General features: G+C 39.1%; 1 protein-coding gene across 1 annotated transcript; it reads left to right on the forward strand.

Moving 5' to 3' along the window:
- The first annotated feature begins 9,272 nt into the window (after window positions 1-9,272).
- Window positions 9,273-114,540, forward strand: CDH7 (cadherin 7). Its single transcript, XM_008160580.3, has 11 exons — window positions 9,273-9,482; window positions 48,474-48,768; window positions 52,731-52,850; window positions 59,142-59,309; window positions 62,197-62,384; window positions 74,574-74,827; window positions 87,461-87,597; window positions 88,574-88,695; window positions 89,332-89,449; window positions 92,389-92,640; window positions 114,047-114,540. Exons 1-11 carry the CDS (start codon window positions 9,273-9,275, stop codon window positions 114,538-114,540), a joined length of 2,358 nt encoding a protein of 785 aa, XP_008158802.3.
- Window positions 114,541-144,179: the final 29,639 nt, after the last annotated feature.

Below are 144,179 nucleotides of genomic sequence, written 5' to 3' on the forward strand. Positions count from 1 at the left end.
TGCACATTCACTTCAGATTACGCTATGGGCTTCTGTTCTGGTAGAATTTCTCTCTGGCTGTTTTGCAGAGTGTTTATTGAGACATGGTGCCTTTCAGTGAAGTCACATAAACCCTACCTGGCTCAGTGTAAATGCAAGGGTAAATGAAAAATTAAAGTTGATACAGCTAAGATATGTTGTAAGAGTATCAAGGAAAACCCTTCACATATAATTCTGCCACTTTGTTATTATATAAGGATCTCAGAAGGGCTGTGCTTTATCACTTTTTCTTTTTTAATTGGCATAGGCTGCTTCTAGTTAACTATAAACTATGATTCCCCTTTCTCTTTTATTACTTTTACCCACCACACAGGTTATTTGTGCTTAGTTGAAATTGACTCTATAATCCAGTTAGCGAAGTTTTCACACAGCGTCTGATAACCAGAGGCACACTGCAGGCTGTGTGGTTCATTTCCAGGGCCCCTGCCTGTGTATTTAGGCCAGTGAACGGTGGGAGGTTGTGGTTTGTGGTTGTAATGCTGTCTGACCTGTGAGCTAATGGACTTGATCATAGTTTCTTTATGTGAGAAGTCACACATGACAGCCCCAGCTTCACTAATTAAAATGTAATATATATATATATATATATATATATATATATATATATGCCTTTTTGCAAAAAGGAAGAGGGCTGTTTCATCAATGTTTAAATTATTGAAGTTAATGCTAAACTTTTAATGCATACAGATGAAACCATTTAAATGGTAGTATATTTCTGTACGGGATGCTGCAGGTGGCAGTGCTAAGTCTGGAATGATTATAATGGGTACATTAGGGACAGATTCATCTACTATTCAAGATTTGCAGCAACAACCAAATAATCAAACCTGTACATTCTTACATTCTAACGTATTCCCCCGAGTTGGTATCCTATTTCTAAAACGTTCAATGAGCCGTTGTTCAAATTTCAGTGGAAATAGTTTACTACTGTAGTGTCACAGTATAGGAGGAATCAAAAAATTATTTTGTAATCACCAGGGCTGTTTAAAAGCGGGGAGGCAATTTTAAAGCTGGATACTCCTCACCCTCCTTTTTCTTCTTTTCTTTTCTTTCTTTTTTTTTTTTTGCTCCACCTGGACCTACAATCCTAAACAACAGGTCCTGTCACTCTCTTCTTCTTCTGCCCTCCTGACCCTGTTGGATGGAAAATCCTGATGATTTCCTGCCTTGAAAATTCAAACTCATGGCCATATAACAATTCCAGTGAGATCAACGCTGCTTTTCTTGGCTTTTGGAGAAGCTGACACATTCCAAAGATAATAAATTAAAAAGCACTTCATTATCAGAGTGAGAAATACTTAATAGCCCCTTTAAATTACCCGTAGCATCTAGTCATGCCCAGTCCCATCAGTAACTAGCTGTGTGACCTTGGGCATTGCGCTGGATTCTGTAGATTTTGATTTTGTCCTTCATAAAGAAGACAAGCCTGCCTTGGGTTTTTCTAAAATGTGTTCCAGTTCATGTATGTTATTCATCTGTGGTTCTACCATGTGCAGGATCTTCAGTCATGAGGAGCAGTGCATTGGGGACGTCTTTATGTTTTGTTTGTTTTCTGTAACATGAACCCTCAGGAGAACCAGTACTGAAATGACATCTTTATCCTGTAGGTACTGCCCTTAATAACTCAGCTTCAAGTAGGGTGGCCACAGCTGTTAACATGCTCCTTGTCCTAGACTATTTTCTCTCTGTCGTGGCACCTCTGCTCATTCACGAAGGGGAGGGCTTGAGAACATATCTTTTCACCTTTCTGCGTCCCCCCGAACACATTTGGTGATTCTGCTTTAAAAGGAAGTAAAAGTGCCAGTGAACAAATATGATCCCTGCTACAGAGCAGGACGCTAACTTTATGTACAGAGCTAAATCACATGAGGACCTCAGTGGTAACAGGTGGCAGCTGTCCCGGGGAAGGTGAGGACAAATGAAGGTCTTTAAAAAAGACATTGGACAAACCAGGAGGCGGACTTGTCATTGACTTTAAGTAATATCGTTGAATACCCAAGGAATGTCTAAAAAAGAACAGGCTTCTTTTCTCTGACACTACAAAAGAACCGGTAAATGGAAGGTTGTTCTTAAAGCAGTGGTGATATCTTTACAGCGTCCTCTAACCACTGCTGTGAAGTGGGATCAGTCCCACTTGGAAGCAAGTATATTGTTCACCCTTCATGAGGATTCATTAAAAACATGTTGCTTGTCAAAATGTCCAGCTTTTTTAAAGCAATCTTGGACGAGACAGTTTCCTCTCAGTAGGCCAACAGAAAAATCCCCCCCCCCCCGATTTTGCTATTGTTACAACTGTGAAGTCTTGTACAATTATGTCTTATAGATCAGCCAGCAAACATCCGGAGGAATATCACTTAGATTCTGGAGGTGTCTGGCAGTCATCCATTATGGATTTTTTTTTTTTTAAATTCTCATGCATTACTTTCTGTCAAGCACACTGACAGTCCTCAAGTATTTTTACCATTGTTTTCCTAGAAAATGCATATTATTGAATTTATTTTGTGGCTGTTATGTCCCATCTAATTGTAAACTGTACTTATCTTTAAAAGGACAAAATTTCCTTAAGTCAGTACTACCAACAGATGATAAACAGTGTGTTTGCATTGAATACACTTAGTATATTTTCAAACAATGTCAAAGGCCCACTACTGATGCTAACTTCAGACACTGAAGCATGAGAGCTGTTCTTGTCCATAATTTAGAGAAACTGTGATGGTATAAAGTCTTTTCTGAGATACACTGTAAACCATCATTTTTATTTAATATCAGACTCCATTTTAAGTGTCCCAAAAGCTAAAATAGTAATATATTTTATTTTAATATAATTAATAGTCGTATTTTAAAGCTCAAGTTATTTCCAGAAGGCATATAGCACTGGGTGCCTTTTAAAAAGCAGTTTAGCATATGTAAATTAATTGGTAATTAGGCAAGTGTTGAGAACTACTTATATGGTTATATATGAATGGGAGTGGCTGAATATGATACATTTTATGCTACTTGTTATGTTTTTAGCATGTTGCCTTTGAGATGGAACAGGATCTGGAGAATTTGTGCTTTTACTAATTAACGATTGGTATGCTGACTCATAAGTAAATTTTGTTGTAGGTAAGGAATTTTTAGTCATTGTTTTAGGTATGAACAAAACATTCGCTTAAGAGCATTATTGCGACTTGATCTGATTTTTAAAAGTGGTTTCACAGTTAAGTGGAGCAGAAAATCCAAGGAAATTTTATAATAATGAATTCATTTTGCTAAATAATATTGGCTATTAAGGTTAAATGAATAATAAACTGTCTACGTACTTGGATATAATTGTTGCCACTTAGTTGAACAAAAATAATTAGAGCAAAATGTAGCATGATTAAGTGATTTCAGGTCAAATAAGTGATCTTGAGTTAAATACTGTCTGACTGATTCACACCCCCTCTGGATTCCTTTTTGCTTCAATCATTTAAAATTTCCTTTGCAAGGTTTCATTTTGTATTCTCTTGGTTAAGTTGTGTTGTGCTGATCACAGTATTGTGATTTTCATGTGTTGTTTGTTTGGGGGAAAAGTAAATGTTAGAAATGAAAAAAAATACAAGTTTTATCTTTAAAATATCAGAGCAAAGACAACACATTCTAAATCTTACTCAGATAATTTTTTAATTAAAGATTAATTATTAGTCCTGTAACCATCACTACGACTCTCCCAAACATCTGTGGTTGGCTCCTATTCATTCTCCTCTCCTCAGATATAACCTATTCCTGGCTTTCTCCTCAGAGTTATAATGCTCCCCATTTGTAACTGTCCAGAAGTTGACACAGATCTGTAGAAGTTACCTAAACTGTATACCATACATCATTTCTCTGCACTGGCTTTTTTCCTGAGCTAGTCAGGTAGCCAGACCTGTAGCGGGTCACTCTCCTACGCTTGCCCACTGAAGACAAGATGACACAACACAGCTTGGGGGCAGAGGTTTTTGCTTGCTTCTGCTGTGACTTGCCCTTTGTTGGCACCTGTATATGGTACTCAGGGGAGGAGGCCGAAGGAAGGGGGAAGATGAATGATAAAGTCTAAGAAGGGAGGGTGCAGGTTTTGGCCCGGATTCGGGAGGCAGTATTTAACCCACTGTGAAAAAGTCAACAATTGTGATGGATTGTGCGCTCAAGTTCATTTGTATATAAAACATAACAGCGTGGTGCCTTTGTGTGTTTAACATCTGTGGGACAATAGGAAGTCTGTCTGGAAGGGAAGGCAATAGGAAGTCTCAAGTTTTGGTTCCTTGTGTTTGATGACACAGATAACTGGAGGTTCCTCATACTGGTTCAGGGCCCCTCATTTCTTTCATGACATCCCAACCCAGATGGCTTGGGTTGGACTGCTGTACTGGCCTTTACCTTGAAAACCAGATGTCCGGGTAAAGATTGAAAAGGAAGGGAAGGATTGGGGGAAGCCTGATGGAGAAAGGGGACTTCCGACCCGCTCTCTCAGGTGTATATTCCTGGCAAACTTAGGCACTCATGAAACACACCCACTCGGATCACAGCCATACATATAGTTTCCCAGTTTTATAAGCGCACTCCATGAAGGGTATTATTGAGGCATTTATCTACCTCATGAAACAGAATTTCCATCCTCCAGTAATGTACACAAAGCCAGGCAAAGTATCCTTGTACATTCTCGCAGACCTTCAAGAAAGGTCAAGAACATTTGGCTCAAGAGCCTGGCAAATACTTCATACCCCACAGAGACATATAATGGAATTGTTTTCAAAGTGATTGTGACTCATAAACACGGTAGAGTTAGCAAGCACTTTATATGTTGCACGTGGTTAAGTGTTCATGCTAAAAGTTAATTTAGCTCTGGCCCATGTGACTGGTCCTGTTCCCAATCAGGGCATATGCCCAGGTTGCTGGCTGGATCCTCAGTAGGGGGCGTGCAGGAGGCAGCTGATTGGTATTTCCCTCTCTCCCTTCCCCTTGCTCTCTCTCTAAATTCAGTAAAAACATGTTTATACAAATGAAAATGAATTTAATTATAATGAAAACAAACAGTCTATAACTGTTTTCTACCAATTATGTGTCTGCTTCTGTTCTAGCTGCTGTGACACACAGGGTAGACATCCCTCTTCATCAAGGTTCATGTTAATACTGGCTGCTTTAAGCACCCTTGGCTTAACTAGGAAAACACAAAATTCTCAGGTATCTCTTATTCACAAATGTCACATTGTGACTAAAGTACCCCATGTCATGCTCCATAACTCGCCTTGTTGGGATGTTCTAGCCAGTTTGATAAATCCATAATCTTGTTGCGTGGGAGAAGAGGAAGTTAAACCTCTCATGTTAAAATCTATGCTACATTTCATAAATATGCCAAATGTTTCTTTTATATTACTGTGACTTTCTTCAATCCCTCTACCCTTTATCGTTAATTACTAACAATGCACACATTTTCATAGCTTAAAAATGTCAACAAAATCTATTCTATATAACTGTCAAAAGCGTAAAAGGTAAGGCCTGTAAAAAACAGACTTTAAAGATAATTTAGTTCAGCTCCCTTCTTTTGCCAATGTAGAAAATTAAATGCCAGGGGGATCCAAGGTCCTACAGAAATGGTGGGGGTTTTAGGACAAAGACCGCCGTGTTCCTATTCCCGCTCCACATTATGTTTGTTTTCTTCCTGTCAGTGAACATCCCTAGTGAGCTGGAATAAATGTCTCCAACTCCAATATCAGTCTTTGACTTGTAAGAATTACAGAAATTGCTTCCCTATTACATTCTTTTTGAAAAAAGATTTTTGGTGCCATTGTTTGTATCCATCTAGATTTTTTTGGTTCATGGTCCATATTCTCTGGCACTGACAAGAACTAACAACTGTTTTCATTCAATGTGAGAGTTGTCTAAAACATTTTACTACAGATAGCTTTTAAAAAATGTTTTTCTTGATTTCAGAGAGAGGAATGAAGAAGGTGAGGGAGAGAAAAAAAACATCAGTGATGAGAGATAATCATTGATCAGCTGCCTGCCTACTGGGGATTGAGCCTGTAACCGAGGCAGGTGCCCTGACTGGGGAATCGAACCCCGACCTCCTGGTTCATGGGTCAACATTCAGACACTGAGCCACAGATAACTTTTAAAGGAAAACTAACCTCACTCCACAAACTAATGTTAACAGAACTAGTATTAAACTGAAAAATATCATCATGGCACTAATAACCCTAACAGCTATTCTTTTAGTGCTTTTGGTTGGGCTAGACATGCTCATGATTTGTTCACGATTTATTTATTTTATCCTGTTATGAAGTAGATGCCATTATTATCATTTTTGTTTTATAAGCGAGAAACTGAGGCTTTATCTCTTCAACTTACTTCCTTAGAATTCTGTGAATAACTTGTCCAAGATTGTTTAGCTGACTGAAGACTCAGAATCTGTCTCTATCCAATGCATTGCCCAGTCTTTACCATTGTATAGTTATCTTAACTCCCTGAATTTTGAATTCCCAAAGTTCATTCGCCACTTATTTTGTTAGAAGTTGGATACATTTCATACTAAAACAGTGCTGTCAAAGTTCATTTAATTCATAAAGTAGCCCAAATAATATAATGTAGCTATATTACATTTAAAAAATTGTCCCAGGCAGCATGGAGGGACCTGGAGCGTATCATGCTAAGTGAGATAAGTCAGTCAGAGAAAGATAAGTATCACGTGATCGCACTCATGTGGAATCTAAGTGACAGAATAAACTGATGAACGAATCCTGGGACGTGGAAGCCTGGAACAGAGTGCGGAATCTCAGAGGAAAGGTGGGGGAGGGAGGGTGGGTGGGAGGTAATCAATCAGAGACCTTGTATGCATATATGCATAACCCAGGGACACAGACAATATGGTACTGAAGGCCTAGGGCAGGGAGGGTGGGAGCAGGCTGGAGGGGGTCAATGGGGGAAAAGGGGGACATATGTAATACTTTCAACAAGAAGTAATTATTTAGAAAATAGTACAATAAACTTACTTTAATACAAGAAAATTAAAAAAATAGTCTCTGGGATCAAAGTACTTATTTCCCTGTTTTTGTGAGAAAATTTATTCACTCTGGAGGAAGGAGAGGGGGAAAACTGGAAATGTCCTTTGGCCTCAGGTTTCACAATCTAGTCTCAGTCCTGCCACCACAATGCTAATCCAGCCCTCCCTGTCCCCAGGAACCTTGGTGGCCCCTAGCATGAGGGAGGTCACATGACTGTGCTTCTCACCATGCTGACAGCTGTTGCCTCTAAAAGCCACCACCCTGAGCTCCTGACTGTAATTCCTGGCTCATTGTAGACCATCCCATCCCCTGGTGCATTGCCTAGTTTAAGCACCTACCCACCATCTTTAACTACAGGTAACCTGTCTCAGATGGATTAGCTCAGACCTCCCTACAAGGAACGTTCAACCTCACTGGGGGGCCTACATTGGAATATTAGTGCCTGACTCCAAGTTACTTCTTATGATTCTAAGTCTAGAACAACTTGACCTTCTAGAGTGGTTTCTAAAAAGACCCGATTTCATTGTTGCTCCTTAGATGGGAGATCTGGATTTGGGGAGATGTGTTCAATGCACAGACGACAGTCAGCGTGCTCCAATAATGGTTTATCATTCTCTGGTTCTCGGTATACATCAAGTCTGTTCTGCAAGCAGCTGGATTATTCCACAGTGTCTTCTTGAATTTCAAAACTTTACAGAGCTATTTTAACATGAATATGTTCTCTCGGATGGAGCTCAAAGTCAGTGCAGTCCATTTCTTCCAGTGGTGTGGGCTATTCCAACACGTTTAACAAATCTCACCTTTTTTCTACTTACGTGGCATTTTCTATAAGTATTGGACTGTCAGAAATTAACAGGAGTAACAGTTACCGCTGTTATAGGAGAAACAGGTAGACGGAAAAGCGTATAGTACAAAGGCAGTGTAGCTTCTGCCTTCATAGGGAGCTATTTTTTGTTTTCATGTTCTTAAAACTGTATTTTTCTCCTCTCTCAAAACAAAACACATATGTTAATCCTTCACTGTAACTGTCCAATTGTTGACTTATTTATAGTCAAAGGAATTAATAAACCAAAGTGCAGCATAGTGATTTACATGAGCAGTTTCTCATAAATTCTCATTTATCTGTGTTTTTGGAAGTTTGTTTTATAACTGATTTTTTATCTCTTGCATAATCGGGATTCTGTAACTGAAAGTAGACCTTAGAACGAGAGGGTTTTTTTGTTGTTTTTTTTCCCTGTGCTGATGCCAACAATGAACGGGGCTTACAAATACAGTTGAGTTTCCTCACCCCTCTGATGGTCCATATAATTCAATCCCATAAGTGTGTCTGGGGGGAAGGCCCTACTATGTGCCTGCCCAGCTGTGAGATGTTCAGTAAATATATGTGGAGTCCCGAATAACTGCAGTGAAATAGCATAACCGAACCTGCTCCACAGCATCTGTGACAGTGAGTTTGAAGAGGGGGAACTGGAAATGACTGAGCTTTCAGCTGATCACAATCAAATCAGAACACATCAGAGCAGCTGGTGTTCTGTGACTCAGAATCAATCACCCAGCGTCGAAGCACCTCGTGCTCTGTTATTTCTCTTTACAGTTTCACGGGAGAGATTTAAACCAGCATATGTCCTTCCCATTCGCCTAAATCCCTGCTTTGCTTTCATAGCCTAATACCAGCGCAGGAAACTGCCTGCAATATAAAAAAAAAAAAAGTTAAATAAGTAAAGGCTAGCATTAAAATGATTTTTTTTAATGGATGTGGTTCCATTTGTGTGCAATAAACCATATGCTCAAAGAGAATGCCTTAGAAGCAGCGCGGAATTTTAAGGTTGCATGATGGCACAGGAATCATTCTGCCTCAGCGACGTCCACATAGGACCACGGTGATTGCCAGTTTCCATCTAAGTTCGTAATTTTTAGTTTAGCAATTATACAAATGATGACATCCTGGGGAAATCAGTGTGAAGTTACTAAATGCACGTTCCCGGGTGTGTGTCCTGGTTTCTGACACGCGTTGTCGCTTTGTCCCGATAGGAACCTCTGACACCATTCTTTGGCGAAGGCGATTCAGCGGTGGTGACCGCCTCCAACCGGACACTCGACAAATTATCGTCTCTGGACTCCCAGCTGACACCCTGCCGGAGGCAAGAGCTGCCAAGCCAACTGGAACTGTGCCTTTTCTGTTGTCAAGGCTCTTTTCTTACACAGGAAAAAGAAAGAAAAGAAAAAAAGATGAAGTTGGGCAAAGTGGAGTTCTGCCACTTCCTGCAGCTGATCGCCCTTGTCCTGTGCTTCTCTGGGATGAGCCAAGCAGAACTCTCGAGGTCCAGCTCAAAGCCCTACTTCCAGTCGGGGAGGTCCAGGACCAAGCGCAGCTGGGTGTGGAACCAGTTCTTTGTGTTGGAGGAGTACATGGGTTCAGACCCCCTCTATGTGGGAAAGGTAGGCCATGCGGTCTTTCACAGTCACTTGTGATTACTGGGAATGTCTGTGGTTGGACGGAGAACTGCTCATTCATGCGTTGGGGTTAGAGAACATGAAACTCTCACTCTATTGTCTTTAAATTATGAGCAACTCAAACCTACTCTTTCTAGAGGTGGTCTGGTTTTGATGGATATTTTAAGATTTGCTTTTTAAAATTGTGTGTTTTTTTTTTCCCGTTAAAAATGAATATGAACAGAAGTCAGAAGGGATACTAGTTCAGCCAATGGTGGGCAGTTTGTGGTGCATTTGTTAGGTGGCCCAGTGGGAGCCAAACTGAGCTTTATTTTTCACAGCTCTGTTCTCTTTGGGCAGGATTTTTCATTGGAGTGCCTTCTGCACGGAGGGGCCCATCGGGAGAATGGCCTTTCCCTCAACATGCTCCTATCGGGTCCAGTGCCTAGTGCACTGCAGGGCTGATACTTTCATATTTGCAAAGGCTTCCTAAAGTTCTCAATGTGGTGATGAGCACTGGTGAATGTTTTCTTCATAGAGTAAGTTTTGACAAGAAATCTGTGCATCTGCGTTTTCTGTACGCAGATTTCTGCGAAATCTATACATTGGCACTTTGTCAGCTTTAGACGTCTGTTCCTAATAAAGCTGATGAGTTTATTCCTGAGTGAATTTCCAACTTTGAATGACCGAGGAAGAATCTTTGCTCTTTATTTCATGGGATTATGTTTTCATTTGAACACACCTTACATACAGGTGAAAATCTGTTTTTGTTGATGGGTATCTATATAAGTCAAGGTGGTCTGTGTTGTATTTACTGTTTTCATTGAATGCCTCTATATTTTAGAAATAATGGTGGACATTTATGGAAAAGAGAAAGATTTGAGTAAGGTCAAGGTTTCTAGGTTGTGGATTAGAACTTTCTTTTTTAGCTCAGCCATAGCATTTTTTTTTTTTCACTAAGAAAAGATGTGTTAGTACACAAGTGTTTTATGTGCATATTATCTTCATAGCCAGTACTATGTGCACTAAATTCCTCTCGCAGCTTTCTCCGTTTTCTTATAAACAGAGAGCAGTCACCATTATGCATTGTTAATGACTAAGAATTTAGAACTTAATTGCATTCATTTTTAATGAACATCTAACAAATTCATCAAACTTTTTCAGTGGACAGTTTTATAATATTCAGCTGATTCAGAAAGAATTAGTAGTGATTAGGTGAAATCATACTTTTATGAGAATGTAACATTTTCTTAAGACAACTAAAATATTTTTCCATTAATTTGGTTTTAAATGGGGTTGCCACAGTGAAGTTGACATTTTGAAGTAAACATAACTTAAAAAATTTTAAAACACCCTTCTTGTACATTTTAGTCTTCACATAATAATTCAGAATGCTTGTATCTAAATAATCCTCATAAGTCAATTTAAAATTATGAAGATACATGCCGCTAAGGTTACTTAAATTTCAAATGCATATGAAGCTTTTGGGCAATGTTTTTGTTTTTCTCTGAAATTGTGGGGTTCCTTGATTAGATAACAAGAAATATTCTATATTTCCCTTTTAGTTAATCAGAGACAATCACTTGGCAGATTGTATGGGATGAAAAACACGTTTGTGTTTATTTCTTGTCTGTTGTATATTGGGAGTTTCATACAGATGCTCACAGTAAATGTTCAGGATGCAAATGGGTTAAATAGAAAAACTCTTTAAATGACTAAAATTTATAAAAAATGCAGTAAGATAATTTGAGATGGAGAGTTAGTGGGTGAATGATTCATTCCTTATACATAGGGATTTCAAATGCCAGAGAAATCATATATATATACATATATATATATATATATATATTTATATTTTAGGCCTTTGAATTTGGAGACCATGGTAATAGCTGATGGCCAATGAGATGAATAAATAAATAACATTTGGTCATTAAGACATTGAGGATAATAAAGTCACAAGATGACTTGTGACCTTATTTTAGTCTATTTATTGGGTTTATTCAACATGATAACTCAAGACCAAAGTAGAGCAGTTTGTTGAAGGGACCAAGACTGTTTGTAGAACCTTCACCACAAGATCTCCAGGGCGTGGACTTCTGGGCTGTGTTAGAATCTGACCTTTATCATGAAACTCTCACTCTTATCTGGTGATATGAGTTGATAAACTTTTGACTGGAAAGGTATAGACTTAAGGAAAGAGTCATTAGTTATTACTCTGATGGAATTATTTTTTTTTTATTGAGGTATAATTAACTTCTAAAATTAGTTTCAGGTGTATAACATAATGATTCAACATTTGTATACATTGTGAAATTATCACCACAATAAGTCCAGTTAGCACTCATTATCATACATGGTTACAGATTTTTTTTTTCTTGTGATGAGAAGTCTTAAGGTCTACTCTCTTAGCATCTTGCAAATATGCAGTGCAGTGTTATTAATGACTAGAGGCCTGGTGCACGAATTTGTGCACGGCTGAGGTCCCTTGGCCTGGCCAGCGATTGGGGCCATCTTGCCCAGTCCCAATTGGGGCCAATCGGGCCGGCCGGCCTGGGGGAGGGACCACAGGAGGTTGGTTGGCCAGAGGAGGTTGGCTGTGGGAACGCACTGACCACCAGGGGGCAGCTCCAGCATTGAGCATCTGCCCCCTAGTGGTCAATGTGCATCATAGCAACCAGTCGTTCAGTAACTGGTTGTAACAATTGCTTAGGCTTTTACATACACTGAGTGGCCAGATTATTATGATCTCTGAATGCATAATAATCTGGCCACTCAGTGTATATCCTATGTAATAAAAGGCTAATATGCAAATTGTCCCCTCAACCAGGAGTTAGACCAGCAGGCAGGCCGGCCAACTGCCCATGTCGCCTTCCCCTGGCCAGGCTGGCCGGACCCCACCCATACACGAATTCATGCACCGGGCCTCTAATATATATATACACACTGAGTGGCCAGATTATTATGCGTTCAGCGATCATAATAATCTGGCCACTCAGTGTATATAGATAGTCAACATGCCGAATGGAGTTCTGTTTTAAAGAACAATAGCGCGCCTTTCCCTAAGAGTGTTTCTTAGTTGCCATCATGCCTGTCTCCTTGTCCTGTTATAGGGAGAATATGGTGGAGTCCCTCCTGTCTCCCCTGAACTGACTGTTAATTCACAGCCATCTATCTCATTGAATTGCACTGCACTTTTCTAAGTCCAGCCTTTTCCTCACCTTGGCATTTCTCACCTAATGTCCTCCAACGAGCTGACAAAAAATGTGTCTGCAAACCACCCGGCCTCTGTTCCAGGCGTTAAGTGGTTTTCATCTCTCCTAACCATAATGGGCTGCCAGCGATTGCTGCGCTCCGGGCCATTACTTTCCCTGAAATGCGTGCTCCGTGCCTCTTCCACAGTCGGCTTCTCTAGCTGTGAACATCACTCTTGTCTTCCCTGTTACTCCCCTTTCTTCCCTGCTTATTCGGGGAGAATTTATTCCTATTACCTCAGTCAGCATCAGATGTGTAGACATTCCGTGTGGGATCCACTCAGCTTTCAGGTCAGCTTGCTGGAACGTGTTGGTGAGCATTCTTGATGCAGCCAATTACACCTCAGCAGTATCTCTCACCAAGAGATACTCTGTCTACTGATAACTAAAGCTGGGTTCGGTGTTCCAGAAAAGGAATGTTCCTCCTGAAAAGAGGTTGTGTTTAAAAAAATGAGGTAGGAATTAGATTCCATAACTAGGCAGATTTACATTAGATAGACACAAAGACAATAAGGAAGCCCAAATATTTATTACTTGGTTAGGGAAAAGCCTACTCATCGTGGTAAAGTTCACATTTTATAGATTTTGGAGGGGAAAACCAGCAAAAGTGCCCTCTCAATATGTAGATTACCTAAAGTTGGCACCTATCTTGGAAGAAAACAATGGCAGTTTGTTTTTCCTACACATGTGTAGAAATCCCATTTTCACAGTATCCCTGTAACCAGAGTGAATTGTGAAGACCCTTGTTCTTATCTTGTTACTTTGCAATAGAACCGTGAAACTCCTGGCAGGAATTTGGGCGTGGATCAGCTCTGTGGGATCTAAATAAGTTCAGATCCTTAGACATGAGTTTTGGCAGGTATTCTTAGCTCTTACTATACTTCAGTATACTAGTAGCTCTAAAGTATTCAGTGCACTTTCTCCACATAAAATCAACAATTCAGTTTTTGTTTGGTTTCTTTTCAACCGTAGCAAAAATAATACATCTGATTTTGCCACTAAATTGCACAAACTTGCCATAAGTTCAGCTTAATATTGCCCGTTTTCTCTTCAAAGTTATCTTAGGTTACAAATGGAAGTTATCATTACCTAAGGCTTCATCATGTGAGACTGCATAACTGCAAGTTGGAGGAGAGGGGCTTACAGTTATAAACCTAATTAAAAAATAGATCATCTAGATTGGCTCAGGATTTTTTTATTGTCTCGACTATCCATATTGATCAAAACCACTTTAAAATGCCATCTTCTTGAACTCTTTTTGTTTGTATTTACTTGTCACCCATTTTGTGATGGGAAACGCAAAAATTAAAATAACAACAGGTCTATGCTAGTCCTGTTTTTACATGGTGTTTATGTTGAGATTGAAAGTGCAAAACGAGATAAACTCAAGTGATGATACTGGGCCTCGGTGATTGTTTGACAAGCTTTGCATGCGGTGCTCATGGGCCTGGAGTCCCAGAATCTGCAACAGTCTCTGTAGCTCACCAAGATAAATGACAGAATTAGACAAGCAGCAGGACAGTCCCTGAGCCTTTGCCGGCTCAAACATAGATAGATAAGTGCTGTACTGGGAGAAATTTCACCCTAATCTGCATGATTCTTATTGATTATCTGTCATCATAATTGTGATCACTGGAGGGAAACAGTAGTTTCTCTAAATATGCTTAACACTATATCCCCCAAGTTTTCCTTTGCTGCTGTCCAGCCTGTCTCCTTCCACGTTCACTTACATCCCCCTCCCCAGTCTCCTTTCTTCTTTCAGTGCTTATCTGGTACCTCCTCTGTGCTAGGTGTTGTGCTAGATGGGAGAGTTTAAAGAAAACAAGCTCCTCTTCATAAAATTCACCATCTGGTTGATAAGCCATGCGGGTAACCAGATGGCAGTGGAAAGCAGTAAATTCTATAGCTAATCTACATCTGTGGAGGTGGGTAGGAGGGAGGAATGGAGCCATGGATCCGTGAACAAAGGCGTGCATGAGGATACAAGATGTACCTCTGTGATTTCGTAATCCTTTTGTACAATCTTCACATCAACACAGAAAAAATTATCTTCTTAGAAAGTAGGACAGAGTATTCTAAATCTGTATTAGAGGAAGTTTTATATAGTAGAAAGATCAGTAAGTAGAAACCCTAGTTTATACTTGCAAGTTTCTCTGTATTTTGAACAATGCCCTTAAACATAAATTTCTATCCTCTCATTGATGAAATAGGGATCAATCGGTAAAATTTTAAAACATTTCATTTTGGCATAATTTCAGACTTACCAAATAAGTTGCAAAGTATTATTTTAGAACCCAGCTTCTCCAAATGTTAATCTTACATGACTACATCTATTACATAGACCAGGAAATGAACACTGGTATAATACGTATTACGATTCAGCAGTCGAATTGGTATTTTCCATTTGTTATACTAACGTGCTTTTTCTGATAGGAGCCGGTCTAGTGTTACATCTTGACTTTGTCTTGTCTCCTTAGTCTTTTCAGCCTGAGGTAGTCACTCCATCTTTCACATTGTCGTTCTTGACCAGTAACTTGGTAGCACATCTGACAACCGGGGTTAGTTTCATGTTACTTCCTAACCAGAGTGAGCATTTCAGGTGATGGATGTAGTTCTGACAAGATGTCCTTCCCACCGCATCTTGTCAAGAGGCACAGGGTGCCAAGATGACTCATTTGTAGTGATGTTGACTTTGATCACCTGGGCCAGGTGGTATCCTCCAGGTTCCTCTGTTGAATCAGACCTGAAAGTTTTGAAATCTACACTGTCCTTATGGGTTGGAATTCATGATAGCTCTGGTTCAAGGGGGTGCTCTGCAGGATTCATTGAAGTCCGTGGTCCAATTTAAGGATGAGGAGTGGGTCCATCTGAAACGTGGGTCAAATTTACATCCGTAACCCCATCAAGTAACGCCCTTAATCCCATGTAGTAATGGATCATGTTTCTCAAATATTTAGCCCTCGTAATTGTAAAATGTGGTTTTAGAAAATAATACACGGTTAACATAAAAGAAGTGTCTCAAGAAAATGCCATCTAATATATTAACATTTTAGTATATTAACAAGGGAGTTGGGACCTAAATAAGGAATATAATTATAATTAATGTTTGAAAAGATTTAGTCTTGCTAATTCCTTTAAATGATTTATTTAGCGTCTATAACATTTCTGTTTCATAATCAATACTGACTATATCTTTGAAAAGCCGTCTGAGTTAAAAAGGAGGTGTTCTTATATTAGAGGTGTGGTAATAGATACATTTAATAGTAAAATAAGTAGAGTAAGGGATCATTAGAGCTATAATTTAGAAGAATTAAAAAGCAAATCTGGATGATTATATCCACTCTGGAAAATAAATTTCTGAAACAAATGTTAAGATGTTCTATGACTGTGAAAATATTTTATTTTCCTGCAAAGTATCAGGGTTAGTTGCATTATTATCAAACCCTTTTAACATATGTTTTTGAAATCTTTACCTTTAAAAAGCATGTATTCAAGAAAGAATATATAAACTTACATGGTTTTCTAATTATTTCATATTCTTGAAATTTAACAAATCTCAAACGTGAATATAGTAAGAATAACAAGCAGTGGTAATATTGGAGTGATTACAATGGTATTTAGCCTGGATATAGAAATATTACACTTGTATCTTAGAACAGAAATTTTCAGGGTAGGTTGTGTAGAAAGAACATACGATTGAAATTCTGGAAAAAATATGTAGGATTTTTATTCAGTTCTTTAAAAATCTCATCCTTTAAAAATTCTAGTTTTTGGTGTATGCAATATACAGTACATTTAAGGAGTTTTAACTGATACAAGTATACTTTTAAGTAAGCGGGAAGACCATTAGCCCATTCCAGGAGGAGTTTTAACAACTAAAGGACCATTTGTAACTAGTTGGCCCTACACTGCAGTTTTCCAGTAAGCTGGTCTGGACCCATGGAGGTTGGCCTGGATCAAAATAGGCTCAAAAGTTGCCTTAGGTTCCTTTTGCCCCTCATGGCTTAACTTTTCAGTATATGGGAGGGTCTGAACACATTCCAGTAAATAACAGCTAGAGAACATGAAATTGCCAGGAAAATACTCATGTTGAACTCAACCAGCCTTAGTCTTCTCAGGCTGACAACCTGGGATTTACCTGCTGCCATCGCCTAAACAAGAGAGAGCCCCAAAGACGGGGGAGAAAAGCAAGATAGCATGGCAAGGCCTTCCGCATTGCTGATTCAGCTAGCATCCTTGTCTTCTGTAGGATAAATTCAGAAGAGCAGTTTCTCAAGATGGGGCTGTGTTATAGGAATGGTAATTACATGAACCAAAATGACTAACATCATTCCAGCAAGTTCTGTGTGTAAACAGTGCACAATTATCTGATAAGAATGCTTCCCTTAGACTGTTGACTTATCTTCTTAGTTAAAATGCTGACATGTTTTAAGGTATTTAACTGAAAACACACAATCAAGATTTGGACAACACATGCATAATGCTCAACAGATGTGAGTTTGAAAGACTTGTGATGATCACTGGTGAAATTAGTCAAACCATGCTTAAATTAGATTTTTCTGATGTGTGAGTCATTTAAGGGTCCACAGTGGCGCCGAGTGGGTGTGGAGAGGAGAAGATTACACATTCTGCACTTGGTTCTTTGAAATGAAGAAGAAATAACATATCTGAGAAACTCTGTTCTGCATCCCACATCACTCTACCCCTGACACAGTTTATGTAATTTTCTCAACTGAATCATACCAGAACGGAATGTAGGCAGCAAATTAATTTTGCTTATTCAGGAGAAATTGATACTGATAAATTCTAGTCAATGGGGTTCAGTGTAATTATATCCAAGAAAAGTGAAGCTATCAACAGTTGAAAATGATTACTAACAAGTTAGATGAGAATTATCACAAGGCTAAATAGTGAAGGTTATTTGCAATGTTAAAATCATCTGTGGGGGTGTGCAAAGAAAGACAGAGTTGTGTCCAAAATCAAAGTCAGTTACATTGTAGAGCAGCTACACACCGTGGAAAAGTGCTTTTTATAAAGATCGGTGTAAAATGGTGGGGTGGCATAAATCTTGATGTTGGAATTGGAAACTCAAGCTTTATTACAAAGGATAGTTTTCTTTTTAGGTGATCATTAGAATACCTGAAAGTAGACTTTTACCTATCACGCAGCAGCTGCGTTCAGCGAGTCTTGGGGAGCAGTTGTGGCGTGTAATGATCTGAAACAAAACTGTTTTCCCTATTGATTAGATCGTTTGTTGGAGACGTGAGTACAATTGAGGATGGAAAACATATACAAATGAACGAGGATTCAGGGTTAAGGTCAGAGGAGGAAGTGCATTCTGCTTAAGATCCAATTAAGATTTCACAGCGGAATTTATGATAAAAACATAGGGAACCAATATTCAGATGGTTCATATCTTGTGTATTGTTTTCTCAGTGCTGCTCTCTGCACGCAGCCCACAGCTGCTGATTTGTGGTTAAGTTTGATTGCTGTAAACTCTGGGCACACTGATAAAGCCGGTTTTCAGGCACTGCGTTTTCACATCCTGCGCAGAGCTCAGGGGGTGTGGGAGAACGGGAGGTGGTAGGAGGAAGGGGTCTAAGCTATGTCAGAGGCTTCAACAGTCCTGCAGTCATTCTGTCTATCCTTTTTCCAAGCAATAACCCCTCTTAGAATTTAACAAAAAATAAAGTATTTGATGTCATTTCGGTTGTGAGATACAGTATCCCATAGAATGTACCCCCCATAATGATTTTTTTTTCAAATTCTCTGTGGTTTTAATATTGAAATTTAAATATTTATATTAATATAGATTTTTTTATCAGAAAGAAAAATAATGTATTTTTTTAATTAAAAAAAATTAAAGCTTGGGGCTTTAAAGCTCATTTATTTGAGTCCTTTTCTGAGATCAGGAGGTGATTGTACAGTATCCCTGATGTGTGTGATCTGGCAGCCTCAGGTCTATTTTTAGGGCAGGATCTGGGGGAAACACACAGATTTGAGTCACATTGAGTACAGCCTCCACCAGTCACCAATGGTGTGACTTCTGGCGAATAGCTTGCTCTCTTATTTTATTCGCTTATAAAATAGGAACAACAATAACAATCTTACAAGGCTGTTGTAAGCATAAAAAGTAGAATAGAGTTAATATGAAAGCATAATGTTGGGAGGATGACTCTTATTTTTAGGAACTTGAGTTACATTTTGCTATTAAAATCTCTGAAGGCAGCTATTTTGCACACACACACACCCCCGCCCCCATTTAAAAGGAATGCTTGAGAAGATGAAGTAACTCCTGGTCTCCACACCTGTCCTCATGCTCAGCTGTGCTTGTTTTTGGATGTCCCGAAATATGATGATCAGGATTGAACTTGAATAATTTATAACCAATCCGACAGTTCCAAAAAGGAAAAGTTGAGATTTTTATTTCCCTTGATGTGAATTCTGTCATGAACATTAGCCATGACTGCATTACCAAGATTATTGCTGTCATTAGCATTATTATCTACTCTTGAGGAAAACAGTGTAAGAGAAGATTAGGGTTTGGGGCTCAATGCACTAAAAGGAAGTTATAATAAAATTGAATGTTAACTAGGAAAGCCCAAATTGATCTCTAAATATTGTTTTCCTCAGAAAAATGTTAAATGAGGAGCCCGGTTTTGTTTTTTTTTTTAAAATCAAACTGAAAACTTCCTGCTAGGCTGTAGATATTTGCTCTCTCTAACCCTTCCTCCAGGTCTCTCAGCTTTCTCCTTTGATTTTAAAAGTTAAAACAGCTGTATAAATAAATTGTGGTTCTCTCCTCCTGGCAGGGAGACAGCCCCTGCATCGTTGACAGACCTCACAGCTGTTGGGCCAAGGCACTGCCTTTCCAACATGTGACTGAATCAGATGTATCGAAGTGGGCATGTTTCCCTCAGGGCTGTCTTTGAGGGTGTCTGAAGCTACTGCCATTTCCTGGATGTAGTTTACTCTACCTGAACGATGGTTGGGGGGCTGGGACCCAGGAGGCACAGAGGCCTTGATTTGAATGGTAGTTATCTCACCTTGTTGACCCAGGACCATGGACTTGACTCTCCCTAGAATCCCTATGATGACCCTGTTGTGAAACTTACCATAAACCCAGCAGAAGGAAATAAAGAGAAGAGGTCTGGGGAAGGGCTTAGGTGTTATCTTGGAGCTGTCTGTTCAGTGTGAAAGAGAGCAGGAAGATTTCAGTTGGTTTTCTGATAAGAAACATGCAGAAGATAAAAAGAACTGGGGATTAGACCCCACAAAGTAAGGGCTTTAGAGAAGTAAGATGGAAGCTTTCTATTTTGTTTTGTTTTCTCATAGGATATTGGAAATTACATGGCAGTTTGCGTGTTACGTGATCATCTTTGGATATGTTACCTATTACAAGTGACAATGACTTGATAGATTATTCCAGTACATTGAGAGGAAGTTGAGCAAGTTGTTAAACTCTACCTCTTAAGTTCATAAATCAGGGAGATCTGAGTGAATTTCAATATCACCATTTACTGGGAAATTATTCATCTTCTGTTAGCATATTCTCTGTAAAATGGGTTTCAAATAGGTCTTATGTAATACAGTTGTTATAATATACTAGAGGTCTGGTGCACAAAATTTGTGCATGTGGGGGTGTCCCTCAGCCTGGCCTGCACCCTCTCCAATCTGGGACATTCCTCTCACAATCCAGGACCGCTGGTTCCTAACCGCTCGCCTGCCTGCCTGCCGGCTTGATTGCCCCTAACTGCTTCTGCCTGCCTGCCTGATTGTCCCCTAACCGCTTCTGCCTGCCGGCCTGATTGCCCCCTAACTGCTCCCCTGCCGGCCTGATCCTCCCTAACTGCCCTCCCCTGCCAGCCTGATCACCCTCAACTGCCCTGCTGGCCTGATTGCCCCCAACTGCCCTCCCCTGCCGTGACCCGCCTCCTCTGTGCTAGGCGGTGGAGACACTGGGACTGGCCTCCTCTATGCCGTGCAATGCCGCGGGGGACCACCCCCCCCCCCAGGCCTCAACACTTGGAGCAGCTGCTGGGCCCTGCCTCCACTGTGCACATGGCCATCTTGTGGCAGCCATCTTGTGACGACATCGCACGTGAGGACCAGCGAGGTTTTTATTAGTATAGATGTAAACTAAATACGGTAATATATGTAAAGTACTGCATATTTGAGACAGCATTCCTTAAGGCTTAGCTGTATTTGTTAATAGTGGTGATACATGTTATCACTCATCAGTCAGGCACTACTTATAACTAACTGATCTGAGTCAGGTGTTTTCTTTTTAAAGCATATTTTAAAAACAACGTATAGTTGAAGGAGAAAACAAGGATAAACCTAAGCAAGATTCATCACATTGGCACACTTCATGACCACAGAGAAGTCCTTCAAGTGACCTTTCCTTGACCTCTCATCCATCACAAAGGGACAGTCGTATCAGATATCCCTGCACCTTGCAAGTCTGAGTCAGAACCTCCAGCTGATAACATCTGTCAGTGTGCTTTGAAATATATAAAATGTTCAGCCTTAAATAAAACTTATTTTTGATGGGGCAGAGCAGTTGCTAGTCATATTTATAAAATATTAGAGTAGGAACAGAGTTTACAACACATACCCTCTTATTTTGGTAATTATTGATGAGTGATACTTGGACACTCCCTTTTTGGTATTTATTGAAGAGTAATTCTTTGAATATATCATCAAAACACTTCCAGGATTTGGCTTCTGTTTTCAATTTTATGTATTCAGAATCAACTCAGATTTGAAATTACATAGGACAGTTTTTCAAACCACATACTAATATTTGAAAAGAAAGGTCAGGACACACACATACACACATAATTGTTTTATTCTCAAATACTTTCTAAATCCAGAAAGTTAATGACATAGTTGAGAGTTTCCCAGGAGGCAAGAGATTCCAGTGCCATTAGGATTCTACTGAAGAAAAGTGGTGCTTTAATGGAACTAGATAAATGGGATTGCTTGTTCATCTCTCAGTTAATTTTCTTTTTTAAAACTGTGCCTTAGGTCAGAGCTTCATTTAGTCTAAAGTTTGGCTCAAACCTATTGCTAGGTTTTACCCATCCTCTACTTCATTAAATTCTGAATTCAGAAACTGAATTTGATTGATTCATTTTAATTCTAAAAATGGTAGCATTTTAACATCGCCAGCTTTTGTGTTGAGAATTAATACTGCTTGCCTAACATTTCAGGAAAGAAAGGTTATTGAATATCTCGATATAATTAACTATATGTATAAACAGGTGTTTTTTTGCTTTGTGTAATTGGACAGATAAATAAGGAGAAATCAAATATTTTGCAATTCTGATAGCCTTACTTCTACACAGAGGAGAGGCACCAGAGTTCACATTAGAAAATATCGTTAGGCTTTTAGAAGTTGCCATTGTAAAGGAATCATTCAGGTAGGCAGGTGACCTTGAGTATAATTAAAGAGAAACCATAGGAAAAAAAGGAGGCCAGAGGTTACTCACCCCCCCTTTTTTTATAAATTAAATAAAATGCAAGAAAGGATGCTGAAATAAACCATCCAAAGGCTAATGTGATACAAAGAAAGAAAGGCTTTCTGAAATGCAGTTCTACAATGTACAGCTGTAGAAATGCGTCTGTAACTAAAATACGTATTCATGTGCAAAAATAATCCTGTTGGTTGCTTATATCCAAATGAAAGCTACATGCATTTTAGGGCAAAGCCGGTGTCTTTGACTGTGAAAATCCTCATGATTTCTAGATAAAATGAATGCTAAACCCAACCAAAAGCTCATAGGAGGCTTAATATACAGTTCCTGCAGTAAGACAAGTTTGTAGGTGAAAAGAAAAAACTCTTCAGCCTGCAGCAACTTTGTCCATTGAAATGATTGTATTTATGTTTTACTCAACCAAATAGAAGCATCTAGTTCAGTAGAGAGAATTCATATCCTGGATTCAAAAATGCTTCACTACTGATTGAAACCGTAACTTGGGGTTATCTTCTTTCTCCTTCAACCCCTTCTATAAATGACGTGAGAACTCTTAATAAGAATTCATACCCTGCTCCCACACACCACTAAATTATCACTGTTATTCAAAAAAGTGTATAAACGTTTGGTGCATAAATGTAGCATATTCTTAGATTAAAAAAACAAGTGTACAGCCCAGCCGGTGTGGCTCAGTGGTTGAGCGTCCAACCAAGAACCAAGAACGTCACTGATTCTATTCCTGGTCAGGGTACATGCCCAGGTTTTGGGCTTGATCCCCAGTAGGTGGCATGCAGGAGGCAGTCAATTGATATTCTTCTCTCATCGATGATTCTATCTCTCTATGCCTCTCCCTTTCTCTCTCTCTAAGGTAATCAATAAAAAACATATTAAAAAGTGTACATAAGAATCTGACAACCCTTTTGTTGGTTTTGTAACAATGCTTAGAGACATTAAAGTCTTGACTCATATTTGATTTAGCTTTGATCATCTCTCCTTGAAAGGTGTCATCAGCCTTTTGGTGATTTTAATCTATTTTTTTTCAGGGAGCCAGTTATTTTCCCTTTATATTTATGTTGATCTACAACAAAATACTAAGTATACCTAAGTGAATGTTATTCTATTTTTTTCTGAAAACTTGTGCCGTGCTGAATCTAAAGCATGTTACCTGAACCTGATGGGCTAAGTTACAAAACCAAAACAGGAAAAACTGCACAGAGAAAACTGGTTAATTTTTATTCCCAGGGATGCATGTTATCCACCTTTTTTTTCATCACAACTTACACAGGTGAGAGTGAGCAGCACCTCTTCAAACTTTGTGCCCTTGGCGCCTCACCCCTAGGAAGGCTCTTGCTCTCAGGGAAACACAAGGGCAGGCTTGGCAGTTGCCTAAAACTGCGAGTGAGTTCATTCTTAAAAGTTGCACCGGAATAGCCTTGCTTCTACTCCCAGCGTTCTGGCAGAGAAGCAAATAAGAGGATTTCCCTCCCCAAATCTCTGACACTAATTCAGTTGCACTGGTTATGGTCTCCACATAGTCACACTCGGTCCTCAGCAGTGATTCTGGAAGTCAGTGGAGCTATCAAATACAGTTATGTCACTGCCAAGATGGTGATAGAATGGGAAGAACTGATCATCTCTTCCAGTATTTTAGACAGAAGATTGGGCAAACTGGAATTTAAATCTGTCGCATGACTATGCCTTTGCCATTTGATCGGAGAGTTGATTGAGTCCATAGAAAGATTTGGTGGTGGTCCTTGGTGCCCTGTGCTTAGGTTGGCCCTGTTCAAACTTTCGTTTGTTACATGTTTCAGACCTACTGAATTTTATGTCATCCACAGTTAGCAGATGACAAAAAAATAATTGAAAAGAGAAACATCGATTTAAATAAGGAATCGGGTTAACACCATTTAAATTTTTCTCTAAAACAGAAAAAAATATAATCTGACCATGCATTTAAATTTTATGCAAATACATGCAAATGTAACACGATAACTATTTTTACTGTAAGCATTTCATATACTTGAATGTGGTTTCTTGGTACAAATTTAGAGCTATTTCCCTTGAGAAAAAATTTTGTGTTTATGTCAACCATTTAGACATTTTCAAAGGTGATATTATCAGAAAGAAGGGAATATAAAACAGAAAGAATATATGCCATTCGAATCCCTCTTGGTTTTACCTTGCCAACACCCTTTCCTCTCTCCCCTCTATCCCTTTTTCCCTATCATTCCTCTGCCACATTTTCATGTCTGCTGATGCTTAAGAGGGAGAGCTACTGCCTTTGATAGGGCAAACGACCTTAAATTCTACCTACCCTGTGGGTGGATTTTTACTTGTGAGTAGAAATGGAATTAAAGGACAACTAGAGTGTGGAAGTGGAGCAGAATTTTCTTTTGGAAGGATGGTTATGTCTGTTCTCATATTTATGGTAATTACGTGCTGTACTGTTGCTGTGAACACTGAATTAGCAAATACTGAACCCATTCCTCCTATGGGAACTACAAGGTCAGTTTCCTGTGAGCCTCTAGTCACAACGTTTCTGTCAACCGATCAACCCATAATCTTGCTTTGTGTGTGTTTCTGTTTCTATTTTACTTATTTATATATATTGCCGATCATTAACATGGAACTCACAGCCACTGGCACTATAACTGCACCTTAGCAAAGCTAAACTAGCAGAGACTTTTTTTTCTCCTCCACAGCCGTCTTGTGTGTAGGAACACTAGACAGCACTTTAGTGCTGCTTTTGGGAACCATTTTAAGCAGCTATAGCACCACCAAACAGCACAAATATACAAAAAATGTGGCACTGAATAGACTGCAGAATGGGTGCTTGTTCACAGACTGAGCTGCAACAAGCCAGAGCATTGCCTTGCTCAGCATCAGTGGGATCAGGCAAACTGGGAGACTTACATTATTTGCTGCTCTGCTCATGTCCACAAGTGACCACCAACAACTAAACACTAGCAAGTAGGAGAAATCACAGATACGGAGTCTAGAGTCATGATCAACTATATCTACTTTAGTTAGCAAAGAGGATACCCATGAGTCATGGGATACAATGCATGAACATTTTTTTCCATGTTACTGTGTAGCTTTTATTCTTAATGGTTGCATTTGATCTATTGGTCCATTGTTTGTATATTCCTTACTTTATTCTGCATGAACATTTTAACATTACTTATTAGGCAACTAATTTCCCCAAATAAACCCAAGGAAAAGTCATTTGATAATGAAGATAAATTTACAGTAAGATAATTAATCACAAAGCAAGAATAGCAACAGTGGACAATTCTGAAGAGGTATGTAAATTCAGTTAGCGATGTGTTCTTTAATGTAATGACAATGGACTGCAGTTCGAGGGTAACACATCTTGAGGAAATAAGTCCTAGGTAACACATCTCCATGTCTGCTGTAGAGATATTGCCCCGACCTGTCAGAAGGCTTAGAACTTAATTTGTTGTCCAATGATAACAAATGTCAAGATGTTTTGGTAACAACTTTTTGACTTCCTCTTATCACTAAATTTGTTTTGTTTTGCCTTATTTTCTAGTGTAATGTTGCCCTTGCTGTCTTGTATTTAGTATCTGCCTAAGCCATCCTAAACCCCTCCTGGAACAAGGCAGTCAGTAGATAGACAGGTGGAGAAATACATAGATAATGAGGAAATGGATCTTGTATCCTTTTATGATATTTTAGCACCTGCAGTTCAATGAATGGCTTTTGGGCTGATCCCTTAGTTAGGTAGAATTTGGTTAATTTATTGCTGCAGTCCACTTGCAAAGTAGTACATTTGAACTATGATTTGACTGAATCCAATATATTGTATCAAACATAATTTTAAAGAAACTATTAGAGAACCATGGAATGCACAAAACAAGCATATGTGTCATATAATATGTCATTTTAACTGTATACATACTTGTATTGGGTAATTCTCAGACCAAAGGAACAAATATAACATCTACCTAGCTATCTATAGAGACAGTATGAAAATGGGATCATTTCCTTAAAATATGCTGACAATCTGGTAGAGAAGATTATATAGTATGTGCAGTGCAATTTAGTAAAAATATGTCTGGGTACAGTGAAAGCATGAAATTCCTTGTGTCATTGAAGTAATCGCTGGTCATTTAAGAACCATATTCTCTAACTCAGAATACTTATTTGTAGAAAATACATTGACAGTCAATTTTTAACCAGCATTCCAAGACAGCTTTGCCCAGTGCAAAAAATATTATGTAATATGTAGGAGAAAATCTAAAATCCTTGGGAAAAAAACAAAATGACAAGACAATGAAAAAGTATCTAATAGCGTTTAGGGAACTTAATCTATATCATTTTCCAGCGTCATTAGAGTTCATTGTCTAAATCAGTGGTTCTCAACCTTTCTAATGCCGTGACCCTTTAATACAGTTCCTCATGTTGTGGTGACCCCCAACCATAAAATTATTTTCGTTGCTACTTCGTAACTGTAATTTTGCTACTGTTAATGAATCGCAATGTAAATATCTGTGTTTTCCGATGGTCTTAGGCTCTACAGCAGCGGTTCTCAACCTGTCGGTCATGACCCACAGGTTGAGAACCGCTATAGGGTCGCTTAAGACCATCGGAAAACACAGATATTTACATTATGATTCATAACAGTAGCAAAATTACAGTTACGAAGTAGCAACGAAAATAATTTTATGGTTGGGGGTCACCACAACATGAGGAACTGTATTAAAGGGTCACGGCATTAGAAAGGTTGAGAACCACTGGTCTAAATGGAAGGGACATTTATTAATTTTATCCTGATTTTGATAGTCTAAACAAGAAAAAAACAAACATGAAAATTATGATTTAGAAGGAGACTTGTTTCCTATATAAGGAAATAAAGATTACAGCAAAATTAAACTTTTAAATACTATAAGAAATAAAAATTTTAATCATAAATAGAGTGACAGAATATTTAAAGCAACATACTAGAATAAGACACTGAACATTCACCTTAAAATGTGTTATAAATAACTGGAATGTTTACTGCTACTCCATAGTTTTCTATGTTAGCATACAGTCTTTGGTTCCCTAGGCCCAGAAATATTACCTGGCATAACTAAACAGTGGTCGTTAATCTGAGTTAAAGCTGCCCATTAATATGGTTATAACATGAATGGATAATGATGACATTTTCACTGTAGCGTTTAACACATATCCAGGCTGATGTCTGCAGTGAATGTATTGGATGTGTGATGGAGATTGATGAGGAAGGACTTTTTAGCTGAACATTTTGATATGACACATGACATTTCAGGAGCATAACTAACATTGAGGAAAAAAAAAGTGATAGCCCAGGCGAGATAAGAGTTTTGTGGTTTGTAAAGCTGCATAAGAAAAAAACACAGAAGCATTGCTTGTGGACATTTTACAAAGATGTGATTGTATTGCTGAGCCCCCCACCTCCCCGCAGTGCATGGGTTTTAGGAATGGCTTTTTTTCCATGCAGGGTCCCAAACCACGAGCTGCACAGGCTTCCGAGTAACTCCCCACACCCCTGCATAGCTAATCATAGATCTTTACTGCAAATGTTTAATTGAAGATATTAATACTATGCGAAGGGGTTGGTTTCTTATTCAAAATGACTTGTGCAAACCCATTGTTTCTGATACAAGACTATGATATTTTTGTGTCTTCCCTCCCCAAATTAAGGATTATTATGATAAGCAATATTTATTGATACATATGGGTTGAAAGTCATGTATGAAATACTTAGAAAACTTATCAAAATTTTTGAATTTAAAGTTTTAGTAGATATTTGATATCTATGTATGTATACACTGAGTGGCCAGATTATTATGATCTGAACGTATAATAATCTGGCCACTCAGTGTATAGCCTATATATTAAAAGGCTAATATGCAAATTGTCCCCTTGACCACGAGTTCGACCAGCAGGCAGGCTGGCCAACCACCCATGTCCCCTCCCCCTGGTCAGGCTGGCCGGACCCCACCCATGCACGAATTCATGCACCAGGCCTCATATATATATATATATATATATATATGTGTGTATGTGTGTGTGTGTGTGTGTGTGTGTGTGTGTGTGTGTATTAGTGGTCCAGTGCACGAAATTCATGCACGGGGAGGGGGGTGTCGGATATCCCTCTCGCAATCTGGGACCGCTGGCTCCTAACCGCTCACCTGCCTGCCTGCCTGATCGCTCTAACCACTCTGCCTGCTGGCCTGATTGCCCCCAACTGCCCCCCACTGCTGGCCTGCTTGCCCCCAACTGCCCCCTTGCCAGCCTGATTGCCCCCAACTCCCCCCCCGCCACTGGCCTGCTCGCCCCCAACTGCCCTCCCCATTGGCCTGATTGCCTCCCTTGCCCCCGCTGGCCTGCTCACCCCCAACTGCCCTCCCCATTGGCCTGATCGCCCCCAAGTGTCCCCCCCTGCCGGCCTGATTACCCCCAACTGCCCCCCCCTCCAGGCCTGATCGCCCCTAACCACCTCTGCCTCAGCCCCACCACCCTGGCTTTGTCCGGAAGGTCTCCCTGTCTAATTAGCATATTACCCTTTTATTAGTATAGATACACACACACACACACACACACACACACACACACACACACTGAGTGGCCAAATTATTATGCATTCAGAGATCATAATAATCTGGCCACTAGTGTATATGCATGTATATATGAATATGTAGAAAGAGAGCTTTTCTTGCAAAACATGTCATGCGATTCATGTTTTTAATTCATTGAACTATGCAGCATGCATTTGGGGCTCAGGGATCTGGGAAGGATGGCTAAAACTTGGACTTGGGGAGGTGGTTGTCAGCGGCCTGCACTGTTGTTTCTGTTGCTGCCACAGCTGCTGCTGGTGGGCCTGGGGCTGGTATCAGTTCTCAGTGTAACTGCACAGAAATTCCCAGATTGCCTGCTTTTCATTCTACAAGATACAGCAGGAGTTTTCCCACAGGCATGGGGATGAGGAGTGATTATCAAATTAAAGTAACATATTTTAAGGAATTCTCTGTCTAAATTTGAGGAGATTTGGGCTAAGTGAGCAGGGTTAGATAGAAGAACGAGATTAGAGCTGCTTTAGTTTTGAATTCTATACCATGCAAGACCAGGTGGGCTGTCCGGATATATGGAGGCAGGAACAACAATGTAATGAGGCAGAGTTGTAATTGAGGGTGTACCTGACTCACTCCTCATGGGTAGGTTTCAGGAGGGAGGGGCTGTGCCTTCTTTCATTTGTGCCTTCTCCACAATGAACAGATGGTCTGCTCTGAGTATTTCAAAAATATATTACACAGATGAATATAACCAAGAAACTACAGTTTCTAAGTAGACTGAAACTAATAGGACCATGCACTCAGTAGATAAGTAGGCAACCTATTTCCTAGATAACCTGGTAAAATTCAAGGCAAAGGAAGTAATCAGTTAGTGTGAAGAATGGAGCGAATAAATCAGATTTAATTTTTAGCAGATAGATCATAGCCAAATTACAGCACTGAAAGTATGCTTTAAACTATGAAGCAAGAAGAATGGCAGATACTAGCTATGAGCATTTTAATTTTCATAATATTTTTACTGAACTCTGTCCTCCATTTGGACATTCTGCAAACAAGCTCTTACTCAGGAATCGATCCAGGTTCAAGTGAACAGTGTATTAAACTATCTGCGTCTGGCTAGTTGGGTGCAGAGGATGGTTTAAAATGGGCATTCTGACTGGTGCTTATTTGAATAAGCATTTATTAAGTGTCAATAATGTACCCTTAAAGGTCTTTGAACCCAGTGGAAGTTTTTAATTAGAGCTATTCCTACTAGGCCACATAGCAAATTCTACATTACTGGCTTGAATCATCAGAGAGGTTTAAAGACCAAAAATCTTAAAACCAGGAAACCACTTGGGATCATGAACCCTAAAATATCTGGCTTTGAGTACTTTCTCTAATCTTCCCATCCTAAGTAATAGGAAATTAAAAAAAAAAAAGAAAAGAAAAGAAAGGGGGAAGGGGAAGGGAGGAAAGAGAAAAAAAAAAGAGAGGGATAGAAAGGGAGATTGAACCCCTACCTGACACATTATATTTAAAGTTAATTTTGGTAGCTATAAGCTGTGCTGGGTGGTATGAGCAGGTGCATTTACAGATAATCACCCATTCATACCTCTTAGGGCCACTGCCTGACTGCTCAACTGATACAGATGTTTGAGTTTCTAGGAGCTCAGAACTTCTTGAAGTCACTACCTCACTGACCACACATCCCTCTCTGTTGATGCCACTTGCCAGACATTTGCGCAATCCTGAGAATAGCATAGAGCGTGTGATACCCTATCCTCAGGTGGAAGAAAGAGGAGCTAAGATGGACATCCCGGTTGATTAGCCAGAGAGTAACAGTCAAAGTGTTCAATAAGAATCTACGCAGGACTATTCCACTTTTTCCAAGTTTAGATTTTATCTGTAGTTAAGCCAGCTGACCTGGTTGAAAACCAGACTTATTGGCTAAAGAAGTACGAAAAAGAAGAAATTCATGTTCTAATGGTCCTGTAAAAAGGTAATGTCATTCTGAATAGTTTTTAAGACATGCATGAATTTACTCTCTGATCAAATATTCATGTTGTCCATGGGCTGTACACTCATAATATGGCTATATATTGGGGATATAAAAATGCAAAGAAAAATTCTTGTCCTTCCTGTAGGTCACAGTATGATGAGGAAACGTGCACATAATCTCAGTGTTGGCTGATGGTGGATTTCATAAATATGCAATGGAAGGTTAGGAAGATACAAAAAGCAGACTGGAGAGACCAGGCAAGTCTGTAAAGAGGAGGTAACATTTGGGCTGAGCCTTGATGCATTCTCCCCTAAATGGACATGAGAAAAAAATGTTTAAAGATTTCTTTAGTGTTCTTGCTTGTGAAGCAGCTATCTTATAAAATTGTAAAATGTTTTTAGAAGGGTCTAATCTAACAAATTAGGGATACTTTTATATTTATGCCTCCATGTTAATCATTTCCACTTGAAACATAAAACATCTATGAGTGTATATGTGTGCGTACGTGTATACAGGATGTCCCAGAAAATATATACACACTGTAATAGCTGTTAGCTCAATTTTGAAAATAAAATGTATTTTAATGAACATTGCCTTTATAATTACTCAAAGTGTCTGTGTACATTTTTGGACATCCCACATATATATATATACACACACATATATATAGATATGTGTGTGCATATGCATATATTTATATATGTATTTGTATGCATAGTTGTGTTATACATCTTTTGTACACATGCATACAAATTAGTAAAATATTTTGGTCTGAGACACTGTCCTTTCCTCACAGTATTCTTCCTCAAATAGCACTGACAGAATAAAAACTGCTCTTTATTTAGTATTTTGTATTTTGTAAGCCATGTATTACACATGATCTCGAGTCTTACAGAAACATTTTGAGGATGGGAGGAACATGATTATTACTGGTTAATTTCTATATATATGAGAAAATTAAAGCCGAGAGAAGTTACATACATAACTAACAAGCCTTGGCCCCCAAACTCTAACCATGGACCATCTTCTCTTCACCTCTGTTGGTCACTGTCTATTTAGACTGATGCAGGCACTCTGCTAGAATTGTTAGGGGCCATGTTAAATGAGAAAATATATAATAATTAGATGTTCACTCTGGGATTCTCTCCAACAAATCCTGTCCCGCGTCTTATAATTAGTTTAGAATATGACAGAATTATTGGGAAAACAAACACAATTCGACCAAGTTTGATTCCATCTGCCCTAATTGTTGTATGTACAGTGTTCTCCAATCCTCCTAATCCGTCATCTATTTCTCTTTGACCTTTATTGTAAATTGATGTCTCCAGCTTTTAATTATATAACATTTGGCTTAATAACCTCTCTTTGTTTAGTGTGCTAATCTGTTTATATGGTACATGGATATTGAGTTTTGAAAATGACATTAACTATTCATTTTATGGTGGAGTGTTAGATGTTTTTCTTAAGCGCCCCCGAGGCTAACATTCTATGCATTAAAAAATAGTCTCTTAGGAGTTGTATCCCCGTCCATGGAGCCTCAGATGACTGCTGCAGACAGTCTTTCCTCTAGAGTGGCTAATTATGTGGAGGCATCTGAGAATTGGGAGAGAGGGAAGAGAAGGAAAAGGGAGGTCCTCCGGTGTCTGTCCTCCAGAGGAGCGACTCGGTGTGTCCTCTCAGGGTCAAAAGCAGGTCAGTGTCTGTTGGGTGTAAGTGTAAATAATCAGAACACCTGAACCATGAAAAAGTAGGTGAAGCAGCAGCCAGTATACCACCCTAGGGCTCTGTGTTATTTTATATTTTCATTTTCTCGCCTTCTATTAAAGAAACAATGCAGATGGGAGAACATGTGCACCTTCTTCCGAAGGTAATCATGCTGCATTCTAGAATGATCTGGTTTCCCACTTATTTCCCTCCCAGGGTTGCAGAGTCACATTGTAAAGTCGTAGCTCTGTGCCCTGAGAGCAGCAGAGGAGCGAGAGCACTCTTCACTGTTTCCACTGTTACCCAGGCCCCAGCCCTCTCATCCATGCGCACTGAGTGTGTCGCCTGCCTCAAAACTCAGCTCCTGACTGATTTCCATAAAAAATCTGCCCCAGCTGGTTTGGCTCAGTGGATAGAGCATCAGCCTGTGGACCGAAGGGTCCCGTGTTTGATTCCGATCAAGGGCACATGCCAGGGCTATGGGCTTGATCCCCAGTAGGGGGCATGCAGGAGGCAGCTGATCAATGATTTTCTCTCATCACTGATGTTTCTATCTCTTTCTCCCTCTCCCTTCCTCTCTGAAATCAATACCAATATGTTAAAAAAATAAAAACAAAAAATCATCATTAAACTTACGGCGTTGGGGAGTGCCATCCGGCATTCCACTAACAGATTCTCCTCTGATGTTCTGACCTTGCCGGTCCCACCTCTGAGGCCTGGCCTTGAATGGCTTAAAGGCTTTCCCTTTCTGCTTTCTCCGTGGAGCCTCCAGCTTCTGGTTCTTCTCTCTGTTTTATCTGTGCTGGAGGACCCCGTATTTATCTTTTATAACTTCAGTGCTTGTGAGGAAGGGGTGGTTGTCTCAATCTCCATCCCACAAAGTTTGGGAGACAGTTTGTCTACATAGATGACATATGAGAAATTCCAGTGAAGACACGTATTTCCAATTCATTACAAAACAGAAACATTTATTTTCACTGCATTAAAAGGCTGTATAAGAGGACTATTACAACCCAGCCTGTGGGTTGCAGCTCTAAGAATAGGATATTTTGTTAATGATGGTAACTATAAACTGTTTAGAGCATCTCATCACACTGTACTTATCACCAGTGTACTATCACTCAGCGTGACGGCAATGGAGGCTTGATTTTGTAAAGGAAATAAGAATGAGATCCGCTCTAAAGACGTTCTAGAGAAAATCCATGAAGTAGCAATACCAAATGAAATGCTGTCATTTATTGAGGCTGTTGCCATCATGTTTCTTTGAGCAACATATAATAACCAATGTTTTATGTGCGCTTTTCACTTCCTTGATTTTCATGTTTGACAGACGCGAAATAGGGATAATTTTGGTATGGGAATCTGAGGGATTTGTCTGTAGAAAGCCTGAGGCAATGCGTTCCTGCTTTGCAAAGCCTGGTGCATTCCAGGGCAGAAGGAGGAAGGTAGAAGAAGAATATGGAAGAATTATAAGGAAAAAAGGAGATAACCACAAAAACAGCACTTTATATCAATTATAAGTTGCATTTTCCCCACATTTTTACCCTCAGGTATGAGGATACCTGGTACAATGAATGACATCTTCAAATTAGAATATCTGGGTTTCTTTTTCTTTTGTGGTAGTAAATGATTATGGTGCACGTGAGTTCATACCATTGAAGGCATTGAAACTAAGCTGCCTTTTAACGTGAAAAGTCGTAGGGAGCCACCTTACCACTCTCTTGGTCTTGAGCTGGAGAGCAGTAAAATCATTGGGCTTTGATAAGATCATATGACAGTCAGATAAAACTATGTGTTCATGATGTTAAAGGAAGGGAGTGCAGGCAAGTGACTGCCCAGTTTTTGTAAAGTATAAATTGCTGTGCTGTTAATGTGTGTGAGAAACAATGAAACCCTGATTCAGGGCTGCAAAGGGTGACCTGGAGACAAAAGTATTGTTAGGCTATTGAGGTGGGACATTGTTGACTGACGATTGACTAGGGGTGGAGGTTAAAGGAAGACAAGGGGGGATCTGAGCCAAAAACTGAAAAATGCAGTAGCTGTAAACTCAAGGTCTGCTTTCTTAAGATTGGATGTTTTTTTTTTGTTTGTTTGTTTGTTTTTTAAATCTTCATCTGAGGATATTTTTCCATTGATTTTTAGAGAGAAGGAAAGACAGAAATATCGATGTGAGAGAAACACATTGATTGGTTGCCTCCTGCATGCCCCTGACCAAGGCCTGGGCCTGGGAGGAGTCTGCAACCAATGTATCTGCCCTTGACTGGAATTGAACCCAGGACCCTTTGGTCTGCAGGCAGATGCTCTATCCACTGAGCCAAACCAGCTAGGGCAGGTTGGATTTTTCATATGGGGGAATGCATGAATCTTAAGATTGTCTAGGGTCAATCATCTCTCATGGGAGGAAATAGATGGGGGCAGCATAGTATAGATAAGAATGGGATGAATATAGACTTTGTTGGTAAGAGTTCGATTCGAGTCTGTGAGGTTACTGTGTAAGCTTGGTCAAGGTATTTAATCTGTTAAAACATAATTTCCTAGTGTATAAAATTAGGCCAATAAAGCCTACCACAGAAGTTTGATAAGAGAATTAAAGTCTCTTTTGCCATAGAGTCTGACACATAATTATGCAATAAATATTAGCTCTCACCATTAGCTGTTTGCATAAGAGAGCTATAAAACAATGCATAAAACAGGGTGGATAAAAGTCAGGATTGCAAATAGACAGTGAAGAAGTATTCGATTACAGAAAGGAACAGAGCAGCTACATATTTTAACAGGAGTGATGGGATTCAAGTTAGATGTGATCGGGCCTGCGGGAGAATTTTGTCATAAGTTTTTCATGATTAAAATGGTTCCATTTCACATAGGACTGCAGTCCAGAGTGGACTCCTGGCAGTGATTACTAAGTCACGGTGACTACTAATTGTTTTATATTTGACACTAGTGGCCCGGTGCACGAAATTTGTGCACCGGGGGAGGCTGTTCCTCAGCCCAGCCTGCACCCTCTCCAATCTGGGACCCCTCGAAGGATGTCCTACTGCCAGTTTACAGGGATCGGGCCTAAACTGGCAGTCAGACATCCCTCTCACAATTCGGGACTGCTGGCTCCAGCCACTCACCTGCCTGCCAGCCTGCCTGATTGCCCCCAACTAGCCTCTGCTGCCGGCTTGCTCGCCCCCAAATACCCCCCGCCAGCCTGATCACCCCCAACTACCCCCCCCAATGGCCTGCTCGCCCCCAACTGCCTTCCCTACTGGCCTGCTCGCCTTCACCTTCCCTCCTTACTGGCCTGCTCACCCCCAACTGCCCTCCTGCTGGCCTGCTCACTCCAAACTGCTCCCCCTTCTGTCCTGATCACCTCCACTGACCCCCACTGATGGCCTGTTCACCCCCAACTGGCCCCCCTGCTGGTCTGCTTACCCCCAACGGCCCCTGATGTCCCATCCTGGCCTGATCCCCCCCTGGCAACCCAAGGTCCCAGCCCCTCCTTTTTTTCTTTTTCTTTTTCTTTTTTTTTTTCAGCACCTCCTTGAGTGGAGGCCAGGGCCAGCTGGAAGCAAGTATCTAGGACTTATTTATCTTCTATAATTGAAACTTTGTAGCCTTGAGCGGAGGCCAGGGCCGGCCAGGAAGCTTGGCTTCCTCCAGTGCCGGGGCAACCCAAGCCTCCTGCTTGCTCCAGCTCCATGGCCGGCCACCATCTTGGTTTGGTTAATTTGCATATTCACTCCTGATTGGCTGGTGGGCGTGGCTTGGCGTAGCGGAGTGGTCATTAATTTGCATGTTTCTCTTTTATTAGCGTAGACTACAGGCCTGTTGCACAAAGGGATTTGTGCAGGAGCCCTTCCTTCACTTGGCTTCCAGCACTGGTTTTCCTCCGGCACCCGGGACCCAGGCCTTCGTTCTGGCCAGAGTCTGCCTTCTTCATCTTTGCTACAGACTCAGGCCAGAGTCTGCCATCTTCGTCTTTGCTGCAGACTCTGGCTAGTGTCTACCATCTTCGTCTTCGCTGCTTTGCTGCTTGGCTGCTTTGCTGAAGACTCTGGCCAGAGTCTGCTGTCTTTGTCTTTGCTGTAGGCTCTGGCTGGAGTCTGCCATCTTCGTCTTCGTTGCAGACTCTGGAGTCTGCAGTCTTGTCTTCGCTGCAGCTCTCCACTCTGTAGATCCCTTTGCCCCCCGCCCTCCCTCTCATAGCAGGCATCCTGCCCCACCCGGCCACTCTGCGCCTGGAGCAGCTGGGCGGCCGCCATCTTTGGCCTTCTAATTTGCATCCTCACTCTGATTGGCTGTGGGCATAGCAGAGGTACGGTCAGTTTACATGTTTGTCTATTATTAGGTAAGATGTGACACCACACACCCATTTCCTTATGGGATTTTTAACAAGTAATGTAAAAGAAAGGAGATTCGGTTGGTGCTATTTATTTATTATTTTTATTGGTCCACAGTAGAGGGAGTTTTAGTTAATAGAAGCAGCATAGGAAACAAGGGGGAGACACCCACCAAAATGATGCCTCCTGAGTGTTTCTGTATAGTAAGAGCCCTGGGTAGCAGGCTTCTACCAGGAAGTTACTATCACTTCAATAGTGCTGCAGGTAGGGTGGGATAGGTAAGATTGACACAGATAATACATTTTAACCAGATGTCTATAATGTGACTAGATGAAGCAGAGCAAACATATAACATTGTAAATCTCAGGGAAAGAGAGAGCATATGGGTCTTCTGAGTGTGTGTATTTGTAAGTGATACTAATGAATTTGTGCATAAGATATGCTATAAACTATAAGTAAGTACTATTAATATTTCCTTTCAAATAAGTACCCTTGACCTGACAATTGTGTTTCAGTAGCATATTATTTTGATGTTCCCTTTAATGATCCTTTGTGTATCTTCTTCATACATTTTTAATTGAAAGATAAAATATGTTTGTTGAGTTATTTAACCAAATTTTTGGCTGGTATATATAGGGAAAACAGGTCCTCACTTGCAACTAATCTGGAATAATGTCTTAATGTCTTTTTCTCCCCCACAAACCATTACAAAACAGACATTTTGAAATTATAGAAAAGAGTGTTACAAAATAAATCTATGGGAGTTTCTGAGGATGCTATCATCTGAACATATTCTACAACAGTCTGGACTTTAGCACATAACCAACAATTCCTGTATGTGACTTTATAAAATTGTGTAATCTAAGGCATTATCATCCATATAAATCAAAGCCCCCATGACCCAGTATGTATGAGGAATCTGGATGGGTGATTATAGTTCACCAAGTTTTTTGGAGGGTATATAGAGAGAGTTGTCAGGATAACTCCCTACTCCGATCCATTCTGTACATGAACAAACTAATGTCCCAAGAAGGTACTAATTGCCTCGGGTTGTTCAGTGTTAGAGCAGCATCTGTGGCTCTCGCCTCCAGTCCCCTGATTCTTGTCCTTTGTCATGATGCTTAACACAGATGTGAAGTTGGTGTCAGTATTATTCTGACTCACCTTAGTGATTCTGATTGTGCTGCCAGAAAGCTTGTTTTATTTGCCTTGAATCTCAGTTTGTGGATTAGTGGAGAGCAGAGTGCTAATATTTGATACTCATTTGAGAAGAAGGGACAGAGTCATACTATGAAATAAATGTGGCTGTTAAAGAAAATACTCAGAGAATGTATTGCATTTTTAAAAAGGGACAGAATTTCATTAGTTTAAAAGCCAAACCAAATTTTGCAAAAAATCAGCCTTAAGTAGTGGTGCTACACACCCTCCTCTGCTTGTTTCTTAGCACTGGGATGCGCCACCTCCCTGGGGATGGCGCAGATGGAATTCTCCAGGTGACACCAGATCAACCTGCAAACACAGACGGACAGTCAGGCCCTCTCTCCCAGGAAAAACCATGATGCCTTTCCCAAGTCTGGCTCACCCTTATGTCAACTATTATTAACCTCACTCCATGTTGCCAATCCCTCCACTTTGCTCTCTTTCTTTTTCTTCCTATAGCTTTACTGATTGTATTGCATTTGTTTATGGAAACTTCTATCTTTAGAGCAAGCATTAAACAGTGCAGTCAAGATGGTCAGCGATGGGAAGGCAGGATGTTGAAGTCACTGTGTTTGCTGAGGGCACAAGAAGGCTATGGAAGGACTCTGTTTGCCTCATTTATTCCATGTGATACTTTGTTTTGGAGAAGAAAATTCGTCTTAGTTTCTTCTGAGGTCGCCCTAGGCAGAATATGGTCTTATTTCTCATACCTGCTCTATTTTACAAGAGACAGTCTCATATCCCCTTGAGGGTCTGTCGTGTGAAACGGGTTATTGTCTTCATTGAGGAAACTTCTGTATTTATTGAATTTATGTCAGAAATTTTTTTTGAGTTACATGTTTTAAATTTGTACCTTTTCAGCAAATTACTGCCAAAGCTCTGCAGACCTGCTTATATTCTCTTTTACCTAGTTAAGAAACCTTTTTTCTCTTGTTTTTTCAAAATGTCAGAAAAATGGAGGGTATTTCCCTAGGCTTATCTTGTATTCCTCTCTTCCTTCTGGGCCCGTGGCTCTTACATTGGGTGGGTCATAGTATAACCTGGAGAGCTTTTAAAAAAAAAAAAAAAAAAAAAAAAGGTCTGGTTCTATGGACACATAGTCTATTTGAAATATTCTGCAGCAGATCTGGGCACTTTACCACTTGAGTGACCACGAGGCACTCACCCTGGGCATGGAGAGTGGAGTGAGGAGAGTGTTGTGTGGGAGAAATGCTTACAGATGTGGCCACGGGGCTGAGTTAAGGCAATGTTGCTTCTTTCTCTTCGCCCGTGAAAAACATCACAGTGAATCCTCCTCACTCTTGTGACTGGTTCACTCATAGCGTGAAGTTTGTAGACATTAAAGCATTTGGAGGCATGGAAAAAGGAAGAGTGTCTCAGGGGGAGCTCTGGAGCTAGGCAGGCTCTTCAGAATTGTCCTGAATTAGGAGAGGAGGAGGAGCTAAAAAGCTCAGCTGGTCATGGGGTGTGGGATGCCCCCCCCCCCCCCAAACAAAAAGTATTACCTTTGGCAAAATGGCTCTCTTTGCCAATTTGCAACTTACCAAGTGTTGGAGTTTTCTCACCCAAATGTAAACGCCAAAATTTTATTTCCATCGTTTTCACGCTTATGGTTTCTGGTTTTGAGTGTATAAGGCAAGGCAGCGCAGTGCAGAAGACTTCAGGAAATATTTTGCAAACCCATTAACGCAATTTACCCGAGTTCCTTCTCTAAAATGCCAGGTACAAAACATCCATCCCAGTCTTAAGGATGGCCCTGCAGATGGCCTGTGCCCCTGCGGTGGCGGAGACCCTCAGTTTCCCCTAATATAGGGCTGGCCACGCGTTTTAAAGCGATGAGTGCCCAGAAGCATTCACAGATCTGTCATGTGAGGTTCTATCCCCTGACCCAGCACTTCTTTGCTAATCTGGGTTAAGGGCCATTGACAAGCTTATTTGTTTTTAAGAACACAGGACATGCTCCATTGTGACCTCCTAATAACTTTGTAACTGCATTTCATAGGCATTACTTAGCAAAAATTCAACCCCTATTAATTATTATGATCAGATTCAACCACATTCAATTACTCTGTACAATTACGAACATTGCTGAGCTCCTCCTCTCGATGTTCGGACTTCTCTGGACCTGCAGAGACGGACCCAGTCCTTGGACCGTACTTGGAGTAGCACCGCTCTATCCCTTGTGACTGCATTTCCTGCTCAATCTCTAGTTAAAAAGCAAGATTAAAAGTGATGTTCCTGAGGGAAAAGCTGACAATTCCCAGGGGTTTGCTTTCTAACAGCTTCCAGCTCACTCCTGGCATTTAGGACTGAGTGAGCAGGTATTGCGCAGGACCCTGAGGTAGAGAATGTGCTGTGCTCACAGGGACATCAGCCCAGGAGGAGTTTTGTTCAGTAAAAATTTGTTCACGGCAGGTGAAGTTGTTGGCAAGTTTGGGCTGTCCCCCGGAGATGGCTGCCAGAGGGAGGATGAGATGAGCACTGCAGTTTTCTTCAGGAGGCGCAGGCAGCTGTGGGGAAGTGAGAATGCTTTTCTGCGTGGTTATCGCTGGCTTCCTGATGAACAAGATGTGCCTCTTAATGGAAAGCTGTGAGTAACCACGCCACGGGCACACATGTAGAAGCTTTCAAACAAAAGCAGGAGTGTTCCTCCGTAAGGAATGCAGATCACTCTGCTGTACTTTATACACAGGGATTGAAAGTTACTTTTTACAAAGCACTTCCAAATGCATTCCTTCCTTTTATCCTCATGTCACTGTTCAAGGCCAAGTGTCCACTTGCAGATGCTGATCTATAACAGATGGATCAACTGAGAATAAAGAGCCAAAAGGTCAGCTCAGCCAGGAGCAGAGTGGAGAGTCACTGGTCATGCCTCTGGTTCCTTTGCACTGACCTACCTGGTGGCATTCAGCTACTAAGTAAATGAACTGAGACCATGGATGGGGTGTTTATCGCCACTGAATTAGTGTGAACTTTTTCTGAGAATAAACATAATCTGGGTAAAATAAAAACAACCCCTTTTTATTTATAGTTGGTTAAAAAAAATAGAAATGAAATTTTCTTGGCAATTTAAACCTTACCTAACCACTTCCTGCATTAGATCCTGTTCCTATATTCCTCTCTGTGAAGTAATTAATGTCAGTACTTCTTAAACCATGCGCCTTCCTCAAAGAGGCTTCACGAGAAAATTGTGTCCCGTTATCCAGGACCACAATGATAATTATAAATTAGGAATACTTCAAGCAGAAAAAAAGGACTCATCCCCTTGTTTTCATGTGTAATATTTCCTCAACAGCTTGATAATTACAAGGTGCCCAGTGGCATGTGGAAAAATCTATTAGAAAGCATAATGAGAAAAGAAAACTTGCATGTAATGTGTATATTCCAGCAGATTTATTTCTGCCAATTATTGTTTAAATCTGCCCTCTATACTTATAATTTTAACCTTGTGAAAGTTTAGTAAAAGTAAATTGCATCAGTTCTAACAATCTAATATATTTTTAAACTCTAAAAAACCAGGGATCTATAATAGTAAACCCATGGTAGAAAATTCACCTTAGAAATCTTTGCTTATCTATATATATATAAAAGCCTAAGCGACCATCGCAACTGAACAGGCTGTGTGGGGTGATCAGGCCAGCAGGGGGGTTAGTGAGGGGCGACCAAATGACCGAGCAGCAGGCTGCATGGGGCGACCAGGTCGGCAGGGGTGTTAGTGTGGGGTGACCAAAAGACCAAGCATCAGGCTGTGTGGGGTGACCAGGCCGGCAGGGGGGTTAGTGAGGGGCAACCAGATGAACGAGCAGCAGGCTGCATGAGGTGACTAGGCCGGCAGGGTGGTTGGTGTGGGGCAACCAAACGGCCAAGCAGCAGGCTGCATGGGGTGACCAGTCCCGCAGGGGGGGCAGTTGGGTGCAACCAGGCTGGCAGGGGTGATCAGGCCGATGGGGGGGGCAGTTAGGGGCTGGCAGGGGGGGCAGTTGAGGGTTACTAGGGGTGATCAGGCCGGTGGGGGGGAGCAGTTAGGGGCTGGCAGGGGGGGGCAGTTGAGGGTTACTAGGCCGGCAGGGGGGGGGTAGTGGAGGGTGACCAGGCCAGCAGGGTGGGCAGTTAGGGATGATCAGGCAGGCAGGCAGGTGAGCAGTTAGGAGCCAGTGGTCCCGAATTGTGAGAGGGATATCCGACTGACAGTTTAGGCCCGATCCCCAGGCAGTTGGACATCCCCCAAATGGTCCCAGATTGGAGAGGGTGCAGGCTGGGATAGGGGAACCCCTCCCCACCCCCTGTGCATGAATTTCATGCAGTGGGCCTCTAGTGTTCAATAAGAATCATCCACAGATTTATTAACATGTTCCTCAAAAGAGAATCTGCTTACTTTTTTACTTAGACATTACTCGATTTTTATAAACAAGTGTAGTAGCAGCATAGACTTTTATTTATATAATAATGTATTTTGCATTTTTCTTAGTCAAATGTTCATTACAAGGAAAAATTGCATGCAAATCTAGAAATATTTCTGTTCTCACCATATGTAGGTCAGTGAGGTTTATCATAGAGATATTTTATTAGTGTCAAAGTTTCCAAGATAAACATTATCGCTTTCCCAATAGTTTCATCTTATGTCTAGATTTGTTCTTTTTCATTACATGAAATTTAGTATGTTTTCAAAGGCAAAAACATTAAAAAGCACAATTCTGATGGTAAGTCATTTACCCTGAGTCACATTCTGCTGCGTCATCTCCAGTAGTTCCCACAATTTTCATTCAAGTCCAAGTTGTAGGTATTTTTACCTCCATTTCACAGAGGAGACTAAGGGTCAGAGCATAATGACCAGGTCACCAGTCAGATGATGATAAGCAGAGTTTAAGCTGTTTGTAGAGGGAAGAAAGTTGATCAGTAGAATTAATTGATGTTTTAAAATATTTTTTTATTGATTTCAGAGAGGAAGGGAGAGGGAGAGAGAGATAGAAACATCAATGATTAGTGAAATCATTGATCAGCTGCCTCCTGCACACTTAATTGAATTTTTAATATCAGTCTTTATCACCATTTTCAGACTTTTCTTTAAGCAGATTAATTGAAAGTGCTAGACCAGGTAGTTCATTCGTTTGTATCAGGCCCTACCTAGTTGATCAAATACCTGCAAGAAAATCGTCAGAACTGCAGTGCATTGATCCGTTTTTAATTTTGGTCTTTGCAGTCTTCAAGAAAAAAGGGTGAGTAAAAATTAATCAAGAACATGGAGATTCTGCCATCGAAAGGTGCATAAAACTCTCCTGGAGAGAGAGAGAGAGAGAGAGAGAGAGAGAGAGAGAGAGAGAGAGAGAGAGAGAGAGAGAGAGAGAGAGCGCGCGCGCGCGCGCGCGCGCGCGCGCGCGAGTGAGAGAGAGAGTGTGAGAGTGAGAGAGAGAGAGAGTGTGTGTGTGTGTGTGTGTGTGTGTGTGTGTGTGTGTGATCGTCTGCTCCTAAAGGGCTCTGTCTCATGGGGAGCACAGGAGTGCAAATTTGCTGCTGCAGTATAACATGCCTAGTGTCACCCTGGGCATATAGAACAACGTGTCTGAACGTGTCTGTGCTCCATCTAGACAGTTTAGAGGAGTAGGGAGAACACACCAGAGATACAGGATGTGTTTTTGTTGGTGTTTAGTTTGTTTTCTTTTTGCCTAATGCCATTAAAACGGAAAAGGATAGAAATTGAAATAAAACAAGCACGACTGTTTTACCAAGTGGATTCATATATTTGCCAAATTATACAACAGAATGTTTATTGAGAAAGTGAAATATTTTGAATAAAAATAACCCAGCTCTTAAGGAATTTATAAGTTAAAGGAGGGGTGGATAGACAAACGGTGAAACCAGATTTTCAGTATAAAGCAGAATTTGATGCTTTCTGTTGTAGAAATTCAAGCAGCATTGCATGGAGGACAGTAGGGTTGCTAAGACCTCAGTACCAGGGAACTTGAATTAACACAAGTAGGATGCCGTTGGTGAGCAGGATGATGAAGGACGTGTTTTGAAAAACACAGAAATGCTTGCCATGCTCAGGCAGTGGTGAACACCAGGTCAACATTGGAGCATAGGAAAGAGAGACCAGGATGATAGCATACTCCCACATGGAGCCCTGTGCTTAGAATTGGGGTTAAACCCATCAATCATGGGTAGCAATTAAATGTATTTAATGAGGGTGTGTTATAATTCATTGCATATTTTAGGGAGATATTTTCTGACAAGCACAGTGACAGCCTAGATCAGTGATCGGCAAACTCATTAGTCAACAGAGCCAAATATCAACAGTACAATGATTGAAATTTCTTTTGAGAGCCAAATTTTTTAAACTTAAACTTCTAACGCCACTTCTTCAAAATAGACTCGCCCAGGCCGTGGTATTTTGTGGGAGAGCCACACTCAAGGGGCCAAAGAGCTGCATGTGGCTCATGAGCCGCAGTTTGCTGACCATGGGCCTAGATGATGTGAGTTATTAAAGGGGAATAACTGGGCAGTTTTGTAATAGCCCAAGTGCAAGATTTTAAGATTCCAAATTAGGATTGTTTGGAGAAATCTAAAAGAAGGGATTGTTAAAATAGAGATATTAGATGGGTTCTTTACCAAGTGGGAGATGATGGAGCTATAATGAATTTTTAAAAATATATATTTTATTGATTTTTTTACAAAGAGGAAGGGAGAGGGATAGAGAGTTAGAAACATCGATGAGAGAGAGACATCGATCAGCTGCCTCCTGCACACTCCCTACTGGGTGTGTGCCCGCAACCAAGGTACATGCTCTTGACTGGAATCGAACCTGGGACCCTTGAGTCCGCAGGCCGATGCTCTATCCACTGAGCCAAACCGGTTAGGGCTATAATGAATTATTAAACATATGTTTTAGGGTGCCTGTACAGTGTACTTTGTGTTCATGGCCTGTGTAGGATATGAAGAGTCCAACACGATTGGGTATTTCTTACTTAGTTACCACACACAGTGCTGGCATATAGTGAGGTATAGGAGTCACATATGGTCTTATCTCTTTCCCTGTCCCTCCTATCCCCTTAGGAGCTAGACTCAGGTCAGGGCTCTGTGCTCCTCACTGATTGTGCTCATTTGCAATAATGATAATAATAATGATGATGATGTAAATATTTACTATGGTGTCATGACACTTACTTTGAAAATTATTTGGGAACCCAGGCAGTATAGGTGAATTTCGTCTGGTGAGTAATGAATCAAGATTTTGTTGTTGTTTAGATGGATCACAAGCTGTTTACAAAGTTATTTCAAGTGAAATAAACATAGCATTCTGAGTTCTACTTTGCCCCAAATAGAGTACAAATATTTGTTTTTGAGTGTGCTTTTTCATGTAATGTTTATTGATTTACTTACCATGTGTAGGATCATTGAATGTTTTTTTTTTTTTTCCTGGCCAGAGATTTTCACTCTGGAGAGTAGTACTTATCCATCACTCAATGACAAAGGTTGTGTGCATGCCTGGTGTGTGTGTGTGTGCGTGTGTGTGTGTGTGTGCGCACGCGCGTGCATGTGCTCTGCACTTACATAGACACGTGTGTCAATTTAAGAATACCATTTGGTAATTCTACACTTGCAACATTTTTCTATGCTGAGTGTACTTTTTCAGAACAGAGGGGTGGTAGCCTTTCACTAACAGTATGGGTTTTCCTCTACATGTTAACATTATTATAGTGTGCATAGACTCACAGATCCAATGTCTGATTGCATCTGATCATCACATATCCGTCCTAACACTTCAATGTTAGTTGGTCATCACTTTTAACTGCACGTGTTTGTACAGTTGCAAGGTCACTGACCTTATACTCAAAGCACCTTTCTACTTGTGAAGTTTGGCAGTGATTATAAGCCTAGGATGGTCCTTGCTGGGGGGAAAGTGCCAGTGATGGAGAGGATGGTAAAAAGTTCAAGGGCTCCTGAAACAGGTGAGAGAGAGAGAGTGAGTGAGCGTGAGAGAGAGAGAGAGAGTGTGTGTGTGTGTGTGTGTGTGTTAGAGGAGTTAGAGGAGAAAGAATCTAATCCTTGCATAATTGGAGATACAGTGAAAACAGCAGTAGTTTTGACTGGGATTAGTTAAATGAATCATAAGGTCTGGTTCTATAAATGGGAGTCCCTAATTAGATTTAAAGATACAGCAGGCCTTTGACTGAAGGAGTGACCTGTGTATTACGTATATATTTCTGTGGCCATCGAATCTTCCTTAACATTTCGCACCACAGTCAGCCATAGCATGTAGACACTCCTAACCCAGAGAGGCTCAGATAAGGGTGAGGAGTGGTTTGGAGGGTGACTGTGAGACGTATCTATGGGGGAGTACTTGAGGTGTCAGCAGCTTGAAAACAACTTGTTTTCGTTTATCATCTGCCTTTGTCTCAGGACTTGGACTTTTTGGTATGTGTTGTTGAGGGTGGTAGAAGTTAGTGCTGTTATATAATGCCAAGAAAGGAGCCTCTGGTAAGTCGTAAAGCATGTGGATGGCAACCACCTGAAGCACTGAGATTCTTTAACATTTGGGGAGCTATCAGGTGGGGACAGGTGGCATGTGCCAGTCTCTCAGAGGGAGGGTCCCACAGGAGGGGGTGACGATGGGCTTCCACCAGCTTGCAGGGATTTATAATCCTGGTGCAGTCACAGAGAGCTGGCTGCAGGACCTCAGGCAAAATCCTTAGCCTTTGTCTACCTCGGTTTCCTCATCTGTTCGTAGGGATGATAGAGTCATAATGTGAACACAGAATGAGTTATTGCACAGAGAACATTAAGAACAGGTCCTGGCGCACATGGAGCACACAAAGTATACTCTTTCTCAGCTTTCTTCATCCTACATTAGAGGGAGATATGTATGGAGTAGTAACCCTGAGAATGACAGGAGAAAGTGAAGTAATTCACTATATTTCAGGACTACAACTTCTCCACATGCTGGATAAACATGCAGAACTGTGATCCACCTGATGATCCCACTTTGGACAAATCTAAATTATAATTGGTGCCAGAAATTCACTTTCTGTACTTTTTAGTCCTGACTAAAAGCTACAGAAACTAAAGCATAAATCAGGTATTTGAATATTCTGAAGCAGAGTATAAACACAGCTGTTCTGGTACAGTGGAGGGATCACTTACAGAAATCCGGGGTACAAGCCAGCGCTCTCCCCAACCGCTCCCACAGAAGGAACATACGCCCTGCACGCACCTTCCTAAGCAGTTCGCCATATTTTATATTTTTAGCACCTCGTCTTTTGAAGAATGCAGACACGGTTCCGTAGGACAGGGGAAAGCTGTGTTATTTGGTTAAATCGGGTTTTTGCATTCATATTTATCCAAGTCCAGAATGATGGCCATTCTAGGGAATGAACGATTGTTGAAATGACGGATTCAGTGTTGGATTTCTCAGGTGATGAAGTTCAGAAAAATGTGTAATCATTTCTGAGTTTTCTAAGGTCCCTCTGTTCAACATAATGTTCTGGCGTGCAGAAGGGACGGTCCCAGATAGAAAATGCAAATCAGCGGCACAACCCATGCTCCTTGATGCCAGGGTTAATCATGCACATCGGAATGCAGTTCTTGGTATTTGGAGAAAGGGTCTAGTTGAAGTCTCAGGCACGTATGAATTTAAAATTCCTACTTCAGAGAGCAGTGCTATTTTTTTTCAGCTTCAAATTTTGAAGTATAGAACAGGATCTGGGCACTGATTTAATGATGGGCATTCATCCATATTTGACAGTCATGAAAAAGAGAGTGAAGTGGGCGGGAGGGCAGCCTCAGAGAATGCTGGTATTTATAAGTATAATACATACTGCATTAGATCGAGATTTATAAATGTTCTATAGCAAGTCCCTTTGCTTGGAACAAGACCAAATCAACCCATTATACGTGTTTACTGAATATCTGCTCAGTTCGAAGGAGATGTCTACTAGTAAATCAGGCAAGGACAGACCCATTAAAAAAAAACAAAAAAACAAAACAAAGTTCCGGCCCTATCCAGTTTGGCTCAATGGATAGAATGTCAGCCTGCAGACTGAAAGGTCCCGGGTTCGATTCTGGTCAAGGGCACATGCCTGGGTTGCGGGTTCGATCCCCAGTATGGGGCATTCAGGAGGCAGCCAATCAATGATTCTCTGTCATCATTGATGTTTCTAGCTCTCTCTCCCTGTCCCTTCCTCTCTCTGAAATCAATAAAAATGTATTAAAAGCAACAACAACAAAACCAAAAACACCCACAAGTTCCTAACTTCGGGAGAGACATAAAATAGCTTTGGAGATGAGGCTGTTTACAGGAAGAAATGAAACTGTCTTGCTCACCAGGGCAAGCGGACATGCTCTAATAGCCTGTCCGCTGTGCACAGTGAGTGCCAGCTAATATTTCCAAGAGCAAAAAAATTGCATGTGCTGCTGCCCAACGTAAGAATTATTTTTACATATCTCCATACCGCTGACTCCCTTGTAAGTTAATCTCATCTCACATGAATTTTTCACCAGCTTCACTCTGATGTTGATAAAGGAGATGGTTCCATCAAATACATCTTGTCAGGCGAAGGGGCAAGTTCCATTTTCATTATTGATGAGAACACGGGGGATATCCATGCCACCAAGAGGCTGGATCGCGAGGAGCAGGCCTACTACACGCTCCGAGCCCAAGCGCTGGACAGGCTCACCAACAAGCCCGTGGAGCCCGAGTCCGAGTTCGTCATCAAGATCCAGGACATCAATGACAACGAGCCCAGGTTCTTGGATGGCCCGTACACTGCCGGGATTCCCGAAATGTCTCCTGTGGGTAAGTTGACAAGCGCTTGTTTTGCAGTGTCTGATTTTAGGGGCTTTGGCTTTACAATTAAATCATCATATGTCCTGGAAAGAAAATCACGTTTGTATAACATAACAGTTAGGGTGAGGGGAGTGTTGGAGACGTGTTTGTAACCAGGACCTGAATGCTATTGTTCAACATGTTGGTTTATTATATGGCAAATTAGGAAGTTTTTCCTTTTACACAGCTAGCTCAATATTTTCAGGAAAGCTCTTAGTTTTTACATTCACTTGCGATGTAAAATTTAAAAATAATAATTAAAATGATGCCTAAGAAGTTAAAAAGGAAAATCTTTGCGGACACAACAGGGGGACAGTCTTTTATTTTTCTCTCTCCTGATAGTAGGATAATGATGAACTACTGTAAGCATCTCTCTGTGGTCATGGTATTAGGTAGGTTGTGAGTGGCTAGTCAGACTGTCATTTAGATCTGAGGGTCTCTTCTGTAGCGTATTCTTGAATGACAAAGGCCCATCCACATGCCACTAGTAATCTTTTTCTAATTTCTCCAGAAAATTAAATGCATGGGATTTTATATTGAATTAATAATAATGGGAAAGTGATCCTCAGTTTGAGGTATATAAAAGAATGACGAAGGTTGTTTTGTTCCAAGACCCTTTGACATTGCCCCATTTCTGCAAAAACAGAAAGTACTTCCAGTATATACTCTATATCAAATAATATTAAACTCTGTTTTAAATTCAGTGTATTCAGGTACCTTTGGAATAGTTTCAGCCAGTATTTAGTTTAAATATGGATGACCTTACAAAACAATAAAACATTATGGGGTTGGAATAGAGACAGTAGCTTTATATGTTTATTTCCTGTTATTTTTAGTATCAAAGGAGGATGCTTATTTAAAATAATAATTGAACTTGTATTTTAACACAGGAAAGTTTTACCCTGTGTGGTTTTACTTTCAATAAAGGTCATTTCATTCATACCGGGATTCAATAAACGCATCGACTATGCTGGAAAGTGCAATTGCAAAGATGTGTATTGTGTGTGCCCTTTAGGAGAAATCAGAATTCAGTGACCCGAGATTTCTGTTCTTATTGGATGGGAGAGGGAAATTTATTTGGGGCACATGGCTCTTGATTCCAAAGAAATCCAAATTGAGGATGAGCCAGAGGAATTGATGCTTGTGGGCAGGAAAAAATCCGAACCACAGTAGTGGTATTATCACTCCAGTAGCTTCTGTGTACAGATTTCTTTGACCAAACAAGCTTTTTCACACTTTCTCTGTAGAGCTTGCCTCTTCAGAGTGCTTCATGCTGTTGTTGTTTAACCACAATAACAAAAACAACAGCGACAACAGCAGCAACAAGATTTTGGAGGTTTTAGAGAAAAAGAAGGCACATTATCCTTCTCAGGACAGTAATGTTTAGCAAAACAGGAATTTTGAGGAGTGTTAGAGCAATTCAGTTCAACCCCATCATTCTCCTGGGCATGGTGGGTGCTCTTCATTGGCTTGCTAAGGTTTTCCTCTCCTGCCTGGAACAGAAGGGAAACTTGGTTTCAGAGGCTAATGGATGCCCTGTGGCTTTGGTTTCAATGGTGCCACTCTGGTGCCAAACAGCATGATTTTTTTACACACGTTAACTTATTTTAGTTTTTTTTTATTGATTCCAACAGGTTCAGAACTTCTTAGAAAATGATGTTCTAATGTCTTCAGGATTTAATTGACACTAATTGTGATCACTGGGTTAATATCAACATTTGAAATAAGAATAATGAAGTTCTACCTAAAATAGGTTATATGGATTTTTAGTGCGTCAGAGTTTATCAAAGTATTTTATTCTAACTAAGTAGCTATGATAACCACTAAGTAGTATGTTATATATATCACAAGCTATTAGTGTTTAATATTGAAGGCTATTTTTTTTCATTATATGCTGACTATTGTAAGATTTAAAATACTTGCCAGCCCTTAGGATTGTTTATTCGTTGCCAGAAGAGCATACAAAAGCATGGAAAATTTAGTTATTTGAGAATATGTCTGTGTATACAGTAAAGTAATGAACACTTTAGAAGAATATATATAGTGCACAACCAAATTTCCTGAAATATACTTTTCATCATTTTGTTTGTTTAAAGTTGTTTTCTTTTCTAATGAAGTAGGAAATCAATACTAATTATATCATTAGAATGAATAGTGCTGTAAGATGGTGCATTATAGAGAAAATAGATGTCATTGATTCTAACATTTTAAAATAAATCAAAATTTAATTCTTAAAACGGTTTTCAAATATACATTTTTCACTATTTGGTCTTAGCAGGCATTCACAGGGCACAATCACCCAAGATCATAAAAGAAAAAAAAGAAAGCTAGCAAAACAAATCTTCAGCATAAAAAAAAAGTGCCATATATTTTACTTCATAATTTCAACCTAATTTTAAATAAAATGGAATTGCTAATGGAAATCAGTGTGTGAAGAAAAGAATGTATTTATTACAAAATGGACATTAATGACTTTTTAAAGGCATTTATAAAGGGGGATCTGTGTATGAATATATCTAAAAGAAATGTTAGATGAAAAATGCCGTATTTTCAAGAAATTATTAGAGCCAAACTTGAACCTTAGTAAAGTTACTTTAGTAAAACACATTAAAAAGATGATCTGTTCCATCTCCATCAGATAGAGGATAATTGATAAAATAACATGTGTTTAAATATATAAACTAAGAAAACATACCTGTTTTTAAGATTACATTCCAAATGGAAATAAAAAGAACAGAGCACACTAAATGCTTTCCCTAGGGAATAGGTAGATATGTGGTAAAATGAAGAAGCAATATGACACTTTGTCTTATGAATTGTAGAAAAACAGCTAATAATGAAATTATTAAAATTGTCATGTTTTTCCTCCTTTGGGGGTTTGGTTGAAATTTTCATTTCATACTTTTGCTTTAAATCAATTAGTAGAAACAAATAAAAAATAAATAAAACTACTACTAAAGAGATAGAAGAGCCAACTAATACCCAGTTAAATATTAATCCAGTATTCTTTTATAGTGGAATTTATTGGAGTGACATTGGTTCATAGAACCATACAGGTTTCAAGTGTATAACTCAGCAAAGCATTGTCTGCACACTGCATACTATATCGCCCAAAGCAAAGTCTGTTTCCATCCCCATTCTCCCCGCTTTTGCCCAACTCCTCCTAACCACCCTCCTTTACCTCTGGCTATCACCACACTGTGATAGCATGTGTTATATAACATATATGGTGTGGGTTTTTTTCCTGCTTAATTCTTTCACCTTCTTTCATCCAGTCCCCAACCTCCTTCCTCTCTAACAGCTGTCAGTCGGTTCCATGTACCCATCCATGCTTCTGTTTCTATTTTGTTCATTGGTTTATTTTGTTCATTAGATTCCACATGTAAGGGAGATCACATGGTATGTGTCTTTCGCTAACTCATTTATTTCACTGGACCTGGAGATTAAAATGATAGTGAGATAATCCAATATTCTTTATTCAATTAATGGAGTTTCTGTTTCTGTCTGGGTTTGCTCAGCTGCAGCAGTGAGATCCCCTTCATGATTTCAGGTTCAGATGCTCTTGTTTGTCAGGCTGCCTCCTGGACAGTGATTGAGACTTAGAGAGATTGCTCCTGCTAAAAACTTGTTACCTGGCCCTGATGGATGAGATGCCAAAAATTTGAGTCCCTTCCAATTCTGAGTATATCCCAGTCTAATAGGCATCATCAATCTTATACTTTTGCCAACCTATTTTCATGCCCCTTAAATATTTCTGAGGGCTTAATGAGTATTTATCATACTTCTATCAAATTTTAATGTGCCTTGAAACAAGAAAAATGCAAAATTTAAAAAAATCTAGTATCTAGTGCAGAATCATCAGACTTTTGTGAGTGTTTACATTTTGTGGCATCGGAAGTTTTTAATTCATTGGTTTTTGGGTTGGCATGTAGGGACCTCAGTGGTACAAGTGACAGCAACCGATGCTGATGATCCTACATATGGCAACAGCGCCCGCGTGGTCTACAGTATTCTGCAAGGACAGCCATATTTCTCGGTGGAACCCAAGACAGGTAAAACTTGAAATGCGACACTCCTCAGAAAGTCAACATGTCTACCTTGGCATAGAATTAATATTAGTGATTTTTATGCCATATAGTGGGCACTGATACCATTTTATGGTGCTTTTTTCAATTATATATATATATCACAAGCTTTTAGTGTTTAATATTGAAGGCTATTTTTTTCATTACATGCTGACTATTGTAAGTCAATACGTATATTATGGTAATAAGTAGCATATTATTTATAAAGTCAATAGCACTTATTAAGAACATTTAAAAATATTTATCAGTATTCTTAATTATAAGATATTTTATATTAAAACTATTTCCACTATCTCCTGACTGCATAAAAAATCTTGATTATTTTCCTTTAAGTTTTATTTTTTGTTTCTCTTCTTTTTTTAAAAAAAATAAAATTTTTATTGATTTTAGAGAGGAAGGGAGAGGGAGAGACAGAAACATAAATGATGAGAGAGAATCATCAATTGGTGGCCTCCTGCATGTCCCACACTGGGGATCGAGCTTGCAACCCAGGCATGTGCCCTGACCAGGAATTGAACTGACGCTCAACCACTGAACCACGCAGGCTGGGCTCTATTCTTTAATTAATTCACAGAGGAATTACACACAGTGAAATTTAATTCTCAAGAATAAATCTGTCTGCTATGCAGCCAAATCAGTGGTAGGTTCAGTTTATCATTCAGAGGCCAGATTTCTTAGGGAAATTAGTTTAAACATCACAGATAGGATGAATTCTGCTAAATCAAAGACTAAGTTAAATGGCTAATTTTTAATATCAAGAGCCAAAAAAAATAAGATTTGCAAGATTGCCTAGATAGAATATGTGGCTGTTTGGCTAGATGCTGTGTTTTGCTTTTAAGCTGATACAGTTTACATTAAGTAAGAATATAATTTGGAGCACTATATCAGCTATAAAATAATATTTTATCAATTCTTCTTTTCTGGCTCTGTGTGGAGGGAAGAGTGGGTGGGTGTGAAGATGGTTGGTGTGTGCCATGGATTCTCTTCATTGCTGTGAAAATCCAAAACTTCCTTATGTTTTAATAATTTTGCCTTTATCACAGAGAATTCTTCAAATAGCCATGCTTATGATTATGAATATTTGATAGTACCTATGATTCTAAATGAATTTTTAATTCCACTTATCCTGCTTTCCATATTTTTTAAAAAATGGCAATTTTAATTCATTCTCAAATCACTGCGGGGGATAAAAATTTTAAATGTCTTTTGAGAATGGCAGTTGTAATCATGCATGAACAGAGATGTGAATTTAATTCTAGCCTGTCATTCATTAGAATTTTTGGAGACTGCATTGTATATTTAGTGGTGAAGTTTTAAAGCCACTTGCAAAGTCTAGTAGAGAAGAAATAGTTGTGATTAAGCTAGTACTAAAGGAGAAGCAAGTGAAAGTATTCTGTTTGTGATATGAAGCCTGTGAATGAAGAAAGCATATTTGTGGTTGATTGCAGGATAGACCTGAGAACTTAAATTCAAACACCCACCCATTCCTTTCTCTACTCTTTATAGCCTGCAAAGACATTGACAAGTTTCTGACATTCTGCTAACAAATTATATACTCTTGCATTATATAAGCGCTCTAAAAATAGCATGTACTAATTCCAAGGGTTAAATATTTTGCTTCTCTTAATGGTAGGCTTTTGATTTTAGCTCTGTTGTAAGCTCACAGGTTTTTCATAAGCCCTGTGTAGGTGGGGTCTCCCTGGTTGATTAACTGGGCAGTAATCTATTGCATGGGATCATATTATTAGTACTTCAAATGTAAGTTTAATTTCAGAATCTAAGGGCTTCTGTATGACCAGAGATGAAGCGAGTTTGACTTTATTGTGTTTAGAGTTTTTAGGGCTCTAGTCATTGGGACTTCTCATCTGTAGTCATTAGTGCAGAGCTCTTCTGGGAATTTTTAACATCTCTGCTAATTCATAAGATGGAGAATGCACCTTTTGCCCCCAAAATGCATTTTATGACCAAAAAAAAAAAAGGACAATTTTTAGTACTTAAGGGCATGAAGACCTGTAAATTAAATTAAGGACACATATGTAATACCTTAATCAATAAAGAAATTTAAAAAATTTGAGTTAGGCTTCCTTACTTGGTGTCAGTATTATTCTCTGTGAGAAATAACATTATTTCTTCATCTCTAAATTTAAGAGTTTTGAGAAGAAAGTAACATTTCTGACAGAAAAAAAACAACACATGCTGAATATATGCTAACTCAAGATTATGTAAAAAAAAACAAAAAAAAAAAGGACCAGGAAATCACTACTAGGTACATCTCTAAGTTTTTTAAACTTCTAATTTCTTTTTTAAAAAGAAAAAAAATTAAGTTTATTATTAATAAGGATCATATTAATAATCACTATTACTATTTATGGATCACATATCATTAACCCAGCATTGCTGAAACCTCCACCATGGTTCATCGTAGCACCACTTACAGGCCCAAATGGCCTAAGGGAACTGCGTTTCCTACCTTAATTTCTCCATTCATAAAACAAGAATGAGAGTACCTGCAAAAACCGGTGTTGACAATTGACTGCAACAAGCAAATAGAACACATTGGAAACATGATAATGTAATAGTAAACTAAGAGATTCCTGTCACCTATCTTTACAGCGTCCCCCAGTTTACTGAGAGACTGAGGTTATTTCAGAGTGTTCACCTATTCTGTAAACCTGCAAGCAAACAGACCCCCGGTTTGGTCTCTTTCACATATGGCAGTTCAAAATGAAAGTGCAGGCGTCTTGTTCTAAAATTAGAAGGATTTCAGGATGTCATCAGCAGAGCAAGAAGCCCAGCATGGGACCAGTGTGACTGCACAGGCCACAAGGCCACGGAGCTGGCCCTGGACAGTGGATTGAATGTGAAATATCACTTGTCATGCCGGAGTTCTTCTGTAAACATAGAGGTGTGACTACTTGGTACCTGTGTTATGCTGGGTGGGGCAAAAGTAGTTTACCATTATTCATATGGAAAATAATGCAATAATTAGTGATAATACAAGAATAAACTCTGTGTTTGGTGTACTCACAGCTGAAAACCTACTTTTGCCCTACCTTGTATAGTACATGTGTATTTGTTACCTCATAATTTTATGTAAATAATATAGCCATCACAAAACCCCCTTCCACTGCCCTTACGCGTGATCCATTCTGTGGCATGGCTCATGGTGAGGAGGTGCCTCACTCATGTCAGGGCTTGCTGCCAAGCTCGCCTCGCAGCCTACACAAGTCTCATCCTCAGCCTCTTTATTTGATGCCCGCTCAGGAATTCTTTGATTTTCTAGAAGCTTTCATCTTTACTATTGGCTCTTCTCTGTCTTCTTATGGTTCTATTATATGCTTCACCAAAAGGTAGACAAACAATACAAGGTTCAGACAGAAAATTTAGAAATAAGTATACATTATTAGGAGGAGATTCACCTTGCATGCCTAATGTATATTGCACCTAGACAGCACGGATATCTTCAACCACATATTCCCTGGGTCATGTGATAGTACACACCCCTGAGACTAATCCGAAGCATGAGTGAGCAGAATGAAGACACCAACATTGTTTGATTCCCTACCCTGGGGTGGTACATACATAAATTCTTCAGAAGATCCCATGGTAACAGAACACGCAAGAACAAACAAATCCATGACTGGGAGGACATTAGAGAATCATCTAAACTCTTATTTCCGACCAAACACCATGCTGTTGCTGAACAATAACAATGATAAATTTATGTTTCATATGCACAGTACTTCTTTGTGAACATGGATTATAAATACATGGAAAGTTCTGGGTTACTGGGTCAGATGAAAAATTATTCAGAAAGCCCCATATGTGATCCAGTCTCTTGTCTAAAGAGCTGCAGGATATATTCTTCTCATTAGAGTAGCTGAAAAGTATTGATTATTGAAATTAAATAGTATTGTCTTGCATAAGCCCTCAGAACTGTAGGGATCTGACTAGCAGGATTGGCCTTTCCCACTTCAGAGCTATAGTGTTAAGGACTTGCTGTGTGCATGTGTGTCTATAAAATACATAGCAAGACGCAAGTCAAATGCAGCATCTGAGACTTCTTTTCCAAATGTCGACAGTTTATACATAAAAGCGAAAAGCTAGCAAAAGTCATAGAACTATAAATCTATCATTTTTTGAGTGTCCCTATTTAAATTCAATTCTCTCCCAATTATTTTATTCTTGTCAAAAATATGTTTAATATTTGAGGTATTGAGAAATTACCTTTGCCATCTGCATTACTTTGCAAACTTATGTCATGATTTTTGCTTTGGGAAAGTGTTATTTATAGGATCACTTATAAAGAGACAATTAGAGGTGTGAAAAATAAGTGAGTGATTTTGACTACTGGACTTCTCTCCTAATAATTCTATATTTTCTTTAAAAATAAATGCCTCTAAGTCAGTCTCTGAGGGAATGAGGCTGTAGTGTTTCCTTTGCTGACGTGTTGAAATGCTGTGGAACTCTCTCTATCACAATAATTGTTCAACATTGTTAGTATATTAGAATAAGTGATCTTTAAAAACAACAACAAAAACTGGCCTAATTAAAGTATAATTTAAATGCTTAACATATAGATGTTATTGTTGGTGTGTGTATGTCTGTGTGTTTGTATTTGATAGCTAGTGCTCAGATCTAAGCAAAAATGTGGTTAAGATAGTTTGTTCTCTAACTTGGAATCTTAGGAATCCATAATTCATTGCTTAAGTCATTCTTAAATATTGAAAAGCTTTTCTCATCTGTTTCCTGTCCCAAGAACAGTAGTTGAACTATAGAATATTGTGAAGTACAGGGCCAGATTAGTATAGTATTACCTAGGCTTGTAAGTTATACTTAGAGCTAAAATATAAGACAGACCACTTAAGAAACAGCCTTTAAACAATTTAAAATTAAATATAAAAATTTGGAGGATATGAAATCATTTTTATGCTGAACATGAGGGGAAAGGATACTTATCCAAATTTGTATATAATTATTTACTTCCTAAAGACCCATCCTCTATCAAAAAACCCAGTTTCTCTCATGAAAAGTCCATGACACAAGACTTCCTCTCCCTCAGGAGTCAGGGAAGATTTAAATTCTGACTTGCTCCTAAAAGTTAGAATATTTAATATATTTTAATAAAATATATTAGACATTTTTTTCAAAGTAAGTCAATAAACAAAAGTGTCTTAGGTGCTTAGGTCAGATATTGTCTTTGTTGGAGAAAATGAAAGTGCAAGAAATGATTAAGTAGGATTCTGGATTCCTTATATTTAATTAATAATGATCTCATATTGCTAGTTTCAAGGTCTCTATAGACCAATTCTAAATAAATACATTTTCATTAATATTAACTAGATGTACATATACTGAGGATATTAGGTATATATGCCATTTTATATATTTACGTATAACATAAACTAAATTCTACCTCATAATTAGATATTATTGCCTAATATGCTTACATAATAATTAAATTATATAGTTATTAATATAAAATAACTTACTACAATAATGATTATTGAGTCAAATTTCCCCATCAAGCAACACAAAATTCTGAAGTCAATTTGCCATGCATCTAAATTATTGAGGGCTATCAATACCTAATGCAACTGACTAAAAACAACAACAAAACATGCTAATATTTTTAGTGCTGTTGATGACATTAGTATAGTCATCTTATTTTTGGTACTCTTCCTCAGACCTATAGATATAACATAAGATCACCCAGCATCATAGCCACAGTTTGAAATGGTGTTTCGCTTATTAAACGTGAACAACTCTCAGTGTTTTCTTTGTAGAATGTTTCCATTATTTTGATGAAAAATGGATAGTAGAGACCATAGTTGAAGGTGTCATGGTGATTTCACATCACCTGGAATTAAGTTGTTGGAGAGTGTAAAAGAGAAGAAAAGGATGGATTTATTGTCATACACTTGTACAGATGACTGCCCATTATTCTAGATATGGATTTAGTTTTGTTTCCTTATAACTTGATATTTCCTGAACTGCATTTCTAACAACTTGAAGATAATCCTCTCTGTCCAATATTGAAAAGCCCTACTTATCCACATTACAGCATTTTCTCTGTTTTGTAATATTGTATGTAATTATAATATCCCTTTGGTCTTTAATATGCATTAAAATTATTAAAAATAAATAAAACAACAAAAGGCAACATCTCAAGAGGGCCTTGTGACCTATGTCAGTGTTCTTCACTCATATGAATTCAGTGAATCGTGATGCCTTTTACTGGGATTTGAAATTTTACAGGAGTCATCAAGACCGCCCTTCCAAACATGGATAGAGAGGCTAAAGACCAGTATTTGCTTGTTATTCAGGCAAAGGATATGGTTGGTCAAAATGGAGGACTCTCAGGAACCACATCCGTCACCGTGACCCTCACTGATGTCAACGATAACCCACCTCGCTTTCCTCGAAGTAAGCAAGCTATTTTGTTAAATGGAGCCAGGTGTGCTAACTTTCCTTGCCCATCTATAAAAATGTCTTTATAAATAATTTTTATTCAAATTTCTGCTCAAATAATTTACTATTACTGTATTCTCCCACAATTTTGTTTTATCAGGGGCATGATTTTAATTCAGAAATATACAATAAGTAGGATATTGAAAATAAATAAAAGCAATCATATATTTGTATTATTTCTCTCTAAAATACATGGTTCTTCTTCATTCACATTATTTGAATACTAGAGGCCCAGTGCACAAAAATTCGTGCAAGAGTCGGCCTTCTCCTGGCTGCTGGCACCGGCATTCCTCTGGCACCTTCCTCGGGCCACAGGCAGGCACTTGGGACCCGGGCTGCTTCCTTCTGGCCCCGGCTTCATCAGGAAGGATGTCTGGTCTAATTAGCATATTACTCTTTTATTATTATAGATTATACATTATTGTCTTTGTTTGCATATTAACCTTTTTTAAAAAACTAATACATTTTTACTGATTTCAGAGAGGAAAGGAGAGGGAGAGAGAGGTAGGAACATCAATGATGAGAGAGAATCATTGATTGCTGCCTCCTACATGTCCCTCACTGAAGATCCAGCCTGCAGTCTGATTTGGGATTGAACCATGACTTCCTGGTTCATAGGTCAACACTCAACCACTGAGCAACACTGGCCGGGTGTATTAACCATTTTATTCTAAGACATTTTTAAACATTCTGTAACTTACATGGTTGTTGCAATGAGTAATATAAAATAATACTTTATATTATTAGAAAGCCAAAGTAGGAGATTCCTGAGTTCTTTCATTTCTTATTCCACTCCTTTTTTAACCACTTCATGCACATTGAACATTCCTTTCTAGTTCTACCACATTTTTCTTGGGCAAACACTCGGTGTTCCAAAAAGAAATCAGTCTAAAGAACCAGAAAACCACAGGCCCTCAATTTAGTTTCTTTGAGCAAAATGCTTTTAACTTAACCAAGAAAAGATTAAAAAAAAAATTCTGTATGAAGAGATGTTCTGATTATAAAAAAGCATTTTATCTCGCTCTCTTTCAGTTTCCTTTTTCCCCCTCTTTTGTTAAGTGTATGTGGTGCTGCTTTAGAATGTTCAAGAATGTAAGGAGATTTTACAGACCACAATGTCTCTAAAATGCTTGTTTGATAGAAATGGGGAACTAAGCTCTCTTACACAAAGGCCTTCGCAGCGAATAATGGCAAGCAAGGAAGCTTTCTCTGCAGATATGAATGCCACTGTTTTCTTTCAAATACTGCTTCTTTCGATTTTTCATTTTATATATTTTTAATATTTATATTTTACAGCCAACATTTTAATACCTCCTGGCAAAAAAAAAAAACCAAAAAAAAACAAACAAACAACACCCATGCATTTATATCCTAAGTTTTTCTTTTAAAAAAATGAACCTAACCTTAATTGTGCTCTTGATGGCTTCTAAAGGGGGAGGTGAAGATTGTAGGATTAAAAATATACAAACAATAATGTAATTATATTGGGCTCAGAATAAATTTAAATGTTTCTCTTTAAGCCTACAGAGATAAAAAGTGGTGCTTAGAATTTTTGTGGTTTCAGTCCTCAAGATTTGATAAGATAGAGCACAGATTTTCTAGCTTTAGATCCTCTCCTACTTATTAAAGTGAAGGAAGCCAAGGATGTGTCATTAGATATTTCAGTTTTTGCTGTTTTTTTTTTTTTTCTTCTAAAATTTGGTTACTATCTTAACCTTGAAATTTTTGGATGTTTATTAAGGAAAATTCTGGATATGTGTAAAGAATCACTCAAAAATGATAAGCATATATTGTAATCATGTCTTTAAAAATCAGTAACTTATTCACAAAATTTAGAAAATTGCAAACAGCAACAGCTCTCAGCCTAAAATGTGTTTCCTATAGATACATTTTTCTTTACATATTCCTCTCAGAGAGAAACCTTCTTCTGTATAAGAAAGCGATTATGCACCACATTTGGCAACCTGAAGGAAATGGATTGGGGGGAGGAAGAAGGAAACAGTAGGTGATTAGCGCAAACAGTGAAGGAGCATCTGTTCTGAGGACTTTAATAGTTTCGGAGGGTTAGTCCACACATTTCATCTGTTTCCCTACATTTTATTTCTCGTATTTTTGAGTTGAGGGATATTGAAGAGGAATTTTTATAAAAGAATGATTTTTTTTTGTTTTGTTTTGTTTTTTAAGATAAATTATCTTTGCTTCTTTTTCCTCCTGTTCCTATGATATTGCCTCTGCTCTGGTACCATTATATCCCCATCAGTCCTGCATATAACCCACAGAATCATCCTTGGTAAATGTATGAGCTAAAACAAGACTAATATTGTTTTTCATAAACTTTCTTATCCAGTTTTCTGAAACTCTGTTAGTAAAATAAGCTATTATGTAAATTCCAACCTTAAGTAATCAGAACTATTGAGGCTTGTATTTGTCGATGTGAAGCCTAAGCTATACAATTTTTATTTTTTAATATTTACGTTATATTAATTATAGCTGAGTTGTTTACCTTCAATGATTGTATATGAATTAACTATAATTATTTTAAATGTATTTTGGTATTTAAAGTAGCATAGTTCCTACCACTAGAAATATAGAAATGGAGATTCTTTTCTTGCCTCTTCTCAGGCCATATGTTTCTGCTGACACATACTCATTATTATCTAATCACCCTCCTGAAATATCTTGAAACCAAATGAAACTAGTCTCATATTGCCTAGTGTCTTCTTTATTAAAAAAGAACACACAAATGAAGACAAGATGATGCAAAATAGTCAACTAGTTACTTTTTTTTCTCCTCTGTTAGCTTGGTATAAGGTTTGGCTCATTTTTGTTTGACTTTTCGCAGGATCTTACCAATATAATGTCCCCGAGTCACTGCCAGTGACCTCTGTTGTGGCCAGGATTAAAGCTGCTGATGCAGATATTGGGGCTAATGCTGAAATGGAATACAGAATTGTGGATGGTGATGGATTGGGGATTTTCAAGATTTCTGTTGACAAAGATACACAGGAAGGAATCATTACTATACAGAAGGTAACATTTTATTGATTTTTATTTTCTATACTAGAGACCCGGTGCACATGACATTCGTGCACTGGGGGAGAGGGGGGTCCCTCAGCCCGGCCTGTGCCCTCTCACACTCTGGGACCCCTTGGAGGATGTCTACCTTGTGGCTTAAGGTGGCAGTCAGACATCCCTCTCACAGTCCAGGGCTCTCACAGTCCAGGACCCCTCGCTCCTTATCGCCTGCCTGCAGTGGAGGCAGGAGAGGCTCCCGCCACCACCGCTGCGCTTGCCAGCCATGAGCCCAGCTTCTGGCTGAGCTGTGCTCCCCATGTGGGAGTGCACTGACCACCAGGGGGCAGCTCCTGTGTTGAGCTTCTGCCCCTTGGTGGTCAGTGTGCATCACAGTGACTGGTCATTCTGCAGTTCAGTTGATTTGCATATTAGGCTTTTATTATATAGGGTGGCAACTTCACAGAGATTACTGAGAAGCCATGTCTACTTTGAAGGGGAAATGTATTAGACAAATTGCATGGCCACATGGAACCATCATTTTGTGTGTGTGTGTATATGTGTGTGTGTTTTTTTTTTTTTTTAATTTTAGGAAGAGAGGCTGTGCATTTATTTGTAGGTATCATGATCTTGGGGAATACTGAATGACATGTGTAATCATACTCCATCAATTCTGTTCTCTGAGTGAACCCCGCCCTAGCCATAGCTCTATGACAATAGGCACACTGGCCAATGTTTTACTCATTTTAATTGACCTGTTTGGAGAGATGACTGTGCCTCTTCACTGATTATTTCAGTAATGAAACCTTACTATTAACTGAAAGCCTTTGCAAGCAAACCAGATAAGCACTCCACATACTGAAAATAATATAGATAAACTTGGAAACAGAAAGCAAAATGTTGAAAGCTTGCTACATTATCAATTTTTTAATTTGTATTAATTGAAATGCTTGAAAAATTTATTCAAACATAGCAAAGTAAGTTGTGAACCCCATAATGCCTTCCATCTAGGTGCAAAGCAAATCATTGTCATCCAAACTAAAGGCTGTCTGTGAGTGTTTTTTAAGTAGCTCCTGACACTGATTAGATATGGTGAAAATGAGCTGCTTAATCCATCAGCTCTGTTTAGACATGATCTTTAATAAATGTTAAATTTTAAAAAGTGTCAAAAGGAATTATTACTTATCTCAAATATTGGAAACACTAGAAATTGAAATATAAATGAAAATCCCCACTCTGAAAAGGCTGGGATTTTATGTCAGTCTGACAGTCCAGGTGTAAAGCTCTGTAATTAACTCTTCTAGATAATTAACACATATCAAAAAAGGAAGTTATATTTCAGTTGTTATAGGAAAACATATGTTTGATTTCAGGCCAATGGGCAAAACATTTCTGTAGTTATTTCCAGTGGACAGCTGCTGTTTTAGCTCAGCTGGTGAAAATCTATGTAAAAAGTTAAAATAAATAGGATTGGCCAACTGTTGGTAAAATATTTTGTTTTGTTGTGCAAAATAAAAGGAATGCAATAAGGTACACTGCTGCTCAAGGATTTCAAAGATTCATTTGAACTCAATTACTCATATTCAAGAATGTTTAACTATTTTTGTGACATGGCATTATAGATGCATCTAGTTTTTAGGTGAGAAACTATTAATCCAATCTCATTTTCAAGAATTATTTTATCAATTTGTTCAAAATGTAATTAATATTTTATACGCAGCTAGTAGGCTTCATACTGTCATAATCTTCCATTAATCTAGTCTTGTTCTCTCTACAAACCTTAAATAGGGCTTATATTTTAATTTATCACATAAGCATCCAAGAACTGTTGGATCCCTTGAATTATTTAAACTGGTATTTTCCAAGTATATATATCCCACTATTCCCCAGTTCCATTTGAAGAGCCAGAGAAGGCACCAAGCCACTTTTCATTCCAAGAAGCAAGATGAATTTTCTAGCTCTTCAAACACTCCACCTCCTGTGAGAGTCTCCTATGCTCTGCCCCCGTGCCCTCTTTCGCTCACTTTTAAATCTGGAAAAGTGTTCCTGTTGTTCTGTCTTTAAACCAAATAGGTAAACTAGAAAGTAACGTTTTCTGTACAAACTATTTTTCCTGTTCAAGGAAGAGTGTGTTTTGTGTGTGTGTTTCCCATCAATGATGGACGCTCGGTCTAATAAAAATGCAATGAAGTCTCAATTCCACAAACACTGTGGCTTTTCATAGACTTAGCTGTGGCCACGAGGATGTGGGTAAATAACCAAGGCTGTGTAAGAGTATCCAGGAGAGCTCAGACCCCATCTGCCAAGTCGACTGGTCAGTCCCACCTAGTCTCAATTTGAACATGGCCTGAGGAAGGAGTTGAACAGTGGACGGATAACACTGTTCCCCATGTAGACAGGGAAAGGGAGATTTTTCAAAGAGGTGCTACCTGTGCAGATTCATCACATGCAAAGACTTGTGAAGTTCAGAGTTAGCACTGTGAGTAAAATGGGGAAGGGATATTGACATCAGGCAAGGTGATGTAAGTGGAGGGCCTCCTTCCCAACTTTATGTCTCCTTCCCAAGACCACAGTTAGTTAGTGAACAGGAACTAACTGTATAATAAATTGCAAATAAGAATGGATTATAAATTAATATTAAAAGGCATTTTAGGTACGCTATAATAAAATACATGACAGAATAGAAAATTGTATTTTCTTATTTCTCTTAATCCTTTATTATTGGAACTGTCTGTGATAATTCTAATTCATTTCAAGCACTTCAGTTCCTTTCAGAGGACTGTATTACAATATCAATATTTATTTAACATGTCATTTTTCTGGTTTTAGTCAAATAGCACATCTTTTTTTCATTATTATTACATGTAAAGTATTGGGGTCATTTCTAGGTTCTTGTCTTGCCTTTTCTTGATCCATATAGCTCTTGTCTGTGTTTTTTGCTGTTTTCTTCAGCATTCTCCTAAGGTTGGTTATCACTGCTTCACTCCAAAACTATTATTTTAATAGCTCTGAGCTCACGACCTGCTTCTAGCCTCTCAATTCTTAAATCTGTGCTTTAAAACATTGCTGTTCAAAACGCAACACGATTTATTTTTATCATTTTAACTAGTTTGAAAAGAATCTACCTTACGCCAAGGAAATAAAGGAGAGTCATAGAGCAAATTGAAAGGAAACAGTAAAATGATCACTGGAACTACATAACAAAAATTCTAAAAGTATTTATTGAAGACCGATAGCTTCATGACAGCTCATGAGAAGAGTTGTTGTTTCTGGCCTTCTGTCCACCATAGGATGTCAACCCACTAGGAGCTGTGGATAAAGTAGTCACCCCCCCCCCATTACATTCCTGAAATCCACAGTTCCGCTGCTTATGTAGATAAAGCCATTTCTATTGGAGTTGGGGTATTTTGTATCTGTGAACCTTCCTTGATAATCATCCAAACTTACTCTTTCTCTACAGTATAATAAAACTTGAGTCCATTGCTTTTTCATAAACAATGTGCCATCATGAGCTTTATTCCACTTTGAGAAAACTATTATATTTTGAAACACACATACAAACACACACACACACACACACACACACACACACACACACATACATATGCCATTCTTGACATAGGGTGAACTTAGGAGCAGGGCGAGAAGAATATAAAAGCAGTCTTTTAGAAAGATATGATAGAAAAAGAAGTACAGAATTGTAAAATATTACCTTCATTTTGTTATTATTCCAGTACTCTTACACAGATAGTCCTTACTCATATGACTAAATATGCAGAATTTACAGGTTAAAAATTGGTATAGATGTTTTCATAGAGGATTTTTTTCTGTAATTTAATTACTTTTTTAAACATTAAGACTAAACATGATTATATAGTTTAAAGTGATGACAAAACTACAGTTTTAGAAAGTTAAAACAAGGTACAAACTTCTTAATGGCCATTTACGAATTATTGGATTATAACCAGCAACATAAGGCTTCAAAATTCACTAAGTATAAACATGAATATTATCCCATGAGCATGAAAACTGTCTTCCCACCTAGAATTCTTTTTACATTTCCATACCACAAGTTTGACTTTAGCAGCTTTGTGGTCTTTTATTTTTCTTTTGAGATATAGCATTTTTTTCCGCTACAGCACCTCCGTTTTCAATCTAAGACCTCAATTTGGGTTAAATATGGAATATGGAATTTTGCTTCTATAAACTACTTTATCATAGTGTTACAGTGCAGTAAAAAATGAGCATTTTCAAAATGCATTTTCTATAAAGCATAAGTACACATGCATCTGGATCCGTGGATGGCTTGTATGGTGGCTCATATGTTTTTAAGCTTCTTCAGATCAATTGTGCTGTACTGTCTTCATAATTTCTTTATATCCTTACCCTAACAAAGGTTAAATGAAGCCAGAACCATCAAATAATAGAGCATTGTTGGGGAGGTATTGATAATACAGCTAGCCTCCATTCTGTCGGGGAGGAAGAGTTAGAATATGCAACGTTCTGTCAACCTTCAAGTCAGCTGCACAGATTTCTGAGCTCTGGGGTTAACTATCTTGTTACTGAAATGTGTCCTTTCTCTATGACTTGCAGTAATGAGGGATTAATTCCCAGAGTCAAGCATGTGTTTCAGTATTTCATAAAATGCTGCTGATGTGAGGTAGAGGGAAATCAAGCCAACAACATTTCCAATAGATTTTTCTTCTTCTCATTACGTGTTTCATTCATTAATCCTGCTGATGTGGATGCACATTTTTCAAAATGGAGCAAAGTTATTTCTTCAATTTGATGGAAAAGGCATAAGTTTTGGGTTATTTTAGTTTTAAAGGTTGGATGTGGTATGATTAACAGAGTAACTCTCATTTGGTGAACTTATGAATTTCAGATTATATTTTCCAATGTATTAAACTTATTGTTTCTTTGTGATATATAAGTAGATCCTAACATCATTTTAATCATGCCCATATGTGCATGTATATATGCTGTTACCTATGTATTAATGTTTAAAACTTACTTGTGTTTAAATAGTAAAGATTAGATATAAATATAGGGTCTTAAAGCCCTGGCCAGGTAGCTCAGTTGCTTAGAGCATCATTTTGACACACCAAGATTGCAGGTTTGATCCCCAGTCAAGGTACATACAAGAATCAGCCAATGAATGCATGGTTGGGTGGAGCAACAAATTGATGTTTATTTCTCTTTCTCTCTCTCTCCCCCCTCTCCCATCTCCTTGTTCCTCTCCCCACTTTTGTCTAAATCTATATATATAAAAGCCTAAGCAACCATTATGACTGAACGACTGGATGGCCGGCCAGTAGCTATGATGCACACTGACCCAGATCTTGCTGCTGGGGCCCTGACAGCCCCGAATCTGGTTTACTTGCACCCAGGACCCAGAGAGGAGAGAAGAGGGAGCCCGATTACTCACAGAATTGGCCGTTGGTTAGCTTGCTGCTGGGGCCAACCTCCTGTGGTCCCTCCCCCCAGCCGGCTGGCCTCCCCCAGCCCCCATCAGCCCGATCGCCAGCTAAGCCAAGGGACCCCACCCATGTATGAATTCATGCACTGGGCCTCTAGTTCAATCATAAAATTTAAAAAAACAATTTTAAAGTAAGAAATCACTCTTTGAAGAAAGTTGATAGTAATGTAAATGTTAATACATGATTGACTTCATTAAAGAGACTAACCTGCTTGCTTAGTAATATTTCAGATTTTTAAAATTTTTTATTTAGACAATTTATTAGAGCAATGTTCTCAGAATGTATGTGTTATGTCAAAGACATTTTCTAGGGAATTGATCATGAATTTTATTTTATTATATATATATTTTTTGCTTAGTACAAGTCACAGATAATATAGGATTTTTGTTGCTGCTTTTTTCATGGTGTGTTTTTACCTAAATTAGTTTCAATAGGTAGGATTCCTAGAAAGATGCATTTAAGAAAGAGAAAAAAGATAATTTAGTGATTGTATAAGGAAAGTTGGAGAGATAATTTCAGGACAAAATTTATGTTTTCAGTATGGGTAACTAGATTACTAATTGTGTCGTTCCTTCATAATGGGAGTGTGGAGATGATGAATGTAGTTTGGAATGTTACATGTGAGGTACTTCTGATACCAGGTAAATAATGTCTAGGAGGTCAGGAATAAACATTTGTAGCTCAAAGGAGAGGTCTAGATTATAAACTTGGGTTTGAAAGTTATAAGTATATGCATGACAATTAAAAATAATACAGCAGTGAAGGGGAGAAGGTAGGAGTGGAGTGGAGGGGATCAATTGGGGAGAATAGGGGACATCAGTAACACTTTAAACAATAAGATAAATTTAAAAAGTAAAGAAACAATTGAAAACTTCCATAAAACACGTATATAAAATGGGGAAAGAATGCATTAGACATTCCTTGGTGAAACTGAAAAATTTAAGTTAGCAGGGCAGATAGATTTAGAGAAGGCAAATTGTTTAGTTCTTCCATGATTAAGGCATTTTTACAGAGTTTAAAAATAACTGATCAATAAAGCAAATAAATAACAATTCATATTCAGATAAATAAGAGGAATTGCATATATTATCGATTATGGAGGGAATTGATGGATCCTGGAATATCTGTTAGACAGTGGAGACAGGATATAACCAGTAAGGAAATGACTGGAAGCATCAAGGACCTGGAGTTCATAGAAATTCCCATGTCTAGATCTGACCTCTCTCCCACAATATCATTTGGTCATTGATTTGACCAGCTGGGAGTATATTCAAAGCAACAGAATATGCTTTGATCTAAAAGACAGGTGGAATCTTGAGAGAAAGAGATGTTTTTATAGATAACAAACAGGCTTAGTTCTTTTGTACAAAATCAACATTAAACATAGGACACTAATTAGACATGCTCACATGCATTTGTACATACACATGCATGCACATGTGCACACACACACACACACAAACACACAAGAACAGAGCGAAGAATTTCCAGAATTTAACTTTAATAAATTCCAGAAACATCAACAACAGCATTGACCCAAAGTGCAAGATCTAAAAGCAAGTCATTGAGATTAATGTCAGCGTATTTGTCTATAGCCCAAAAGCCAAACTATATGGGAGGAGAAAAATGCAGTGCAATGATTTTGTTAAACGAATTCAAATTATATTTAACTGAGGTTGTACTATTGATAAAGCTAAAAATGGCAGTAAGAGCTCTTGATAACTATTTGTCACAGTTATCTTTTTTAATTCAAGATCTATATATTATAAACTGACTTTGCCAAAGACATAGACCCTGTTGTCCTGAAAATAGAAGAAAAAGACATAGTCTTTCCTTTTGATTTGCTCATAACAGCAGGAAGTAATGGCGCTAATTGTGGTACAGTAGTAACACAGCAGATATTTGACCAGTGATTACTGTGTAAGTCACTGTTCCAGATGCTTTAAATTTATCAGTAATTTACTGCAACACTATGAGGATGGTGAGGTAGGCAGGTACCTAGAAGTGATAATGCTATACATTGTGAGGCCCCAATTTCTCCTAGGGACTAAAGAACTTGTTTTAGAGGAAGGGGATGTGTGGTGGATGGACATGGCCTTGAGTTTTCATAGTCTGTCTGCCCAAGTACACTTGCAGTTTTGGACTTTCACTGCAACGCTCTTCTATTTAGTCTTCGAATAATACCTACCTTGGATATTTTTAAATGCACGTTAATGATGTGTGTAAAACCCCTCATTGGTACTCAGCTCTCACTATCAAGTTTTATTATTAGGCAAGGGGATTACCAGAACACTCATAAAGATTTCATTAAGAAATGGCAAAAAAAAAATTACATGAGAAAGAAGGACTTTAGGATTTAAACAACTGAACATTGTAACTAAGGCAGGGATTGACCACCTTTAAGGACCAAATAGTAAGTAATTAGGCTCTGCAGGCCACACAGACGATGGCAGTTAATTTAAAGAGCCCAGTTTTGTATTTTGGGGAAGACTGTGCCAAACAAACTCTTCTCTCTTTACTGTCTCTGGCATAGATGGCACTTGACAAGTGACAGAGCAGCTTTTAGAATCTGAGGATGTTTTGTGGGGATCACCTGTCTGGGTCTACGTGACTCACATCTGATTCTAGGTTCTTATTACTCCTACATATTGCTTACGGTTGTGGACAACAGCATGGACAGTGTTTTAGTTAAATTTCCAATTATATATAGTTTCCAGTGATATGTAGATTCAAATATTGAATAGGACCTGTTTAGACATCACCTATGTCTCCTTCCCTTTCCTCTTCCTTTGTCTTTCCTCAATTGTCATTTTGACAGTTTTCCCCAAGTATAACCCTGCTCATTAAATCTTCAAAGTTATGAAATGCATTGCTTATATAGAAATCAATAAGAAAAAGAAACAGGAGTTAACGTTTTATTGCATAAGATTTTTCTTCAATTAGTTTAACAATCCTATCCATCACACCACACCCCTCTTTGAAAAACTAGCTGTCTGGCTGATTCTGATTTGCTCTGAAGATCATTTTGTGCAGCAATTCTTTTGTCTGTAATTTTGATTCATAGCCCTTCATATGAATTCTTTTATTGCTCTATTTTCATAATAGCTTTTAGGCAGCCAATCCCCATTCAGGATGCTGTGTTTCTTGATGATTTAGTGGCATCCAGATGTCTGTACCTCATGTTGTTGCCTTTTAGACACATTTTAAAAAACACAAGTTGCTTTAAAATAATTGCATTCATTTGTGCAGTAAGCTTGAAATTATTCTGTCATAAGTCAGTCAAACTTCGACTGGAATACAGAAATTACTTGGCATCTCTTTTGGTAAGCCTGCATGACTATCTTAAAAGTTGTGGTGGTTTTCAGTTATTTTAAAAGGAGATGGTCAACAGGATTTTTGAAAAACACAAGCTGTTATACACAGACACAATGTGTGAAAGTAAGATGTCTCTCATATAATTTGTCAGTTTTATAGGTAGTATAAGAACAAATGGAATAGGCTAATTGCCAAGCTATTTCTATTATGTTTAGAGTTTCTAAGTAAAGGTATTTACTAGGAGGTAAATAAGAATGCTTTGTTTTATTCTTAGCAGTACCCAAATTAAATATTAGATTCCTTGTGTAGACCCAAGAAAACTTGAATGACAAGGTCAGGTTTCCTGCAGGAGGATTTGCATCAAATTACCTGGTGCCTTTTAAATACATCTGCTTGTGTCTCATCCTGAATCTGCTGAATCAAATCTTGGAATGGGAGGGAATATGTTAGAAAGTTCCCCTGAGTGGTCTTGATTCTCACCTTTGGTTGAGAACCATTAGGCTCAAAGTACTTTTAGATAATAAACAAAAAGGTAGCCTTGCAAACATGTCAAGGAATTTGTTGATAAGGTATTGTTTAGGGCAGTGGTCTGAAAGGTTGGCGACCGCTGGTTTAGGGTGCTACCATTTTTGTATGAAACCTCAGATAAGAATTAAGAATTTTCTCACAGTAATTCTGTGAAGTTATCTGTGGTCAAGAAAAACAATCTGCCTGTTTCTTTCCCTGCCTCCTTTTCAGCTATCAGGATTCTCTGGGACAAAAAGTAGAGTTCAGTTTTAAGGCTCTCATGGCCTGGATGCCAGTATTCCAGTTTTTTTTTTTTTTTTTTTTTTTTCTAATTAAAGAAGAATTTATTGAGTCCCTTTTATGTACCATATTCATTATAGGCACTGAAAATGCTAGTAATAAGCAAAAAAGTCTGGAGCTTACATTCTACTGGATAAGACATTAAGCAAATATATATTTCTGCAAGTGCTTACTGGTCTAGGTATCATAAACTTATTTTGAGTATTAATTTACATATTCTCTTGTGTATTAATCAGAGATGAGCCATGGAATCTCTTTAGGTATTGTTTATGTTCAAACACACACATTGTATAAATTTGTATTTTATATAGACCTGGGTATATGTATGCATATGTGGTATCCTATCTAATAAAAGAGTAATATGCAAATTGACTGTCACTCCAAGACACAAGATGGCTGCCCCCATGTGGACACAAGATGGCCGCCAGAAGATGGCCTGCAGGGGAGGGCAGTTGTGGGAAGTTATGGGTGACCAGGCCAGCAGAGGAGGGTAGTTGGGGGGGGGGGGACTCAGGCCTGCAGGGGAGGGCAGTTGGGGGGGACCCAGGTCTGCAGGGGAGGACAGGAGGACAGTTGGGGGGGGACCAGGCCTTCAGGGGACGGCAGTTGGGTGAGACCAGGTCTGCAGGGGAGGGCAGTTGTGGGAATCAGGCAAGCAGGGAGGGCAGTTGGGGGTGACCAGGCCTGCAGGGGAGGGCAGTTGGGGGGGGCAGGCCTGCAGGGGAGAGCAGTTGGGAGTGGGGACCAGGCCTGCAGTGGAGGGCAGTTGGGGCGGGGACCAGGCCTGCAGTGGAGGACAGTCGGGGGGGACCCAGGTCTGTGGGGGAGGGCAGTTCGGGTGGACCAGGCCTGCAGGAGAGGGCAGTTGGAGATCGGGCCAGCAGGGAGGACAGTTAGGGGTGACCAGGCCAGCAGAGGAGGGCGGTTGGGGGATACCAGGCCAGCAGGGGAGGGCAGGTGGGGGGGGGACCAGGCCTGCAGGGGAGGGCAGTTGGGGGGTACCAGGCCAGCAGGGGAGGGCAGTTGGGGGGGACCAGGCCTGCAGGGGAGAGCAGTTTGGGGGGACCAGGCCAGCAGGGGAGGGCAGTTCAGGGGGACCAGGCCTGCAGGGGAGGGCAGTTGTGGGGGGACCAGGCCAGCAGGGGAGGGCAGTTGGGGGGGACCAGGCCTGCAGGGGAGGGCAGTTGGGAGCCAGCAGTCCTGGATTGTGAGAGGGATGTCCAACTGCCCGGGACATCCCTCAAGGGATCCCAGATGGGAGAGGGTGCAGGCTGGGCTGACGGACATCCCCTCCCTGTACACGAATTTCTTGCACCGGGCCTCTAGTATTTTATATAAGTAGCATATGTAATATATATTGCATGTTTATACACACATAGTGCGTGTGCATGTATATACAGATATATATATATATTCCCTTTGTTGTATTTATATAACTGCATTGTTAAATTTATTTTAATCGGTGCTACATCCTTGTGGGGTGAGGTGTAATACCTGTGCACCTATATGTGTTCACACACGCATTCTCAGAGACATGCTGAATTAGGATTATATCTCAACATTACATTTTAGCCCGTTTTTCTTAGTGCTTTTTTTTTTTTTTTTTTGTTAAATACTGACAAGTAAATTATGCTTTATATTTGATGGTATTTCTTTCCATTTATTTACTTTTTGAAATTTTTGTTTTACATTATGAAATGTAAATAATATTTTGGGACAGTTTCCAGTGCTGAAATTGAGATTAAAAATCATGAGAAACCATGAGCCTCTTTATCCCTTGAAGAAAGAGCAGCCTGTTATTGTTGTAAAAATGTCACCATATTGAGAATAGAATCCTGTTTTCTTCGCACCTGGTGCCTCACTAATACATTTAATTCCCCTTACATGTTTTTCAGCTACCATCTGTTTTGACTAGGGTCACTATTTTTTGAGGATCGTGTTGGCATGGTAATCCTCTTGAAAAGTTACAGAATAGAGATCCTGGACTATAACTGATAGCCATCTAATATAAAGAGAGAGAGAGTGTGTGTATGCAGACGGAAAATGGCGGAGGGGGACTCGGGTGCTTCCTTGAGAAGAATCCCCGTGTTGTCCGGCTGCACATCACCTGCCCCTTCTGCTGCTCTCTTACCTGGAACACCTGAACCATAAAAACTATAACCAAGTCCCTGAAATCAATGAAAATGTCCTTTTCAATGAGAAATTCAGTTGAAAGTTACATTTCTCTTTCCTTTCAATGTGCTCCCCCCACACCCTCCTCCCCCAGGATACTGCAGTTAAATGACATGGGTAAAGAATGTTACATTGATGTCCCTATTGGAAAAGATTTTAAAATCTTATCTGTTGTCTTTCAAATAATACTCTAAAGCCCTGTATTTCCCCAGGCAGTGTTTGGCAGCACAGTGGATAGAAGCCCTTACAGTTGTCTGTGAGCCAGGACAGCAGTAAGGATTGTGATTGGCATTATTATCTATTACTTTTGAATGCTGATGGTGCCTTTTTGTGGCTGAGTCCTTCCCGTGCTTATTGACATGCATAAATGAAAACGCTCTGCTTTACTGACTACTTAATTGGCAATTTAATTTTCCTAATAACTTCCTTGCAGGACCTGGATTTTGAAGCCAAAACAAGTTACACACTACGGATAGAAGCTGCAAACAAAGATGCCGACCCTCGCTTTCTGAGCTTGGGGCCGTTCAGTGATACGACGACTGTGAAGATAATTGTGGAAGATGTGGACGAGCCCCCCGTGTTTTCCTCCCCCTTGTACCCCATGGAAGTGTCGGAAGCTACCCAAGTTGGGAATATCATTGGCACCGTCGCAGCTCATGACCCAGATTCGTCTAACAGCCCTGTGAGGTAACAGCTCCTTGCTGTCTGTTTCTACAATTTCACAACAGTGCACTTTATTCACAGTTCACATGTCTACTTTAGGATGCTTTTGGTTCAAAGCAAATAAAAACCAATTTTGTCTACGTATTGAGCCATAACAACAGACGTGAAACAGAATCAGAACAACTCAACATTTTACTAATTCAAAATGTGCCACCTGATCTTCCAAAGCCATTATCACGTAGCAGTATTCTGAGGCATCCGTTATTATCCACAAGCCATAGCTGATGAGCCCGTACATCCAATTATCCTCAGCTCTTTCAAAGCAAACTGTATTCAAAGGTGAAGTGATGCATGTCCTAGTTATAGGATACATGCATATATTAGAATACTAATTTTATAGATAATTGAAACTAGAGATGGATTTTTTAAATCCTTTTTTTTCATAGTGGTCTATTTGGATGGTATATATTCATTTATATTATTTTCACTTATAAACAATAATATACCTAATATATGTATAAGGACTATTTTTAAATGTCCTTTCAGTCATCCTGTACAGAGATGAGAAACATTATTATAATCAACTAACCTCTTTGGACTAACAAAACTTATTCTTAAAGCATTTCAAAATGTCACAGTATTCCATTTCACACTTTTTGCCTATAATTTACAATCTGAAGTCTACGTGTATGTTTTTTGTGTATGCATGTGTTTGTGTGTGTGCACATATGATAAGTTATGTCTTTTATATTACACACCTTAACTTGGGATCATAAGTAAGACTTTTCAATGTGACAGTTTGGATTTGATGATACAGTCTGCAAAGTATAAAAATCAATGAATGTTTTATATTCAGATATTAGGGGCCCAGTGCACGAATTCTTGCATCTTGAAAGGAACTGTGGGCTGTGAGGCTGCGGTAGGCACAGGGGCAGATCTTGGCCCATCCTCTCCACCCGCGCCTGGCCCCTCCCGCTGCGGGCCCCCTGGTCCCCTGTCTGCCAGCAGCCCCGCTCCCACCACCGCTGCTCCCATGTGCTGACAGCGCCAGCCCTGCTCACACCTGCTGATAGCACAGAGTGATTAGGGCCCGCACCAGCAGTGGCAGGGCCAGCACCATCAGCAGGTGTGAGTGGCGGCTGCTGCCCTGATTACCCCTCAGGAGCAGGGGGAGGTAGAGAAGCCTTCAGGAGTGATCAGGGCCAGCAACCGCTGCTTGCACCTGCTAATGGTGCAGAGTGACCGGGACCGGCGCTGGGCACTGGCAGTGGGTGCGAGCAGGGCCGGCACTGGCAACAGGTGCGAGTGCTGGGCAGGACTGCGGCATGCAGGAGCAAAGAATTTTCAGTAACCACCAGAGGCTCTCCCCAAAGACGGCGACCTGTGTCCTGCCTTAGTCTGGTGCCCCTGCTCACCTGCTCCACCATCCCACCACAGCCGATGCCCACCATGTTCTGCACACACCCCCTGGTGGTCAGCGCACGTCATAGCGACTGTTTGTTTGGTTGTTCCAGTTGTTCTGCCGTTTGGTCTATTTGCATATTAGCCTTTTCTTATATAGGATGTTCAGCTTATGACCACAGGCTTTTAGATTTAACCCATACGTGAGAATTCTAAGTGTTTTTGAGTTAAATTCTGAGCTAAGCCTAGACATTGACTACAAAGTGTGATGAAAAGTATCTGTAATTTAGGCACTGATTCTTAAGAAAAACTCATAATTTCTATCTCCCTTATATATATAGATAGATATAGATATAGATATATATATGTGTGCTCTTTTTCCTTCTCTTTTTGTCAGATATTTTAATTTTTAGCCTAGTTAATTATTGGAATAAAATAATTGTTATTCCAAAACTGAACCCATAGTCATTGTTTTCCTGTCTATATAAGAAATTCAGACCATTCAGATGGCTAGATTATTTTAAATGCAGTGCTCATAAACCGTTTTAAGAATATAATTTGTTCATTAGAACATTTGTGAATCACAAATATACCAGATAGAATAAGCCTCCCCCTCTTCCCTGTTAGAGCCCAGCCTTCTTTGTCAGAGCAGCTCCCTGGCTTAAGCTCAGCTACATCTGCCTAGTCTTCTTAACCTTGCACAGGCTTGAATTTGGGTTTTGTTATATCATCGCATCTCTTAGTGACAGACTTCCCCTCCCGAACAGCAACCACAGCACAGCTGTAGCCATAGATCAGCTACTCGGGATAGTTTGACTTCTGCTTAAATGATTTCATTTCATGGGGAGAAATACCTAATGCTTGCATGAAGTTGGGGATGTGGAAAAAGAAAGACACACTAATAAATATTATAACTCAGTACTTGAATGAGAAGATTTAAGGAAATTTTGATTTATTGCATTGGTATTTTAATCTTGTTTGTTTTTTTCTCATGTCTTCATGTGTCATCCTGTTAAAACCTTTCAGAGTAAATATTGCACCTTGTATAATATTTTATTTATAAAAGATATAGTGTTATATAATAATTTGGGGATGAAGAAGAAAGAGTAGGCCCAAGTGGCTGGCAACTTGAGTTAGAGACGAAGTGAGTCTGGAAGCACAGAGACAGATATAAGGGACAAGGCCTGAACTCTGATGATTTGGGACATAAAAATCTCAGTGGGCTTAATTAATGAAAGAGAAGTGTATTTCTACGTCATATTCATTTCCTTGAATCTAGTGAAGGTGACCTAAAAGTTCAGGTTAGTACTATCCACTTAGGATTTTCTAATCCCTGAGTCTCACAAATCGGGAGATATAGACTTTGTTCAGAGTGAACTTAAATGTGATTTTTCATGTGACTACTTATTTTGCATCTGTAAAATTGATTTATTGGCTTACATTTAACAATTGAATTATTGAGACATATATTTGTATAAACTCAGCCAAGTTATTGGTAGCTGACATTTTTCTGGATTTGTCTCTTCTGGGTTTGTCCTTCCCTGTCTATTTATGACATTCTTCAAGCCGGTCGCATTTTGTAGTTTGGCGAGTAATGTGTATCCCCACGCATCCTCTAAAAGACTGGTCTTCTTCCCAGCACTGCTATTTGCAGAGTGACCGAGGAAATGCCACTCAGCCTGCTGAGTTTCCATATAACCCAGTAGAAAGGAAAAGCAACCCTTCTCCCCGCTTTATCCCAGTTTCTTTTTAGGATTAAGTAACTAATGCTTTTATTTATTTTCATTTATTTTTATATTCTTTTTAAAAATATATTTTTATTGATTTCAGAGAGGAAAGGAGAAGGTGAGACAGATAGAAACATCAATGAGGAGAATCATTGATTGGCTGCCTCCTACACACCCCAACTGGGGATCGAGCCCACAACCTGGGCATGTGCCCTGATTGGGAATCAAACTGTGACCTCTTGGTTCATAGGTCAATGCTGAACTAATCAGCTATGCAGGCTGGGCAGTAACTGATGCTTTTAAACTGTGAATCGTGACTTATGTATTAGGAAATAGTATCATTACGTGTTGCTATTATTTTACCTTATTGTGTTTTCATGCCATTTTTATTTCAAAGTCAGTAACATCAGTGACAGACTTTGTTACAAGCCACTATATTGGCAGTCTATATTGAAAATTGTTTTGTATTCACATAGAAATACATAGAAAGGATTAGGTAGTCAGTTACTGGGCATAAGCTGTAGTTGCACCCTCAAGTAACTAGCAAAATGTAAGTAACCATTTTAGCAAATGCCAATGCCTGAATAGGTAGCACAGTCTTCTGAGGTCCTAGGGAAAGTGTTCTCAGGTTGACATGGAACCAACTGTAAGAGCCTTAACAGTTGTGAGCTTTGGGCTTTGATTCCCCCGGAAATATTGCAATTCTTAGAGGAATTGAGAAGCAGTATTTGTTTCATTGTAATTATTTAAAATTAGACCAATATTGTTTGAATTGTAAAGCAGAATGGGAAGTTGGATGATTAGTGTTTGAATTTATTCACACTCTTTGTAGTAGAATACTGAAATCTAGCATTTTTTATTTATATTTGGAATATTTTCTGATCGGTGGAGCAAGAGATTGGAATTCTAGACAGAAATGCATTGACTTGCCTCCAGCAAGGTAAAATTGAGATTCCTCTTCTGACATGATTCCTGCCTTGCCCAGAATTTTTAAAAATTTACCTATGTTTGGCACCAGTCAAAAACTTTTCATAAGTTTTCTCTGTGTATTTGCCTTTTCCTTAAAAAAATACTGGGGCCCATATAGCACTGAAGGGCGTTTGGGTGGTTAGAAGTATAATAGCAATTAGGTGGGAAGATTAAACAAACCCAGAGCCCAGTGATTGGCCAGAATAGAACAGCACTGTGAAATTCATGTGCTTGTTATCACTTGCCAACAGCCAGCTGGGGTACCTAGCCCACCATGTCATGTAACTTTGGTTTCCTCTTTTCCCACATGGAAACTAGAAGCCAAAGCAGAAAATTATGTGAAACCTGAGGTTACTTACCCCTCCCCCACAAAAAAGGCATTTTGAAAGCAAAGTGGATAACTGGATAACTGGTAGCCAGAAGGTTCCTGGCTTCCCTCCCCGCCTTTCCCTTTTAAAGGACTAGTTACCATTTCCTATAAATTTTGGCCCTGAATACCAAAGATGTATCAGGATTTTCTGTTGAACTTGTGTTCTGCTGATTCTGATCATCTTTCTCAATGGCAGAAATGCCCCTTCTGTGTTTGTCATCCATAAAGATGTACTAGCATCTGAGAGTCTAGAGGACGATTCGGTTCTCAGGTCTGCATTGGTAGCTGATGTGTAGGTGAGTGGGCGAGATGTACACAAATGTGGCCCTGCTACACTTAGAATGACAAAAATCAATGGGAATCTGAACAATAGATATAATGCAACAGAAGAATACGTGGATCAATGAATCCACATACGTGTGTTAAAGACCTGCTTTGTGCATGACACTAGGGAAAAAACTGGCAGGAAAAACAAAGATAAATAAAACATTTCCTCTGACCTCAAGAAACTTACAGTCTAGAGGGAAAAAAAGAATTGATTCCATAAAAGTTAAAAAATGTGAGGTGGAAAATGTCAGATCTGTAAAGTTGTGAGATAAAGAATCACCACTCCGGACTTGAGACTTCATTTGAAAGAATGATGGTATAAGCAGGGGTGAGGGATAGCAGGATTTGGAGCAGCCAAGAAAACATTATGCAAAGTCTGTTTATGTTTTATTTATTTATATCCTCAGCATCTAGTGCTATTCTGTGAAATCAGATAATTTATTTCTCTGGCCAGCACAACAAGCCCAAAGTCCCTATGCCCAAAATAGCCAATGAATTGGCTATTTATTAGAAGTTAGATCAGATAGATGTGAAGGGGAATGATAAAATTAATGAGGATAATTTTTAGCATTTTTAACAATTTAAATCCAGAAGTATATTTGTATTTATGTTTAAGGATACCAGAAAAATAATATTTACCTATAGGCGTTTTTTGCTAGTATGTTCTCAGATAAAGGTGATAAAATAGTATTAGATGTTAACATTATGCAGTGTGACTAGTATGAACACATTTGGGGGGTTTTGAATAATTCATTGTATATTTTTAAGTAGCTTATACACATGCATATATTTGTACATATTGTTTTGATCTAAATTATTTGTGAATATCTGATTATTCTGAGAAACTTAGCAATCCAGGAAAATACAGAAAAATAGTAGTTCATTTGAAAAGGAGAATATGAACTGTAATGTATTTCAAAATGCTGCTGAACTTAATGTAATTATCACTAAAAAATGGAGGGGAAAGTATATGTTCAAGTATGGTGAAAGTAAAAAGGGAAATTTTTGTTAAAATAGTATAGTTAACATCAAGAGATAGCTTTCAAAACTGGTTAAGTAGGAAATTCCCAACTTGTATGAGAAATTGTTTCATCCTTTATTGGTTTGCTGTAGAATTAGAACTCCACTGAGCAAACATCTTCGGAGTTAGCTTTAAGGAAGACTCCAGGTGAAATGAGTTTATTGAAGGTTACATTTCTCTTGATTTGTCCTCTGCAGTATTTTCCACATTTAAAATGCTTATTAAAAAGTCTTATTAATAGAAGAATACAAAATCCATACTCCTTTTGATGTGAGACTTTGGGAGCTATACATAAGGTTGAAAGATTAGGGAGCTAATGTTTGTTTATGTTGTACTCAACTGTAAGTGTTCTTTAATTGTAGTCAACAGAAAGTAGCCATAGGTAAATGGAGAAAAATGAGTTCATTGAAATAGTTGGGGATAACTCACAGAATGAAAAGAAAAGTTGAATAGCCAGTTTTCAGATATGAGGAAAGTAAGGTTTGTCTATAATTATGAACAGTAAGAATGAGCATTCAGTCTTTGTGGATGTGGCCATCAGATGGACCAGTGCCAACTTTTTTTTCTTATCCAGTGGCCTTTTGTTTAAGGCTCACATATCTTGCAAAGTTTCTTGGCCTCTCCTAGGGTAAGTGTCCATCTCTTATTCAGGAAGTCTGGGCATCTTGGTTTTGAGTACCATCAAGGTTGCATGACATTGGGAAAGTTTCAATCCCCAAAGGAAAACTGAGTTGCCATTATCAGAAGAGGCAGGTGATAATGTGAACAGAGACATGGCTAAGCATTGAACTCAGTAGTTTATGTTGAAGGAATTTATTTCTCATGAAATTCCTATAAGGCAAGGATTTCCATTCCTTTGTTATAAATAAACATGTTCCTTGTCACACAGTTAGAAAATGTGGTTCCAGGATTTTACCAAGTACTGTATCAAAACTTGAGCCCTCCTTATAGCAACACAGGCACACATGCACACATTTTTTAAAGAGGTTAAGGATTCAACTCAAATGATTGAGCTATATCTGTTGTTCAGCTTTCTCCATGTTTATTCCATGGGCTTTTGTCATTTATTCCAAAAGACACATTTGTGTTCATCTCTCCCACTCACCTGAACATTCTACTTGAGAACCTTGACATGCATATCAACAGCCTGGCAGGCGATAAGAATGCTTCTTGTGAATATGAATGAAGAGCATTTTAATTGATCTCCGTAGTTTATCTAAAAGCAGCAATGGAAATAACAGGCATTTGTTAGGGAATTTGTTTTGTGGCAGATGTGCAGAACCCTGAGGCTATACAGATGTGTAAGTTGTGGTCCCAATCCTCTTGTTATCTAGCTGTTCAAGAGATCTTGCACAAAAACTTATTTAAAACCCAGTGTTAAATCTGGAAATGAGAAATTATCTTGCAAAACATTCTCATTTTGCAGATAAGGAAACAGAGAAAACAAATGGTGACTGGAGAGCCCTGGTTAGTACTGTAGGTCAGCGGGCAGCGTCCTGGTTATTGAATTTCTAGTGTCCAGTTCATGGTGGTTTAGCAAGGATCTCCTAGGGGTATCCACAGATCATACATACTGATCTTACACATTATTTGTGAATTGTTTTTAGTTTCATTTTTTTAGTTAAAATAAATTGAATAAAAGAATTTATTTGAAAAATGAAAGTAGCAGGATCTAAGGAACAGGGATATCTAACTGATCTCCCTATTGTTCAGTACCTTAAGAATTGAAGAATTTTAGCAACAGTTTGCATTCTTTATTACAAACCAGGGAGGGAGCAATTTTGAATTATATTTATTTGTTGCGTTTTTGAAACGGAATGGCTCACTGAAAACTTTAGAGATTTTGATAGGATTAAAAATTGTTCTATTTTTTTCTTACCAATTTGTGATAGGTATGTCCTTGATTTCCCTATACAAAGTGCTCTAATTTCTGGTTTGATCCTGGGAAATTAGTTACAAAAATATGCAGTGACTATGTGGCAATGTAGGACAGTTTCGAAGGTCAGACACTTACAAAGATTTTGGAGATCTCTATTTTAGCTCCCTTATTTGACTGATTAATGAATTTGAGCCCAGAGTAAGTGACTGGTAGTTCCCACAGGGAGTCAGGTCACTCTGGCACCAGTATCCCGGGGTCTTTTGACTTCTAATCCTATTGTTTCTTATTCACATCATATCACTCTGCATTATTTTTTATGATATTTTTCAAAATTAACAAAGGTGTGATTTAACAGCAAATTGATAGTTTGAAAAGGGGGATGAGTTGGGGATAAAGAAATCTCTGTAAAGTAAGCCATACTGGATTGGCAAAAATTAAAAGGTGTTAGCTTTTAGGATGGAATCTTTCTGCTTTCTGATCCATTTTCAGCAAATGATGTATGGCAGCCTTCGTTTTCATCCCAACTTAATCAGCCACATTCTGCACCACTTGTTCATCTCCACGGGCAGAGCTCCAAACCCTTGTGGACTGAGGATATCTGACTTGAGGCAGGAGTGCAGTCTTCTGAGATGGCATTTAAGTCTCAGATGCACAGGCTCCAAGGGTGCTGGAAGTTGGGTGTTGAGTGGGAGGAGAGGCTAAGACAACCCCTCACAGCCCACCACACTTGGGTCTTGGAGAGGCCCCAAGTAAAATAAGAGTCATGATTTTTGATGTGCTTGGAAGGGCTTGCTGCTTTAACACTGTGTGATTGTCCTCAAGGATATGTAGGACTAAAATAATTGCCAGGAGTAGCTGTGTGAGGAAAGGCACAGAAATGGAGATACATAGGATGTTTTTATTCGTCAAGTAATACATCAGTTTGACTGGCCTAGGATTTTAGATAGGAGAGCAGTGGGAAAAACACAAAGAATATGGATCCTAGAATTGTAGGTGGCAGGGACTACAAGCTCATTTTTAGGTGCTGAGGCATGTACTGGAAAGATGGCTCAGACAAACATGCTTCTGAATCTTGGCTCCTTCAGCCACCAACTGTGAGACTGTGGAGTCCAGGACTGAAATACAGCAATAATGATGCCTGCTTGCCTTAGTTAGAAATTGTGCTTGGCTAGTAGCAACAGAGCTTAACACTAATGACTTACTAATGAGATGTCTGGAGCTCTGCACTCAAGGACTGATAATTTGGCAGTACAATATCATCAAGGGCCTTGGCTTCTTACACCAGGCACTCATCACCTCATATTTACCAGATGGCTTTTGGACATGTTCCCTTTGTGTTCATGTCCCAGGTGAGATAGAGGAGAAGGGGCCGAAATCATATGCCAGCTGAATTAGCAGCTCATTCCTCTATCTTTTAAGGAGGTATTCCATGATGTTCAATGCAACAACTTTCTTTTGTATCTTATTTGCTAAAACTTAGATATAAGGACACCAGACCTACAAGGGAGACCAGCCAATGTTGATTTTCAGGCAGGCATATGGCTGCCTCCAACAAAAGCAGGGTTCTGTTAATAAGAGTGAAGGGCAAATGGATGACATGTCTCTGACACACATGACCTTGCATAGTTGTTTGAGGGTTAGGAACCAAAAGTAAACTGTGTTCCAAATACTCGGCACTTTCTGAAGATGAGAAAGTTTAGAAAGGGATAGTTTCAGGGAAAGGTTGATGAACCTGCTTTTAGATATTTAGCTTGAGTTGAAGATGTTGAAGTTGTCTGCAGTCACTTACAGAATCTCAGGAAAAGGATTGAGGCTGGATATCAAGGTTTCGATCTGCCTGCACATTAAACAGATAGGCCAATGCTTTAAGGGCTATTGCTGCAAAAAAAAAAAATAATAATAAAAAAAATGGAAGCGGCCTCTTGAATTGGTCACTGTAACATAGGATGAAGCAGGCCAAGTGTTTGAGGCTGTGATTTTCAGAAACTAATAAGTTTGGTTCACGATTAGAGAAACTCCATTCCCTCTCCTGTTCAGCTTCTCGTTGACTCAGGCAACTGCATTTCTCTGTTGCTAGGCCAGTGGGCCCAGAACTGCAGAGGGTGCTCCCTCAAATTTCTTCAGGGCCTGTCTTCTCTTTGGCTCAGTTACTCCCTCCCCCATTCTAATTCAGAGAAATTTCTCACCTCTCTAAAAGGTGCCCATATTTCTTTTGGTTAAGAAATGGTCTTTCTCAGGTTAACTTTATACATTAGCTAATGCCTCATACATAAACGCTAGCCTTTTGCATGCGCAGAGGGGTTGGTAGGAAACGGGAGCCCCTGTAATACTGGGTGATCCCAAGTTGTGATGAAGACATAATCACCACCACAACTGTTCCGGGCAGTTTGTACTCCTTATTCTTGCTGAGATCTCCCCTATCTTCTCAAGCCAATACCTCATTCTCTCCCTACATCTGCCCCGACTTCCTTCATCAGACTCCAGGATAGCAATGTGTTGGTTTCCTCCTAAATATTTATTGTAGTTTTTTTTTATATTTAAAATATTTATAAACTTTATTTCCTGAGATAGAGGGTCACATGCAGGTGCTTACGAATAATTGCTGATTGCATGAATAATGAAAGGGAGACATGAGATAAGAATGTCAGAATAATCCACAAGTTGCCAAGTATGTATATATGAGGCTGTGCTATTTAGGGAGGCCTATGTGAGAATTATAGCTATTAAAGGACACACAGCTACATAGTTTATCATATAGAAATGATTACTATTAGGATGATAGAGACTTTGGTGTTCATTCTTCTTAAAAATATAGAGAGGTGTAGGTGATAACTGGTTCTCCAAAAGATTAGGGATTTTTCTATGAGGTGAATAGAAGTTGAAGACATTTAACATATTAAATTAATTCTCAAATGTTTTTTATTCTAATCCTGAAGACTTTGAGGCAGTCGATAATAGAGGCAAATGATTTGGTCATTGACTTTAGCTCTGCGGGAAATTAAACAAGTAAACGTCTCTCTCTCTGCCCAACACCTCCCTCCACAGCAATTTTGCATTCTGATAAAGACCTATAAGCTTGTGATGCTACTAACATCTTCTCAATATCTGCCTGTTATTTAATCAGTTCTCTCTTACCAACTTATCTAGCACGGACCTTCATTATTGTCACTCTGGTGCATATGCCCCTCTCTTTCTGATCCCTCTCTCCTTCCATTGTCCACAACTGGTTAAATCCAACCCTTTGCTTTTATGCACCTTCGAATACATGCATGAGAACAGAGCAAGGCAGACAAATAGGAAGACTGTTTTCACGTTATGCTCACAAATTCCAATATACTTCTGTGTGTGTGTGTGTGTGTGTGTGTGTGTGTGTGTCCATTCTAAAAAATCACTTCTTTCCTCCTCAAACCACCTTCTTCTCTGGTCTCACATGCCATTGAGAATATAGAAGCCCTAAAAAGTAACTTCCTCAGGTTATCAACACCAAAATAACTATTCCAACACAAGGACAATAATATTTGTTGTTTTATGGTTAATTTTATTTTCTAATATTTTCTGCTGCCTCCTCTCTTCTTTTTATGTGTTTTGCATTTTGTAATACAGTAGACTTGAAGTAGATGATACTATTTAATAATAGTTGAGAAGTACTATGTAAATGTAAAATATTGGCTTAGTCTAAGTTGGGTGTGCTTTCGTCTGTTTACTTTTTATTTAACTACTAGAGGCCTGGTGCACGAAATTCGTGCACAGGGGGCAGGGGGGTGTCCCTCAGCCAAGCCTGCACCCTATCCAATTTGGGACCCCTCAAGGGATGTCTGACTGCCCGTTTAGGCCCGATCCTGTTTGCCTGCCTGCCAGCCTGACCATCCCCTAACCACTCCCCTGCCAGCCTGATTGATGCCTAACTGCTCCCCTGCTAGCCTGATTGCCCCTAACTGCCCTCCTCTGCAGGCCTGGTCACCCCCAACTGCCCTTCCCTGCAGGCCTAGTTGCCCCCAGCTTCCCTCCTCTGCCAGCCTGTTCACCCCTTAACCCCTCCCCTGCAGGCTTGATCACCCCAACTGCCCTCCCTTGCAGGCCTGGTCCCTCCCAACTGCCCTCCTCTGCTGGCCTGATTGCTCCCAACTGCCTCCCTTGCAGACCTGGTCCCTCCCCTGCTGGCCATCTTGTGGTGGCCATCTTGTGTCCACATGGGGCAGCCATCTTGTGTGTTGGAGTGATGGTCAATTTTCATATTACTCTTTTATTAGATAGGATTTGTTTTTAAATGAGAGCTCTTAATTCACCCAACTAGAAAGAATATGAGTAGAATCCAGTCATTCATGAGTACAGAGTGAATTTTATGTATGGAACAAAAACTTAGATCCAATAATAATGATTTTCCACTAATGTTTGGATAGTATATTTTGTGAAAAGTTTCTATACACCAAAATATTCATGCAATTTGATGGGTTCTCCTTTGAAATATATCTATGGTACCCTTATCAAGACCCCTGAATGAGATACACATACTAAAAAAAGGGTTAAGATCAGGCTGGTATTATCGATACAAGAGATGCTACTAAGTACATATGAATGAGCAAGATGTCTACATATGTTTCACCCACATATGTGTCATTGTAGAGAGATCTATAACTATGACCAGGGCTGCTAAATTGATTGTAAATGGTTTTTAGGAGCCAACATCATAATGATAATAAAGACTTATTTGAAGCTTATAATGGCAATTACTGTACAGTGGTGTTTATTTTGTACTGAAAGAAAAGCTAAGAGACTACTGATATGCAGGATAAGAACCCAGTGTAACATCAGTGAAGTTTAAACTGAGCATGCATTTATTGTTATTAATATGACAGATCATGGAGTTACCAGGACTTGGTGATTGGTTATGCACTTAGTGAAATACATTAAGTAAATTATATACATAAATGTTGAAGTTTTTTTTTTTTTTTTATTCAATTAGGTATTCAATTGACAGAAACACAGACTTGGAGAGATACTTCAACATTGATGCCAACAGTGGAGTGATTACAACGGCCAAATCTTTGGATCGGGAGACAAATGCTGTTCATAATATCACAGTCCTGGCAATGGAGAGCCGTAAGTTGAAAGGTTTAAAACTGAATTAGGATGGAGGACAATGGGATGTCATGAAGTTATAATTCCAACTCCAGTTATATTAGGTGCTTATTTCAGTTGAACAAAAGCTTGAAAGTCCTTAATTTTAAGCTGTGAAATATATTTTATATTCATTAGTTTAAATGCTAATACTTACAAAGTTGATGAAAAGAGATGACTATCAAATAGTGGGCCTGATCATCCTCATAGAGCTTCTTGTCTTGTGGTCATATTTCATGTGCTGCATTTATGCTGATGTGGAGTTGGTCAAATAGCTTACAAAATGAGTAAATTGGTCTCTCTACCTAAGATGCCAGATTTGCATATTGTGATAACGAACTCATTTTAGCCCTAATAAGAAAAGCATTAAAAGAACAGTGCATAATCATAATGCATTGTTTTATGTATATATATAATATATATCTTCATAATAATTATGAGCTCTAGCATCAAAAAATAATAAAATACATGGTTCATAAAACATACTTTCAATAGTACTTACCAGTAGCTAAAACATATACAGTTATACTATCTTTATTTCTATATACATTCAGTTATATGACATTGGATCAGAGTTTCTGTAGCTCCCTTTAAAGTCTATAATGTTATGATTCCAGATTTATTTGAGACCTGACCATTTTCTTATTAGAATTGTACTTTTTTCTTACAACAGTTATATCTTTATTTAAGTAAAATCCTTTATAGATTTCAAAATACTCCTATATCTAGTACCGCCTTGGTCCTAACCATAGCTCTGCTATTAGTCCCATGCCAGAGATGAAAAAGGGTTAGGGTTGATAGGTGAATAATTAGAGTTGATTTAAACTATTTTTAATATGAGTTTTATGAGTAAAAGGAAACATTAAAAAGTTGGAGTAAAAGCCATTTTACTGAGTGAAAGGCAGTGGAATAACAGCTCTACTCAGAGTAAGTGACAAAAGCTTTTCCTCTTGATTAGAGAATCCGTCTCAAGTAGGGCGAGGCTACGTGACCATCACGATCCTGGACATCAATGACAACGCCCCAGAGTTCGCCATGGACTATGAGACCACTGTGTGTGAGAATGCCCAGCCGGGGCAGGTAAGAGACTTCTGAGCACCATGCTTCTGGTTTGTCATTTCTTTCAAAGGAGCCAGTGGTGGTTGCCTTTGAAATCCTGCCAGCTGTAAGATAAAATATAATCAGCATGTTTCAGCACAACGAATGCTTTGATGTGTAGCATAAACTAATATTAAAGGAACTTTCAAATCGTGGTTTCATTGGGATGGTGAAAATTTCCTCAGGAAGAAATGTAAACATTATGAAAGTCATAGCTAATGGTTAAGGGCTTAACCTCCTTTAAAAAAGGAGTAGAGCCTATTAAGCTTGATTGGGGGGTTTCCCACCTTACACAGCAGGGCTCGGTGCCTTGAAGTTCTGAGAATTAAGTGTAGTTTCATCCCAGTGTGGTTTGTTCCACTCGTCCATGTTGTCCAGGGTTTTGCGATCTTTCCCAGGATGGAATAACTAGTTGGCTCATTTCTGAGGTTCACGAAGGTTAGTTCAAAGCTGAGCTCTGAAAAGGACATGGTTGTTTTTCAGAGCCCTTTTACACTGGGTTCAGGTTGGTACATCTGCCCCTAGCCCCCACCTCATTGAGGAAGTCAGTGCTTATTCTGTGGTGCAAAACTGCTCTGTGCTGCACACCGTGCCCTCATGCTTCCCTCCTCGTCCTAGGTTATCCAGAAAATCAGTGCGGTGGACAGAGACGAGCCATCCAATGGACACCAGTTTTATTTCAGCCTAACCACTGATGCAACGAACAACCACAACTTCTCACTGAAAGATAACAAAGGTAAGGGTTTGTCACTGTGACGGTGGAGGCAGCAGGTACAAACTCTAAGCGAGAGCTTTGGCTCACTCAGGAATGCTGATTATGGACTTTTTTTTTTTTTTTTTCTTCCCCAGCAAGGACATTAATGAAAGGGCAATAAGCCCCTAAGGTAATTTTTATCTATGGATTTACTGTCATGAAGAAGCTGCTACTTAAGTAATTTTAGGCCTAAATCCAAATAGGGGGGAAGCCAGATCCATCTCTCTCTGTCATTTCTTCTAGACGTTTGCTTCCTTATTTGTTTACCAAGCTCTTTAAATGATCTAATGGGTTGAGGGCTGGCTAAATGCCTTAATTAGGACTGTCCTACACAGGTATGACTTGAGACATCAGGAAAATACTAATTGCACTTGACATATTTCAACCTAAATCAACTTTGACTTATAATTTCAATATTAACATTAGTTATTCTTTTATTTTAAGCTAAAATAAGTGATCTGTGCTAAAAATGTGTTCTTGATGCAAAGATTAAAAAGAAAAAAAAGAATTCTGTCATCCCAGATCCCATCCTTTTGCTCAAAAGTAATAACTCTTATCACTTTCCTAAATGTCATTATAGAAACATTTTTGCAAACACCTATAAATAAATTCTGGTTTTGCTTAAATATAATTGTAGACATAAAGACAGTACAAATTAGAATAACTTTAAGCATGAGAACCTGCTATCTATTGTGTAAATTCAAATTTACAATATAGAAAATGTAATTATTTCAGATTGAATGTGTAAACCAGGTTTCAGAAAAGAAAAAAAAGTAGAAATAGATTTACTAGTCAAATCCTGGCTTATCGAAAAGGACCTGCTCTCAGAAGATGGACATTATACGTGCTTTTACCTAAAGCCACCATGTTCTTCAGTGCAGCAAACCCTTTGGCTTCAGAAATTCACTGTGAAATAATATTTTATTCTGATTCCCTTCTCTGCTCAAGAACACTGTCATATCCCCTTAGTAACAGGAAAGACAGAACATTCTCCATGTGAGGAATCCCAGACTCTCTGACCTAATCATAGTTGGTGGGGATAGTGCTCAGCACTTCCATTCATCCAGCACAAGGCAGAGAGCCTTTGGCCTTTCCAAGAAGAGTGTGAGGATTTCCCCCACGTGTCCTCCCTGCAGGACCACCGTGAATGGGGGCAACACGAGCACTAAAGCATCTGGATTTTCAGGACACAATTGAAGGATTTCCCCAGGTCACGTCCAGAGTTCCCTCGCCTGGACCTTGAAGGAGAACATGTAGGGATAAACACATTAGTTCTTACATCGCTTCCATCTTAGGAAGCGCATAACACACATGATGAGTTTTATGACCTCTTTCTGGAACACGGGATTCTCGTCTTACATATTGGACATATTAGTATGAGCTCCTCAATTCATTGTGTGTTTGAGCATGTTATTTGACATCAGGCACGTTAGATTACTAATTAACAACTTTGCGTATCAAATACTACAACATCTGAATTATTGGGAGGCCAAGACATAGACGTGTGTGCACGCATATGTGTTATTGTTAACTGTATACAAACATTGTCAAGGCAATATTCTTCAACTCCATATATAGTTTTTTAATGAACACCTCTCAAATTCATATGTTTTAAAATAAGATTTGTGTACATAAAAAGCTACCAGGTAAAACCTGAAAATTAAAGTTTTACTCCTGCCATATCTGTAATTGCAGTACACTTTCTGCAGTCTCATGTGAACTTGCTGTTTAGAATATTGTTTATTCTTTCATGGTAACACTGGATTAGCATCTGTTTGACAGCTTGAAAAGGAACAATATATTAAAGCACTGGATGAAACTAGGGTCCTGGTTTTCCTTCATTAATTGTTGTCAATTTAAAGAATCACATAAATTCCTAATTATTTAAGACAAGTTAAATGCATAAATTGCTAGTAGATAAACATTTCTATTTCAGGTATAGAAATCAGTTTTGTGATACAGAGTTATTGATCACTGTTAAACGTTTCATAATTACTATAATTGTTTAGATGAAATAAAACATTGAGTATAAATTAAACACAAGTGACCTATTTTATCACTAACGAAATGTTTATATACATGGGTTTTGGTAGCAATATAAACTAATATAAATGTTAAAAACTATAAGATAATTCCTTTCTTGAATAGTTATGCACACTCAATTCAGATGAAACTAGAGTAGCTTATTTCACTTGTTTCTATAACGGGTTTGGAATTTGTTGAAGAATGTATTTGAAATTTCATTTATGCTATCTGATGATGCTCCTAACATACTTAACCTGTTCACTTTTATCATCCTGTAAGTGTATGGTTTGAAACTTAAGATAATTAAAAGGATATATGTAATTCTTAAAAAGTTGCATGTTAGAAGTGATAAGCTTTTTGATATTCAGTTTTACTTTACAACTGCATCTTTGGTTTTAACTGTTTAGCATGATGGATATATTAATACTAGAGGCCTGGTGCATGAAATTTGTGCACTCAGGGGTTGGGGGAGGGCTCCCTCAGCCTGGATTGCAAGAGGGTGCAGGCCAGGCCACGGGACCCTACTGGTGCAGGATCGGGGCCGGGGAGGGACACAGGAGGTTGGCAAGCCAGAGAGGGACTGAGGGAGGGCTCCAGGGCGTGTCCAGCCTACATCTGCTGGACCCCAGCAGCAAGCTAACCTACCGGTCGGAGCATCTTCCCCCTGGTGGTCAGTGCACATCATAGCGAGCAGTTGAGCGGCCTTAGCATATCATTAGCAAATTACACTTTAATTGGTTGAATGGCCAACTGGACACTTAGTTTTCATTATATAGGATTATATGCGATGATTCTCTGTCCAAAGAAACTAAATAAGAGTGACTTAGTAAGATGAAGTTGGCAGGACTGATTCCACCAGAAATCGCATGTTAATAGCTCTGCCGTCTTCCTCCCAGACAACACGGCCTCCATTCTCACCAGGAGGAATGGCTTTCGGAGGCAGGAGCAGTCTGTGTATTATCTGCCCATCTTCATCATGGACAGCGGGTCGCCTTCGCTCAGCAGCACCAACACCCTCACCATTCGAGTCTGTGACTGTGATGCAGATGGAATAGCGCAGACCTGCAACGCTGAAGCCTATGTCCTACCTGCTGGCCTTAGCACCGGAGCCCTGATCGCAATCCTCGCCTGTGTCCTGACGTTACTGGGTAGGTGCTGTTTCCAGTGCTTGCGCTGTAAGAGCAGTCACAGCCACATCACAACTCCTTTCTATCCCTCTTAAGGATATTTTTCAAGAACATACGCAACTATTCTATAGGATAGTCTTTTGCTCACTGAGCAACCCAGGATCACCAGTTACATACACTTCCCAGTTTTTAAAAATGTGACTCAGAAAAAAAAATATCAGGTCTCTTTTTTAAAACAACAGTGAAGATCCATGGCTTATGTTTAATGTTGACATTTTCAAGGTCAGTCAGCTGCGCCTTAGAATATTCTGCAGAGGAGATACATTTGAGATAATTTTTTCTGTGTTGTTTTGATAATATGCCTATATTAGAAATTATGCTTTCTATCCTAGCTCTTTTCAGAAAAGATTTAAGGTGGATTTTTATAATTATTTACCAATTTTAAAAGCCTGCAATTTCATCAGTGCAAACGTGATAATTCCTCAAGAAGAACCAACGTATTTAATGGTACTTTTCCATGATTACTGTGTGGTGAAATTAGATTTATAACTCATATTAGAATTGCCATTTTTATGGGGGATTATGCAGCATCCTTTTAAAAATTGGGAGACATCCAATGTGGGCATGGGGTAATGGGTTTATTCCTTAGCTACATTCCCCTTCACAGTGTTTAACTTCCTACAGCAAGGACAACAGGCATTTCATATTGCAGCTGAGACTGTACCATGTGTTTTCTTGGATTTAATATAATTTGTAAATCCAGTTATAACATAGTGTTGTAGAAACGGAATTTAGCAATGGGAGTCATCATTGTGTAATGTTTTAAAAAATATGTTTGGAGTTAGGTATACCTCGCTTTTATTACTGCCTCCAACATGCACTATTTCTTCACCAGGGGAACGTTGATTCTCCCAAGGCTGGCTTCTTGATTTAAAAGGGACAAGTATTAGAACTAGACTCACAGGGTTGTGAAAATTAAATGAGGTAATTTGTGTGCCTTCCATAGAGTGAACATTTCATAAATTTTTAAACGTTACTGATGAAGCAAGTTCTCAACCTATTAAGCAACCTAAGCCTTACTTACTCATATACTGTAAGTGATCTCATTACAAATGGAAGTTGTTATCTTCAGTAACTTCAGTTAACCAAATAAGTCTAAAAGGGAATTAAGTATTTTCTCATATAGCTTCATGCAGGTGGCAGAAATTAATTAGAAATGACAAGTAATTCCCAATTAAGGCCTGATTAGAATGTGAGGGACTAGAATAAATTTTGAAAAAGGTGGAACCATTGAAAACTATTTTGAATGTTCTACCAGGTTCCAATACATAATAGTAAAGATGTAAATCACATATTTATTTCATAGTAGTTGAGTAACCTAGAAGAGAAGATATTTAAGACAGTAATGTCCTGAGCTCAGAATCGGGGTCAGGGAAGAAAGGTGGGGTAGATGGTTTGTGAATGATTCTCTTTGAACTTGACCAGTTCATCACAGAAAATTTAGATAATACTGTATTTCAAAGGAATAAGAAAAAAAAATGTAATCCCCAGAATTTAATCATACCCAACAGGTAATGAACTTTTGAGTCTTTTAAGGCTGTCTAATGAAACCTGCTTAAGAAAATATTTTCACCAGTGACTTAGGGGTTCTTTGCAATTTAGGTTGCTTGATGAGTCTGATTAGTTAAGAATCATTACCTAGTGGTTACTGGAGGTGAAATAGAGTTCTATTAGATTTCAATCTTGTATATGACGTGTGTATACATAATTAGCGTAATATTTTCAGGATTTGGTGAAAATATAGTTAAGTATGACTCTTCTTTTTGTTAAATTGGAATATTTTTCTTAAACAGACACCAGGTGAGGAATGCTGCTTCCATTTCTAAGGGTCAGGAGTTGATGTCCCAGAAATCAAAACAAATAACTGTTTGGAACCAGAGGCTTCTGCCTACAGCTTCCATTTTCCTGTGAGAACTCTGCCCAGTAATCAGTCTGTGTACACGTTAGCATTTCAGTTCAGAAGTGGGTCTCTTGATGCCTTATTTCCTGTCTTTAGAAGTTTCTCCTCTATTATAAACTCTGAGTTTTCACGATAGGTGTTGAAGCTAATGGGTCAGTCCTCAGAGGGGGTGCACAGCCTGATGTGGAACTTGACCTCTGGGGCACAAATGACTCATTTTTTAAAACACCTCAACAAGTGGTGTGAATCTTATTTCTAGCCACTGGAGATCAGGGTTTTTAACTCAAACCTTTGCAGGCTTCTGAACAAATATTGCTAGAAAATAGCAAAGTGAAGAGGTGGGAATGGGGAAGAAGAACTTGAGGATCAGGTTAATTTAAAGGTGAAGCATATGGGCGTTAGACGCCTGCTTCCCGGCATGCCCAGGGTGTGTTCCAGGGATGTGACAAATTAAAGCTACGTGTGACTAAGGAGATGCTCTGACGTTTCCAGCCTGTTAGTACTGGAAGACATCACAGAAATCCATTCCAGCTAAAGCCCCTGCACTGGGGGAGATGATTTCTAGGGGTTCATATAAAAGGTAGTGGCTTTAAGGCATAAGATTCTAGGTCTCCTTATGCTCAGTCACTGCTGTGGGATTTAAGGCTAAAGGGCATACACACTGCAAACATAAAAATACTGCTGTTTACGAGTAGTCCTTCTGTCTCAAGATTTGAAGTCCATGGAATCTGAAGCTGGATCTGTGAGTGCTCACAGATACCTACTTTCTCTCTCATCCTCTTGCTTTTACCCTCTTTCTCTAATTTACCCACCCCTGAATTATTAAATGAAAGAGATGATCTCCAAATTAGAAGACACGTTGCCTTTATTTATACCACGTACAACTTAAATGGGAGACATTGTTATGTTCAAGGTTCATAGGAAGGCATCACTCACGCCTCAATTGTTTAAAACTTCACCAATGTTTGAATATGTATTTTGCCCTAACTCAAACAGCAGTTTCATTTATGCATTTTTATCATAATTGATTATTTTTCAACCAGGCTGAAAGCACTTTAAGAAAAAACAAATTATATGAATAACTGATACATTAAATTATTACTTTAGTAGATTTTAATAAATACTCATAAATAAAGAATTTTCTGTTGTTTTGTTTTAAAATACGGTTTCAGTATTTAAAAATGTACATTTATTCAGAGAACATGACAGCTAGATTCTTTGTTACTCTGCATGAAGCTTTGTGCTGCTCACTAAAACTATCACTGAATTTATTATATTAAGTTTTGTTTACTCTGTATTTGGACCTTTAGGTCCAAGTAACTGAAACTGAAGTCCTATAACTTTCCCTCCTACTTTTGGCTCTTCACACACAACTGCGATTAGACTGGCCCAGCGTCAGGTTCAATAAGGCGTTTGTGGGACCACTGTTTACTGCGTGGAATTCAGGCTCTGCCAGGATGGCATTTACTAGTAGCTGTCATGCATTTTTCCACCTGTCTTTCCCTGCTACTGTGACCCTCTTGATTTTGTTTAACAGGGAAAAAAAATCCTGGTTATGTAAGTGATAATATATAATAACACCTAACTGAAAAATATATTCTAATGCTGAGAAAAAGTGATAACACTGTAAAAGAGTGTGCCCATCGTGATGTATAACCATAGCACCTATTTGTCATAGCAGTCCCACTGATCATGAAGGGCACACCACAGTGGCTAATTTATGGTAACAGATGTGATCATTTTTCAAGCAAGTGAGAGCACCGTACAACATGAATTACATTTAATGAGCTTGTACTAAGTGCTCGACATTAACCAAGTGCTTTATAAGTATTATCTAATTCTAATAGCACATTTCCTGGACAGATATTATGATGCCCTCTTTGTATATGAGAAAACTATAAATTAGAGGTTATGTGCACAAAGATATAGTGTCAGAGCCAGGATAAACACAGTCGAGACTGCCTTCTAGATGTCCTTTCTGAGGTATGTTTCCCTGTGGGTTTTCTGATATGAGACACCATGTGTCTCTGGGACATGCCTGTAAGTGTGTGGGTAGGTGGCTCAGGTACTGACACATTAGAGGCAACAGTATCTTTGCTCTGTTTCACACAGTAGCTTTACCACTCCTTTAACTCTGAGTGTCTGATTTAAAGTATCCTCCAATTACTTCCAGCTGTGAGAGAACATGTTTAGAATTGTGTGTGTTACATTTGAGATTATACTTCAGTACAGCTGAAGTGTACCAGTTGTGTTTGTGCACAAAATAGCCATTTGCGTAGGTCAGTTTTTAACTTGAGATCCATAGAAAATCTTTCTAATTTTCACATACAATGGAGGGGAATTTTTGCAATACCTGCTTCAGTTATAATTAAACTTTTCCCTGTCATGAGGCATGGAAAGCAGGATTTGCAAACCTCTGGTTAGGCTCTTTCATGGGAGATCTAGATAGATGTGGTCTTTGGGTCTTTGGTCTGCTGGCATTAGAAATCTGAGTAGAATTGTCAAATTCTGAACCATTTTCTCTATTCCTACCTCTTTCCCTAATGTAGTTCCTACTTATGTGGTTTTTTTTAGCAGACTCAGCTTTACTTCCTCCTCTGTTTCATCTCCCATAGGCAGTTGGTCCTCAGGTACTGCTAACTGAACTTTGTTCATGCTTGAACCTGTTCCTTTCTCTCCCTTGATGCTGTGCCTGATTTGATCCAGGGTCTGTTTTTCCCCTCCTGCATTATGGCAGTTTCCCCAGTCTCTATCCTCCCAATCCCTCAGTACCACAGAGTAAGCTCTTTCTGTGGATGGGATGATGCTCCAACCAACTGAGCGACACCAGCCTGCCACAGAGTAAGCTCTTTAAAAGAAAATATGAGTGTGGCCCAGTTCAGCTTAAAGTAAGATTTTCATGGCTCCCCAAGACTAAAACCACTGGCATTCTGTGAACTAGCTGTTCCCTCCCAGCTTGGTCTTCTTCCAGAGTATACTTGACCCAGACTATGTGGGTTGAACTTCCTTAGACTCAGCCTGCTTTGTCTTGCTCCTAGCAAGTGGGAACTCCATTTTCTATTCAATACTCACTTCTTTTGCTTCTGAGTCCAGGTTGAGTGTGGTAGCTATGGGCCTCATGACCTTATGTATAACAGTCCAGGAGCATCCTTCGTCTCTCTCCCGTAGTGGACTCCTGCTTTTGGAGGTAGGGCATGAGCATTATCCTATATAATAAAAGCCTAGGTGGCATCATGCCCTTGCGTGATGCCCTCATGTCATCACAAGATAGCTGTCAGGGGAGTGGTTAGGGGGCAATCAGGCAGAAGCAGTTAGAGGCAGGCGAGTGGTTAGGAACCAGCAGTCCCAGATTGTGAGAGGGATGTCCGACTGCCAGTTTAGGCCCGATCCCTGTGGGATCAGAAACTGGCAGTTGGACATCCCCTGAGGGATCCCAGATTGGAGAGGGTACAGGCTGGGCTGAGGGACACCCCCCTCAGTGCACAAAATTTGTGCACTGGGCCTCTAGTTAAAGTATAATTGACATACAATATTATACTGGTTTCAGGTGTACCAACAGTGATTCAATATTTATATTCCTGACAAGGTGATCACCATAATAATTCTAATAACCATCTGTCACCGTAAGTTATTACTATAATATTGGCTATTTTCCCTGTGCTGTACAATACATTCCCATGACTTAACGATTTTATAACTGAAAGTTTGTACTTCGTATTCCCTCTCACCCACTCCTTTACGTCAACCATCAGTGTGTTGTTTTCTGTATCTGTGAGTCTGTTTCTATTTTATTTATTCCTCTCAGTCCATCCATGTTGTCACAAATGGCAAGATATTTTTATGGGTAATATTCCATTGTTTGTGTGTATGTATACATATAACATTTTCTTTACCCATTCATCAATCAGGGGATACCTAGGTTGCTGCAATGAATATAGGATGCATATAGCTTTTCAAATTACAGTTTTGTATTCTTCAGATAACTACTCCAAAATGGAATTTTGGGATCATATGGTATTTCTGTAGTGATTGCACCAGTTTATATTCTTACCCACAGTGCATAAGGGTTCCTTTTTCTTCAAAATTTCACCAACACATATTTATTAATAGGCAGTCTGACAGATGTAAGGTGCTACCTATTGTGATTTGCATTTCTCTATCAGTGATGTTGAGCATATGTCTTCTTTGGAGAATGTTCAGGTCCTCTGTCTGTTTAATTGGATTTTTTTTATGTTGTATGAATGCTTTATATATTTTGGATATTAACCCCTTCTTGGCTATAGATTAACTTACCATATATGTGTGGGCTAATTTCTGGGCCTTCTATTCTTTTTCATTGATCTAAGTGACTGTTTCTATGTCAGTTTGAAATCAGGGAATGTGATAACTCTGCTTTGTACTTTTTTTTTTCAAGATTGCTTTGGTTACTCCATGTTTTTTGTGGTTCTACATAAGTTTTAGGATTATTTGTTCTAGTTGTAAAAGCCCCTTGGTATTTTGATAGAGATTTCATTGAATCTGTAGCTTGCTTTTTAGGTAGTATAGACATTTTAACAATATTAATTTTTCAGTCCATGAACATGGTAAATCCTTCCATTTATTTGTGTTGACATCAGTATTTTTCATCAAAGTATTATAGTTTTCAGAATGCAGATCTTTTGCCTCCTTGGTTAAATTTATTCCTAGTCATTTTATTTTTTGATGCAATTTTAAATGGGATTGTTTTCTTAATTTCTCTTTCTGATATTTCATTATTAGTGTAAAGGAATGCCAGTAATTCCTGTATATTAATTTTATATCTTGCAACCTTACTAAATTTGTGTCATAATAGTTTTTAGGGTTTTCTATAATATGTCACCTGTGAATTATAACTTTACCTTCCTTTCTAATTAGGATGCCTTTTATTTCTTTTTGGATTGATGTAGCCAGAACTTCCCATACTAGGTTGAATAAAAGTGGTGATAGTTGGCAACCTTATCTTATTCCTAATCTCAAGGGTAAAACTTTTAGCTCTTCACTGCTGAGTATAATGCTAGCTGTGCGTTTGTCATACGTGTCCTTTATTATATTGAGATAAGTCCCTCCTATTCCGGCTTGGTAAAAACTATGATGCAAGCTTGCACAGGTTAATAGCCCTGAAGCCATATAAGGGATCATGAAAGAAAATGAGAATGTATAATTTTTGGACTCTTTCTAAATATACAAAAAAAAATTACGGTAGAAATTTTGGTTAAAGTTTTAAATGATATCATCTAATTTATTTTAATCACTTACTTGCATTTTATCAATTAAAATATTTACTTATCCTTGTGACTATAAATAATATAATGGATTCATATGCAGAAATTCAGATTTTGGCCTTCTGTTTCTAGGAATCTGCATGTACCTCTGATTTGATAGCTCAGATCCAGACTAAATTATAAGTTAACTTCTCTCATCCTTTAGATCTAAGCTTAGATGTCACTTCCAATGACATCCTTCTGTGATCACACTTAGACCAGTACCCTGTATTTTTTCTACTTGAAACATTTCATTTGCATCAAATGCACAAACATAAAATCTCATAGCCCACAAAGCAGGTGTGTTCTGATACATGCTTACCCCTGAGCCTTTACTCATCCTGTAGGAGTAACCACAGCATTTTCTGCCCTTAGTTTCAAACATGCCATCTTGTTCCTGAAACATTCTTCTTGCATCCCTTTACCTGAAATTTACGCCCCCAGTGGTACCTATCCAGAGGGAATGGTCTCACACCATGATTCTTACATAGAACCTTTGGGGCAAATATCACAATTTTTAAATAGGTTTGTTTGCTTTACACAAATAAAACACCTTGAGAATTGTGATCTTAATATATTTTCAGAGCCTAGCATAGAGCATATAGGAGGAAAATATTTTGGGATGAAATTGGGTATTTATCACACTCTACTGTTTATTTTACTGCATTTTTCATATATGTTTAAACCTCTATTTTTCATTATCCTATCATCCAATAAATAGAATAGATAATTAACTAAATCAACGGGGAGTTATCAAAATCACATGCAAGTCCATGGTAAAGCTTGTTTCTGTGCATCAGAAGTGACTCAAATTTTAGCAAGGCACAAAGGAATTGAATTTATTATACAAGTTCACAATATATGACATTATTTAAAACCAAATAATGCTTACTAGGTATAACACTATTTAAGCATTTTACAAATACTATAAACCCACTTAATCTTCATTAAGTTGCTATGGGGTAGTTCCTTTGAGGTGAGGTTTATTTATTATATCTATTTTGGAGAGGAAGAAACTGAGGAAGGTGGAGAGAAAATGCATCACCTTAGTTACCGATTTTTAGTAATATTTATGCAATTTAACATTATAGAAAAGAACAGCAGAGAGTTAAAAAATAGAAAGTTATCAAAAGGTTAAGTTCTACTTGCACACTGATGTGTGTAATTATTTATAATAAATTGCTGAAATTGTATACAGATTGTGCTGGCAGATTTTTCATTTAGAAAAGGTCATATCAGTTAACACCTTATAGATGCAGTAGTAATTGTAGTGTAATTGCTGTTCAATATGTCATTTGCAATACAGTTTTATAGTAGCATTCCTTAGGACCATATGCAATTAAATTTTTTCTAGTATTTCTAAATCTTTGTTTCGATCCGTTGTCCATAAGAAATATATCATGATTAAAAAGTATGAACCAGATACGTAATTTAAACTTTTCAAGGATACTCATTAGCAAAAATGAAACAAGTGAAGTAAATGCGAGTGAGGGTCCCTGCTGGGGTCTTGGCCAGCCTGCAAACAGTCCTCAGCCCCTCACCCAGACTGTAGGACATCCTTTGAGGGGTCCCAGATTGGAGAGGGTGCAGGCTGGGCTGAGGGACACACTCCTCCCACCCCCCCCGTGCATGAATTTCGTACACTGGGCCTCTAGTATGTTATATTACCATATAGTTAGTGCATTATATAATAGTTAATTTATTTCTTCTTATATAAAATATTGAACTTCTTAATGGCAAGAATATCTTCAGTCACAGAACCTTTCCTGGACTTTATTTAACAAATATTTATTGAATGCATACTTAGCATCAAATATTGTTCTCTGCATTTAAAAACCACTGTTCTTATAGGGCTTATACTTTTAACAAATCAGTGGTCAGTAGAAAATATTGTTGAATTAAACAAAATTGAGCCTTTACACTTTTGGTGTCAGTCTCTAAACAACTGGATACATTTAAGGAAGTGATATTTAACAGGTATACATATACAGTCTTAAAACAAAAATCTTTTTAGGGTAGAAAGGAAGTTGCTTGATAACTCACATGACTGAGCTGTTTTAAATGAATCCCAGACTCAACATTTGAAATATGTAAAAACATAATTAAATGCATTAAGGAAAATTGTCCCTCTCTAAGTAGTTTTATCTAGCAGTGGTATCATTTTGTACCACATCCACAGATGTCTGCCTAGTGCTGGATACCAAAATTGGATATTGAGAATGCAAGCATAGAGAACTCAGTGCAGGGGATTCAGGGTGACAATGAGTTGCTGAGCTGAGAACTACACTGTAAGTTATATTACAACAAATCTGGATGACTTTTCAGAAGATAAGACACTTGATGATAACAGTTTAGTGGAGAGAAGGGCTTCTTAATTGTAGGGCCAGTGCTGCTATAGTTAACCTCTAGGAAGCTGGTTAGGAAAGCAGGGCTGAAATATGCACTTTGAAGATGACTAAGCAAAAACCATGTTCCGGTTTATATATCTGTTATAGACCACAGAGAAGTTGAGAATGAAGGGGCCCGCTAGTTTATTTTTTTATATTTTTCTCCATCTTTTATTTTCTCAGTTTTGGGAGAATGCTGCTATTCTGGCAAGTTTCTTTATACCTGTGCATCTTTACCTTCTTACATGAACTGCATTATGATTTATGTGCAGATATTCTACAAAGATTGAGCTGTGAGGATGCAGGGGTTCTCTTTTATGGCTTTGCCACTACCTAGCACTATTTCCTACCATATTGGGATACTCAGTGAACGTTGACTTGAATGTTATGAAACTGAGTTCTAAAACCAGAAATTTAGGGCAGCATCATGCTTTTTCTGCTGCAATCGCATTCTAACTATTTTTCTAACACCCACTCCCGAAAACCTGTTGGTTCTTGGGCCTACCGTCTCTTTCTGGTGCTTCCATCTCCCACCTCATCTCCTTCCTCATGCTCAGTTCTCCAGCTGCACTGCCTTAACCCTTCGCTGATCAGTTGACTGTGCTGATAATAATCTCCCCTATCACACTGCACCCCCATCCCAGCCACACTTAAATCTCTTTTGTCTGGACCTGTTTTCCCTAATATGTATCTTTAAAAGATCATATTTCCCTCTTTGGGAAAAATACATTTAGTTGTCTTATTAGTTAACTAATATGTGTCTGTCCCATTTAATTATAAGTCCAGGAGAAAATGTGTTATGCCTGCCTCTATGTGCAACATTGTTATCATATCTAATGCATATACTACTAAATGGTTAACACATGTTTGTTAACTGGATATGTAAAGCCACAACCAACCAGCGCAATATATGTGCCACATGTCTAGACTTCAACTAGACCTGCTCTTTCCTCGGTCTCCACTCAGAATTATATTCCATATGATAGAAAAGACAGATGATAAAAACACTTGAACTATATAATTTTGTACATACTTAGATCTGGAAATAGTTTTTAATATAGAAATTATCTCTATAGATCTTGAAGAGCAGTTAATACTTATTCTACATAAAGGTTAACATTTATTGTTATACGTGCTCCAGTATGTAGAAGAAAATACTCCCCCAAGTCATTGAAATGTTAAGCACTTCACATTGCTTCAGGCAAGATTGGGAAATGAGAAACTCCATAAGATATCAGTATCCGTAATGTGTATTTTGTCTATGGGTGCTCTGGTATTTCACCTTTATTGAACACTATACTTGAGCATCAAAAGTCAACTTTATAGGTAATGTAAAAATGCTTTCAGTTAATATAAAAGATAATTGTTTTATACATACACATAGGAGTTAGGAGCACCAACCCCCCAGTACAGTTGAAAATCCACGTATAACTTTTTTGAGTCTCCAGAAACATAACTACTAATTGCCTGCTATTGATTGGAAGCCTAACTGATAACATAAACTATTAAGTTAACACATAAAGTAAGCTTGAAAAAATGTTAAGCAAACCATAAGTGAAAATACATTTACAGTACTGTATTTATAGATACTGTAAGTTCATGCTGCCTTAGACAAATTAATCATCTCTTAATACCTACATCAATATTGTCTTATATGCTATAAAACACTGTAGATTTTATATATATTACTACCACTAGACATCAAAAATGGAAAAATAATTAACTTATTTTTAGGTATAATGATCATGTGTTGATAACTAAGAAGCAGCAATATGATGACATTATGGTAGCCTAATCAATTGTTATAACATTTTTATTGCATACACTATTAGAGCCATATTCATAATACAGTATTGGGAAGATTGTTATATTTTTTTAAAAAGTTAACTGTAGTGATAGGTTAATATGCTGTTTCCCCAATTATGAATGAGGCATACTGTAATAGTAATGTAATTTTTGAAAGCAAAGTTATATAAACTAGTAATAAAAATAACACATTATTAACTTTTTATGAAATATCACACACTTTATGCCTGGATAGTCATTCCACTTCAAGGATTGCACCCAATGTTCTACATAATGAATACTTAGGCGATGGTGATGATGCTACAAATACCTTTCTACCATTAATTGCTCTCCACACAAAGACAGACACACACAACAGATACATTAATTATATGTCATGATGATTTTGGATGACCATAATGGTCTTCACGTTGAGTAGGCGGACTGGTCTTGCTGTCTCAAGGTGGTGGAGACAGATTGCTCAGTGTAAACATGGAAGTACACATCATTTCTGATTTCTTGACTTTTTCACTTCTATAAAAATGTTTCTATGTGGCACCACTCCTCGTTTTCACTCTTTGCTTTAGTTCCAGGGCCTGCATCACCAAAGGGCCCATGTCCTAAAGGAAGTCAGAGCCTCTTGAGTCATCAGGACCTTCTTTGGCGTTGTCAGTCAGTTTCTTTCTGGCTCTGCTGCTTCTCCATTTTCTTCCTGCCATCTGGCACTGGTTCAGGTTGACTCATCTCATCTTCTGTTAATTCCTCTGCTGTGGTGTCTACTAGCTCTTAAACTTCAATATCCATATCTTCAAATCCGCCCAGTCTGTCAGCTTTCCTTCACTCGCTGTGTCATTATTGCTCTGAAGCTTTGCACAGTCTATAAACACAGTTTCTCCAGCAGGAACTTATTGTTTGGGGCATGATGACTTTCACAGCTCTGGCATCATCAATGGTGTGATCTTTTCTGCCTTTCATCATTTTTCTCTCTACTTAGGTTCTCTTCCAAAGCTTTGATAATCCTTTCCATAGAATGCCATGAATAACAAGCCTTAAAGGTCCCTTCAGACCTCCTGATCTAGAAATGGAATTGGAGACATTGTGTTTGGGAGCAAGTAGACCACTGACACCTTTGGTGGTGAATGCACAAAGTGCTGGGTGGCAGGGGCATTGTCCAATATCGAAAGAACTTAAAAGGCAGTCCCTTACTGGCCAGAACCTCCTGACCGCAGGGACAAAGCATCAAGGGAACCAATCTAGATAAAGGCTTCTCATTGTCCAGGTCGTCTTGTTCTCCAACCAAAAGACTGGCGGCTGATGTTTCTCTTTTTCCTTCAAGACTCGTGGGTGAACAGCTTTATAGATAAGTGCAGTCTGGATTTGCACAAAACCTTACTGAATTTGCACAAAACAAAGTTAGCCTATCTCCTTCTCCTTTAAATCCTGGTACTTGCTACTCTTCTTTACTAAGAAATGTCCTATGTGGTATTTTTCCTCCCAAACAGGGCACTTTTTTCTGCTTTTAAAAACCTCTTCAGTCAGATGCTCTTTCTCCTCAATGATTTTTTAATGGGGTGTAGGAGCTATTATGCTGCCTCTTGGTCGGCAGAGCTGCTTCTGCTGTTACCTTGACATTTTTGAAGCCAAACCTCTTCCTCAGATGATCAAACCATCATTTGCTGGCATTTCCTTTCCCAACTTTGGATCCTTCACTTTTCTTTTAAGTTTTCATAAAATGACTGCTTTTTCTAAAATCATACCAGTCTCTAGGTATGCCTTTCTTATCACAATACTAGAGGCCCGGTGCATGAGATTTGTGGGGGTTAGAGGGATGGCCCTCAGCCCGGCTTGCACCCTCTCGCAGTCTGGGACCCATCAGGGGATGTCCGCTTGCCGGCTTAGGGCAGTGGTCGGCAAACTTATTAGTCAACAGAGCCAAATATCAACAGTACAACGATTGAAATTTCTTTTGAGAGCCAAATTTTTTAAACTTCTAACGCCACTTCAAAATAGACTCACCGTGGTATTTTGTGGAAGAGCCACACTCAAGGGGCCAAAGAGCCGCATGTGGCTCGCGAGCCACAGTTTGCCAACCACGGGCTTAGGGGATTGGGCCTAAGCTGGCAGACAGACATCCCTCCAGCAGTCCAGGACCCCTCATTCCTTACCACCCACCTGCAATGGAGGCGTGAGAGGCTCCTGCCACCGCTGCTATGTTTGCCAGCTGTGAACCTGGCTTCTGGCTGAGTGGCACTCCCCCTGTAGGAGTGCACTCACCACCAGGGTGCAGCTCCTGCATTGAGCATCTGCCCCTAGTGGTCAGTGCATGTCATAGTAACCGGTCGTTGTGCTGTTCGGTCGATTTGCATATTATGCTTTTGTTATATACAATTGTGGCCACATAAAAAGCTATTACATAAAAAAGTATTTCGCAAAACACAAGGTTTTTTTTACCTGCTGTAATACCTTTATACACTTCCTGTTGTGTGTTTTTTCCTATAATACTGGATTCATTTATCTTGAGATGGTGAGCAACCACACAGCTACTGACCACAACCTAAGGTACATATCATGACTTTTCTGTGCTTCTTGGGACTGATTTCTCCATTTCTAGTGGCATTTCTTATGGGCCCCACAATGGTATTCAAGGTGTACAGTATTACAATAAACACAGAGGACAATATGTAAGAATTGCAACAGATCACTTTTCACTAATTCACGGTGCTCACATGGAGATGAGTAGCATCGCATGGCATTTTAAGCAGAGGCTCACAGCACTTAGGCTCACCGCAAAAGCAACAAAAGGTGGCTATGCAATCATTGCAGTAGGAATACAGCTACTTTTCTGCATTTATCCTACATAATAATAGACAAATATGCAAATTGACCATACCCCTGACTCATCCACAAGCCACACCCACCATCCAATCAGAGCGAGTATACAAATTAACCCAAACCAAGATGGCTACAGCCACAGAGAGCAAGGTTTCCTAGGTAACAGAGGAAGCCAAGCTTTCTGCCAGCCCGTTGCAGGCCTAAGCCTCCACTCAAGCTACAAAGTTTCAATTATAGAAGGTAAACAAATTCAAAGAAATGGCGGCAGAATGGAGCTTGAGAGAGCAAGCCAGGGTTGCCGCCGGCAACAGGGAAAGCAAAGCTTTCCACACACCCTAGCAGGGCCCACCCGCTTAAGGTAACAAAGTTTCAATTATAACCCCAACAGAAATGGCTGCCAGCCTCAGAGGGAGCCCCAGGCTTGGCTCTGCTACAGGCTACAAAGTTTCAATTGTAGAAGGAAAATAAATTCCAGGCCGAAACCGGTTTGGCTCAGTGGATAGAGCGTCGGCCTGCGAACTGAAAGGTCCCAGGTTCGATTCCGGTCAAGGGCATGTACCTTGGTTGCGGGCACATCCACAGTAGGGGTTGTGCAAGAGGCAGCTGATCGATGTTTCTAACTCTCTATCCCTCTCTCTTCCTCTCTGTGAAAAATCAATAACAATATATATTAAAAAAAAAAAAAAAAGGAAAATAAATTCCAGATACCAGGGCGTCCCCTTGGGTTGACAGGGGTTGTGGCTGGCCTGCAAACCACCACAGGCCCCTCGCTCGGGCCGCCCCACACCCCAAGGGAACCCCCACCTGATCCGGGACACCCTTCAGGGCAAACCAGCTGGCCCCCACCCCTGTACTAGGCCTCTATCCTATCTAATAAAAGAGTAATATGCAGATTGATAATCACCACAACACACAATATAGCTGCCCCCATGTGGACACAAGATGGCCAGCAAGGGAGCAGTTGGGAGGCACCCGGCCTGCAATGGAGGGCAGTTGAGAAGGACCAGGCCTGCAAGGGAGGGCAGCTGGAGGTGATCAACCCTACAGGAGAGGGCAGTTAGGGGCAAACAGGATGGCAGCAGAGTTGTTAGGGGGTGATCAGGCTGGCAGGCAGGCAAGCAGTTGGGAGCCAGCAGTTCTGGATTGTGAGAGGGATGTCCGACTGCCCGTTTAGGCCCGATCCCACTAGGATCGGGCCTAAACGGCTAGTCGGACATCCCTTGAGGGGTCCCATATTGGAGAGGGTACAGGCTGGGCTGAAGGACAACTCCCCTGCGTCCACGAATTTCATGCACCGGGCCCTCTAGTAGTCTAATATGCATCTTATTTGTTTACATTTCTCTTAGTTCAAATTGTGCCATGCACAGTGTTTGTGTTTAAGTTTGGTAAATGTCAAATGTATATTATAGATTTTTTGTTTTATGGTAGTAAATGATAAAATAGCCTAGAATCGATACATTTTATACATTTACTAGAGACATGGTGCATGGGATTTGTGCACTAGTGGGGGGCATGGCCTGCGGGGATCGGCCTGCTATGGGAGCACAGCTCATCCCAGTCAGCTGAGTGGCTGTGGACCTGCCCTCTGAGCAGCTGCTCCGTGGTCTGGCATCTTTTGTGGAGCCAGAGCACTCACCTCTCCAGGGGACCTGGCCCAGAGATTACAGCACCAAGAGGTGGCAGAGTAGGCCCCAGTCCTGTGGTGACCATAAACCTGCCTCCCAGCCTCTGAGGTCAGCTCTGCGACCCCGGTGGTGCTGCGTGGCCTGTGGGCGTCTGGAGGAGGTGGCAGGGAGTGAAGAGGAGGAGCATGGGGTAAGGAGGTGAGGATCACAGCCTGGGTTCCTTCCCATAAGCCCAGGTTTCACCGAGCAGCACTCCTGGGTTGAGCATCTGCCCCCTGGTGGTCAATGCACATCATAGCAACTTGTAGACCTGTCATTCTACCATTTGCTTGCTGGGCTTTTATTATATAGGATGATGTACTTTTTTCTTTATTTTTTTAGCATTTTATACATTTTTGAGTTTTTTCAAATTTTCTTAAATCTCCCAAAATTTTTCCAATATTCAAAAAAATCTACTTATGACTTCCAGTCAAGATAGTGGAAAAACTAATTGCTGGGTTTGCCTCCTCCCATGAGCATAACAAAATTACATCTGAATTATTGGACAAGCATAATTGAGAACCTCCTGAAGACTAGCTGAACAAAACTTCTTTAACTCAGGATATAGAGAAATCTGTTGGGGGGATGGAATATGCAGAATAGGCTGGTCCTACATCCACTTGTGACAATTAAGAATCGGAGTTATATCTCAGCTATGGAGGTTCCCATCGAGGAGCAAGTAGTTACAGTCCCACACTGGGCTCCTTATCCCATTGCAGCAATGCTGGGAAGAGGATTCCTCATAACTTCTTGCTGTGAAAATTAGAGGGCTACTGGAGACCCAGGCATTCCTCGAAGGGCCCCAAACAGACTTGCTCACTTATAAACTCACTCATTCTTGTCCCCAACACAAAAAAAGTGCGAGGGATATATGGGGAGAAACTGAAGGGTGGGGTCTGGAGGGGATCAGGATGGCTCTTTCTAGGGACAGAATTGCTGGCTGTCACCCTTCTTCCTTTGTTGAGCCCTTCCAACTCCTGCCCAGTAGGCATATGCCAAATCTGAGCTCTCCATTAACCTGGATAGCAGGTTTCTCCACCCTGGTAATTTCCTGAGACCTCACCCCACTCAACTCGCATTCCCAGCGACAGCTGCTTCCAGTGGATTTTCAACACTAGAAGCCTTCCTCAGCTCGTGCTGTGGACTTTCCTAAAATCTCTTAAAGGTCCCCAGATGAGCAGTGGCTAGCTTCATCATGTCTTATACCTCTTGTTAAGCCACTCCAAGCCTGACGCAAGTGAAGAAGGGTCTCAATTTTCATTGTAATTCCAAACTGTGAGCTGCAGCCAGTGTTAGCTCAGAATGTAGCTTCAACCAAGTGGGCACAAACCTGGCATAAGTGACAGCTGACCTCAACTCATGTTGTGATGCTCACCAAAAGGTTCAAGCCTGGCACTAGTGACATCTGGCCTCAGTTCACAGCACAGTCCCCCCGAAGCAGTTCCAGAACCAACACACTCAGTGGCCGGCTGCAGACCACACCAGCATACCACCTAACCAGCTGCACAGATGACACACCCTAAGGGTGGATTTCATGGTCAACACAGTCCTGCTAAAGTGACTCCCACTCTGTTGTGCCAGCCCTTATAGTCAGTCAGTTAGTACCACCCACTGACGTGCCAACTAAATCAGGGCTCAACTACACAGCAATCAAGGTTCAACTATAGCAGGGGAGCACACACAACCCACAAAAGGGAAATAACTGGAGCCTCCAGCTCAGGTGAACAGGGACACTGTACCAATGGGCCTCATAGGACAACTGCTACGTATGCCACCTTGCCAAGACTGGGAAAAGTAGCAACTCTACCTAAATACATAGAAATCAACATGGGGAGGCAGCCAAAAGGAGGAGAAAAAGAAACATACAGTTGTCTTGTGACATTCTTTTGAGTTAATAAAGCTGTTGTCATTATCATAACCTGCATGTGTTTTTCCATGCAAACAATTGTAAATTGCCCACCCCTGTACAATAGAATATTAGTCATAAAAAGTAATGAAATTTTGCCGTTTGCAGCAACATGGTTGGACCTAGGAGGTATTATGCTAAGTGAAATAACTGAGACAGAGAAAGAAATACCATATTATTTCACTTATATGTGGAATCTAAATAACAAAATAAACAAACAGAAGCAAACTCATAGATACAGAAAAATTGACAGTCACCAGATAGGAGAGGGGTGGTTGCATGAGTGAAAAAATTAAAGGGAATAAATATTGCCAGTTATAAAAAGTGTTAGGGATGTAAAACACAGCACAGGGAATACAGTCAGTAATACTATAATGACTATGTTTGGCATCAGTAGACGTATTGGGGTGATCACTTTGTAAGTCATAAATGTCTAATCACTATGTTGTATACCTAAAACTAAAAATGTCACCTGTAATTGGACAGTTAAAAAAATTAAAAGTTCATGTACAGTTGTTCAAGGGTCAAATGTGTGTAAGAGAGAAAGATTCATTGTAATTATATGAAGGAAAGAGAATTGAGAATTTTGACATCTTCTGCCTACTTCGACATTGACTTAAAGAGCATCTAATTATTACATAATTCTTAGTGTCGTCTTCATTCACTTTTATGCCCTTTTATACTCAAATGAACATGTGTCCCCTCAATTTTGCTCCCCAATATGTGTAACAGATTTCTCATTTTCACCTGCCTCCACCTTGTCCACCCATCATGATCCCCTTTGATCCTCTCTGTCTTAATCTGATTTCTCAATATAAAGTCTTATTTGGTCCCACTTTCCTTCTGTTACAATTACTTTTATCTTTGTGGAACTATGTAAAGAGTTTCAGAGACTAAAGTTATATACCTAAATCTAATTATTTTATTTATCCCTGTGTTTTAAAACTTACTGATGTGTCTTTTTCTGAATTAGCAATTGCCACTTGAACTCTTGGCTTGTAATCCCATTACCTTCAATGGAGACACTGAACTCAGACTGTTATAGAAGTGCACAGGCTGAAGCTGACAGAGGGAGGTGGTATGTCTCACCCCTAATTATTGCATTTTAGGACAGTGACCATAGACAGGTTGTTTCACATGTCTAAGACAACAATTGAATATAAAATACTGTACCTTGTGTATAGACCTTCATTTCTTACCTTACTGCCCTTTCTTTCTCCCACTTAATCTTTAGTTCACAGGCTTTGGTATATATTTGATACACTTCCGACTTCGCTTCTTAACCTATCTTGTTCTTCATTTTCTTTCGATCGAAAGAAATGCAATGTCTTCACTTGCTGTGTTCATGGAATTTTGAATTAACTTTATCATGATGAAGAAATCCTCTCTTGCTCACCAAGGGCCTGGCAGTCAGCTAGCTCTACTTACATTATTCCCCAGACTCTTTACCTCTGGAATCAACCCTGTGAACACTGACGTTGTCTATAATTCCCATGGATAGCTAGGCTCAGTTAATTTTAGTTACTTGCCCAAGGTCACACATCTAACATGTGGCAAAGGCTGGACTTTTATCCAAAGTCTTCCCAACACTAAACCTTCATATTAGGGTAAGGTCCCTGGCAGAATGTTACAATAGTGGTAATGGAGCTGTAACTTTGTCATGGACCTTGAGAACCACAAGGTTTTGCAGTGGTGCAAATGAGAATTCTCAGAAGACAAGAGCTGGGAATCCACTTAGCAGGGAAGGGAGGTGAGTACCAGACTGCTTGTGGGAACAAATGGAGAAATAATTTGTACACAAGATTTTGGACTACATATCTGACATGAAGCCAGTTGAAGACATTCAAATGTAGTGAGTTGGAGTAAAAGTGAGAATAGGCATATTTGTGCCATAGCAACATGAGAAGGTACTAGAAAAATCTCAGAAATATATCTCAGTATCTAAATTGTAGGATGTCAGTAAAGCTTACGGTCAGGGTGAAGTGGGAAAAGAAAAAAAGAGGGTGGGGAGGAAAAAGCACAATAAACAGTTGGTTTCACAATTTCCAAAGAGCCTCAATAAAAATGTCTTCACTAGTCACATCCCTGTTGATGTTTGGAAAAGCAGATAGAAGACAAATACTTTAGAAAGCTACACTTTTCACTGAAGATAAAATTACTTTTAAAAATATATTAAGTACTTGAAGGTTTGCGATTTAAAGCAGATTAAGGTGGAGAATGGAGCATGTTTTATCTCCTAACCATTGCATTTAATTTCTCTGTGCTACATTGATACCCTTCTTCATGGGTTTTACATTTTTATTTTCAAATGTATTCTTAATTACCAAAGTAACACCTTACAAGCTATTTTAAATGTATTTTTAACTTCTTTTAAAACATATGCTGAGAGCAATGACCCTTTGGACCTTTAAGATCTTCCAAAAATATCTGACTGGTGTGATAAAAATTATTTAAAAACATATGTTATTTGTAGACAGATAATTAGTGATTATTCATTAACATATATTTTTAAATTCTAAATTTTTCTACTTTATTTTAACTTAATCCAGGGGCCATGAAATCTACAGTGTTCCCAGTTCTGCGGGCATTCCTTCACCACGGCCAGTGGTCGGCAAACTGCGGCTCACGAGCCACATGCAGCTCTTTGGCCCCTTGAGTTTTTAGCAAAGGCCAGCTTAGGAGTACCTTAATTAAGTTAATAACAATGTACCTACCTATTTAGTTTAAGTTTAAACAATTTGGCTCTCAAAAGAAATTTCAGTCATTGCACTGTTGATATTTGGCTCTGTTGACTAATGAGTTTGCCGACCACTGACCATAGCCAGAGCAGGGCCAGATATGGCATGGCCAGGGTACTTGCTCTTTTTTGCTTTCTAGTGCCACCATGTGCTTTGCTATCATTTATTAAGTTTGTTATAAGAAGCAAAATTCCTAATGTTAAAGGGGTGTTTATTTCTTAAATCTGTCTTTAGCTAATGCTGAAAATCTCACAATCTATATTCTCTCAGTATAATGCATAAAGACCAAGTTCAGTATTTCATACTAAAAGTGAAACTCAATTTACTAAAGAAAAGCTTTTAATCTTTGTATATAGTCTGACATGCCAGATTGTATTTAACAGCTGAGTTTCAGAGACAAGTACTAGGCATTTCTTCAAAGAACCTGACCAAATGCTATAATCCATTTCCTTCTGAAATTGCAGCTGCTAAATTATACCCAAAACATTTCTAAGTGTCACTTTGCCTTTCCAGCAATTAAGGAGCTCAAAAAAAAATCGCTTTGTGTTTCCTAGCTTTGAAATTATTGTATTTATCCTGAACTGGCCTTTCACTTTGCTCTATCAAATGCTACCGAGGAGGTTTGGGAGGTTATGTTAAAGAGGGAGGCATCAATTCTGAACAGGTGTGGAAAAATGATTTCTTTTGATGTACTAAAGTGTTCTATTTTAAAGGCATTTTAGCAATTTAACACATCAACTGTTGTGAATTCCCATGTAAGTAGGCAGCCAATTCATTTCCCTTGAAAGGGCAGAAAGTCTGAGTCAACATCAGAGCCTTAATGGTGGCAGGTTGACAGTCACTGCGTTTACAGAAACTCTCCCTTTGCTGTTTCAGTGTTGATCCTCCTGATCGTCACCATGAGGAGACGGAAAAAAGAGCCCCTCATTTTCGATGAAGAGAGAGATATCAGAGAGAACATCGTTCGCTACGACGATGAGGGTGGAGGAGAGGAAGACACGGAAGCTTTTGACATGGCAGCATTGAGAAACCTCAACGTCATCAGAGACACCAAGACCCGGAGGGACGTGACTCCAGAAATTCAGTTCTTGAGTCGACCGACTTTTAAAAGCATCCCAGATAATGTCATTTTTCGGGAATTTATTTGGGAGAGACTGAAGGAAGCTGACGTGGATCCCTGTGCCCCCCCTTATGACTCCTTGCAGACGTATGCATTTGAAGGGAACGGCTCAGTGGCTGAGTCCCTCAGCTCCTTGGAGTCCATCAGTTCAAACTCTGATCAGAACTATGACTACCTGAGTGACTGGGGGCCCCGTTTCAAACGACTTGCGGACATGTATGGGACTGGCCAGGAGACTTTGTACTCCTAGCCTTGGAATTTGCATTGGAAATGTACTGAAGACAAAGTCAAAGCAAAACAAACAAAAAAGACTTCATAACACAAAACAAGAACTCCCTTTGCTAGAGGAAATGGTTGTAAATATGTCTCCATTTTTAATGGTTTGGTTTCTACCTTGGTGAAGCGTACGTTCGTTAGATGGATCCAAGGACCACACTGACCACAGACTCTGAGCATTTGAAGGCTTTTGATAAAAAGAAATGCTCAGTGATTTGTGAATAGATAGCAACTCTCAAATACCTGCAAAGGCACTAACCTCTATGAGTAAGTAGTGCTCTGTGTCGTCAGTGAACCAAGGATGCCCAGTGCACACCTTCGTGGTACTGTCAGTGAGAACAACACGATGTGCCACTGAGAAGTCCTGCAACTTCTCGGATATAAAAACGTGGGACAAATTTAATTTATAGTGATGCTTTACGCTTGCTAGATTAGAGAATCCAGAAGAATTTTATTGCTCTGGTTTAGCAAATATATTTCATTTAGCAAAATTTAAATTCTTAGAAAAATCTTTCCCAATCCTCTAATACAAGCCAATGAAATTGGATTTAAGGCAACGTAAACCATTGTTTAGCAAATAAATATGAAGTGTTCCAAATAAGAAAAAGGTTAATCATTCTGAAAGTGTGCAACCGTTTTGAGATGCTTGTGTAGGTATAAAAACAGTTGCTGTCTATTCGTTGGTTTTTTTTATTACCTCTTCTGATTTTTACAGGAGAATATCTTTTTCTTTTTTATCTGACACATGGTCTTATATTAATTTTTGAGCTCCATTCTCCACCAAATTCAGGTCCATCTTACTGCCTCATAGTATTGAGCTAATCAGAACATGCTGATTTTTCACCAGTCAGAGCTCTATGAAGGAAATGAAGCATGGAAATGGAGAAGAAGAAGAAAAAAAAACAGAGCAATTGAGCATCTCAGAGCAGAGCACCACTACAAGGACATATGAATTATTGGTCTGAGTCATTGGAACATACAAAACATTGGAATGAAGTATTTGTATTTTAAAAAGAAGATTTCAGAGAGAAGTGAGATTTCCTTTGATGTGAGATTTATTTTTCAAGATCATGAGTTCTATATGCTCCAAAGACTTTTGAGAATTTGTTTTACCCCACCTTCTTTTGCTGTAAGCATATAGAGCAAAAGAATGATTTTTTAAATATGTCTTACTGTCATGTTATAAACTTTAAAACCCATCTTTAAATTCCAGTGCAAATATGTTCTTCAAGAATAGACCTGGCAATGTATAATTTCTATACTGGTTTAGATGTGCCAAAGTGAGGAGAGTAATTTCAAGGGATCACATGTGTTTAAGTTTGTGATGGGCTTCTTCAAAAAGAAGAATTTTATGACTAAATATTTCTACCTATCATTAAACAACCGTACTAGTTTAATGTGCATATATTCAAGTAAGAATGGATTTAGTTTCTTTTTTCCTTTTAGAGAGAGTTATTGTCCGGTTCCTAATAAATCTATAGATAATGGACACTGTATAAAAAATTATGTTCTAAAAGTGCTTCTTTCTGAAAGACAAACACTGGAACTGGAACATCAACATTTTGATGACACTAGGAGAAACTGTGTAGGATTGTGTAAACTTGCAGCCCACCTTTAGAAATGAAGTATGTGAAAGTGGCCTTCAGCTTCATCAAAATCAGTAATTCAATAAATTGGATTATCTGTAAACAGTCCTTTTATTTGAATAAAGTTTTGTAGACATCGTTTCATGCCTAGATAGATATGCTTCTTGCTGTATTAATATACCTATATATGAAAAGCCAATTTTATAACAGCATAAAAGATCCCATTCATTACTTTTAGTCAAGTATGTAACGTTTTCAAATTAAAAAAAAAAAAAAGCTAGTACATGTCTCCCCTTTTCAATAAAATCACAGTGTGGTATAGACATTAGGTAGGTGTTGAATCAGCAGGGTGCTGAGAAAACAGTTTTGTAATAACCCCTTGTTGTCTGCAAGAAGATAAAATAGTTTAGTACATTTAGTACATTTGGATGTCGAAGCTGCTGATTGTTGCACATATCACTTAATGGAGGTTTGAATGTATTTTAGAAAAGGAATATGACATTATTCACCTTACTTCCTTTCCTTTTAAAGAATATATTTTCTTGGTTTTTAATTTTTTTCATATTTGCCAGTAATATATTGGGAAAAGACTAAAATTTAAATAAAGATTTAAAATTCTTGCATATACCCAATTGCCATTTTATGTGTGAAAGATTATATCAATATAGTATTGAACTCGATTGAGTGATATTTTTAAAAAATGCTTGACATGACTGGAAAAATGATAAAATTTCTATGAAATTCTCTAGCTAAATTTAATTATTATGATGGTGATTTTATTTTAGTGTCTTTTTCTTCTTCAGAAATCTAACACTGTATATGATTATGTGGTATAATAGTTAAGAGATGGGCTATATTTTAAAACCACAGACTGGAACAGATGACCAATATGAAAATCAATTTTAAAACAAGTCAGGAGCTTCTCCAAAAACATTTAAATAAATACCTATTATCTAGCCAATAAAACTCCGTGGTGTACTAGAACCAACTCCCAAGAATCAATGATGCCATCTCTTCCCAACTCCACTTCTAGTGACACCATTTTGGTAGGTTGAAGTCAACCAGGGTGGTCATATTTAGACCACTATGGAAATCAGCAAACACTATGTTTTCTTTGGGAGAACCAGTTGTTAAATTTTCCACTCCACTGCTTAAATTATTTTATAAAAGGAACCTTTGTAATTATAAATGCAATATGAATGAATAGACTATCAAATAGTAACATGAAGGAATTTTTGCTCTATCCTATTAAATATAAATGCATGTGCTAATTATTTTCTGGTAGCAAATCCTTGGAGCTACAAGAAAAAAAATGAAGAGGGTCCATTTCAATATGAAAGTGATGGCTTAATAATTTCAAGTGCAAACAACAGTTCAGAAATTCAATAAATTTACATATTTCTATTTGTCCATGTGGGGCCACCAATAGAAACTTAAGGTGCCCAAAGTAATGCAGGTTTTTGAATGATTTAACTTCTTTAAAAAATATTTCCATTTCACTTGTTACTCTTCATGTCAAGGAAATATGTCCAAGTGTTACTGTTGTAATTAGCTAGTTATTAATAACTAGAGGCCCGATGCACGAAAATCGTGCAAGAGTAGGCCTTTGCAGCCACGGCAGCTGCCTGGATCCCTCCCTCACAGACACGGCGGCTGCTGCCTGGCTTCATCCAGAAGGTCAGAAGGATATCTGGTCTAATTAGCATATTACACTTTTATTATTATAGATCGGAAGAAGGCAAAGGGAAGTCCAGGCATTATAAGCATAGTCACTTGGGCAGCTTCACCAGGAAGCTACAATATCACACTTCCAAGGAAACCACTGATCTATTCCCTGCAAATCATTAGGGAAGGGACTGGACAAGGGAAGATGAGCACATGTGCAGTGAAGTAGGGGTGAGACAGGAAGGTGTCTGTCAATCAACCCTGGGAACAGAGATCATTGGCTAGAGGAGTGGAAGCAATGCAAGCCTGCGAACATTTGAGAATATATAATCACCAAACAAATGAATTCTCTCTCTCCTGTCCCTTTGGCTTTGCTCCTGCTTTCTTGCACTCATCTGTATTCCCCCCATAGCCATGTGACCCTAGAAGCCACAGGGCCCATAGCCATGCAGGCCCACACACAACGGAATATAGGTGGGAACACAAAATAAGCTAACCTGATGCTGGTTTGGACTGTACAAATATGGAACTGAAACTCTGGGCAATGGCTTTAATTCTAGCTTTGCTAAAGACACAGCTGAACTTCCATGGCAGTGGACCTTGAGAGAGAGGACCTTTGAAACAGGAATTTAACTCCACACAAATAAATGCCACTCATTTTCCCATGCAAGTCTCAGAAAATTCCTTTTCTTGTGACATTGCAAGAAGCCCACTTCCACCAGCAACAGGTGGGGACATGGAAGACACCCCACCAATAACAGATGCTCTAATTCTAAAATGTTATCATTACATAGTTTTAAGCCAGCATAATGAATATAAAACCTAAATTTTACCAAGAAAGAGGACTTCCACAGATCAAGCCTAAATTATCATTCTGGATTCACAAAGCAATTCTCCAAGGTCATCTGGAGACCAAAATTAGGAGGGAGATAATCAGAAAAGGTGAGCTGAGTAGACAGAGTACCGAGATGAACCCTGGAAACTTTTTCCTTTGATATGAAGCTCAGCTTGAGGCTGACTGCAGTTGTGGTGAGATACCTACAAGACAGGCAGGCAGTAATAACGTTTCAGTAATGATAGCTGCCTTTTCATGCCTTTTCACTCTGCCCTCTGAGAATGTTTTAAATTATTTTAACTTCATGCACAATTACATTTACTACACTGGATGAAAAGCAGGCTTCGGCAATTATTCTCACGTAAGTGGTGTAGTTATGCAAGGTATGAGGGATAGTTGTGTTAGGGCCCACATGCCCAAAGAATCTTAAATGCAAATAGACTTAGCATTAAGCTCAAATGTAAAATCTAAAGAAGCCAAAAATAAATTAAGGTAAATATATTTCAATTGGCAAAAACCATCTAGTTTAAATATTTTAGTTTATAACCACTAGTTGCAAATAATCTTCAAATTTTCAATTTTACTATGACATCTATTGACTTACAATCTGTCTTTGTTACCCTAATTGTTTCTGAATCACTATTTAAAGGTTTATGTATGGTTGATCTATTTAAATTTGAGTGGAAGAAAGCTTTAACTTTTAACTGTTTTTGGTTAAATGCAATGTTAAATGACAATAGATAAGGAATTTTACTTTCTGTTAGTCTGTTGTGTTTATTTGATCTATATAGTAAATTATTTTAAAGTTATTGATAACAATGTATGTATATGATGTCTGAAAGTTTGGCAAGGGAAACACACAATGTTAGCTGACTAATCATCATCATAATCAAAAGAGCAAGAAAGCTGTAACAGCATTCACCTTCTAAGGGTAATTGAATTGTTTCAGAGGAGTGGGATAATCCCTTAAGCAAAATGGGAGCTTTGGGCAGGCATTGTAAACTATAATTCCAGGGGTAATTTTTCAAGAAAAAACAAGGCAGCCAGCATTTGTGTGATATGCTGAGACTTTTTCATTGTTATGCTAACTTGTAGTGACTCAGAGTGTAACTGAAAAGGACATGTGCCTGTTTGTATATTTTTGTGTATGTGATTGGGGAGCATTAAGAAGTATGTTTGAAGTGACCTTAAAAATTGTCTAATATATTTCCTTGTGAATGCCAGCATATTGTCATTTAGCAAGTGCCTGTTAGGCAGCAAGACCAGAAAATCTGATAATAACTGAAGGGAGCAATATTTTATTTGCTTTATGAATCTAATTTAATTTAAATAAGAAGGATTTGGGTGCTAAGGGGAGAGCCTTTAGCTGAACTATCTGGAAAATTGCCTCATTTTTTTTTTTACTGTGTATACGATCTCGTTGTTAACACAATATGGAGTGTCACCGGGCTTTGGCCGTTTGACCATCAGTACTGAGCAGTGCCCGTCATCTGTGGTCATGAATCTGGGTCAGAAGCCAAGTCCAGACACTTTTGCTGTGCACTGGATGCCATTCTAGTTCTCTGAAACTTTATGGCTTCATGATGAAAATTGAGTTAACTACTATCCTATTTGTTTCATAGGCTTGTGAGATGATTAAGTCAAGTGCTGTGCAAACTGTAAATCACTGTAAAAATGTAAGGCTGTATATTAGAAAATTATGGAAATCATGTAATAAGGTTGTTTATACAGGGGTGGGCAAAAATAGGTTTACAGTTGTTTCTATAGAAAAATACATACAGGTTATGACTATTACAATAGATTTGTTAACTCTGTATTTCACATACTCACAACTGTAAACTTACCATTGCCCAGCCCTTATTTATTGTTATTTGGTAAACACAGATGATTTCTGTTTGGGGAAATATGCATTAAGAAGGGGGAAAAAATCATACAGTTGGGAAGGAATATTTAAAGAGACAATTGGCATAATTAATTGAAACCACTACCTAAAACCAGTCATTTTATCAGATCTTTAAAGGTTAGAGTCTAATCCACACTATTAAGAATGTAGGCTCTCAGCATGGACAAGATTACAAATAATGTTCAGTTCTTTCCTGCTCAGATGACTGAGGGGAAGGGGATGGCCTTTGATGACCCAGCCTCATTGCAGATTTCAAGCACACTGGAATAGAGAAGACTATTAAAAGGCAATAATGAGGACAAATTAAGGGAGATCCCCAATATCCAGAGGAAATAGAGAAAATGAGGTTCTAGAGACTTCAATAATTCTGTCCGTCATGAGTGATGTATGTGTGGTTAATAATTTATACTCTCCGAAGAATTAGTGCAATATTGACTTCACGTGAAAGCTGTCTTGTGCTCTTCTTGTTTTGATGACCCGAAAGCACTTCCAGTATCTTATAGCAGCTTATCTTAGGCTTTTACAAGTGAAGAAGCCATTGGAGAGTAAAATACACAGGATAGTGCTGTTTTGTCAGTGATCGCCTGTTCATAAATGAGTATTAGACTTCAATTCCACTTTAGCTATTAGTTATGTGAATCTCATGTGAACAAGAATTATAAAATAACATATTAATAACTATATAACTACTGAGAATGTTGAGAAGTACAGCATACACTCAAAACGTTAACTTTTACATTTTCTATTGCTTTATATAATGAAATTATGCAAATGGTTTAAATTTTTATAAGCAGGAAAATTATATGATTTTCTACTTACTACTTCATGTTATTTTTTTGTAGTATGAACATATGATTTTTGTGGAATGATTGTAAATTATCCAAGGAAACGTGAAGTAAATGGTAGAGATGAAAGAAGAAAAAAAACCCTTAAAATATTTTGCTCATTATATTTTCTATTGTCATAGACCCTCCAAAAAATGGTATTCTGGTTTGAGAGGATAAGAAGGGAGTTGAAACATTTCAAAATCAGACTCTCCAATCATAATTCGACTTTCACTTCCTTGCAAATAATGTGGGACCTTCTTTATTCGTTAAAATAAATCTAACTGGGAAAAACGGCATTAAATTTGGTGTTTCAAAGTATTGAGAAAACTGAAATATTCATAGTGCCAGTAATCAGACATTTCATCACTATGTTCAAATCTGTTGCTTGTTATCTGTGAGAGGGTTCATTGTTCCAGGAATGGACAGTATCCTAGCAGTATGGCAGGCTAGCTATTCTGAGGATCATCCTCTCGGTAGATTCCTATACCTTTGTCGACATTGTTGACTCAAAAGAGGGAAAGGAAAAGCCCAACAAGCTTTATACTTTGCAAAGGAAAGAAAATAATTTTATAAAGAGAAAAAGCAGGTACCACGGAAGTGAATGTAAACAAACAGGGCCCCAGAAGTTGCGCTATGGACAGCTGTCAACCCAGTGCCACACCTGTGGAAGACAGTGGGACATGCAAAGTCAGGACCCAAAGGTACTAACATCATTTGAGGCTAGTTGTCCCACTCGCTCCCAGGTTATTTGCAATCAAACATGAACGAACAGCTAAAATCATGAAATACAAGATGATTCACAGAAACTCCAAGAATTTTCACAAATTGTAATTATCAAAAACATAAGAAGAGAAGGCATATAGAGGCTAGCGCATGTATCTTTATAGTTATAATAGAGGTTATCAATGATAGGGATATATTTGTAAAAGACCCAAATTGTACATTTAAAATGAATAATGTATTATTTGAAGCTAAACTTTTAGTGGTGAGATTATGTACTACATTTGACACTGAATGAGAGAGACTTGGTAAACTGGAAGATAGGTTGAAAAAAGTTACCTAGGCTGTGACATAGATTTTTTTTTTTTTAAAGAAAGATATAATCTGCAAAAGCATAAGGATAAAACATGGAGATCTAAAATGTTTTACTCATTGTGATATTTTACTTAAAAATTAAGTAAAATGTTTCACTGTCTCATTTGACTCCCATCTTTGAATGATGGTCATCATCTAAAATGCCGAGGGTTACACAGGAGAGTGCAAACAGGCACCCCTGTCAAATTATCCACTATGGAGACCAGTAACTAATATTCTTTATATGGTAATGCTGAAACTCTCCATGGATTCAACTGGTCTCTACATTGGACAAGGATGTTCTTATAATCATCAGTGATTTTGAAGTACTTCAAATTGTCTTTTGCAATTGAAATATTAAAATAAGTACTAATAGTATGAATTATTGTTACTGAATTTAAAAAGCCATGAATTCATGCTGGTATAAATGAATACAAAAATTAAATTAGGAATAAAAGTACTTTCTTACAATAGAATAACAAATAAATACTGAAGAAATAATGAAGCCAGGAAGTTATCAGTGATATTAATACTGTGTCTGTTTGATGATGATACATATATTATTTACATGCCCCCAAGATTTCTTCTAACAACATATTACAAAGGGAAATAATAGTCTTAAAGTGGAGAAGTCTGGCCAGATACTGCCTTAATTAGCAAATGACCTGATCACTAACAAACACTAGGACAGACTGTTATCAAATGCATTTTGATATGATGCACTGATATGGCAAATGAATCAATCTGTAGCGAGCTTCCCCCTGGACCAACAGTTCTTTTGAGACCCAATTTCGATGTCCAGTAGTTCCTTATGTGTACATGTCAGCACTGACCCCTCAGCTCTGATGGTGGACAAATGGTGGTAACGGAGGTCCGACTCCCTCTGGTTTGGTCTCGGCCGACCCAGGGGCACGGCGTCACCCAGACTAAGGGGCACGTGGCCTCACACATACCCAAGGGGCACGTGGTTTCACCCGGGCCTGGGACCCAGCCTCCCCGGATGGATCCAGGGGCGCAAGGCCTCACCCAGACCCAGGATCTGGCTTCACCCGTACCCAGGGACGCTTGGCCTCTCCCAGACCCAGGGCACGTGGCCTCACCCGGGCTTAGTTGCACAAGGCCTCACCTGGATCCAGGGACACATGGTCTCTCCCGGACCCAGGGACGCTTGGCCTCTCCCAGTCCCAGGGCCACTTGGGCTCACCCGGGCCTAGGTGCACGAGGCCTCATCCGGATCCAGGGACGCATGGTCTCACCCAGACCCAGGGATGCTTGGCCTCTCCCAGACCCAGGGCCACTTGGGCTCACCCGGGCCTAGGTGCACGAGGCCTCACCCGGATCCAGGGACGCATGGTCTCACCCGGACCCAGGGACGCTTGGCCTCTCCCCGACCCAGGGCCCCTTGGGCTCACCCGGGCCTAGGTGCACGAGGCCTCACCCGGATCCAGGGACGCATGGTCTCACCCGGACCCAGGGACGCTTGGCCTCTCCCAGACCCAGGGCCACTTGGGCTCACCCGGGCCTAGGTGCACGAGGCCTCACCCGGATCCAGGGACGCACGGTCTCACCCAGACCCAGGAACGTTTGGCCACTCCCAGACCCAGGGCCACTTGGGCTCACCCGGGCCTAGGTGCACGAGGCCTCACCCGGATCCAGGGACGCATGGTCTCACCCGGACCCAGGGACGCTTGGCCTCTCCCAGACCCAGGGCCACTTGGGCTCACCCGGGCCTAGGTGCACGAGGCCTCATCCGGATCCAGGGACCCATGGTCTCACCCGGACCCAGGGGCTCTTGGCCTCCCCCAGACCCAGGGCCACTTGGGCTCACCCGGGCCTAGGTGCACGAGGCCTCACCGGGATCCAGGGACACATGGTCTCACCCGGACCCAGGGACGCTTGGCCTCTCCCAGACCCAGGGCCACTTGGGCTCACCCGGGCCTAGGTGCACGAGGCCTCACCGGGATCCAGGGACACATGGTCTCACCCGGACCCAGGGACGCTTGGCCTCTCCCAGACCCAGGGCCACTTGGGCTCACCCGGGCCTAGGTGCACGAGGCCTCACCCGGATCCAGGGACACATGGTCTCACCCGGACTAGGGATGCTTGGCCTCTCCCAGACCCAGGGCCACTTGGGCTCACCCGGGCCTAGGTGCACGAGGCCTCACCCGGATCCTGGGACACATGGTCTCACCCGGACCCAGGGATGCTTGGCCTCTCCCAGACCCGGGGCCACTTGGGCTCACCCGGGCCTAGGTGCACGAGGCCTCACCCAGATCCAGGGACACATGGTCTCACCTGGATCCAGGGACGCTTGGCCTCTCCCATACCCAGGGCCACTTGGGCTCACCCGGGCCTAGGTGCACAAGGCCTCACCCGGATCCAGGGACACATGGTCTCACCTGGACCCAGGGACGCTTGGCCTCTCCCAGACCCAGGGCCACTTGGGCTCACCCGGGCCTAGGTGCACAAGGCCTCACCCGGATCCAGGGACACATGGTCTCACCCGGACCCAGGGGCGCTTGGCCTCCCCCAGACCCAGGGCCACTTGGGCTCACCCGGGCCTAGGTGCACGAGGCCTCACCCGGATCCTGGGACACATGGTCTCACCCGGACCCAGGGACGCTTGGCCTCTCCCAGACCCAGGGCCACTTGGGCTCACCCGGGCCTAGGTGCACGAGGCTTCACCCGGATCCAGGGACACATGGTCTAATGGAAGACTCAGTGTAAGAAACAAAATTGAGAAATATTCTCCAGATTAATGTATCCATCTTTTTTTCATCTTAAATTTTATTTTAGCAGTATTCTGATATTATTTTAAATGTCACCCATGCACCTGTTAAAAAATCAAACACAATAAAAAATATAAACTCATGCTTGGAATTCCGGAATTCCTTTCTTTTCACCACAGGCAGCCAGTAATAATTTCTTGGGAATTCTTCCAGAGATAGTTTTTGCATGACAAGAATATATGTACTATTTTCAAAAAACAACAACACACAAATGTTGTCATTACTAATTATACCTTTGTTATCCTTTGTTTCCTTTACTTTTCTTTTTCAGCCCAAATATTATTATGCTAAATGAAATAAGCTAATCAGAAAAACATGAATACCACATGTGGAATCTAATGAACAATATAAACTGAGGGACAAAATAGAAACAGAGGCATGGATACATGGAACAGACTGATAGCTGTCAGAGGGGAGTGCTGTGGGGAGGACTGGATGAAAAAAGGTGAAGGGATTAGCCATGTCTATGGGTTACGTTTATACATAACCCATAGACATGGACAACAGTGTGGGGATAGCCAGAGGGCAAGGGTGGGGTGGGGCTGGTGGAGGTGGGCAAAGGGATGGGGGAAAGGAAGAGGGGGAAGAATAGTGTCAACAATAAAAATGAAGTTATAAAAATATCATGAAACTTAATGAGGTATATCTATATGGTGATATGGAAATCTCTAAGATAACTAAGCTAAAAATGAGAACGTACTTTTTTAATAATGGCAAGATTGGAAATTTTAAAAGTGAATTAAAAATTAATTTCAGATTAAAGAAAAATAAAGATATATAAATGCTATACACCTACTTTCAGAGTTACAAGGCACATTTTGCAAATTATTTTCTGAAGCTACAACCTGAAGGCCAATTTAGCCTCCCCCAGACCACAAAGTGAAATCCTTTTTATCTATTCGGTGAATAACAAAAGGCATCTTTGATTATGGTAGAAACTGAATATTAAGTAGAGACAGCATTATCTTTGTTGTCAAGTAAGTTAGAAAAGATCATTAAATAAAACATAGTAAGAGACTTGCACATGCCAATGCTAATGCAGACAATGCAGGCGTAGATATAGTTTCTATGGTGATCACCAAGCTGCTGCTAAGCTCTAATTCTTTTTTCCATATGACAGTATAGTTTTTGTTATAAAATTTAAGAGATGCTTTATATTCACCAACAGAGTATGAGTTGGCACTAGCTAATTTTCATATAAACCATTGGTTTTTCAAATAACTGTCTATAAAATTTGTAAAGAACATTACCACTTTTTTTCCCAACATGTGAATGACATAGATTTTCTGATTGGATTGGTATAAGTTCACTTACTGGAAATCTATATATTTATTAAAAATAAGTTTTCTTTAGAAAATTTTGACAGTGGAACTATAGGTGATATAGCAAAAATGTTGATGTGATTTTTCAGTGGTCTATTTATCATTCATTGTACTTGTTAATAACATAATAAATGTCTGGTTTGAGCCATTGTTAAGTAGGTACTCAAATTTTTTTTTGCTGTCAAACACCTTCTCTACAGAGTCAGAGTGTATAAGTTAAACATTTTTATATTAAATATTTTAAGAAATTTAAATCAGAGAATAAAATTGACAAAGTATATTCTAACAAAATAAAATGAAATGGGGGGAGGGACCCCATACTTTATCTGCTTTTCTGGCTGGCAAAAGATAAGTCATAATTACAATTTTATATGCAATTAATACTACTAATATCTTTAAATATATTTCACTGAAGCTTAAATTATCTCTGAACCCCTGATTACATATCAATATGTATAATGTACTCAATTTTACCTTTGCTTAATTCATTATGCCTTCTATATAAGATTAAGATACTCAAACTGATAATTTTCCTACAACAGGTACTTCATTGAATGCTCTGCTGTCTTGAAACTCTTCCCTAATCATATAATGCAAGCTCTAAGTCTTGTCTAACACCCTCTTACTGAGATGCCCCACAATTCTGCGTTTTGCTTCTTTGTCGCATCAAGTAATTAAACTATTTTGGTGAACTGCAGGTCTTTTACTAGTGGCCTTTGACTGTAAGGTAATGATGGAAAGATGAGAAAGTAACTGGAAGAGAATGTAGGGCCAAGGAAGTGTTTTTCAATGAGGGGATGATAGTGCAATATATCTGTAAGCTGATGGAGGGGAGATAATTGCTAACATTCTATCTCTGAGTTGAGAGAGGGAGGGGTTGAAGGCATAGGGCTGGCCTTACATAGGTAAAAGGGGAGTCCATAAATAGTAATATTAGGGAAGGAAGGGCCTACTGCTACAAGCACAGGTAGCTTGAAAGATGTAGTAGTGGGAGCATGTAGAAATTCTCTTCTAATTGCTCTAGTTGTTCTTGCTAAACAAGAGAGACTTCGAAGTCATCAGCAGAAAGTGATGAGGGGGAATGTCACCTTTAGGATTGAGGAGAGTAAAGGAGAGAAGTAGATCTCTAGGGAGATGGTAGGGTGAAAGGATGAGAGAAATGGAGCAGGAGCAGGACCTGTGGTAGTAGTAAAATCTCAGCACCCTTGAACTTACTGATCATGATGTCTCTTATGTTCCCAAATCCCAATACACTCAATATAATTTTTAAACAAAGGTTGGTATTGATTATCTAAATCCTGATTTACTAAGATTATCAAGCTCTGCAGATACACACACATACTCCTGTAGGTAGATTTTTCAGAAGTGGTCATTAGGAGGGACAGCATGGCACCACTATGTACAGCTGTGAGAAGTAGACTCCTGGGTCCAAGTCCAATTATCTGAGGGATTCTGGGCAAAAGACTTGCCTCTTTGTGGCTCATAATGTACATCTGTGTAGTTGGCATAATAATGGAATCTATTATGTATGAATGCTAAGAGAGTTAAATACTTACAAAGCACGTAGAACAGGCATTACATTTGCTAAATAAGCAGAAATCTTGTTTCATTTTTTTCCTGAATTGTGTTGGGGGAAAAATGAAGTCGAATGAGTAGCATATCATCATGCATCATGGCCTTTGCTAACATGATTCTTTCTGGTGGTCGTTAGGACAGATCATGACTGGCAACTTGAGTGAATTAGTCATTTAACACTGACGCATCCATGAATGAAAGCACTCCTTCCCAAAAATTCTTGCACTATTTGTAAAAATTATGTATGGAAAGTACTGACAGAAACTTGTGTGGAAAGTTGGAGAAACTATCAGTTCCAGATAGTAAGATAGCAATCAATTATTAATACATTACTGAATTGGCCAGTTATAAGGGTAAAAATGCATTCTTGACTTTATTTTTTTATTTTTGTGAGGGAGAGATTCTAAGATGTTATTGTCCAACAATTCTCTGCATGACCACCAAAACAAAGCCCCTTTAAAAAAAACAATACCTTATTTTGAATGTGTCCACTTAACTGACATGCTTTAATGATTACTGTGAGATACCATTAAGACAGCCCCAATGTGAAAGGATAAATTACTACTCATTCCTACTTTACTGATTCAGTTTTAATATTACATTAAAATTTTTGAGATATTTTCTTTTGTGCTTAAATATTTGCTTTTGTATGGCTAAAGATTTATTTAAAAAAAACAACAACACACATTGTGTTCACAGAGTCTAGGAAAGTGTAAAAGACCAGGTCTATTGAACGAAAAGTCTTTCTCAAATCTATAAAAATACAAATAATCAGACTTCTAAAAGAAATTATTTCTCTTAGGCATTTTTTTGACCCTGGCATTCAAAATACATAACTTCTTCAAAAAACTTAAAACATTATGTGATACTTTTATTAATAAAGTATTTGGGGCTACAATAGACCAAAGCTGTCCAAGTCCACCTAATTCAGATGCAAAGAGTGATGACAAAGCACAGTGCCTATGAACAGCCAGGAAGCTTTGCAGGAGAGCTGAGATCTACCCAGGAGAATAGGCTCCTGTGAAAATAAGATAAGGTATTTTACTGCACTAACCTATTATCTTTGGAAATGTGTTTGATGGTAAGTATTAGTGACCAAGTGTTTTTTTACTCTAAAAACATGACTCAAAGGTTTCCTTTTGCTTCTCAATGAGTTTTGCCTTGCTTTACAGGCAATGCCCACAGAGAGAAAAAAGGTTATTTGTGTGATACTACATTGAATTGTACAGTCGAGGATGCTGTAAGGATTTGTGAAGTGTATAAAAATTAAAACATTGCTTTTCCCCCCCCCAGGAACAAAGAAAAGGTTGAACAATGTCTGTGGCTTTGTTCTTCCATACCTAGTGTCCTGCTAAGGCAAGAGAGGATGGCAAAAGTATTAGACATTATTGCAAACTTATTGATAATTATTCATTTACTAGAGGCCCGGTGTATGAAATTCGTGCACGGTCGGGGTGGGGGGGAGGAGCAGGGTGTCCCTTAGCCCAGCCTGCACCCTCTCCAATCTGGGACCACTCAAGGGATGTCTGACTGCCTGTTTGGGATTGGGCCTAAACGGGAAGTCAGACATCCTTCTCACAATCCAGGACTGCTGGCTCCCAACTGCTCGTCTGCATGCCTTCCTGATTGTCCCTAACTGCTTCTGCCTGCCAGCCTGGTCACCCCCTAACCACTCCCCTGCCAGCCTGACTGATGTCTAACTGCTCCCCTGCCAGCCTGTTTGCCCCCAACTTCCCTCCTCTGCCAGCCTGGTCACCCCTAACTGCCCTCCCCTTCAGGCCATCTTGTGGTGGCCACCTTGTGTCCACATGAGGGCAGGATCCTTGACCACATGGGGGCAGCCATCTTGTGTGTTGGAGTGATGGTCAATCTGCATATTACTCTTTTATTAGATAGGATAGAGGCCTGGTGCATGGGTGAGTTTGCCCTGAAGGGTGTCCCAGATCAGGGTGGGGGTTCCCTTGGGGCATGGGGTCGCCTGGGCGAGGGGCCTGTGGTGGTTTGCAGGCCGGCCACACCCCTGGCAACCCAAGTGGAGGCCCTGGTATCTGGAATTTATCTTCTACAATGGAAACTTTGTAGCCTGGAGCGGAGCCAAGCCTTCTGCTGGCTCCGTGGTGGCAGGGGATTTATTTACCTTCTATAATTGAAACTTTGTACCCTTGAGTGGAGGCCTGGGCCGGCCAGGGTGTGTGGAAAGCTTGGCTTCCTCTATAGCCTGGGAAACCCAAGCCTCCCTCCTGCTTTCTCTGTGGCCGAAGCCATCTTATCTGTGTTAATTTGCATACTCGCTCTGATTGGCTGGTGAGCATGGCTTGTGGGTGGGGCTTGTGGGTGTAGCAGAGTGATGGTCAATTTGCATATTAGTCTTTTATTATATAGGATTTATTTTTTGTATATAGCGAGTACATAGAGCTTAATTAGCTAAGTAGGCTAAAATATGGGAATAAAGAAAAATAATAACTTCAAACCCTTTGGGATATTCTCTTCAAGAAAAAAAATCTTTTCTAAACTATAGAAAATTAGCTTTCAGGAAAACAAATTAAAAATAAGAAATATCACCTAAACAAAGAAAGAAAAAGGCAATTAAAAAGTTATTTTAAATATTTAATATTGAGAATTGTTTATTTTTCCAGCCTGCAAATACTGAAGAGTCAATGTGCTATTTTACTTATTTAGACTGTGCAAACCACCAGAATTGAGAGTTTTCCAATATTTTAAGCACCACCAGAGTTACTAATGAAAGAAGCTGGATGTCAAATATTCATCTCCTTATGGATGGATGTGCATGTATGTGTGTGTGTGTGTGTGTGTGTGTGTGTGTGTGTGTGTTTGTGTATTTTGCTATTATACTCAAATTGGATTTCAAGATTCAATTTTGAATCAAAAGCAAAGGGGCAGTTTGCAAGCCAAGTAGTTGTCCCTTTGCAAATTGCTAAGATAATTATATAAATTATTTAGATTTCAGGTAGAATAAAGCAAACCCTTTTTACTGAAACTGATCACATGAGTGTAAAGGCCATTATGTAAATATCATTTGTTAAAAGGTCCCTAAATATATCTCACATTTTTGAAAAAAATATATTTTTATTGATTTCAGAGAGGAAGGGAGAGGGAGAGAGAGAGAGAGAAACATCAATGAATCATCGATCAGCTGCCTCCTGCATGCCCCGCACTGGCGATCGATCCTGCAACTCTGGCATGTGTCCTGACCTGGAATTCAACTGTGACCTCCTGGTTCATGGGTCGATGCTCAACCAGGCTGATCTTTTTTTCTCAATATATTTTTATTGATTTCAGAGAGGAAGGGAGACTACCATTTTTTATTTCTAGGAAAGATATATATCTATAGATTGCACAAAATTTATTTTGTTGAGGATAAAAAAAATCTTTAAAGATAAAATTTGACATCACACTGAAAAGATCTAATATGAATACTTATTGTTCTAGATACTTCTCTACATTAATACAAAAGAAATTCCTCTACTTATTTTTTTCCAAGTTTGTTTCGAAGCTGTGTTATGGCTCACTTTTAAAGGCTTTTGTTCTGTATTAAGTGCATACTGTTTCAAGTAGTATACTTATATTTTTGTGCAGAGCAAAATTCAGGCATTCATATAATAGATTTATCTGAAAACTTATTTATTGATATACTTTTGTGTATTTCTATTGGTATCCTTAGTCTTTGGCCTTCAATTTCTAAATGTTCTATTATAGTTTTTCAAGCTTTACACTTAAACCTAAAATAAAATCAAAAAATTTAATTTTCAATTGCATACCATTTGCTAGCAACAGAAACCCTTTTTGAATACTGTATATATATAGGGTGTCCCAAAAATGTATATACATGTTAATAGCTGATAGCTTAACTTTGGAAAAAATGTATTTTAATAAACACTGCTGTTGTAATTATTCAAAATATGTGTCTACATATTTTGGAACACCCTACATATCCCCAATGTCATTCTTCTAGACATTGTTGTTACGACCTCTGAACAAATCAGAAATAGAGTGTTGTGTTGACAACTGCCTCTAGTCACTGGAGAACTGTTACCTTAAATTTATTAAATTTACTACACTTTGGGAAATGTAAAGTTAAACACAGAGACTAAAATATAAATTGTATTCTACCAAATAAACCCAGCTCTTTTGAGCCTCTAAAATAAGCATAAAATATACGAAGGGCTGAATAGAGACCATTTCCAGGGCAACTGTCAGTTTGACAAGGCTGTCTGGCCCCTTAGCAACTTGAAAATATAAGGTGGTTCACGTGACCCATGATTCTTTTGTCTGTCTTGAGCTCTTTCACCATTTATATGATAATTTCTCAGTCCAGTCAGTGAAGAGCTAAGCTAAGCTACTTTGAAATAAGATTGATGCACATGCTATAAAATGTGTTAAGGAGGAACTGGATTATATGCATCATGCATATCGTCTTCTGAAACTGTGCTTGCATTTTGATGGTGTGATATAAATAAACCAGATAATCATAGAAGAAAACCACTTCCACCTAATGACAAGCACTGTAAAAAACAAAAAGCTCAGAAGTACCCAGACAGACTAATATTTACAGTGAATAACTGGGGTTTTCAGATTAGGACTGTATCTACCAAGTATATTTCATTTCTGGATGTAGTCTTTTAAATTCACTTGTCTAAGAAAATGCTTTTGTTCTTTGATAATCACCATGTAATAACATTTAACTATGTAGGTACAATGCAAAAAATAAATGCATAGTAAATGTATTGAATAACTACTTTACTTATACTTCTTCTTTTTCTTGAGTATATTTTATTGATTTTTTACAGAGAGGAAGGGAGAGGAATAGATAGAAACATCGATGAGAGAGAAACATCGATCAGCTGCCTCTTGCACAATCCCTAATGGGGATGTGTCCACAACCAAGGTACATGCCCTTGACCGGAATTGAACCTGGGACCCTTCAGTCCACAGGCCAACGCTCTATCCACTGAGCCAAACCGGTTAGGGCTGTTTCTTGTTTTTATCAATGTAATGGCAACAGACGACTAACAGAAAAACACAGAGAGGTTAGAGGTTACACACCACACTCTTTCCAAACTCGCACACACACATAGAAACCGATGCACACGTTCCCACAGAGCAGAGTATGTCCAAGAGTAAACTTCTGATTCAGTTGTTTTGGGATTTTCTATGAAGCATGTCAAAGAGTTTAAAGGCCTTAATTCAATTTAAATCATTATCAATATACCTTTTGCATGGATCCTAAATTTATCAAAAATTCTAACTAGTGAGTGGTCTTCAAGAGTCCTAGGTTAAAAACTACATTAATTTAGAATAAAAGAAGATAAAATTTTAAAAATGGAAATTGCTCCTTTTTCCAAACCTTATGACTAGTAAATGTGCATTCTCCTTGTGCATTGTCTCGTGGGTTAAAAATTCTGAAAGTTGGTTTAATGTATTTGATGTACTCATCTACATGGCAGACTTCTTCAGGGAAGCAAAGCTGCCCTCTGTTATAGCCTCTTCCACTCAATAAACATGAAGACATGCTTCTGAGTTGCATATAGCATACACCTGAAGTTTACTGTTTGTAACAAGCAAACTAGTAGTAAAAGAGCTGAGGCTATTAACATAATTTGACTAAACATTAAGTCATTGATTAAAGGTCCACTCATTCCTGAATACTAAAGCAGTGAATCCAAGATCTATACTGACTACATTTAACCTTTTGCACTCGACAGGGTTAGCATTAGAATAAAGGAATCGAGAAAAAAGCAAGCGAGTGCAAAGGGTTAAATATTGAACTAGAAATAATTTCAGTGGTGGAAACGGTTCAATTTAAAATAATAACATATATGCCCTAAATGATGAAAATATATAAAAAATGTTGTCCAGTGATGGTGACAAAGCTCAATTATTCTATAATTTTAAAAAATATAATAGTTGGCATCAAAGACATTTTAACAAGCTATTGATCCACATCTTTTCTTCACTTGTCAGACATGGTTTATATTTGGTCCTTTCATTGTCTGGAACACAAGTATCTCAAAGAATCCAATTCAATATACTGCCCTAAAAAGGTGAAGTCAGTGCAGTTGATTCCAATACTTAGCAGCTTTCAATACACTGAGAAATGGTAGCTATATAAATCGGAGCTCTGATCAATCCATCAGAATATCCCCTTGGATACATGGCATGAGCATGAATCTACAAAGACAGCATAAGTGTTAAGCCATGTTTGAGGCACTTCAAGAATTAATAGATGTGAATTCCTCTTGGCAGCTGGCTAATCATTTCCGAAGCTCCATATAACATCCCAGTTTTCTGTGTGAATGTGCCCCATATTCCAGTCTGTGTATAAATAACACAAGACAATATGCAGGAAAATCGCAAGGCACTGCCACAAAGCAGAATTTTCAACAGCAATATAACTCTGGTTTTCCATTTTTATCCTATGACTTTACACACTTTGAAAAATATTTGTTTTGAAGTTTACATTAAAGGCATGGGAAGACATGCCAGCTTCTTCTGGAGACAGAATCCCTAGAGCATGACCCAGCTTTAGACACTGTTCAGGCACCTAAGGAAGGGCAGAGATGATGTAGTGGAAACAGGAGGAGAGCTGTTTGGAGTCAGATAAACTTGGAATCTTTGTGCTGACATTGAATTACTCTGTTGTTTGGACTATTAAATCCAACTCTTAGTCTTCGATTCTTCATCTGTAAATTAACTTCAAATAGTTATTGCTACTGCGTGATTTACTAAGTGTACCGATTAATAATGGCAGATTTGTAATCAAAGAAAACATGATAATTTTAAGAGAAACATCAAAAGTGCTTTATTCAAAGGAATGTCCATCTCTAGCTACACATTTCCCCCATCTTTCAGGTAATTTGTGGATACCGTCCCAATAGAACTTTTCTTGTTTTGAGGCAAACCACTCAGAGACCCAATTTTCCACTTCTTTGTATGTTTTGAAGTGCTGCTCAGAAAGTGCATGTGCCATTGATTGGAACAATTAGTAATCTGAAGGAACAAGGTCTGGTGAATACAGCAGGTGGGTTAATACTTCCCAGACAAGATCTTTTAATGTGTCTTTAACTGGTTTTGAAGTGTGTGATGGTGCGTTATCATGAAGCAAAATTACTTTGCCATGTCTTCTGGCACATTCTGGTCATTTCACGATCAAAGCGTGGTTAAAATTGACTATTTGTTGTCGGTAGTGATCAGTATTAACGGTTTCACCTGGTTTTAGAAGCTCATAATACACCACACCTTCCTGATCCCACCAAACGCAGAGCATTGTCTTCTTTCCGAAGCGATTTGGCCTTGCAGCCTATGTTGATGGTTGACCTGGGTCAAACCATGATTCTGTGCTTTTGAGATTCTCAAAATAAATCCACTTTTCATCGCCAGTCACAATTCGATGCAAAAAAGATGTTCTTTCGTGCAGTTGAAGCAACATTTTACTGATGACTTTTCGGTTTTCCATTTGTCTTTCGTTCAGTTGATGTGGCACCCATTTTCCTTCCTTTGAAATCTTTCCCATTGCTTGTAAATGATTAGAAATCGTTTGCTCAGCAATGTTTAATCTTTCTGATAGTTGTTTTTGAGTTTGACACTCATCTTCATCCAATAATGCTTGTAACTGTTGGTCTTCAAACTTTCTCGGTTGACCTGGACGTTCTTTGTCTTTCACATCGAAATCATCACTTTTAAAGCGTTTAAACCAGCGTTCACAAGTATCTTGAGATGGAGCATGTTCACCATAAGCTTCCTGAAGTATATGATAACTTTCAGCAGCACTTTTCTTCAAAATAAAGTAATGAATTAAAACTTCCCGCAAATGCTTTTTTTTTTTTTTGGCATGAAATTCAACATTTTTAAGCGTAAAAATACCTATGATGTTAACACCTTCAGAAAATTTGACATATGCAGTTTTGAAACTTGTTGTCAATACAACAAAATAGCACAATATCAAATCGCATACATATCAACGTATGTGTAACTCCATCTATTGAAAAAAAAAATCCGCATTATTAACTGGTACACGTAGTGATGATTTTGTGGGTTTCTCTCCTTCTATGACTCCCAGTACCTCTTGCCTGACTCTGTTCACTTGCAGGACAATGACCAGTACATTTTCATTAGTCACTGTTTTCTCTGAGACAATGATTTTAATCTCCGATTCCCTTCCTTTGGTGCCGCTTTGGTTCTGCAATTTTAATAACTTTTTGCTGTATTCTTGAAACCCATCCTCATAAAACAGAAGCTAACTTTTAATATCCCTTCAGTATTAAATATTTAATGGTGTTTGAATACTAACTTCTTACACGTGTTTTAAATCATTCTGTAAATACACTAGTACAAATCACAAAGACTTCGACTAGACACTGAGAAAAATAAGGACTTAAGTCCACTACAAGCTAAAGATCCACAGGGGACTTTCTATGATAAGGAGGGCAGGGAATACATTTCCATTTATTTCCCTGGAGTGAGAAACTTTTTCTGCTAATTACTAGATAATGACCATAAAGTGCATTGAAAATATGTAAGTGCTGTTTATAGTCTTTCTAATGAATGAAACCTTTATGACTCTTTCAAATATTATGATCATTTTAAACAACATTTGAAAACTCGTTATACTAATTGCTTTTCTTAGCCACTTATGTTGCAGGGTGACTGCTATCATTTGAAAAGAAAAATATTCACCTTCTTCCAGCATTCATCCTATCCTCAAGTCCATGCCTTCTGGTTTTCATGTTTGACTTCAGCTCAAAGATTCTTTAACTACCAAATTATCTATAGCCCTTCACGTATGATGTACAAGTAACACCAGTGCGTAGCATATTCCTTTAATCTCTTGTTTCAAATTAAAATATGGAGGGTAAATGGTGATGGAATGAGATTTGATGTGTGTTGGTAAACACACAATACAATATACAGATGATGTATTGTAGAATTGTACACCTGAAAATATATAATCTTATTAACTAATGTCACCCCAATAAATTTGATAAAGAATGAATTAAAAAATAGAAAAACATTAAGATTGCCTAAATATTGTCAAGATTGCCTAAATGTTGTCAAATGCTTAATTCTCTCAAATTCCAATCCTCTATTTTTATTTTTTTCAGTAGAGATTGAGATTTGTACATTTTTTTTAATTTAAATTCTTTATTGTTTAAAATATTACACAATTCTCCCTTTCCCCCCATTGCCCACACCCCACCCCTCCAGCACATGCCCTCATTCTCCCCACCCCAATTTCTGTGTCCATTAGTTATGCTCATATACATGCATACAAGTCCTTTGGTTGATCTCTTATCCCCTCACCCCCTACCTTCCCTCTTAGGGTAGACAGTCTGTTGAATGCTTCTATGACTCTGGTTCTATTTTTGTTCACCAGTTTATGTCGTTCATTATGTTCCACAAATGAGTGAGATCATGTGATATTTATCTTTCTCTGACTGGCTTATTCCATTTAGCATAATGCTCTCCAGTTTCATCCATGCTGTTGCAAATGGTAAAAAATACCTTATTTTTTACAGCAGCATAGTATTCCATTGTGTAGATGTACCACAGTTTTCCAATCCACTCATCTGCTGCTGGGCACTTACCCTGTTTCCAAATTTTAGCTATTTTAAGTTGTGCTTCTATGAACATAGGGGTGCATATATCCTTTCTGATTGGTGTTTCTGTTTTCTTGGGGTATATTCATAGAAGTAGGATTACTGGGTCAAATGAAGTTCCATTTTTAATTTTTTGAGGAAACTCCCTACTGTTCTCCACAGTGGCTGCACCACTCTGCATTCCCACCAACAGTGCACGAGGGTTCCTTTTTCTCCACATCCTCTCTAGCACTTGTCATTTGTTGATGATAGCCATTCTGACAGGTGTGAGATAGTACATCCTTGTTGTTTTGATTTGCATCTCTCAGATGAGTAGTGATCCTGAGCATGTTTTCATATGGCCTTCTGTATGTCTTCTTTCAAAAGGTACCTATTTAGGTCCTTTGCCCACTTTTTGATTGAATTGTTTATCTTCTTTTTGTTAAGTTGTATGAGCTCCCTATAAATTTTGGAGATAAAACACTTATCGGAGATAACATTGGCAAATATGTTCTCCCATGCAGTGGCCTTTCTTGTTTTGTTGATGGTTTCTTTTGCTGTGCAGAAGATTTTTATTTTGATGTAGTCCCATTTGTTTACTTTCTCCTTAGTTTCCATTGTCCTTAGGAGCTGTATTGGTAAAGATATTGCTATGAAAAATGTCTGCTATTTTGCTGCCTATGGCTTCTTCTAGGATTTTTATGGTTTCCCATCTTACCTTTAATCCTTTATCCATTTTGAGTTTATTTTTGTGTAAGGTATAAGTTGGTGGTCTAGTTTCATTTTTTCTTTTTTGCATGTATCTGTCCAATTTTCCCAACACCTTTTATTAAAGAGACTGTCTTGACTCCATTGCATGCTTTTACCTCCTTTGTCAAATATTAATTGAGCATAATAGCTTGGGTTGATCTCTGGATTCTCTGTTCTGTTCCATTGGTCTATATGTCTGTTCTTGTGCCAGTACCAGGCAGTTTTGAGAACTTTGTAGTATAGCTTGATATCTGGTATTGTGATCCCTCTGTGTTCTTTCTCAAGATTGCTGCAGCTATTCTTTTTTGTGTTGTTTTTTTTTAATTATTATTATTCCAGATGAATTTTTGAAGAGTTTTTTCTAGGTCTTTGAAGTATGACTTTGGTATTTTAATGGGTATTGATTGCATTGAATCTATAGATTACTTTGGGTAGTATGGACATTTTAATGATGTTGATTCTTCTAATCCATGAACATGGTATATTCTTCCATTTGTTTATGTCTTCCTCTATCTCTTTTTTCAGCTCCTTTAATTTTCTGAGTACAGGTCCTTTACCTTTTTGGTTAAATTTATTCCTAGGTATCTTATTTTTTTGTAGCAATGGTAACTGGGATTTTTTTTAGTTTCTCTTTCTGTGAGTTCATTATTGGTGTATAAAAAAGCCATAGATTTCTGGGTGTTAATTTTGTAACCTGCTACATTGCTGAATTTATTTATTAGTTCCAATAGTTTCTTGATGGAATCTTTAGGGTTTTCTATGTACAATATCATGTCATCTGCAAATAATGACAGTTTTACTTCTTCTTTTCCAATTTGTATGCCTTTATTTCTTCTTCTTGTCTGGTCACTATGGCTAGCACTTCCAGTACTATGTCAAACAGGAGTGGTGAAAGTAGGCATCCCTGTTTTGTTCCTGTTCTTAGGGAAATGGTTTTAGTTTTTGTCCATTGAGAATGATGTTGGCTGTAGGTTTGTTATATAAGGCTTTTATTATGTTGAGGTATGATCCCTCTATTCCCACTTTGCTGAGAGTTTTTATCAGGAAAGGATGTTGGATTTTGTCAAATGCCTTTTCTGCATTAATTGATATAATTATGTGATTTTTGTCTCTTAATTTGTTTATGTGATATATCACATTTATTGATTTGTGGATATTGTACCAGCGTTGCATCCCTGGAATAAATCCCACTTGGTCATGGTGTATGAACTTTCTAATGTAATGCTGGATCTGATTTGCTAGAATTTTGTTGAGGATTTTAGCATCTATGTTCATCAGGGATATTGGCCTGTAATTCTCGTTCTTTATAGTGTCCTTATATGGTTTTGGGAATAGGGTAATGCTGACTTCATAGAAAGAGCTTGTAAGTATTCCTTCCTCTTAAGTTTTTTTAGAATATTCTGAGAAGAAAAGGTTTTAGTTCTTCTTTGAATGTTTGGTAAAACTCTCCTGTGAAGCCATCTGGCCCCAGGCTTTTGTTTGCTGGAAGCTTTTTGAAGACTACTTCAATTTTCTCCATAGTTATCGGCCTGTTGAGATTTTTTGATTCTTCTTGCTTGAGTTTTGGAAGGTCATATTTTTCTAGGAATATGTTCATTTCCTCTAGGTTGTTTAGTTTACTGGAGTAGAGTTGTTCATAATGTATTTTCTTACAATATTTTGTATTTCTGTGGGGTCTGTTGTTATTTTGCCTCTTTCATTTCTGATTTTGTTTATTTGGGTCCTCTTTCTCTTTGCTTCTTGGTGAGCCTGGCTAGAGGTTCATCAATATTGTTTTTCCTTTCAAAGAACCAGCTCTTGGTTTCATTGATCCTTTGTATTTTTTTTTTTCTCTCTGTCATTTATTTCTGCTCTGATCTTTATTATCTCCTTCCTTCTGCTCAGTCTGGGCTTTTTTGTTGCTCTCTAATTCTTTAAGTTGTAGAGTTAGATAATTTATTACCAGTTTTTCTTGTTGTTGTTGTTTTTTTTTTTTTTGTTTTGTTTTGTTTTGTTTTGTTTTTGTTTTTTGAGGTAGACCTGTAATACACTGCTTTTACTGTGTCCCATAGGTTTTGGATTATTGTGTTTTCATTGTCATTTGTTTCCAGGATGTTTTTAATTTCTTCTTTGATCTCTTTGGTAACCCAATCATTGTTTAATAGCATGCTATTCAGCCTCCAGAAGTTGGAATTTTTTTATTGTAGTTGATCCTACCTAATAATAGACAAATATGTAAATTGACCACACCTTCGCTATGCACAAACCACGCCCACCAGCCAAGCCACGCCCAGCAACCAATCAAGACGAGTATGCAAATTACCCCAACAAAGATGGCGGCTGATTTGCATATCAAGACAGCGTAGAAGGGAGCAAAGCTGTGGAGAAGCAAGCAAGCTGTGGGGGAGGAGAAGGGAGGAGCGGAGGCGGGGCCGGGGGAGAAGGAAGGAGAGCGGGGCGGGCTGGCTGAGAAGGCGGGCCAGGGGACAAGGGAGGAGTGGAGGTGGGGCCTGGGGAGAAGGAAGGAGAGCAGGCAGGGCGGGGTAGAGTGCAGCAGGAAACCCTATTGCAGGATTTTCCTGCAACGGGAACGCTAGTTTATAATATTATGCCATTGTGGTCTGAGAAGATGCTTGATATTATTTCAATCTTCTTGAATTTGGAGAGACTTTGCCTGTGACCCAACATATGGTCTATCTTTGAAAATGTCCCATTTGTACTTGAAAAGAATGTATATTCTGTAGCTTTGGGGTGGATTGTTCTGAAGATGTCAATTAAGTCCATCTGATCTAGTAAGTCATTTAGGATTATTGTTTCTTTACTGATTTTTTGTCTAGAGGATTTGTCCAGTGATGTTAATGGGCTATTAAAGTCTCCTACTATGATTGTATTGCTGTCAATCTCTCCCCTAACATGTTCCAGAAGTGTTTTTTTTTTTATGTATTTGGGTGCTCCTGTATTGTGTGCATATATGTTTACCAGAGTTATATCCTCTTGTATCGATCCCTTTAGTATTATGAAGTAACCTTCCCTATCTCTTGTTATAGTCTTTACTCTGAGGTCTATTTTGTCAGATATAAGTATTATGATCCCAGCTTTTATTTCATTTGTCTGAAAGATATTTTTCTATCCCTTCATTTTCAGCCTGTGTGAGTCTATTGTTCTGAGGTGGGTCTCTTACAGACAGTATATATATATATATATATATATATATATATATATCATGTTTTCTTATCCATGCAGCCACTTGATATCTTCTGATTGGAGCATTTAGGACATTTACTTTTATAGTTATTATTGATAGGTACTTGTTTGTATCAATTTTTATCCTTTCTGCCTCTGTTACTTCTTTTTTCTTCTTCTTTTTACAACAGTCCCTTTAGCATTTCTTGCATTGTTGGCTTGGTAGTGATAAACTCCTTTAGCCTTTTTTTTTGTCTGTGAAGCTCCCGATTTCCCCTTCAATTTGAATGATAGCCTTGCTGGATAGAGTATTCTTGGATTCAGTCCCTTGCTTTGCATCACTTTGTATACTTCCTCCCATTCCTTTCTGGCCTGATCTGTTTCTGTTGAGAAATCATTTGATAATCTAATGGGAGCTCCCTTGTAGGTAACTTCCTGTCTCTCTCTTGCAGCCTTTATGATTCTCTCTTTGTTGTTAAGGTTTGCCATTGTAATTATGATGTGTCTTGGTATTGATCTTTTGGGGTTCAACTTGTTTGGGTCTCTCTGTGCTTATGTGACTTTTATCTTCCCCAAATCAGGGAAGTTTTCTGACATTATTTCTTCAAATAGGTTTTCTAACCCTTGCTCTTCTTCTTGTAATTCTGGCACCCCTATTATTCATGTTGCTTCACTTCATGTTGTCCCAAAGCCCCCTCAGGCTCTCCTCCTATATTTTGATTTTTTTCTCCAATTGCAGTTCAGATTGGGTGTGTTTTGCTTCCCTGTCTTCTAATTTGCTAATTCAGTCTTCTGCTTCTCCTAGTGTACCTTTGAAAGCTTCCATGCTGTTTTCTTATTGTAGCTATATCACTCTTTATTTCATCCTGATTCTTACATAGGTTGATTTTCTCATCCATCCAGTTTATGAACTGTAGGACCATTATTCTGAATTCTTTTTCTGACATAATGCATGCCTCTTTTTCATTTATTTACTTTTTTTGGTGATTCCTCTTTTTCTTTCCTTTGGGGGTTGTTCTTCTGTCTCCCCATTTTTTCTCTCACCAAAGGATCTAGATGTCCAGTCTCATGGATCCTGAGGCTGCAGTGGTGAGCTTGATGATGGGTTGTGTGGTTGCGGGCAGCGGCTGATCCTCAGGCAGTCACAGGTGGTGTCTGCTCCTCAGGTGGTCTCAGGGTGGCAGCTGCTCATGGGGCAGCTGCTCCTCAGGGGCTTGCAGGGCAGCGGCAGCTCCTGGCGTAGTCACAGGAGGTGGCTGCTGGAGCAGTGGTGGTGCCTGGGGCTGCTGCATAAGGCTCGGCTGTATGCATGCTCAGTAGCAGAGTCCGGGACTGCTGCATAAGGCCTGGCTGTTCAAGTACCTGTGTGCTATCATGGTGACTGGGGCTGAGGCATGTGACTGGGGGGCGCGGTGCGGGGAGTGCCCTCTGGAACTTACAGGAGCCCTTGACTGGGGTGGCTGGAGTTCTGGTGTCTGTTGGTCAGCAGCTGAGGCAGGAGTTCCCTGGCCGGAGTATCTGTACCCTGGGTGGTGTCTGAGGGCACCCTGGGTGGAGGTGAGGCTGGGCTCCCAGTCACAGCAGCTCTCCCCTTCAAGTTTGCATGGCCTCTGCAGGAGAGTCAGTGCTCCAAGAGAAATTACAGCAGTAGCAGAGGCTGCCTGACTATGCGAGCCCAGTCAGCCAGCCCCCAAAGGTCCTGCGAGATCTAGCCATCCCTCACTCAGACACACACACACACACACCACACTTCCACACACTCTCCTTTCACTCCCTCACTCACTCACACTCTCCCTCCCTCACTCACACTCTCTCCCTCACTGCTGTCCTGCCAGCCGCCATCTTGGAATCTCTCTCTATTTTTATTTTTAATCTTATATAATTTTGATTCTGGCCAATGTCCACATTTCCTACCTCTTCTCCCTCTAAGGACAAAAGTTAAATTATCCTGTGTGTGGTTTCCAGTACATCTTGGGGACTGCTCCCTGAAGACTGCCAAAGCAACATAAAGTGATAATTTACGCTTACATAAACTTTCATTGAATGGAAAAGTAAATGCTTGGCATGACATCAAATACTTGTCTACATTTGTTAGTCCTCCAACTTTGGTTTAATATGAAAATGGTGGATAGCTTGTCTCCTTTATCTTTTATTGTGTATGGAGGTGCAAACCAGTGGGTATGATTCATGTTGATCTTCTAACATCGCTTTGTTCTCATGGTCCCTTGTGCTTGATTCTGTGTCTGAACTGAGCAGCAATCAATTTATCATTGAGCAGAGAAAACAGAAATGAGCAAACCAAAGAATGTGTTAAAGGGACACATACAGTTGACTGTTATCTATGTATGCATCTATAATCTAAACTATAAACACATTGTATTGAACCAACGAATAATTTATAACTAGTTCTAACTTATGTCTGGGCCTGGGATTAAAATATCTGTTAACATTATACACTGAGTGGCCAGATTACTCAGAGTATATCCTATATAATAAAAGGCTAATATGCAAATTGTCCCCTCGACCAGGAGT

Source organism: Eptesicus fuscus, chromosome 12 (assembly GCF_027574615.1).
Source record: "Eptesicus fuscus isolate TK198812 chromosome 12, DD_ASM_mEF_20220401, whole genome shotgun sequence".
Taxonomy (NCBI): domain Eukaryota; kingdom Metazoa; phylum Chordata; class Mammalia; order Chiroptera; family Vespertilionidae; genus Eptesicus; species Eptesicus fuscus.

What these genes read in the sequence shown, in the direction of transcription:
- CDH7 (XM_008160580.3), top strand. Translation starts at nt 9,273, where the DNA reads ATGAAGTTGGGCAAAGTGGAGTTCTGCCACTTCCTGCAGCTGATCGCC. An exon ending in TCCCGAAATGTCTCCTGTGG is followed by an intron (nt 48,769 to 52,730) that starts GTAAGTTGACAA and finishes GTTGGCATGTAG; the next exon opens with GGACCTCAGTGGTACAAGTG. An exon ending in CTCACTGAAAGATAACAAAG is followed by an intron (nt 89,450 to 92,388) that starts GTAAGGGTTTGT and finishes TCTTCCTCCCAG; the next exon opens with ACAACACGGCCTCCATTCTC.